Source organism: Saccostrea echinata, unplaced genomic scaffold (genome assembly GCF_033153115.1).
Source record: "Saccostrea echinata isolate AGI-Se365-2 ecotype Australia unplaced genomic scaffold, CSIRO_AGI_Sech_v1 ptg000028l, whole genome shotgun sequence".
Lineage (NCBI taxonomy): Eukaryota > Metazoa > Mollusca > Bivalvia > Ostreida > Ostreidae > Saccostrea > Saccostrea echinata.
The window spans coordinates 9005323-9149501 of record NW_026889777.1 but is presented as its reverse complement, the minus strand read 5'-3'; the positions used below and the strand labels follow the sequence as shown (position 1 = coordinate 9149501).

Sequence of the window (144179 nt, the reverse complement as noted above, 5' to 3'; positions counted from 1 at the left end):
TTTGGCACATAGCATCTATATGTGAAGGGGAGTAAAAATTGTGAAATTCATGACCCCTACCCCCCTGGGGCCTGAGGGGTGGGGCTAAAACCATCAGAATTAATGCAATCTTTAAAAATCTTCTTCTTTACTCCTGGGCATCAAGCAGGCAAACTGTTGGCATGAATGTAATAAGCATTGAGCCCTCTACCTAAATTGTGAAATTTATGGCCCCAGGGTCAGGGGTTCTGGTGCTAGGGTGGGGCTCTGTTGAATATGTAGTGAAAAGCATTATTCTTAAAAAATCTTCTCCTCTGCTCTTCGGTATTTAGGAAACAAACAATATGCATAGTTATGATGAGGAAAGGTGTCTCTTCTAAAATTGTGAATTTCATGGCCCCTGGGTCAGGGGTTCTGGTGTTAGGGCAGGTATCTAATGATTATATAGTGAAAATGCATTAATTATTCAAAAATCTTCTCCTCTGCTCCTGGGTACTAAGCCGATGAACTAACTACATAGTTATGATGAGAAAGAGTGCCTCTTCCAAAATTGTGAATTTCGTGGCCCAAGGGTCAGGGGTTCTGGTGTTAGGGTGGGGCTCTGTTGAATATATAGTGATAATGCATTATTTCTTTAAAAAGCTTCTTCTGTGCTCTTGGATATTATGAAAACAAAATAAAATACATAGTTATGATGATGAAAGGTGCCTCTTCCAAAATTGTGAATTTCATGGCCCCAGGGTCAGGGGTTCTGGTGTTAGGGCAGCGTTCTGTTGAATATACATGTATAGTGAAAATGCATTATTTCTTTTAAAAATCTTCTCTGATCCAGGGCAAACAAACTGAAGGCATAGTTATGATGAATCAGGGTGCCTATTCCTATGTTGTGAATTTCATGGCCCCCTGGTCAGGGGTTCTGGTTTTAGGGCGGGGCTCTAATGATTACATAGTAAAAATGCAATAATTCTTTTACAATCTTCTCCTTTTCTCCTGGGTAATAAGCTGATGAACTAAGAGTATAGTTATGATATGTAAGGGTGCCTGTTCCAATATTGTGAAATTCATGGCCCCTAGGTCAGGGGTTCTGGGGTTAGGGTGGGGCTCTGTTGAATATATAGTGATAATGCATTATTTCTTTAAAAATCTTTTTCTTTGATCCTGGGTATTTAACAAACAAACTGATGCATAGTTATGATGAGTAAAGGTGCCTCTTCCAAAATTATGAATTTCATGGCCCCTGGGTCAGGGGTTCTGGTGTTAGGGTGGGGCTCTAATGATTACATAGTAAAAATGCAATAATTCTTTGAAAATCTTCTTCTTTTCTCCTGGGTATTAAGCTGATGAACTAAGAGTATTGTTATGATATGTAAGGATGCCTCTTCCAAAATTGTGAATTTTATGGCCCCTGCATCATGGTTCTGGTGTTAGGGCAGGGCTCTAATGATTACATAGTGAAAATGCATTAATTCATTGATAATCCTCTGCTCTCTTCCTGGGTATTAAGTAAGCTTACTCAATGTAAAATTATGATGAGCAAGTGTGCCTCTTTCGAAATTGTGAATTTCATGGCCTTTGGTTTAAAACATGAATCTATTGTGGCGAAGTTGTTGCATGATACTCAGGTGACCTATAAGGCCCTTGGGCCTCTTGTTTCAAACGTAGATCAAACGTCAAGATTATGAGGTCAATAATGGTGGTACTCAAAGAAAGTCTTGTTACAAGGAATACACATTTGATGTAGAAAAGTCCTAGCACACACCATTCAAGTTTCAAATGTAGGTCAGACTCAAAGGTCGAAGTTGAAAGGTCAAACTTGTTGATACCCCAAAAAAGGTCTGCATAAATACAACGACTGCCTATCCTACAAAAAAAAAATATCTACCTTGGGACCAGAATGGTCCCAGTTACTCCATTGCTTCGGTGGTAAGCAAATTTGTTACAGGTTGTAAATATGTATCTTCTTTACTCCTGAACTTCTACGTTGCAAGCTGCGTGTATAGGATAATGGTTATAGAGTCCTAACAAAGGCGTAATTTGTTATCACTTCAGCCCAGGGTTCCAGTTCCACGTGGGAGCAAAGTTATCATAGATTTAGAAACTAATGATACTCAGATGACCACCAAGGCCAATGGGCAGCTTGTTATTTTGTAAAGAAATTTCATCACAGCAATTTTCTGATAGGATTTTTCTTCCCAACTGGTTAATTTTCTTGACATTTATTCATAAAATATGAATTAAAATAAAAATTGTTTGTTGAGGAGCTCCATTTTGGTTTTCATATCAGACAACTCACATCAAAACTAACAGAAACAAGTTAGAAATAATACATGTACTTATGTTGTAAATTCGCGCGTTACTCAATTTGTCTGCACAGATCGTTGCAGTGATGTGACTACATCTTTCAAAAAATAATAATTCAATGCTTAAGTATTGCGAAATATATTGTTACATTTTCAACAAAAATTTAAATGATATTTTTTTTAATTATATTTATTTCCTTCTAAATGTAAAATGTACATAACTTTGATAAATAACTAATAAAAGATATCGCAAACCTTTCTGACTTTTCTTTATATTTTATGATAGAATTCCTCAGTCCAAGCATTTTGCTACGAAATAATGAGCTCATTTTCGTAGGTTAAAAAAATATTCGCGTTATAATGCGAAACTTTCGCGTTATAACCCAATTTTCGCAACGTAAAACTTTCGCGTTTTAAAATAACGCGAAATTATATATAGTTATGTTACTCAGGAAGCTGTGATCTTGACTGACAGATAAGAAACATGAACGCAGACGGGGACTTCTATGAATTTATAAATGACATTTCTTCAGAAGATGTGAAAGAATAACTGGATGGATTAGTGTTGAGAAATCTGCATTTAATCTCGAAACCTTACTAATTTATAAAATGAATATTTCTTTAAAGATTTTCTTGTTTTTCACTTGTTAAATCCAGGAAATTCTTTTTTTTTTCCAGGAAGATCTCCACTCGTCACTTTCTTTCTCAGGGCTGTTTTTTATCATTTAAGTCCATTACAACCCTAGTAAAGAAATCCATCATTTTAATTAATTTAGACTATAAATTTTACAGTGTAGAAGTCTGGCTTAAAGTCATATATGGCGTATTTTTGATAAGTTCAGATAACCAAAATTTAAAACATCTTTCTATTTGATTTATTACTTTATATGAAATTAGTACGTCTGTAAATTACACAATCAACTGCGTTTGAAAGATATCAAAAAATCAAAACAATAACCGATTTATTTACCGACTCCACATTTAAATAAAAGACACATTTAAAGTCAATTTAATTATAGAAACGTGAGGTTATTCGAGTTCAAAATCGGTGAAAAACATTATATATCATGTATATCTACATTCAGTCTCGTATTATCATTTTTAGATCAGATACGCCAGATATAGCTTTAAAAGTGAGGGAACAATGTATCATTTCATGAGCTTAACGTGCCACATGATGCTTTTTAAAGAATAATCATAATACTGTTAATCACAAATTTATCGGGGAGAAGGGGTCTACTTTTCTTGATTTTCCTTCATAATTTATATATATTAGGGGTTATTAAAAAGTTCATGAACTAGCGCTATAAATTAAACTGCTTAAGGCATACAGCAAAGAGTTTGTACACACATAATTATATAAATATCTTTGAATAATTCGTAAGTAATGAAATGACCACATGGTGCAACCTTAAAATACGATGTTGTATTTCTTCGGTGAGTCTATCTGAGACAAATCAAACTAGAAATATGTCCATAGGACATGAATGCCCTGCCGATTGTATATTAGTAATGCAACATGAAAATTTGCATTAGTGTATGAAGTTTGATGAGAATATCTTGAATAGTTTCTTTAAAATTAAAATTGAAATCCAAAAAAAAAAAAAAAAAAAAAAAAAAAATGGATATAGATGATAAATTCTCATTATGTATAAGTCTATAAGCTTACATAAAAATATCTTAAATGGTGTCTTTAAAACTAAGCAAATTGCAAATTAAAGAAAAGTAAAGTCAAGGTCACAGGAAAGTGCAAGGTCAAAAGTTTTTCATATAGTTGAGTAGCTCTTAATAACACGTATCAGCATATTAAGTTTGATAAAATTATCTTGAATGGTATTTAAAACTGAGCTGGACACTGAATTAAGGAAAGTGAGGTCAAGGTCAAAGGAAAAGTAAAAAAAATGTTGACGCAGTTGAAAAACTTACTTCAGTGTGTATCATGAAGTTTGATAAAAATATCTTGAGTACTTTCTTTAAAACTGAGCTGGGGTGAGTTAACCATGCTTCGGACACATACCTTTCTTCGGACAACTTTAAGCTATAAACTTTCATTGAACTTGAGTCTCCCCGTGATTTTACTTGTTTTTGTCTTAAAGGTGAAGAATGATGTTGATTTTTATTTTCTTTTCTTTATTTTCTTTTTGTGATAAAAATACCACAAGACTGGCCTTGAAATATATATTCTACATCATCACAGGGGAGTAACCAGAATTTTACGATTTTGCAATTTTTAGAGTTGTCGTTCTTTTAAATAGATTTTAACGGAACGAGTCGGACCTAGAAAAATTTGTCAATGATTGATAATTTTAAAGAAATTTTTCAAAAACTTTACTTCGATGTTTGCATAATATTTTTTAGAGTTGTTTTTACTACATGTAATATGTTTATTTCACCGTTCATCGGACACAAATTAACCATGCATCGGACACTTTCCGATGCATGGGTAAAACCCAAATGACAGCTTTTTTTTTTTTTTTTTTTTTTTTTTTTTAACAGAAATAGAAAATAAAAACTAAATTTTCAGTGAAAATACAAGTTATCGATAAATGACGACTAGAAGTGGACTCAATTTATTTCTTTAAATTAGATGATGATAACCCACGAGACAAAGGCGCGAGTTGCCATATTACTAGCATTATAAAACCTTTCTACTATAATATTTTCAAATTTGTGGATCGAAATATCATTCAAATTTACCTAGAAGGTTAATTTAAAAAAGAAAGATAAAAATGTTTCGATATCACTAATTTTAAAGCACCGAGATCAAGGTATGATATTTTTCTGGTTTAAATATCGTATGTTCGATGCATGGTGAATATTGTAAATAGCACACGATTGTGGAAAAAAAAATATTTTAACCACATACTACATGCTAAGTTCCATTTGATAATATTCAGTCGGTAGCGATATCGCTAGAACATTTTGAAGTGCGAGGGTGTGGAAAAATCTATCTATACTTATAAATTAATACATTTTGCAAATAAACTCCGAAACGGATGCACCAGAGTTTTTACCTACTCCTGTAAGAATACACTAGATACAATATGATGTCCGTAAACTATATTTAGATTTAACTCGCATTGTAAGTATCGTACATTAAATTAAAAGTCTACTTTTATTTTCTATAAACAGCCCTGAAATAGCAAAAACGTGAGTAAGGTGGCGTTTCCGGTTGGCGGATCTAAGTTTCTGGCAATTTTCAATGAAACTGACAACAAGCAATCGTTTATTTATTTCATAAAACGTCATCACTAAATTATTCAATCAAAACTTGATTTAAATGACATAAAAGAAATAAGTTGTGATAACCGATTAAAAAGGGAAATGTGCAAATTATTTTTGTCATTCACCGATCTTAATATTGACGGAAGCTTCTAGAACATCATATAGCACCGAGCCCGATGTTAAAAAGAAAAACGAGATCGACGATTATAGCTGGAGGAACATAAAAAAAGCTTATGCGTGAATGGTCATTGAAATAATGGTAAATCATTGATAACACTATAAGTTGTGAATATATTTATATATCGAAAGACTATTACATACATGTAGTAGGTTTTCCTAATAAATTTATCGGTAAAATGTGTAACATATTCCTCACTGAGAGCATCGTGGCAACGAACCCGAAGTACAATTTCTACTTCGTAATAAAATTGCTTACATGAAAAGAGAAAATTAATGTATAAAATATTGCTCAAATACAATTAAAGCTGTAAAATTTTGTGCTTTAATCAATGCATTTCAGTTTTTTTTTCCTTCTGAATACAGTCTTTTGTATCAAATACTCGGCCTATTCATAGGGCGTTAAAAGCTAATTTTTACACAGGTACTTGCGTCTTGGTTTGTAAATATATATGTACCTTATTGACATGTAAAAAAGGTAAAGTACATTTTTACGTATCAATAAGGTACATACATATTTATAAACCAAGACCCAAGTACCTGTGAATTTTTACCCCCTCCCCCCCCCCCCCCCCCAAAAAAAAAAAAAAACACCAATCAATTTATCAGTAAAATATGCATATTCGCTGCTTTTATCCTTGACGGAAATAAAATAAGAGCATCTGAAGTACAATATCCTTAACAGTATAACAGGTTTCACAATAAACATCAATTAATGAAATTGTTATCTTTTTCAAGTTTTTACAAAAGGGGGGGTGGGGGGGGGGGTGGAGACGCACATATGGGATTTTGAACAAAGTATTTCTTCCTGCTATAAGCCTGTAGGCTGTTAGTAGAAACTACAATATATTTTCTGTCGGTAGTGGTATAAATTCAATTACCCGCGCTTGCGCGGGATTTCATCTAGTATTTTTTTAACCTAGCTACGAAAATGCTCTAAATGGGCTTTCGTATTTTGCCAGTATATCGGTTTTACATAGAAGATATTCAATGTTTCGTAGATGAATATGGAAATTATTTCACGAGTGGGACAGGATTTTTTGATATTTTCACGAGTGCGAAGCACAAGTGAAAATTTCCAAAAATCCTGTCTTACGAGTGAAATAAATTCCATATTCATCTTCAAAACATTGAATTTTCAGTGTATTACATTTTCTTAGATTTTCCCCATTGCCTTTGTCTTTTTGTAACGCAGTGTCATAGGCTGTGACGTCATAGTTGAGCGGTTGAGACGTCATAGCTAAGCGATTGCGAAATATTGAAAAGCGTTGTAAACATGGATTTTTAACGACATATTTTGAAACAACTTTTGGCAGCAAAACTGTCAGTCTCTGTCAGGATGGCTCATTAATTCTATCTTATAACAGGCCAGGGATTTAAAAAAAAACCACTCTTCGTGAGGGGAAGGAAAATCGTAAGTTTTGTCGCACTTCTGCACTTCTTCATACTGTGAGAATACCATTTTGATACAATTTCACACCGTGTAAGAATATCACTTTTATTCAGTAAATAAATTACAGTATTTCACTGTTGAAAATGTAATTTAAAAAAACATATTACATTTACGATATTTTTTGTCAAAATACCGCAATATACCGGAATATCGGTATTATTGCCCAGCCCTTATATATATATATATATATATATATATATATATATATATATATATATATATATATAATATCAAGGTAAGGCAATGAAATACAAAATCGGCTATTTTTGGTCCCAAATTTACTGATCAATGTGTTTTCAAACTTTATTCGAGGTCTTACGTGATGTAAAGATTCCTTCAAAGAATTATGCAGTTCATTTCCACGATAAAAAAAATCCATTTCTCCATGCATGTAAACACGAGAGGAAAAAACTCATATCGATGACTTATTTAGGTTTTGTACATTCAAGGAAATTAAGATCCACATACGTATCCTATTAATATCGATATCAAAGATCAGGAACTTTTCGTGTTCTAACGCCAATCTAATCTGATTTAAAATCAGGTAAGAATTCTTTGTCTTGACAAAAAATGGGAATATTTTGTTGCATTTAGCCTGACTAGCTAAGGAACGTAAGATACTAATAGTTTACTGGAGTTGAGTATAGACAGCAGTTAGTGATTTGAGTGTTTTTTGGGGGGTTGGGGCACAACCAAACATATTTAGTTTAGGAGGTGGCACCACTATCAAACAAATATTCCTCGACAAGCAAAAAAGATCATCAGACGTTATTCTTGAGGGGGCACAGGAATTAAGTACTGTAGCGTTGTTCTCTATATTATGCTATACATCGACAAAATTATTGAGGAGGGAGCACGTCCCACCTTGTGCTGGAAGCTGATTGCATGGAAAATTGTAAGGAGAGAGAGAGAGAGGGAAAGAGAGAGAGAGAGATATTCTAAAAATAGAGGATGAATATCGATTCTATTTCTTGAGTCAGCTAGCTGTTATTCTTACTTTTGCATTGTATAATTATGTTTAGTTTTTTAATACCAAGCATGTCACCAGCTGCAGATCTCTCACTAATCAAGTTTTTTTGTTAGATATTAAAAAAGTCTTATTTTTCAGACCATTGAAATACAGATCTACAAACAGATGATACAAACAAACTTTTATCAAAAAATTTGAAAATAACAACTTGAGTCCTGTTTATATAAGTAAACGGAACAAGTTAAACTGGACACTTTTTAATTTTTCATATAAATGGAATTTGAAGTGACAAAAATTAGTATAGATTAATAAGGATGATTGTAGAAAGGTAGAATTTTGAACATCATAGAAGGTTTGCAATTTCTTAATATTTTAGAAATTTATTATTTGCATCATTTACAACAAAACTAGACACAAAAATATACACCAATCCAGGCATCCATTTTTTCGTTTGTATTATTTGTCCTTAAAAAGTAAGACAAATTTCCATGTTTTCCTTATTAGAGCCATTGCACTTTAAATGGATGGTTTTAATATTTATTCGAAAAATATAATTTTTAATCATCAGAATAATTAAATTTTGTAATTTATGAACATTCTTAATTATTTGCTTAATATAAGAATAAGAATTTCTTATTCTTATATTAAGCAAAGAATTTTGTTGTTCTATCAAAAGCTACAGTTAATTATTTTATCCTATGGACAAAAGCTACTCTTCAATATCATTGCAAAACTCTTTTACCAAATAAACTTCAACAAATAGGTGTTCAATTGACTCAATGTCAGTCCTACAAAAACTGCAAGCCGGGGAATCTTTAATCTGACGTTTAAAAAGATATGAATATGTTGGCACTATTCTATGCAAAATTTGAAATTCTATAACCAATAACGTTTTGATTCTTGTGTGACTTTAAATGGGAGTTAAAAATTTTAACTACATTCAGATGATTCAGTCAAAGTGAATAGATATCCATTTTCATTCCATTTTAAAATTGAAGTACTTGTTCTTTCTTTCTTTTAATATACATCACGGAAGGTCATGTGTTCGATTGATTGAATGTTGTTTTACGTCCAGTTAGAGAATTTTCACTCATGTAGAGACGTCACCATATACCGGTGAAGGGCTTCACATTGAGACCTTTACTCGGCACTCAGGGCCATTGAGCAGTGAGGGTTCTTCATCGTGCCAACGCCTACCGTGACATGAGGTGGGATTTAGTGCTAAGGAGGAGTAAATATCCGCTGTCGACACGTCACACCTGCCAGCGTTAAATGAGCTGAATTAACCAAAAAATTTCTAAAACGAGGCAAGCTATTAAAACAAGTTGATGAAACAAGGAAATCAACAGTCTCATTTGAAGTCATCATTTTGCAAGTTGTATGGTCGTTGCAATGACCTTGTCAGCAAATAAAACCTATCATTAATTAGCCATAGACTTGACTCTCATTTCAGAAACATAAACAGGGTTTATGAAAGGGAGGTATATAGGGAAAACACACGATTTATCTATGATCTTATGTCTTATACTGAAGTTAATAATATATCTGGAATATAATATGTATAAGTACTTATAGACTTTGGAAAAGCCTTTGATTCCATTTCCTGGTCTTTTATTTACAAGGTTTTACACTTTTTTTGGATTTGGTAAAAATATAATTACACGGATAAAATTTTAAAAACAAACTTTAAAGCTTCTGTGCTTTAAAGCGGTTTTCTTTTTGAGCAATTTCTTGTCCAGCGTGGATGTCGTCAGGAAGACCCTGTTCTTCCGTACATTTTTCTTCTCTGTGCAGAAATTTCCGCTATTCTTATTAAACAAAACCATGATATAAAAGGTATTGTGGTAAATGATAAGGAACACAAATTATCTAAGATTGCTGATGATACTTCTCTTGCCCTTGATGGTTCTGCAGGTTCCTTGTATGCTGCTCTTGATACATTAGAATTATATGCAAAATTTTTAGGTTTGAAAATAAATAGTACAAAAATTAAAATCATCTGCATAGGCTCCAAAAAATTCTCTGCCGAAGCCACCATTCAAGATGGAAGCTTAACTGGGAGGCAACAACTTTCTCCTTGTTACGGGTAACAGTAGCAAAAACTTGAATTCTACCAAAATTAAATCATCTATTTATTTCATTACTAAATCCTAGTGGGGAAACCTTAGCTACTTTAACACAACCGTTGTTCACAGCTTCGTATGGGGGTCAAAATGTGGTAAGATTAAATGCGTAGTTGTTACTCAACACCAGATACTGGGGAGGGGGGGGGGGGCTTAATATGGTAAATCTCAAAAAATTTATATCATCTCTAAAATGTTCATGGATGAGTATTTTTGAAGTATTATATGGGCAAAATGTGGTGGATAAGTTATTATTATGGGTGATGATTTTGTGTTAAAAAGTTGAAATGTACAGAAAACAAATTTTGGAAATATGTTTTTAAAAGAGTCTTGGTTATTTGTTATCACTGATTGTTTTGACAAGTCAAATCTTACATATTCTGAAGTTTTATCAGCCCCAGTGTGGTTCAACTCTTGTATATAAGTAAATAAATACACTGTATAGGGTTTTTTTAAAATAAAGAATGGAACAAAAAGGTGTGAAAATTATTGTTGATTTTTCAGACGTCAGTGGATCAATTTTGTCAAGAGAAAGTTTTATGGAAAAATACAAAATCCATTATGTTTGTTTTATGCAATATAACAGTATTGTTAGTGCTATTTCGAAGTTTTTGAAAGAGACGAAATTCTCCAGGGAAAATTTTTATAAAGCTACAGCGTCCTTTTTTTCACCATTATTATATAAAACATTGATATTGACTGATAAATGTACAAAGCATATTTATAAAAGTATTAACGCATAAAATGTAAAGCCTACTGCTTTTCAAAATGGAATTCAGAAATGATTTCGAGGGGCTTTCAAGAAATGGAATTTGAAGATACGAGGGGTGATCAAAAAGTTCGCGAACTAATTGAATAACTTCCTTAAAAGAAATGAAATGAGGTTTTAATGTTTATTATTTTTTAAAGTGGTCCTCTCCGATTTTAATGCACATCTGCCATTGTTCTGCCCATGCGCGAATCACGTGATCAAGACGGTCACGTGACATGCCCCGTAGCGGTCTGTTCACAGAAGCTAAAAATTTTTCCGAGACTTATATTTCTTACCATGTAAGTTATTTTTTATAACAGGAACAGTCCATCTGTCAGAAATTGTCAAATCTCGGCAATAGGATGGGTGAATAAGGAAATCTCTTCCCAGAATTAGCATGGTGACCATCACAACCCGAGTCCTCCGTCTTGGGAGCGTCGTTTATCCAGTGTGGATAAAGTATGGCGCCTTCTCTTTATCATATCTCATATGTTTAAAGTCTAAAGTAAACGATGTTTTAGGTATTTAATAATCATATTATTGTTAAGATATTCAACTATTTTTCTTATCGTAACTTGGCGATGTTTCATAACAAATTGCTCAACTCCGGACACATCTTTTCCCCGGCTTGCTTTCGCTGGGCAACAGAACAAAAATCATTTTTAACCATCTCCCTGCCTTCACTTAAATAATCAATCTAATTATTGATTGGACTTCTGGTAAGTCTATTGTCTTCATAAACCTTGTACAAATTATCATATTCTGCTGCAAAGGAATTTCCAAGATATAACGTTAAACTTTACAGCCCTTCGTTTCTCGAGTACGACTGAGTCAACCATTTTTTGTCACAAGTCACCTATATATTGAGTCATTTTCACTTTGTGACGTCACAAACACGGAGCAAAACATTATTTAACATCTGTTATTTATAGAACATTTGTATGACTTTATGTGTGCCAAATTTCATTCTGATCTGAATTGTTGTTTTGTAAATATTGAGATAATTCGCGAACTTTTTGATCACCCCTCGTATTTTTAAACTGTGCTTTAAGGTATCTTCAAACTCTGCTGTCCAATGGATACAGTTTAGAATTTTACACAGAATATTAACTGAAAATCACTATCTTAAAAAAATTAAATAAAAGAAAATAATATTTGTACTTTCTGTAGCAATGAATGCGAAACCATTCTGCATCTATTTTTTATGTGTAAAGATGTATTACATATATGGAATGACCTTAGTCTATATATATATATTTATAATTACTGTATACATCAAAACGTGTAGGTTTTAATGTTCAAAATGTAATTTTTGGAGAGTTGCCTCTTTCAAATTCAAACTATGCTATTAATTTTATAATTTCATATGCGAAACAGTATACTTTTCATTGTTTAAAAAATGTTAAAATGCCAAATTTAAATGGACTGGTACCCTTTTTAAAAGTGTACTATAATGTGGGAAAATACATATCTGTTAAAAATTCAACTGCTGATAAATTTGAGTCTGTATGGACACAATGGAAACTTATCTTGGAAACTTAATTGCTAAGAAAAAAGATGAATATTAAGAAACAAAGGCTGCATACAATTTGTTTTTCTATACATAGCTTGTAAAATTGGCTAAAATATTAAATATTGTTTATGTAAGCATGAGTGAAGAGTTGAGGTGGGTGTGTGTGGTTAAAATGTTCTGTGCAATTTATTTATATATGTATTAATTTTATTAAGTACACAGAAATAAAGCATTTAAAAAAACCTATCATTAAGTCAAATGGTGACTGACGTCTTTCATACTAATTGTTAGCCCATCATTTACACACTGAATTGTCTACGTATTTTCCGTTTTTCCTGATCATGACAAGGAGCACACGGCGTGTGTGACGGGTCGGCAGGGGATGCTCACTCCTCCATGGCACCTGTTCCCACCTCTGATGTTTTTGAGGGTCCCTGTTTGCTCTGCTCCCAATTTGAATTGTCTAAATGGACTTTGAGCTTGAATTCTGTTCGCTTTCTCCATATTCCATGTTCAAACTTATTTTATTGAAATATTCCTTACTCTTGATCGATCATCCATATGACTTCGAGAATTCGATATGTAATGGATACTAAGTAGTTATTGTGAAATTCATGTTACATATAGGTCCAATGATCCAGCTCTAAGTATATATTAGTTGGTCATAGCTGGAGAAAATCGCGATACTCAGATGATTTTTACTGTGTTGCCAAGGCCCATGGGGGGCATTCAGTTGGTCTTTTCAAAAGTTAGTTTTTCATTCAATTCCTCTGCATCAATTTTCATATCATACTTAAGCTTCTTCATAACAGCTAAAGTTTAAAAATAAATAAAACAATAAAAATTCTACACTTTTTAATAGCTTAGTATACAAGTACAATTTTTATTCCTAAAAATGAATGACATTGTTTATCAAATCTCATTTCCTATCAAATTTCCTCATACAACAATGTTAATTGACATAGGATTACTTTGAGAAAAAAATCTTGAACACAGAATGACACATTTTATTTGGTGATTCAAGAAAAAAAATATGCTAGGAATTCTAGGGACACAAATTCTAAATTTCAAAACGTGGGAGTTGGACATCACAATCTTAGACAATAAACAGCTAATTTCAAACATTTCCTAGATACCCTGAACATACATGTAAGGTAAAAGTTAGAAATTTCAATAAATCGATAGAAAATAATAGTTTTGGCCCTTTTCCTCCTATCAATCTTAAATAGCAGATATTGATTCAAAAACATCGATACCATAATATCCAAAAATTACGTAATTTTTACCCCCATTCGTATCCGATTTTTGCTAATTTGTATTTTTTTTAAATGTATGAAAATATAGGAAACATTACATTATTTTTATATATCTTTCGAATTTAATAAAGGAATGAATTTAATAGCTCTCTATAATCTTGGTTAATACAGTTTACTTAAAGTGGCTTATAAAAAGCGTAAACTGTTCCATCCCAGGTTATAAAAATTAACATAGGCAGGTATTAAATTATATTTTTTATTTATTTTCTTACAAAATGTGTAAAAAAGGAAACAATATCCCTTTTTAATTGACTTCATATTGTACAAAGTATAATTGCAAAGTCAAGAAGATTGATACATTTCTGACATCGTTGATAGCCTATACCATATAAACTATTTTGTTAGCCAACCAATTGAAGCGTTACATTTAGAATTCAAGATCTATTGGGAAATAGATCGATATTGATTGAAACAGATATAAAGGATATTCAATGTTTTGTAGAGGAATATGGAATTTATTTGCAAAGCACGAGTGAAAATATAAAAAAAATCCTGTCTCACGAGTGAAATAAATTCCATATTCCTCTACAAAACATTGAATTTTCTGTTAATGACATTTTCTTTGTTTTTCCTTTGCCTCTGTCGTTTTGTAACACAGTGTCAAAGGCTGTGGCGTCATAGTTAAGCGGTTGAAAGATTGAAAAAAGTTGTACACAGATTTTTAGCAACATATTTGGAGAAACTTTGTTAGTTTTAGTCTCTGTCAGGATGGTTCATTTACTCTTTCTATCTTATAACAGGCCAGGTATTTTTTTAAAAAGCACTCTTCGTGAAGGGAAGGAAAATCGACTGTTTTGCCACACATCTGATATTCTCTCAATCTGTGAGAATACCATTTTGATATACTTTCACACTGTGTCAGAATATCACTTTTATTCAATAAATAAATTACAGTATTTCACTGTTGAAAATGTAATGAGAATGTATGAAATATATGGAGATAACAAACAGTATTCAAGCTCAAAAGTCCATTATACATTATACATTATGCATTACTTAATTTAATTTATTGTAAATTTATATAAAAAAAATCGAGAAATTTAATGAAAAAGTATTGGATGACGTGCAAAATATTCTTTTGATTTTTTTTTTAGACATAATCACAGGTAAAAGCAGATATAATATTTCTAACCAAATAGCAGATTTATCAAATAAATGTAGATCTGAGGAATAGCAATGGTAAAACACAACAATATTAATTAAGCTTAGTCTTAGATTTTCCAATTAATGGGTAATATTAAGATTTCTACAGAAATATAGCACTTCATTTCTACGACAAGAAATCCATTTATGTCTAATAATTCCTTTGTGCACTTAATATTGTGAAAAGATCACGTCGCTAACTGATTTGTGATCTAATAATGCACTTGGGCATTGAAGCAGAATAGAAGTGTGTCGATCTAAGGAAAATATAAATTAATGAGCGCATTAATTAAAACCGGTTTGTACCTAAAAGTTATCCAGACAATACCGAAACCTCATCCTCACTCTGAAAATCTGATAAAACTGGATAGATTTTTGTCTGTTATTAAATATTGGATTATCAAGTTGGTTGTTTATTTGATAAGCTAAAACTTCAGTAAAAAGGAATTTAGGAAAATATTTAACGTGGTAAGCACGCGTATAAAGATCATTTTTGGAGATTTAGAACTCATTCATTGTGTCTGTTTGGCTCCTGACTGGGACTGAAAGCCATGTGTCCGATCCCTTCACAAATTCCATCAGTTTGTCAAAAGCAACATTTTGAGATGCATGATAGTGGATAGCCCCTGTCACTTATGTTAAATGTAAGTAAATTTCCGTTTAGTTTCCTTGTTTCCTTGGTTATTGATTTATTTTTTTAAAAATTTATATACTAATTAAAAATCGTATAAATAAAACGGAGGGTAAATAGATCAAAACACGGACCTCTGAAAGCATCAGAGGTGGGACTAAGTGCTTAGGATGAGTAAGCATCCCCTGTCGACTGTTATATCCACAGTGAGTCTTCTGTTGTGATTAGAAAACGAATAATCAGTAGTTAAATTAAGCATAGAAACTGTCCTTACATCTGATATGAAATGTGTCAGTCAAAATATGATCAAGGAATAGGTTGTGTTTGTTTGCAAACAAGCTCATGATATGACCATAGGATTTGCGAAATGTTAACTTTAAGGAGGTTGGATCCTGTCATCAAAAGTAATGAGAATTTTTTATCAAGTATATTTTTAGAATTTATACACATAGCTTTATTAAAAAGCAAAACAAAAAATGGGGGTCAATGCGCTTCTTTTGGCGCTACAGAGCATTTAGTTTGACCTTTTTGCACTGAAAATACATCTTGCACATAATCAATTTTTAAGTTTTTCCTTCAATATTTTTTGTTCAAATAAATTATGGGAACAAAAACAGTCTTATTTTATCTTAAATAGACACATTAAAATTTGTGACAACGAAGAAATTTTCAAATTACTCCGCATGTTCAATTATTTGACCTTTTTGCACTCAAACATTTTCATTTTTCTGGCATTAAAAATTTAACAAGCAAAAAAATCATTTGAAAGTAATGACATTTTACTGAATTTAAGAAGATTGGTAAAGAGTATTGTATATATTCAGAAAAGAAAATTAAAAGTGGGGGTCTGTGATGTTAATTTTTAGATATTACTAAAATAGTGCTAATTTTAAGCTTAAATTAGGGCTATTTTTTTCTTCATTTTCACAATTTATTTGGTATATTTATCAAACATGATGATAGAATTCATGACAGTTTATTTAATAGATAATTTAGGACCAGTATAAAACAGTCCACTGCAAAAAAATAACTATGTGTGCAGACTGCATGTAAAAATAGGAATCCAAACTTAACATACTTTAGACACTTCGAAAGAGAAAAAATGATCATTTTCTTCTAAAAAACCTTCCGCCACAAAATATATTTCCTCACTTAATGCTTTTGGTATGGAATTCAATCATGGAAATTTAACTGAATATAGTTAAATTGGCATTGTAGAATCCAAATTTATTGTAAGAGTTAAAACATTATGGAGAATTTTTGAAATATAGGTTAAGATAAAAATCTGCTCAAAAGCTCAGGAGCGAACCTCGTTAAACGAGAAAGCTTTGTAACATCAAATTATTTGTCATTATCCTTCCTTGTTTTAAAACAAAATTGAAGTTCTATTTTTAGACAAAAGTTGACCACTATTGTCCAATAATAGAGATACTCAGTGTAATAGAAAATCAATTCATGAAAATGAGAGATGTTTGTTTTTGTTATATTTCAGGAGAGCCGAAATTTACTAATTGTTGAGCCTATCATTGACTTCTGATCATTTTGGGCCTGATGGTAAAGATGATACATTTAAATAATGATACAATAAATGGAGAATTATGGAACTGGACGAACGAATCTACTGTGATTATTCTGAGAGTGTATTTCACGAACAAAATTGCGATGGCTGTTGGGATCCCTGTATTCGTGGAAAATATTCTAGCTGTAATTGTCTTACTGAGATGTCGAAACATGATAGTACAGATCCGAACTCTCCTCTTAAATCTCTCCATTGCAGACTGCATGACAGGGTTGGTGCTAACTGTTCCAGATTACGCGTACGAGTTGGTTTTTCATTGCAGGATAAAGAAATATTTGGCAGCTACTATTGTGTTTGGTACCTTCTTCATCATCTCACTCCTGAACTTAGACAGATGTCTCGCTCTGTTTTTCGGAATAAGATATTACATGAAAGTAACGGCTTTCAGAGTTAGGTTGTCTTGTGTGTCCGCGTGGTTTCTAGCAGTTGTGAATTCCTACTTAATGTACTTTGACCCGTCAGAGCCAACAGGTATATACTGTTCAATGATGTTTTCATCACCTCATAATTTTGGCACTGCCATCTCCAGGGCATCGATAATGATATTTGCTTTCATTAACATAGCATTCCTAGGATTTATGTTGTACATGTTACCTAAGCAAGCTACTAGCAGAGTTCTGTCTAAAATGGCATTAATTACTGGATTTGCATTGGTTTGTTACACCCCGGCCTTATTACTTCACGCTTTTTTCCCCATGGAAGACAATTATTATCGTAGACTCATTGCTTACACAGGAGTTCTATTGTTTTCTAACAGTATATTTAATCCTATCCTGTATGTATGGAGATTTAAGGAAGCTCGTCACTATGTCACCAGAATTTTCTGTTTTTGGAACAAGAAGTATCTAGAAAAGTGTGATAAGGATTGGAAATTCCAAACTGCAACGTTTGATATTTGTTGTTCCAATTCTGTTCAGTTTGATCGGAGTGCATAGTAAAACAAGATTTTTGTAAAATTTCAAATGGCTCTCTTTGAGTGAAGTGATTTTTAAAAATGAATTTATTTTATTGATTTTGATAGAGACATCAGTACACAGCAAAATGTGCCACATACGTATCATGTACGTTAAACGTATGTGGTACGTATGTGACTTCACGTACGTATCACATGAAAAAAGCACCACGTATATTAAACGTATGTTTTCACACGTATGAATATCATGCGTGACACGTACGTTAAACATACGTATTGACTACCATACGTTACACACATGTTGGACACGTACATTATTCATATGGTTCACATATGAATAACGTATGTGTGCAACGTGTGTGTAACGCATGTTTTGAGAAACATACATTTAACGCGTTTGTTAAATGAACTGCTCATATGATAAATGTATAAGTACCATACATTGAACATTTTTTTTCACATACTGTAAACAAAGGTGAAACAAAAGTGATTCAATTCATGCATTTGACATTATTAATTTTCTTCAAAGGCTTATTTTCTTTTCGTCTGTTGAATGATCCACATTTTGAAGGTACATATCTGGATATCCTTCACCTCAAATTTCCTGATCCTTATTGCTCTTTAGGCATTCACAACAAAAGACATATTCAAATTTAAAATGTCAGACATGCAAGTGGACGTAAGGTAAACAATGTGAAAAAAATTGGAACATTAAAGACGCAAAACACGTACAACAAGTCAACAACAGGTACAGCACAATCTCTTGATTTAGCTATATAGCTGGAAATAGCTATATAGCTTTATTAAGCTATTCAAAATAGCTTGATAAAGCTACTTATATGCAGTTTTTCAGAAAAATGTTTTTTGTAAGAAATAGACAAAAAGTCGAAAGTACTTGACTATTCTTATATGTACTATGGGCTATCAAAACAACAACCAAAATCAAAGAAAGTTTTAACATTGCAGCATTTGAATACTTTTAAGCAAAATATGTATTTCCATTGTTTGAGTAACTGTACACTACCTTGTGTGCATTGAGGCATGAATAAGTATGATTGCTTCTCATTGTAGTGAATTATTACCAATCTATTATCTTGTTGACCATAATTGGCCTTCTTTATAATTTCATTGCAGAAGTAACTGTATCAATTGCTTTATATATCCCCAAATCTTTAGAACCTTGAGTACAAAGTCTCTTAAGGAGACGCAATTTGATGAGTAATTTTTACATGCATTATTTTCAGAAGAGTTCAAGGTTGAATATTATCACTGCACCAAGGTGCGACTTTTTGTGCATGCTGAGAAAATAACACATTTAAGAAAAAAGTGTGATAAAATAGCTAAATCAAGCTATTCTGAATAGCTTAATAAAGCTATATAGCTAAATCAAGCTATATAGCTAAATCAAGAGATTGTGCCGGACCTGAACAACGCACACCCCTGTGATTGGGTTTTAATCATAGATCATGATATGATATTTTTTTTTTGAAAAAAAGTTAAATATTTAAAATATATTACAGTAGAATGATTAAAATCCATGCAACTTATGATCAAGGGGCCCGTTTTAAGAGGGATTTTATACTTAGACCATTACATGTACAGGTTATTGATTGTTAAACATTATCTTGATTAGTTCTCCAAATTTACTTTGAACTATTAAGTAAAAAAAAAAGTATGTAAAAGTACCATTAATATAGAAAATATACAGCCTTCTCAAACACAGCTAGCTTTTCACACACATGTAAAACACTTTTTATTAACGTACATGTAGCTGATAATACTCATACTTGTCATTAACATACATGTAATGTGTGGTTTATAATACATGTAAACCATGCATATATTAACGTATGTGTAACGTGTGGTTGATAATAAATGTAAACCATGTGTGTGAAATATGTGTAATGTATGGTTTATAATACACATGTAAACCATGCGTTTATTAACGTATATGTAACGTATGGTTGACAATACATATGTAAACCACACGTTCATTAACGTACGTGTAACGTGCGGTTGACAATACACATGTAAACCATGCGTTTATAAACGTACGTGTAACGTGTGGTAGCACATACCATATGTTACACGTATGTGAAACGTACGTAACACATACGTGTATTCCAACCGCACGTTTCACGTACGTTATATGAAACGTACGTTGTCACACGCATGTTATCCATACGTTGTACCACGTACGTGTAACGTGCGGTTGGACTACACATATGTGTTACATATGTTTAACATACGTGTAACATATGGTATGTGCTACCATACGTTACACGTACGTGGCACAATTAGCTGTGTAGCTTTACAACGATATTTCTTTTATACAAAGAAAGGTCAAAGACCATGCGAGGGGAACCATAGATATTAGTGGCGTGTCATCTATATTTAGATATTGGACCATTTTAAACAGATTACTAGTATGTATAACACATCCTAATCATTTGTTTTTAGATTCCTTGGTGTCTTTTAGTTCGCGTTCAAAGGTAATATATCGATTCAAATTCAACGATATATCTCAATGTTGAATTGAAGTTCACATTAAGATTCTTCTATTAATGTAGAAGTATTTGAATAAATTCAGCATTATAAGTAAACAAAAACAGTTCTGCTTACACTTATAATGAAACATAATTAGTACCAATGGATTTTCCAAAAGATTGTTGCAAAACCTGGTCTCTAAAGTCTACGTAGATATTGTCGATAAGAAACTCAAACATCTTTTTTTTTAAATATGAACTTCAGAGTACCTGTGTGTAGAATCAAAATGGTTTTTAACAAAGTAAGTCTGCAGATGACATTGAAAAGGTAGGAAATTTTATGAGGTCCATTCTTAAGTTTAAAAAAAAAACCCAGTTATTTTTTTATATGAAAAAGCCTGGTCTTTAGATCATCGCTGGAAATTGTTACAGTTGGATTAAGTGTTGAAAAGGCGTTCATTTTATGATATTGATTTTGGTATAACTTTATGATTTCATATTATCTAAAAATTCTTAAAAGTTTTAAGCATACACTTTTGATTAACATCACTTCTCCCTTATGTATTCATTGTGCTCCTGATGTTTTTCCTTTACTGCTGATAATATTTTCACGAGGAGTGTAAAAACAAGAGACTTGATAGACCATTTGAACCCGCTAATTATCTTTGTTTGTAAGGAATGTTATGAAGTAATATTCAAAATATTTAAAACTGACGTATTATTGAAGTATCTCTTCCTTAGAAAGGGGATTATGAGTATAAGTCGGAGTACCACTTGTAGAATTAATTAAATTCAACGTCATCTAAAATGCAATTGAAATACTGAGCCTTACAAACAAAGACTTTGTTGTTACAGCTTTGTCAGTTGGGACAAGTATAAATTGATCGAATAATCTATATAATTCTCTAGTCACTTCTGAAGTACTGAATACAGAAGGATAGATGGTTTTTATATTGCCCATCAATCGTTTTACACGAAATTTTAACATCCACCGTATATTTTCTATCCATTCTTTTTCTATTTGACCCATCGTTTAGCCTAATATTCGACAGAATTCTAACATTAATTTTATAAAATTCTGTTGCAAATGGAAAGATTGGGTTCCCTTAATATTGTTTTTGTAAGACCAATGTCCATGACTATGCTTACGTCTATGTTATTGTTTAAAAGTCCCATTGCATTCATTACACTGTTTAATAAAAAGAATCCCCATACTATTGACATTATCATTGCAAAAGATACTTCAGGGCTAAAAAAGAGATCTTTTGTTTGCATAAATATTAAAATAATTTGTTATCAATTAGATAAACAAGTTTAAATTAAATTTTCAAAAAATGAAATTCATAAACATGTCCGTAAGAACATATACGTGTACACCAACCACATGGGCGATTCAATTTATAGACTTCAAGCATAAATAAAGGATTTTTTTCAATAAACATATTAGTGTTAGAGCATTGATTGTAAAAAAAGTTGCCATATTTAATCATGTTTCCTCCTTCTTATAGGTACATCTTTTGTGATTCCAGGGTCCATGTATTTCGCACTATTCAAAATTCGCATTGTTTTCAGTTTACCTTTACTCATCTTTACCTTTTTTCATTAATATAAGATGTTGTTAATGATAAATGAAATATATGGAGATAACGAACAGTATTCAAGCTCGAAAGTCCATGAAACATTATAAAATTTGAGCATAGCAAACACGGACCTCTCAAATATCGGATGTGGGATCAGGAGCCATGGAGGAGTGAGCATCCCCGGTCACACCCGCCGTGTGCTCCTTGTCTTGATCGGAAAATAACGGAAAAATCCGTTGTCAATTCAGTGTGTAAATAATGGCCTTACAATTACTATGAAAAACGTCAGTCAGGATTTGACTCAATGAAAAATTCTATTTGCTGACAAGGTCATTGTATCGACCATAAAATAATGCGCAAATGCCATCCATGTTTTAAATGCAAGTACTAATAAAGAAATCTGTAATATGAGTATCACATATTGCAGATCTTTTTTTTTTTTTTATAACCAATTCAATATTAAAGCTTCTATCGTGTCTTATACTGATATATATATGTCACAGTTGATATTTAATTAAATATTTTGTTAATAAATTATATTTGATTAGCGCGCATTGCTAATCAAACATAGCGCCGTCTGTGTGAATGAGTGCCATGTGTGAATGTTTTGTTTTGTCACGTGATATTTCTATTTTTAGTTTACAAACTGACCAGGTATACGAATACGACCAGTGGACCAATGACAGACCACTATTTGATAATTAATATGCATGTATACTAACTTCGTGCACTACATAAGCGCTTATCCCGCCAAATCAAATAACTATTAGATTTCTACCTTTACGGTGTAAGAGGTCCAAACCTTCATGTTACTTTTGAAGTCATCGACTTTCACGATGCCTTGATAATTATGTTTCATATTTTATAATACTGGATACCTGGTAAGATTTATTTCTAATGATGTAAATACTTATTGAACCAATTTCGATAATACGTAATTTATCTTTATTGGCAGCGACGTGAATTTTCATGTTGTGTAATTTGTAACTTTGTTTAATGTGTTGTATTTGTCTATTGTTAATGTGTGTGTGTTGTGAGTGTGTTTTCTATGTTTTCTAGGTTTCATTTCTTTGTTATCCTCATTAAAACTTTATAAATCCGAATCCAGCGTTATATTCTTTAACGATGACCCTGTGACATATACTGATAAAGCATATACGAGGAGATAGGATAGGCAATATAAAAGCTAAAGATTCGATTTGCGCCATATAATACATCATTAGAATGTTCCAAGAAAGCATATTCGCCGACAAGAGCATTGAAGATATATAATATAGAAATAAGTAGGGTCAACTCATGTATGGATCTGAAATAAAATCAAATCCATGGATATCAAAGAAACGGGAATCATTATGTCTTTACAAGGTCGCACATGTTGAATGCAAAACATTATTGAAAAGTATTGTTTATTTGTTTTAAGAATAGTTTAACACATCATCGTAAAACACTTAAAACCTGAAAGATTGTCCATTAATGGTTATTCCAAAGATTCATATTTTTACAAAGACTTCAGTCTGACCTCTGGATGACTTTGTTTCTAATGCAAATGTCAGCTGACAAGATTCACGGGTTGAAACTGCACCTTTCAGTCAACTAATTGGTCACTGAAAGGTCTGGAAAGATAGCCGACTGGCAGAGACGTGAAATAACAGCAAGACTGAAATAAATATAAGGATTAATTGTTAAATATGTTTATCAATTTAAGATGTGAATGTATTGGGTTATTGTTAGGTAAATGTATGTTTCCCTATATGTTATACAAAAACTGTTAATATATGACATGTTTGATTAGATCAAAGTACCAAAGATTCCAATAAAGTATATCAGCTTTTATTTACAAATCCACAGACTATTTCTGTGTATAACATTCTCGCCTACATTCTAATATTATGTACAGGAAACAGGACAACTCGCCCCCAAGACAAGTCGCCCCTAACACTATTAAAGACGGCTCGACCCCAATTTAGGACAACTCGCCTCCATTATTTTTTCTTGTGAATTGCAAGGGAAAAAATTACTGTTATTCAATTATGTATATTTTATATGCAAATTTAAATTATAATCAATATTAACGATTGTAATAGCTAGGTTATTTATTTTTTTTTTATGCATTTACATCATATTTTTGTATAAAAACACAATGTATGCATAAAAAATTTATCATAATATCCATGCTTTTTAAAATTTTATTCTTATGAAATAGAGTGAATAAATGCATTTTGATTTATCATTTTTTAAATTTATCAACCACTATTGAAATAATTATTCAGCAGTGTTAGTTATTTCAATAGTGGTTGCAGCAGTGCTTATACTTATTATGATAGTTTCATAATTATAAAGGAGATCAAAGTTCAAATTTAAGGTCACAGGGTCATAAAAACTGGTATTTTACAAATAAGAATCAAATCTGCCAAGAAATACATATGCAGAATATTAACTCATTACCTACCACAGTTCAAATAATATAGCTATCCAAAATTCAAAAGATATAAATGAGTCCGTCGTCGGAGAGGTCAGTAATTAGCGCCCTGTGTCAATGATTACAACTCCTTAATAGTAAAATAATGATACTAGGCATGTACTCCAAATAGGAGGGCGACCCTCCCTAGAATTACTCATTTTCGCTTTCCGAGTAAACGCAATGGAAAAGCTTTTTCAACCGTTCTATTCTACAATAAAGTTTCAGTAATATCCGTCAAAAATGCACACAAACAGTTATCTGTATGCGTAAAGAGCACCCAGAATATCGTGAATCAATATACCATTCTCATAGAGGACCAACCAACAAAACAAATTTATAAAAACATTCATATTTTATAGGAAAACGTAAAGGTAAAACATGCAAAACATTGCTGTGATTTTGTTAGATACATAAAACCCCAAGTTAATTATTTCCTAGCTAAAAAAACCCTTTACATTCCTTACTTTCTAAAAAGTACCACTCAAAATATTGTTGTGATATTTTTTATGCATAAAGCCCAAATTAATTATTGCCCAAGTTAATTAGGAACCCTTTACATTCTTTACTTTATGAAAATACATCTTTAGCTCTGTTTAAAATTAACTGATCAATATGTTTTCAAACAATATTTGAGTTTCTGCATCTTGCGTGATATAAAGATATTGCATTTCATTTCTACGACAAGAACAAACATTTATATCTGATGAATATTCTGTATGAAATATATGGAGGTAACGAACAGTATTCAAGCTCAAAGGTCCATTAAACAATACAAAGTTTGGAGCAGAGCAAACACGGACCTCTCAAATATCAGATGTGGGATCAGGAGCCATGGAGGAGTGAGCATCCCCTGCCGACCAGTCACACCCGCCGTGTACTCCTTGTCATGATTGGGAAATAACCGGAAAATCCGTCGACAGTTTAGTGTGTAAATAATGACCTAACAGTTAGTATGAAAAATGTCTTTCAGCATTTGACTTAATGATAAATTGTAATTTATCATACGAACAGTATTCAAGCTCAAAAGTCCATTAAACAATACAAATTTTAGAGCAGAGCAAACACGGACCTCTCAAATATCAGATGTGGGATAAGGAGCCACAATTTAGTGTGTTAATAATGGCCTAACAATTAGTATGAAAAACGTCAGTGAGCATTTGGCTTAATGATAAATTGTATTTGCTGACAAGGTCATTGTATCGACTATAGAACTTACGAAATGATGACTTTAAATGAGACTGCTGATATTCTTGTTTCATCAACTTGTTTGTCAATAAATTACGTCGTTTTAGAAATTGTTCATACGTAGAGCATGTTCTTGCGTATCGAATCAACTGAGAGATATAATCCCCTAATGCAGGTGAAGAAGGTATATTGCTGCATAATTAAGAGAGGTTGACGATTGAAAAGTTAAAGCCATCACGTTTATCATATAGTTTGGTTGTTAGATTACCATTAACGTCTTTTTCTAGTAAAATATCCAAATATGAAATAGATGTGTCAGACTCTGTGGTATCTTTTATTTCAAGCTCACCGGGATATATCGTGTCGACATAAGAATGGAAATAACCATTGTTAATTGACAATACGACGTCGATATATCTAAATGTCGAATCTAAATGTACGCTGTAAACACAGAGAGAAAAGAAAAACAAACTAGTGTCGTTGACTGATTTAGGATTGAACGTGCCGGTATAATTCAAAGCAGAGAGGACGTGTCATCATTCTAGGAAAATAAAGTTAATGAACAAATCCTATTGGCAACCATACGTTCTTTAAAGTCATCCAGAAAATACCGGAACCTATTAATGTTTTCATGCTGAAACTATTTGCCATAGATAATGCTGTTTAGAAATGCATGTAAAATCGACCAATGTCCATGAGTTGGTTGTTTCCCTTTCTTCTGCAATTAATTAAGTTTATTATATAGTGTATATATGTATAAAAATACTTATTGTTCGACATGTAGGAAGATAAAGATTCCCTAATGGAAAAACTTTAACCTACCGCAACTTGTTAAAAAAGTAGTAAACGATATAAAGATATAATGAATTTTGCAATTATACTGTAATTCTTATTATATTGATGATATGATAGTTTACCTTTTGGTAGTTAGCCATAATGCTAAGAGGGATGTTATTAATTAAGTTTTTACAGAACTTTTTTTTATACATTGAGCACAATTTTTGCCGGAGTGCTTACCACTCTTTGCGCTTTTTTTGCTGGTGTGTTTTGCGCAAGACCTTGACCTTATTCTTCGATCAAAGGTTTTGTTTGGGTTTATATTGATTGTTTCTTGCCCACCGGAGTGTACAAACTATACTCTGTTTAAAATAAAGGCAAGGTGCGTAAAATACTAAAAAGGCACACATGGTACTGACATATTTCAGTATCTGCTTCTGAGCACAAAAGATTTGTTAAACACAATGCAGTTTCTATATATCTACATGCGACTGGAAAAATATTCCGATTGAAACTAAATTTTAAACATTTTAGAAGAATAAAAACTACCCTCGGTCAAAACATGCAAACAACTGAAAAAAAAAAAAAAAAAAAAGAAGGTAGAATGCACTCCAGCCGGAATGGTAGTCGATTTCAAAAATATTCCTTGAAAACTTAATGTATAGCTTTAAACTTAGTATTAACGAGGTTGGATCCTGATATTTAAAGTCTTAAACTTTTTTTTTCAAGTATATTTTTAGTTTCTACACACATAGCTTAATTAAAAATCAGAACAAAAAATGGGGGTCAATATGCTTCTTTTGGCGCTACAGTACATTTAATATGACCTTTTTGCACTGAAATTTGTGTCTTAATCAAAAATCATATCTTCGACGTTTACCCTCCAATGTTTTTATCCAAATAAATCATGGGACAAAATAAACTATTAGTCTATTCAAAAGAGACACATTAAAATTGTGACTAAGAAAAAGTTTCAAATTGCTTTGCATAATCAATTATTTGACCTTTGTGCACTCACAAAATGTGATTTTTCTAGCATTAAAAATTTACCAAGCAAGAAAAATATTTTAAAGTCTTAAACTTTTGCTGAATTTAAGCAGATTGATCAACGTTATCTTATATATTCAGAAAAGAAAAACAAAAGTGGGGGTCTATGATGTAAATTTTTAGATATTACTAAAAAAGTGTTAATTTTATGCTAAAATTGGCTCAATTTTTTCCTGGACTTTCAGAATATATTTACTATATTTGTCACAATACAATAAAAGAATTCATAAGAAATAATTTAATAGATAATTCAGAACCAGCATAAAACATTTCACTGCAAAAACAGCTCTGTGTGCAACCAGCATGGAAAAATAGGAATCTAAACTTAACAGTACTGTATATATTTCAAAAGGGAAAAATTGATCATTTTCTTCTTAAAAACCTTCCGCCACAAAATATAGTTCCTGGTTTAATCCTATTTGAATGGAATTTAATCGCGATTTTTTCATTGGATATAATTTAATTTGCATTGCAGAATCCAGATTTAATGTTAGAACTTAAAAATGATGCAGACTTTTAGAAATAAAGGTCCAGACCAAAATCTGCTCAAAAGCTCAGGATCGAACCTCCTTAAGGCTGCTATGGGTGCAAAAGGGACGACCAACTAAAATTTATCATGACTTTTGTTTGCGTCTTTGTTATGGAACAGTACATGACAAAGTTAAAAGCATGTTAGGTTAAAGAACATTTGAAATGTATGGGCCTCCACTAATTTGTGAATTTTGTGTCCCTGGAGCTCAGATTTAAGAGTTGGGCTACATTGATCATAAAAGTATATCTTGTATGAGAAAAGTATGGAAAAACAAAAAGCTCCCATGCAATTTCACCCAATGTTTCCAAAAATGTGGTTATTCTTTAATCATGTAAGGACAGTAATATACATGTATTTTATTTACAAATGCAGCATCGCATCAAGACATAGAAAAAAGGTATTCATACTGCTCATTTCTATATCCGCCATTGCAGCTATAATGGCGACAGTTTCCATACATTTGAGCTGTATAGGTCTTCACTAATTCGTGAAATTTGTGTCCCTCAAGCTCAGATCTAAGAGTTAGGCTACATTGATCATATAAGTATATCTAGAAAACAAGCTTAATAAATATGAAATGTAAATTCTTTCCACGTTACATGAATCACGTGATCTAATTCAAAGTAATGCTGAAACGGTCATAATCAGATAAATTCCTGAGACTCAGATAATTGCAAATGCCCACGTACATCTTGTATTAATAAGTTTTGTAGTTTTTAATTAAAATCTCTCTATACTACAATTTTAATTTAATTACTAAGCATTTTCAAATCAGCTCTACACGATTTTGTTTGGGCGTTTTTAAATATGGTAAACAAAACTATTTTAATTACAATTCCTGCAAGCTTTGACCCAAAATTCTAATTAAGGGATAATATAAGGATTTCTTCAAAGAAAATAATTCATTAATGACTGAGGAATATTCTCCAAGTGCGCCGTAAACAGAGGGAGAAACTCTCACTTCACCGACTGGTTTAGGAGTTAATTATTTGTTTGGGCTTTGAAGCAGAATAGACATGTGTCGATGTAAGAAAAATAAATTAATGACTCATCCCATACCAGTTCATTCTTTAAAGTTATCCAGAAAAGACCTGAACCCATTTATGTCCCTCCTCTGGAAATCCTAAGATCTGATTTATAGATCAGGTAAGATTGTTTTCTTTTGATGTACATTGTATTACTACAGGTCATCAATTATGCAAATTCTATGGCAGATACAAGGACATTGTAAGCAAATACAATCTATCTTTATGTTAAATGTTGATTGATTTTATCGTACAATTAACCATTATTTTCACTCTTAACTGTCTACGGTTTATTCCATTTATTCTATCATTACAAGGAGCACAAGGCTTGTGTGACCGGTTGACAGGGGATGGGGATACTTGATCCTACCTATGACGTTTAAAGAGGTCTGTGTTTGCGCTGCTCCAAGTTTGTATTGTTCTAATAGACTTCTGAGCGTGAGTACGATTAATTTTTGTTATATTTTATCGGTTTTATAAACAATATAAAATTTTTACATATTTTGAATATTTTTGAATATAATTTTAAATACATGTAATATAAATGTAATCGGGAATGAAATTTTTCAAGCAAACAGCCTCGCATAATTACGAGAAAAAAGTTTTCGCGCAATAAAAAGTTATTTCTTACATTCTATTGATTTTGAGACATTATTTGGAGTACGTAGATATAGGTTTATTTCATTGGAAAGTGATTCTTATCCTGTCTAGTTACTCTTATTTTATTTGCACCATCCGCCATCTTTCATATTTTGCATACTATTTTCCAAATATTAAGTAATTAAGGTAAATATTAACATCTGGTACAATATTTGAACATATCTAACTACGTCAAGGGGGAAAATATTACACAAGAAGACTCAAATGACGTACACAACATTGGACAAAGTAATAATAATGTATTCCATGCACGAAGCGCCGTGGAACAAAATGTCATGCCACCGACGATGCAAAATTTTCGATGGTTTTAATTTCAAGCCCAGGAGAGCTATAAACGACGATTTAGGGAATGTTTCATTGTAGAAGTAATAAAACACAGGCGAAGTAAAATATTATAAATGAATTATTTACATAAATTACTGTATTCTGAAAACTATGAAAAACTGCATCTATTTTACATTTTCTTTATTTCCTTAAGTATTAATACAACTAAAATTGTGCCAAATTCCGAAAGAAATTTTTCATTGCTCAGCTAAATTTATGTTCCAAACTATTTTTTGTGATATTTTTGTCTTTGTATTTAATGTGAGTCATTTTGTATCTATTAACTGTCTTTTTTATGTTACGAAATTTTTTGTTACTTGACAGATGTCAATCAATTTACAGTGTACTATTCAAACACCACGTGTAAAACTGAGATTCTTATTTACCGAAGTTTTCCCTTTAGCAAAAAGTAGTTTCTCACGTGTTAATCGACTTTTTTACGTAAATTTGACTTAGTGATTGATTTTGCCTGATCACATTTGATGCCATGAGATGCATCCAGCAAATGTAACATTTGCACACCCATGACGCAACTCACTACTTTGTTTACCATGGACTGACAGCTTCATGTAAATTTATCATATGTAAGTACTAAGAATTTTTCTTTTAATGAATTTACTTCGAGATGCAAACATTTGTACAGTTTCCTAGTGAATAAGTGTATGTTTTCTCTTTGTGCGCAAGCATTTTATTTGCCTCCAAGACAGAAATACACCCTTTTCCTTTAGAGAAAAGCTTTGGTGTTTTGAATAAGTCATACAAAAATAGTTTGCTAATAATAAAAATTCTTCCTATCAAATTTCATAAGATTAAAAATGAATTAACGATTTGGAGTATTTTTTAAAGGAAAGTGAAAGGTCAAGGTCAAGTTGACTGTAACTCTATTTCATAAATTGTTATGATAGGCATTGCATGCTAGTATGCTAAATGTATCAGATTTACGTCTCACTGTTTAAAGAATACAAAATGAAATAGAGATCAAAAGTCAAGTTCAAGGTCACAGGGTCAGTATACGTAAGACTGGTATTTGCAAATTAAAAGCTATTCTGAGAAGCAATACATAAGCATAATCTTGAGCCAATGCCCACCATAGTTCAAAAGATATAAAAAAATCCGTCGGATGGGTTGTTAAACGATGCCATGTGTCAAGGATTACAACTCATTTTGCAAGCAAAATAACTAAAATACTTTCAAATCAGAGGGACCTTTCTATTCACCAGTGTAATAGTATAACAATAACACAAGGCATGTAACCCCATATTGGCTATTAGAAATCCCCCCTTTTTCAGTTTTTTTTAAATTTAGATTTTTCTAATTTCTAACGTTTCGGCATGAGCATCACTAGGAGACAAAATTTGTCGAAATGCGCATCTGGTGCATCATAATTGGTACCATATAAGATTTACATTATGACCCCTGGTAGAGGCTTCTGCTAGTAGATTGTTATTCCCTGAAGGTTTTAAAAGCCCAGTGGTTAACTGCTTCGGTACTAGCTTGAAAATACGGATATATATTTAATTACTGTGATAAAATTTAGAAATTTATTTCTAAATTAAGCACCGCTCACGGTAGCTCAGTCGGTAGAGAGCTCGCTTCGTGATCGGGAGGTCGTGAGTTCGAATCTCGCTCGCGACTGACCTAAGTCTATGAAAAATGGGTAGCAACTGTTCCTTCGCCATGCGCTGGGCACTTTGAAGTGAAAGGTGCGGGTCCTTCGGATGAGACCTTAAAAACCGAGGCCCCGTGTCACGGCAGGCGTTGGCACGATAAAGATCCCTCACTGCTCAATGGCCCTGAGTGCCGAGTAAAGGTCAAAATTTGAACACTTCACCGGTATATGGTGACGTCTCTATATGAGTGAAAATTTCTCGAATGAGACGTAAAACAACATACAATCAATCAATTAATCAATCTAAATTAAGGATTATCTCCCTAGTGCATGCACATACCTCTGATCCTTCGACGTATATGACTCTAGTCTTTGTCCCCCCCCCCCCCCTCTTTTTCAGCTCTTCAAAGTTTTTTTTTTATCGGTATTTAAATATTTTGGATTTCCAACGTTTCGGCATGAGCATCACTAAAGAGGCAAAATTTGTTGAAATGCACACCTGGTGCATGAAAATTGGTACCGTATACGACTTACATTGTAGTACGACCCTCCGAGAAAACGAAATGAAAAAGTATTTACGACCATTCACTTTTATGATGATGCATCTATAATATCGTCTATATGGCACGCATGCAGGTATCTGCATGCATAAAGATCGTCAGAAAATTGCTCATCGGCTGAAAAATCATTCCCGCTGGTCATCAAGGGTTATAACCATTACTTGAACGTCAGTACGACCTTATGTTCTTTTAATATTTCTATTTCTTGCAATGCTCAGGTAGTTCAGTTAGATACCTGTAACTGTGCAATGAGTTAAGAAATCTGTCCAGTAAAAAATGGACAGTATTAAAAACTTTTTGGATGGCTACAGGGTTTCCCATAGAATATCACAGTGGAGTTTGTCTCTGAACTTACCAATATATGACATCATGATGGAAGCGAAATGACGTCTAGTCACTGCAACGTTGAGTTGTCATGAAGGGGAGAGTGCCATAAAATTTACACCTATTTCAAGCTGCACATAAAATGTAAGAATGCCTTTGCAAAATCGATATACCTTATATGTAGTCTTTAATATGACGTTGCTGTTTTATGTTCGAATATTTTAAAAATACTTTGTTTCATTACCCTTGATGAAAATTTAGCGTGTTCAATCAAACCTTTGGAAATGTACCATGTCTGTATCATGGCCATGATTGGAGGTAGAATTTCTTGGATGTGTATAAAAAAACATTGGCAGTATTTTGACTAATCGAAAAACTTTTGTAAGTTTAAAGTATATTGGTCTATTCTGATGACATTCACGGATGTTAAAATATCTATACGATCACTTTGGATATATTAAATAAAACTGACAAAATCTAGTTATTGGCTAACAAAAGTACTGTTAGAGTACCTTGAGTTCGAAAAAAAATAAAAACGAATGGTAAAAAAAAAAATGAAATTAATTTTTTTTTGATATTCATGAAATCATAAATTTTAAATGATAAATATCAAATAGAAAAGGGCTTTTAATAAACTTAAATTTAATCAAATCACATTTAAGGAATGAAAATAACATTTTATGTTGTTGGGGAGTACCTTATCAGTGAACTTAGACAATTAAGGATCAATTTCAAAACATACAGATTTCATACAAATAAAAGGTAAAGTAATTCTAAACATCTCTTGTTAAGTATTTGTGTAATTAAAGTTAGCAGAAAAATTGGTTTTTAAATCAACAGTCCAAACAAGACATAATGTGGTTTCTGAGGAGACATTAAATGACTCAGATAATGACAAACTATCGTGTATTACAACATTTATATCATGAAAAATGTCGGATCAGAAGGATAAGAAAATATTGATACACACACAAAGATTATCCAGACGGATTATATACATGTAAAGGTGTTTTTGTGGGAGTTTATGTATCGTAAATTGTGTAACGTTAAGGAAGAATTTCTATTTGATATGATCTACTACTCATCGGAAAAGGTAGACATGAATCCGATGTTTGAACAAAAGCTATCTACAGGCTGGAACGGCAATAAAGACGGTGCTTCACTCTTTGGAGGATTGAAGGTTACATTACTGGTTATGAAGTTTTATTACAGGAGAAAACAATTGTGAAGATTTATTTTGATCTGATGATTTTGGTCTGCAAGCAAATGTTTTTGAAAATAAATCATTTTTTAAGATAAAATACTGGATTATACTGGTATATATCTAATTGATTTTTGCAAGAATAATTAAATCATATTGTCAATGACCTGCAGACATGAATAAACTTTAGGATGAATGAACTTTTGATAATAGCTCAGTAACTGTGCTGCTAACGAGAATTCACCGTTACGTAGCGTATTCAAAGTTATTCTATAATACACGAAAGTCTTAATGTGTCAACATATTTCGCCTTTTATTTGTATTTAACACAAGTAGAGAATCATTGAAGCGTCAATTATGGGTAGCTGAAAAAGATAAAGACCGTTGTAAACTATTTAGAGAATACCGTGGTCTTGTAACTTTCAAAAATATTGTTTTATTGAATACACATGTATGCAAATGTATATACAACTCATTGCTACATTTTTCGTGTTTCTGTATTAAAAAATTGTTGTGTATACATTAAAATCATGGTTAATTATCTGTTCATATAAAAATATGCATTTTATTTATCTGCAACTTACATAGACTATGAACAAAATCTAAATTAAAACAGTTAAAATTCAATTTCATTGTTAAATCAATGCAGTATAGGGGAATGATATTCTATTTTTTCTTCTTAGAGAGGCACATGCTTTATGGTTAATACCAAAGTTTTACAGATTGAATTTAAGATTGAACCAATCTGTGAGATTTTTAGCCATAGGCAAATTTCTGCAGGGGATGCTTACTCCTCCTATAGACACATGATCCCACCTCTTTGATTTCCAGGGGTCCGGGCTTTTCTGCACTGTATTTTGTATTGTTTGTGGGTTTTATTGAGATCGATCAGTGTTCGTTATCTTTTCCTTCTCATTTTATTTACACTTCAAGCCCTATTTTATTCAGTGCCAGTCATATTAACTTTAATTGAGGTGGGGAGGGGGTTATGCTGTTATACAAGGCATATTTTAGGAAATTCTTTTTATAAGAAATGCAGGAACAGTGGAGCGACACTAAATCATTTTCATATCTCCGCATTTCCATGTTGTTTGCATTCAAGGGTCTGATAAACCAAATCTTGATAATTTGACTAAACATTGCCATTAATTTAAGTTTGATAACTCAACTGTAGAATTAGGTTTTAAAATTTTCTAATTTAATCAGTTTTAGAAAATTAAAAAAAAAGTGTTGTTAAAGGACAAATCATCTGTGAATTTAACAATTAAAAAAGAAACACAGTTCATAAATTCAGACTTATAGAGATCAGCAGCACTGTTAAGGTATACAATTACAAAAATCATCTAAATGTTGACTTGCACAAAATCATGTTCTAAATTTAAGTTTTGGAAAGCTTTTTTTCCAAAGAAAAAAAGGAAGAATCTCTTCTCGGGAACAGCAGTGTCATAATTAGCAATAGTAAGGTGCAAGCATTCTCAGGTGGTGATATCGATAATTCAAGTTTCTTTAAATCATAGCATTTTGTGGTAGGGTGTGGCAACAATAGGCGATCAAAGTATTACATAGGTATATGTCTATTTTGTTTTGTAATATTCTTCTCAAGAACAGCAGGGCAAAGTTTATTGATATTTATATGCAAGCAATTCCAGGTTTCAGATTCAAGTTTGTTTAAATCATGGCCCCAGGAAGTAGGAAGGGGCCACAACTGGTCACAGTTGAATATAAATCGATCACAGTAGCCTAGTGGTAGGACATTTGCTTCATGATCGGGAGGCCCGATAAACAGTACAAAAGAATGAATTTTTAGAAAGTCAATGCCAAGTTCTTTTGTAAGTGAATATTTCATAATTGACACAAGCATTTTCAAATATAGAAAGCAAAACAAAAATGTAATCTTATTACCAGAAGTTTTATACATCATCCAGGTTTCAGATTTACAATAAACGCTACACTAATGAAAGTAATGATACAATCATGAAACACAGAGTCAGATTAATATAATCAACACAACTGTTGCAGTTTTTAAAGTCCTGTGACTTTGACACATTATCAGCTTCGTAGATTTAAATTCAGTTTAAGGTATAACAAATAGCTAATTCTAAAAATCATTGTTATGGACCTTATACCATAGTTCAAAAGGAACAGGGAGCAAATTAACCTGACACCATTAGTAAAAGTAATTAAACATTGGAACTTGATGATTAAACCTGTATTTCTAAATGAGAAGGTGATGATGATAATCCTACAAAATCTAAACAGTCTGTATCTGTTGATACATGTATTTTAAACCTCGAATATATCACACCGCCAAAACACTAAAATATTGTCAAGTGATTTGAGGTACGTGGCTGATGAGAGTCATTTTCTTTCAAAAGAAAAACACAATAAGCTGATATTAAGTAAATTTTACCAAAGAATATTTATATGAGGGAAAAGTCCTTATTATAAAGATGGACGTTCTTCACTTCACATTTGAAATCAAGGGGTGGTTGTCCTCCAACATACGAAACACTGACAGCTGAATTCTTCAATACATCTATGTTTGAAATTCCAGTACTTTAACAAAAGGTTTATGCATATCTTCCCAGGCACAAAGCAATGACCATCTCTTTTGCACTGCCATTTGTGGTTTATGCTTCTACAAAAGTAAAATCAAGGGTCTGAGAGGCACATAGCATTGTATATATTTACAAATATTAAATAAATATTAAATATTTGATTGAGTTTGATTTTCTCAATTTCCAGGATTTTTGGAATTCCCTCTTGCTTAGAAATTTAAGAAATGTTTCTTCTTTCCATGCTTTACTCACATTTAAAAACTATACAAAATACAATTATTTAGCTCTGAAATTAAATTCTAAATTTCTCAGCCAGTCTGGACAAAACTTGTCAACATTTAATGGTAGGTATTTTTTAACAAAGCCTCTTTTTTCAAGTAAGCATTTTGCATAGACAAATATTAATTAATTTACTTTAAAATGTATGCAAAGTTTCTAATCATTTTAAATCATTTGTTATCAGTAGATTATGTATGCATAAAATAACCGTTTTACCAAAATGAACCAAACACTTTACATTTGTTACTAATTCTAAGAGAAAATTGAGTTATTTCCTTTTTAAATATGACACTAACACTTGATACTGTGGTATGGAGCATGTTGCAGAGCCTCTTCGTATGTTAGTAATAAGATTAATTAATGTAATTATGTTGCTATTAAGAAAATAAATATTAAATAAAATGTTTCTTTTTCAGTATATACTTTGTTGTCTTAAATTAAATTTTCAAACAATGTTCTCCAAAGTAACATAACAGATGATAACATAAAACTGCAAGTATCTTTTTTATGAGATTTACATTAATGATTTTTTTATGTTTGAGAATCTTATGTCTTGTGATTAATGTACATGTGTATATACAGCAGATCGAATCGTTTCAAAATTAATTGATCAATGATATAGATTCAAAGAGTGCGCAAGTTTCAGTTGTACAATATGTTTCTTTAATGACGTACAAAACGGATTGGAATATTCCTATGGCTAATTAAAAAGAGCTGACTTTGTTCTGTGCAATTTTTATCAGCTACAATGACAATGATGGAGATAAGTTTCGCCTATTTTACCAGGTCAACCCAAGCCTTAATACATGTAGTAAGAGTCGTGCTCTTTAAATAAACAAATAGCTTTTTGAATTAATAGACTTTGTATCGTCTTGAAGAGAAATTTTTGTACAAAACCGAGTCATTAGAGTGAGGAGAAGATGGCGCTATTATTAACATGCAACACGTATACTCGATCAGTATGACTACCGATAAACTCACAGACTTAGCTTAACTATCTATCAGAATTACATATACCTATGCATAAATGTAATTACCTTGATGTGTCTCCTTTATCTCTCCAAGTATGCTTCAATTCAAGTCTTTTTCTTTTGAAGTAACAAGGTCGATTTTTCGTGCCAATGTGCATTCATTGTTGCGTACAAAGAAAACAGTATGGTGCGTAGGAAGATGAAAAGAATAGTTCAGTCTATTTGCAGATTTTAATCTCAAACCTTTTCTTCGGCATTTTTAAGTGATTCATTTAATAAATCAGTTTGGGAAAAAAATGGAAAAAATTGACTCCACACATATGCATATACAGGAATATGAGAAGAGACGAAATACACCTTTGTTTCTTCAGCGGTTCAAAGTGCACCATATTTTTTTGTCGGACCACACAATAAAGAAATTTGATAAAAATGATATCATGTATACCTAATATTAATTTGCTTTTTGAAAAGAAACGGTAAAATGTGTAGAAAAAATATGTTCGTTTTCATTTATGTTGAATTTTTCAAACTCATAGATAAATTATTGTACAAGGAACTATATAAATGAGCTGTGTTCTTTGGTTGAAATGCAGGAAAATTGAGTAACGTAAGAACTTAACTGGTTGATGTTCAATCAACTCGTAAAAATGGTTAGTGACTGTTCCTTCGCCAAACGCCCGACAATAGAAGCGAAAGTCACGGGTCTTTTAGAAAAAATCTTAAAAACCGGAGTCCTGTGTTACAGTTTGCGTTGGAACGACAAAGAACCCTCACTGCTCAATGGCCCTGAATGCAGAGTACAAATCTAAATTTGAAGCCCTTTACCGGCATATGGTGAGGTCTCTGAGTGAAAAATTCTCGAATGGGATGTTAAACGACAATCAATTTATCAATCAATCATTGGAATATAAAGATAAAAATCTTAGAGGATAATTATTTACATGGGATAAAGGGAACTCATTTTAATAATTGTTAAGAATTGCAGGGCCACAGTAAGTGAAATTCATATGCAAACACTCTTGATGTTCCTGAATTTAATTTTTTTCTCAAATTATCATTAGGTTAGGCATACTAGGAACCAAACATCATCTAAAAAAGATGCACAAGAAAGAAAATCCCTCGATTTACAATTTTATCTACATGAAAGCTCGTGTTCGGGTAGTACTCGGGAAGTTACAGCCACGATTAGACCTTGGGCGGGGTACTTAAATTCCATTGATACAATAGCCAGTCCAGGGCGAGAGGGAGAGTCTTGGTTATGCAGCTACAACAGCACATGTGAGAAAGAGTAAGATACGGCAGCCCTGACGGACACCTTGGGACCAGTAATTAAAAGTTATATATGTGTTCAAATGGATATCGGAGAAAGAATTAAACGTTTTGAAAATAATTATATTGAATAAAGCCAAAGATAATCCAAACAGCATTGTGAAAGTTTGGAAAACAGTGAATTATATTTATATTCAATTTCATTTGTAAAAATGCGTGAGAGGAAATTCTACAGAAAAAATTCTGAAAACGTTAAGCAGAGGTGCTGTGATCAGTTAACCACACTTTCTAGGACACTTCCCAGGACGGTCTGAAGATAGACATTTCATTTCTATTTGTTTTTGTTGTAAAAAATTATTTTTGTTTTGTTTATTAAATTTTGTTAAAATTTCGTTTTTGTTGTTTCCTTGATGTATTCGGGTTCTAAAGGTGTATAACTCACATCTTAACACAGACCAAAGTAACTAAGATGAGCCTAGTGGCTTATGGACCGCTTGTGTATGACTATATATTATAGTACATTCCCGACTCCACAAAGACAATAGTACTCTTTGCATTTCCCTTGTCTATTTTGAAAAAAAAGATGGATAAAGTATTTTCCCTTGCGAAAAGGCGATATAATGAGGCATCTTCATGTTAACATACCATTCCTGTACACGAAACAAGAGGGAATAATTCAGTACACTTTCTCAATAAAATCTAAATAATGGCACAGATACAATAAACAAAAGTAAAGTATTGAAGTATTGGTTTATGAAATACATATTGTATATGCAGACATTATTCTGTTTGATTTTTACATATATTTTTCACTATAAAAATGATAGTTGAAGTTTTCATGGAGGTTTATACTCATACAATATAAAATATGAAATTGATTTTGGTATTTTGAAAAAAAAGTTTTTATGCGAGGTCATAGTGAAAATTCCCCGTATAAAGCATTTTGGTTAGTGTGTAAGAGAAATTACAAATATAGAAACAATGGTGAGTGGGATTTTCCATGCTTAAGAGAAGTTTTAACTCCAATCTCCTTTATTGCATTTATAAAATTCATGGTTTGCTCATTATTTTGTCACTTAACGTTATCTTAATTCGACTTGAGGTTAACGTTCAGTTGAAAAAATTGAAAGCGAAGGTTATCTCCACCAATATGTTTTACATTTTGAAGTAAAAATAATTTGATTGAATTAATCCTCTATCTGTTAAAGACACAAATAGTGTATAAGGTAATGTAAACGCTTTTATTTTAGCAGTGATCATATTTTAGCGCCTTGGTGTTGCTGCTTGTCTGCCACTTTAAGTGCACTCGAATATATAATCAAAGTAATGAATATAGAAGCTTGGCTCTAAAATGCGCTAATTATTGTTTACGCTTATCAGCTAGAGAAGACAATTGCGTTAAATTTTGTGTGTGCTTATTTATGTAAGTATAAAGTATGATCTTTCACATGACGTCATGACAGATTATGCAGCCATATTGTCTATAAAGTGGCCCCGGTTCAATTTTGGTTTACATACTACAGCCGAGGTAAGATGAGGTACGATTCGGCCGAGGTATGCCGAGTGGCCCGAAGGGCTTCTCAGTAGAAACCAAGTTCATTTCCCAGTGAACTATTTAACATTGTTGTTTATTACTTATATTTACATTTGAGACGAATATTCGAAAAGAAATAATACACTAACGGCCCGTCGTATCACTATGTTGTGACATGCAGTGATCTAGAACTGGAAATTATTTGGCCATGAAAGTTTGCCTAGCTCCAAAATTTAAATGTTTAGATTGATGTTTTTCGATCAAGTTCTGGAAATCTCTGTCCATAATGATATCTAGAACAATGATCGACATTGAAAATAATCTTTATGTCTTCTAATGCTAGGCAAGCTCACCGCAGCTAGTTTTTGCTAAATTTGTATAAATCAAATAAAACACTTTCATAGAGATGAATTATGTCATTTATTAGTCCCCTACCGGTGAAACCGGAGGGGACTATAGGTTTCCTCTGAGTCTGTCCGTCCGTCTAGTTGTCTGTCTAGCTCTCCGTCTGTCCATGGCCATAAAAAGTGCACCCATGTTTCGTCATCCATCACGCAAAGAGGGTGTTGCAGAAACTCGTGATTATTCCCTAAATCGAGAAGGACATTTAAATACCCACGACGCATGAAGAGTTATCTCTAAATATAGATAATGCTACGTAGATGACTTTATTTATACGACGGGTATGTCCAGCTTGTTATAACAAAACATTTCACATTTTACGTTTCTTTCATGCATAGTTTTTTCCTTACATGGACTGGCGACCTGTAAGTAAACTTTTTTCACATCTATGGTCACTGTCGCCATATTACACGAGAAAAGTTAGAACAATAAAAAGCACAATTAAAGTCAAGTGCACCTCGCACATCATTTTGAAAGATACAACAGCGTGCGTTAATATTTTTCAATAATTAAATAAATAATTCCATAGAATATAAATAAATAATCGGAAAGCAGCGTCATGTAAAAAATTCGCAAATGGTTAGGTTACACGTATAGAAAAACATGCCAATGCAAAAAAGCAACAGAAAGTCAAAGAAAGAGAGAGAAGGGATTTAATTGTCTTCGCAAAATATGCAGTAAAATCACAGGAAGTGAAATATATAACATAGTATACTCATATATAGTGTATATAATCAAAATATCTTCCTCTTAAGAACAACAGGACAACAAATGACCATTTTAGAATAAATGTATCTAATGTAACTATAATTAAGCAATTGTTCCTAATATGGTTGGAGAAGATAAGCGATTAAACCAGATATGTTTTTTTTTTAGAAATACATAAACTTGTGTCAAAATAACAAGGTTACAATTTACAAACTTGGCAACGATCATCAATATATACTATAGACAAAATTATTGAAATTATGGAATGAGTTACTTATTCAGGAAGAGACTTTTGCAAAAATTGTTGACCGTGGGTTTCTTGTGTGTGTGTGTTTTTAAATTTAATAATCTGTCAAAGAACATGTGTGAACAGCTACCATCATAATTGGAATATATAACTTACACGCGCTTTCTTTCACATCTTTTTTGCTTTAACCAGATAAGGGTTTCGAGGCCCGAATTTTAAAAAGTTATTATTTCATTTTATACAAACTTTTCAAACGACGAATTAAAGACCAAGCTTTTTGACATCATAGACTATTGCTCCTTCAATAAAAATGAAAAGCGGAAATTTTATTATCTGTGATTGATAAACTTACTTTTTTTAAAGATCATTTTGATTCCACATATAAATACTCTGAAGTGTATATTAGAAAGATGCTTGAGTTCCTCGTGGACAATAATTAGCTAGTCTTTGGATATCAATCTGATATTAAGACGTCCAAACATATAACACACTGTGTGACTGTGTATAGTTTTACTGTTAATCATTGGGTTTATTTAAACAACAAGAGAAGTTTGAATTTAGTGTGAACATTGTGTAATATTTTAAAGTTGACAGGTTCTAATTCTGAGTTATTTTCAATATTCTGCTTGCTTGAATATATAATTATTCGTTTATCAGATTTAATTATCTGTAGATTAAATATAGAGAGTTCTTAAATGCATACCGAAAAGTCACCAGATGAAATAGATGTTTCGCATAATGTTTGTGGAGCAGATATGATCTAAATTTAAAAATGTCTCCTTTGTAAAAGTTTTTGCATTTATAACATTATTTTGTAGACGTGAATTGTTTTTCATTTAATTTGTAAAAGATTTTGATTTTTCAGCTCACCTGAAAGATAAACTTAGAACATAATTTCAGACAAATTAGAAAAAAATTGCTTAAAAGCATTGCTAGTTGAAGATGATTAAAGTTTGTTAAAATAAAGGTTCATGCTCTTTTCAGAGTGCACAGTGGTCTGTACATAATTAAACCACAGAATCAAGAAGAAACCTTCTCAAAAATAACTTCGCTAAAAAAAAAAAAAAAACTACCTATACACCATTTAAATTTGTGTTCAAATCATTGCAAGAAGAGATAAGATGGGGCCACAATTATAGGTGATCAAAGTCCAAATAAGGAATCTATATGAAAATGATCTTCAATGTAAGTCAAAGGAAAATAAAACGTCCCAATGTTGTGAGATTAGATTTTGTTTAAATCCTGATCCCCTGATTGAATCACAGTGAAATGGTTCTATACAATTAAATTAAAGAATTTACTTAATTCTCAGCAGGGCCACAGTATGCTCCCAAGGATAATAGTGTGGTAAAATAGGATGGACTCTTTCAAAAGGGGGTACATTGTAAAAAAAGATTGTAAATATCTTAAGATCGAGAATTGCTGGGCCACAGATAGTCAGTTTAAAATGCAAACATGCAAGACATATTGAATCAAATATGGCTCTCAAGGCTAGGTCTGAGGATAAATACATTTTAAATCAAATTGTACATATATCTAAAAATACAGAGATTTTTGAATCAAATGGCTAATGTATGCACGAGTCTGAATATACAGTAAATAAAAGATGTTGAAACTATGGACTATTGACCGACGGCTATACTAATGCTTTCTATACCTATATGTTTTCTCCAGGAAGACAAAGCTGAATCATGTCTTACCAGTGACCCTACTGTTATTTTTAGTTTTAGATTTAAGAACATTTTTAAAGACATACATGGAACAGAAACAATGATGTTTGAAACACCACTCAAATTCCATTCAAAATTATATAACCTTTTCTTCATTAACCATCTTTTTGCTAAGCTCATATAGAGTATATTTTTCAAGAAACTGTTAGGCAATATAGATTCATATTTTTCACCTTTTATCCTAGGAACAAGGGTTTTTTTAATATGAAAAAAGAATACATAGCCCCCGATGAAAGAGAGTTAACTACGGAAATATATAAAACAGTTTTCAAAAAACCTAGCAGATATTTTACGGAACTTGTACATTAGGTTGACAATATTTTCGAATTTCTACTTCTTTGTCAGATATCAGGACACTTCAAACAAACTAAGCGTGAAATTTTAGTATTTTAAATGGTTTCAAATTAAATACGTATAGCAGACTCTTATCATCTTCTGATCGATGTATATATGCAGCTATAGGTCTCACAGAGTGACAAACTAAAATAAGGTAAGGTACCATACTTTTAGAATTAGGGCTTAAATTTATAAGATGTATTTGATTCACGATCTTTTTTTTTATTCTAAAAGCGAAGGATTCATAAACGTTGTCATGCTTCCCAAGGCCTCAAAATGTGTCATACAAAGATAGGAGAGTGAGTCAGACTGAATAGTTTAGAAACTATTAGTCTAAGAAAGTTTTGAAATATATTGTCAGTTGATGCATATATTTTGGGATGTGTCAACCGAAAAGAACATCAAAACAATCAAAATTGCAGTTATGACCCTCGAAAGACATATAATTGGGAGTACCACTAAGTTGATCATGTATCAGACCCTGTCTTCGATGCTGATGTTGTATATCTTACGAATATTCATAGTAAAAATTTCTTCAACAAGCATATTATCCATCTAAAGAAACATCAGAAAGGAATTAAACGGAATCAGTCGTTACATCGGTGTGTTTTGAAACAACTTTTACATTGAACAGCCATTAATTGTCATTTTTTTTAAAATTATGTTTTATTTTGAAAATGTTTCCTCGTATACAAACATTATATATACTTGCTTACCCTGGAATAACTTAATCTGAAGAAATATAAAATTAGGCCATTTACTTGCAAATCTACTTGATTAAAAATAATTTTCTGAAACTTTTGAATAGAATTTTTTAAAACCTAGAACGTTTTATGTGCCAGTCAATTTACATGTTTATAAAGTATTTTATTTTTACTTCCAAATTCTCAACATCAACACCTGTTTCTTTCTCTATTAAAAAACTGTTTCAGGCTAAGGAAATTTGTTTTTCTGATTAAACACATGCACACAAGGTCGTTCTTTTCTGAATTAAAGAAATGAATAAGTGAGGTTTACAAATAATGATTAATATAAGGTATATTGTGTCAATGCATATATCTTGCTTTTTTATTAATTGGTTTTCATTACATCACGAGGAAATACTATGTAGAAGATATCACTGGAAATAAATTACTTCTTTTTCACTTTTTGTTTCATTTCTAATAAATATGACATTTCAGTACACTTTTAAACATAAATATTTCAGATCAAGAAAAAGATTAAGTAGAAAATAAAAAAAATCAAGCATAAAAATATTCATTAAAATCAATCTATACAGCAAGAAATCACACCATGAAATCAGATAATAATTAAGTATTCAAATAATGAATAAGTATAAACCCCGTGTCATTTCACTCTACTACTTCATGTCAGGATGACATAACCCTCTGCATTACTCGTGTGTTTTGCTGTCTCAGCTGTTTTGCAGAACGTGAGTGTTAATGTTTCAACCTCTTGTCATATCTATTATATTGAAATATTCTGCTTCTAATTATATCCCGTTTCTGTAAAATTAAGTAGGGTAGGCTCTTTCGCCGAAGCTTTTTTGTTGATGTTCATTATAATCTTGTGTAGTAAAGAACAATTATAAAGTGCACTGGCTATAACATGTCGTGTGTACTAAGTATGTATGAGACAAAAAAGTTTTAGCCTTCTCTGTATAATAGGTATAGCCTTTATGTGCTCTGGTTCATTGATAGAAACGCCTATACCTAACCTTCACTCGCTTGAGTTCTCGGATAGTAAAGGTATTTTCTATAAATTGGTAAATGGTAAGAATGGGTGCAGAGATCCTTTCATTTATTAAAAACTACGTAATTATTCCATCCTCACAAAAAAAAAAAAAAAAAAAAAAAAAAAAAAAAAAAAAAAAAAAAAAAAACTACTCGAAAGAATACTGTGTGAGTAAATGGCGGGAACTGGCCGCACCCTCAACAATTTCCAAAGGCGTACCCAATTATTTCACAGATCCCCCTATCATCGTATCACACATTTTTCCGAAGGTACTTGATTTCTTGACCTTCTTGTATCCCATATGCATGTGATATCAAAATTTGGCAGGAGAAATGACCCATAGTATGGCCTTGACACATCTGATTCGTGACTTGAATTTTACAATTTAAGAAATTTTATTTTGTTAATTATCATATTGCATGAAGTGAAATATGGGGATAACAAACAGTATTCTAGCTCAAAGTCCATTTAGACAATACAAATCGGGAGCAGAGCAAACACGGACCTCTCAAAAACATCAGACGTGGGATCAGGTGCCATGGAGGAGTGATCATCCCCTGCCGACCGGTCACACCCTCCGTGTGCTCCTTGTCATGATCGGGAAAAACGGAAAAATCCGTGAAGTCTGTCTAATAGATGTTTCAAGTACACGTTCGTCATTTACAGGAAGCTGATACATGATCATCGCATTTTATAAAAACCATGAATAAAAAAAAAATAAAAAAATTAATGTAAATTAAAATCCTTTCCTAAATCCATTAATGTTTGATTCAGTATATTCACACGATTTAATATCAAAATGGATGGGGTTATTGTTAGAAAGTTTGAAAAAAAATCTTTCTTATTCAACAACTTTCGGAATTTATAACTTAAATCAGTTTATCAGTTTATCTGTTTGATGTTCCCATTTGATGACTAGTACTGTTAATCTTGAAAATCTTATGATCTTTTTAGCTCACCTGAGCAGATGGCTCAAGTGAGTTTTTCTAATCAAAAGGGCGTCCGACGTCCATCTGTTGTCTGTCGTCTGTAAACGTTTTCACATTTGCGACCTCTTCTCAAGAACCAGTGGGCAAATTTCAACTAAACTTGCCACATAGCATCCTCAGTGAAGGAAATTTAGTTTGTTCAAATGAAAGGCGTGGCCCTCTTTCAAGGGGAGATAATTAGGAGTTAGTGAAAATTTAAAAATTAAATGGAATCTATATATAAATTCAAATGTTGTTAAAAGAAGCTGTTAGAAGTTGATGTCGTCACCAAGTATTAATAATCATAAAAGAAAATACACTGTTTTCAAATTTTATTCCACTAAAACTTACCGGTAAATTCAAGCAAATTTAGTTCAAGGACAAAGCAAAATAAACGCTACGTACTTTAACAGTATAATTTTCATACATAAACATACAAAATATATTGGAGTAGATGCCAATAAAAAAAATTACATCACAAAGGAATTAATGGAGATACGTTAAATACGCAGCTATGTTTAGGCTGTCTGAAGCATTAAATTGCATTCAGAACATACGTATTACATTTCCAGCTCGCTTTTGCATGATTTCAGTATGTAGGCTTTGAATGTAAATACAGACAATTTGCACAAAGGGATGTCTCAACTATATTTTGGCACATTTGTTGCGATATCACATGACCTGGTTGATCATGTGATGGTCATTTATATTTTTATCAAGTGCTGCAAACAGAGCAAGTGCTTAACATATATCTATTTAAATTTTGTTGCATAAGAAAAATTTTGTATCCTTGTGTACCTGAAAAGTGCTTAGGAGAAGCCAGAGATTTCATGGGAATCTCAGCTTACTTACACATTTGAAGATATTTTCCACTTTTCATCGTAATTTATATCAAAGCGAAGCGATTACACTTCCATCCCAAGCAAGATTCATTTATAGAACATTCTCCTCTCATGGATTTTTCACAAAATATTTAACTTTAACCATAATTAATCACTTGCCCCAGCCTGTTATATACACACATATAAATTCTATCTCTAACCACTGTCCTGTAAACCTTAACCTACCTGGGTACGACAATTAAAAATTCTTACAGTAATAACCTCAATGACACAACTACTGGGTTAATTTACACTGTTGATATGACAACATGCAGAGTCCTGTTCACAGACGAGACATCATAATAAAGGTAAATGATAATAATGACAAGACGTCAATAGCCATTTAATTTCCGAAAGTCTCATTGACCATGTCCAGTTGGGTACATACCTCTAATTATTTTTAGAATCGGTAGGAGAAGAAAGTAGTGCAAAAAAATTACAAGTTCCTTAATTTGTAGACCTGAATAAAAAAAAAACTGTGATAAGGTATTAAATTGAGCCTCAAACTTGTTGATAAGGAGTATGTTCCCTTGCAAAAAAGCTTGTCAGATGTAATTTATCAAGAAGATCAGCAGAATTATTTTATGTATTATAACACCAGTGAGAAGTCTTGAAATCCCCTACTTTCACTTTCATTTTCAGAGGTTAACGCAGACAGACGCATTTTGCCGGAAAACGAATCTGATATGCCACCTCGAGATTTTAACCAAGGAAAGACAACTTGATGTGCTTTGATTTGAGGGGTCACTCAATGCTGAACGTTAACATTGCCGCCTATGGGAAAACAATTAGTGGGCTGTACCCAGTTTGGTTACGTCGTCGTCAGCGATGAATTGGGCCCAGGCGTCCACTATGTGCTGAACAGTTGGTTGACCCTTGGTGGCCTTGAACAGCTGGTAAGCGTTGGCCACTTGTGCCAAATTCTCTTGACCAAAAACTTTTAATCCGAAGACGAACTCCTGTTCTTGGATTGGTCTGTCATTATTGTCTGAAACGAAAGCAGCGATATCGCCAAAACATCTCTCCATTTCTTGTCGGAATGCTGCCTTGTCTTTCTGGAAAGATTCTCCTAAGCCAGCTTGGAATTCCTCAAGAGACAATGTTACACCAGGGCCTTTGCGAAAGATGTAAGTGTTCCAACATTTTGTGTTGTTTAAAGTGTTTTCGTTAGCATTATCGCCGATTAACATTTTCTTTATTTCTTCAAACTTTTTCGCAGAAATCTGCATGTCTTCTATCGTGAGCTTATTATCCTTGTCAGCATCTAAGGACTTGAACCATACCGCCCATTTTGATTTTAGATAGTCCATTTCTTCTATAATATATAAAATATAGATAATTATACCGGGTTTCTAAGAATTATATACACTACCATTTTAATGCGTGAAGGATTATTAATCTTTTTAGCTGTTCAATGATACTGTAAAGTCATTTTCATGTTCATTAAAAATGTACTACCTTAAAAGATTCAATTATGATTGAGGGAAAAACAAAGAAAAATGAACATTCCGTAGATTTCATGCTTGCTGAAAATCCTCAACAACAAACTCTCATAGAGATTGTATTATGTTATAAAACAATGAGACAGAAAATATGCTTAAATTCGTGGCATACATGTATTTATGCTCAGAAAATAAGAGGAATTGCAGTTTTGTCTTATACCACCGCTTATATAACAATAAAATGCAAAATTGAAAACAAATTGATAAATTGTAGAAATATGTATTCTTAAAGTAATATGGTTGTTTACTTTGCAGTTATTACGGTAACTAGTATACTTGGCATATATATGTACATATATTATCTTTTTGTTTTAGACAATGTTATTGTAAATTTAGAAATCGTTAAAATCTTAGGACTTATCAGGATATGGGAGAGTTTAGTGACCCTGACATCTCTATAATGATAACTATAAAACTGTCCTCATGGGACAAAGACCCCCATAGGGCACCTAAAGAAAGGAATTCGTTAACCACATCTTAATAACAACTCTGCAATGTCTTTTTTAAAAAAACCTAGATTGGAAATTCTTTAACCGAGTTTCTTACTCAAAATTAACTGGTCTCAGGTTGTAACACCTCTGGTCGTGAGCCACCTTCGTGTGAGTATGAAAGTTTTACCTTCCACATCCTAGCAATAAAAAAAATCCTGGACCAAAGAACATTTGACTTCTGTGCTAAGCAATCTTGATCTTTTCAAAATTACCATGGCTTCAAATCACACCAGACCTCTTGATCACAAATAAGCTTTGTTCGAAGTATGAGGAATGTAAATATATAAAAAATCATGCTCAGAATGCAAATTTGAGAGCAGAAGAAACAGCCCCCCCCCCCTGAATATATCAGAGGTGGGATCAGTTACAATGGAGGTGTAAGCATCTCCTGTTGGCCGTTTATACCTGCCATGATTCCCTTGTCATGATTAGGTACACGGAGTAATCCGTATATAGACAACTCTGTATGAGAATAATGACTTAACAATTATTATTATTGTATTAAAATCGTCAATCAACATTCGATTTAGAGATGGATGGTACTTGAAAACTAGAGTGTTCCAAGGAACGCATGAGTCGCCTGCTTCGTAGCTTCATTAAAGATGCAAATAAATCTAAGAGTGGTCAGCTTTTAATTTACTATAAGCATGATTTTGCGAAATGTTGATTTTTAATTAAAAAATTTTTTTTATATCCACAGAAAAGAATATCAGCCTTAAATTAGTTGTGTTTAGAATCAGAATGATTTTTATCAAAGCGAGTCTGTAGATGACCAATCATGAAATACATGTATGAAAATTTGCGAATTTCATTAAAAACAGTTGTTAATGATCTCAAAAAGCAAGTTCTTTGATTTATCGTATTTAATGGTCGTATAAAGTGTTGAATAATATCTTTTTTGGTCCTATTAATTTTAGAAGAAAAGTGTAATTTCAAATTTTCGTAACTTAATGTTCGTTGGAGTTTTTTTTTCATTATACAGTATCCACACTTGATTAACACCAATCCTCGAATATGTATGTTTATAAATTGCATAAAACATTTTACTACTTATTGTAAAACAATTTATTTTTCCTAGTAAATATAAAAGTGTTCCAAAATAAAATTTGGATGCTGTACTAAAGATAATCGCAGATAGTTTTTTTTTTTTTTTTACAGAAAAGCTGTAGATATAATGAATTGTCAAAATATATGTGATACATTGTAATTGATAGGTTATATACTTCTAGTTCTCTTCCGATTCAGAGGAAATGTTAAACATTCGAACTAATTACTGATCGTTTTGTATTATCTTTGATAGAACAATTGTTTCTCTTGCTGACCTCCCCTTTCCTTCCCCTTCCCCCAACACAACTATACATGTGTATTTGATATTTGTAGATATGATATATAAGGGGTCATTTGAATTGTATACTTGTGTCTAAAGATGAAATTTACTATGTATACGTGAGGAAGTTTTCACAAGCAAAAATCCTCAAATGTGTGGTGGCATAGTACTGCTGAAGTATCTCCTTCACTTCTGATCATATTTTCGTGAGGAGTAAAGAAATAGATTTGGTAGAGCATTTATTTTAAAAGATTTGAATTCCCAAGACCTTCTGACACTTTTAAACCCTGTAACCCTGACCTTGTCTATAATACCTTTGTTCATTGTGATGACATATCCTATGATCACAATCAACCCTTTGTCTAGTATTATCTTCTAAATTCATTCAAATACAAAATTATGGTATGGACAAGAATTTTTTTAATCAAATCCAGTGAACCTGATTTTGACCAATTCATCAGGACACAGCTAAGCTTATTCCACTGCTTCAGGTTAGAAACAAACTTTGTGCCTACTAAAGCCTTCAAATTATTCGATTCAAAATAATAGCCATAGCAAGAATTTTACTCTTTTGAAATATGTGCCCTTAACCTTGTATAAATGAACCTGGGTATAAGGTTAAGAAAATACACTCGAGTCATCTGCAGGAAATCTTTGACTCAAGTAAACACGCTTCTACGGTTTTCTTCGTTTCAATGTCAGGTTAAACAGTTATTACTTTTAAACACTGTGATCGTGTTCTCAATAGTATTGTATATTACAGTCACCCTTATTAATACAGCTTAGTGAAAAAAAATGTGGTAAAAGATGGAAAACAAAAAACTCAGTATAAGTGTGAAATATTGCAATTTATTCGATCAATATTAATATAATTGATATTTCAACAGAGGTGTTATTTTTACTGTGCAAATCACAAGCGTTATTTTCATCGTAAAAATAATAAATTCTATGCAAAACTCTCCTTCGATCTTTCACTAATAGTGTGAAAGAAAATACGCCGTATTAGATAACAAGAGTGAAAAAAAAACGTATCATGAGATTGATTAAAACTGAAGTTTCTCCAAATTGTTTAAATACATGTTTACAATTTTCAGTCTCATAATCGCCTAGTAACAATAGCCATGAAGTCTCAAAACTATTCAGCTCTGATGTCACAGCATTGTAATACGAAAAAGAACTGCTAATGACCAAAGATTAACTCCATATCCAGCTAAATATATAATTCCTCTATGAAATAAGATATCCGAGCATCTTGCTTATCTTACCGACAATCAGCTTTAATTTATTGCTCTCATTCACAAACCACAATCACCACTGTCGGCTAATATAATACATAAAATTGCAGAAACAAGGAGGACTTTTAAATAAGACTTTTGTTAAACGTGTTGGAGTCAAAAGTTTTTTTTTCCAGTCAGATAAAACACAGTGCTTTCTGAAACTAATCTATGTAGTGACAAAATAATATATATTTCAATGCTGACTTCTTTTTGTAAAATCAAATGTTACATGAAAATTTATAAATATCAAATATTATTCTGGAATATTGTTTATTAAAGTTCATATATCATAATTATTTGATAATGTTATTTTCGTTTTTGATTGATTGATTGTATGTTTTTAAACGTCCCATTCGAGACTTTTTCACTCATATAGAGACGTCACCAAATACCGGTGAAGGGCTTCAAGTTTTGACCTTTACTCGGCACTCAGGGCCATTGAGCAGTGAGGGATCTTTATCGTGCCAACGCCTGCCGTGACACGGGGCTTCGGTTTTTAAGGTCTTATCCGAAGGAACCGCAACTTTCACTTCAAAGTGCCGAGTGCATGGCGAATGAACAGTTGCTACCCATTTTTTATCGATATAGGTCAGTCGCGGCCGAGATTCGAACTCACGACCTCCCGATCACGGAGCAAACACCCTACCTTTTCGGTATTGAAATCACCCTGGTGCATTGTTGCACGTAGAGGTAAGTTTATTTGCAGTTATTTAACAACGATACCATTGATGGTACCACTTTTTAAACCATACATATATATTCTGTGATACATGCAGTGAATAGAATATTTCTCCAACTACATTGTTAATTAATTAATCATAACCAATTGACGATCACGCAGTAACAGGCATTTTATAAAAAATCATATAAAATTAAAACTGATTACCTCTTACTGAACTTCAAACAGGTATACCGTGGTTTCTGTAAAATATAAAAGGTGAAGACAACGAATAGTGATCAATCTCATAAATCCAGTAAAACAAAGACCACATCAAATTATTTACATGTACTATAAAATGTACTATACCAAGTACAAGTTGTTACGCCCATATCACGAACTGAGACCTTGGGCTGATCTTATAAACACCTGTGGTTCAACATGTGACTTATATATGTAAATTGATGATGTTGTTGGTACCTTCGTCATAGGGTGTGACTGTTTCATAACGCTTTCATAACGACGAACGATAGTCATAGTGAAATAATGATAGTCATGTGACCGTTATTGTAGCATCTATTTTGAAAGCTGTCAGTTTGATCAGTCTTAAAATGATGAAGTCACTTGACTGTGACCTCACGAGGACTAAGGAGGGATTTGGCACGATTTGACACTGATAGGGGGTGGCGGTGTAGTAATACCCATATCTCTACATACTAAACAAGACTCTCCTTCACCTCAGAAACATCGCCCGCTTGGCGCAGTGGTTTGAGTGTTTGCTCTAGAGTTGCGGAGGAAGGCGATGATCCGTATGTCGCAGGTTCAAATCTCTCTGCGGGACTTGGAGGCCGGTCCTTCGGATGAGACCGTATAAACCGAGGTCCCGTGTCGCAGTAGGTGGTGGCACGGAAGAGATCCCTCACTCCTCAAAGGCCATAAGTGTCGAGTAGAGGTCTAAATTTGCAGGCCTTCACCTGCAAGTGGTGGCTTCTCAATATGAGTGAAAAATTCTCAAAAGGACGTTAAACAACAAACAAAACACTTCAAAAAAAAAAAAAAAAAAAAAAAAAAAAAAAAAAAAATCAAAAACAAAACAAGAACAAAAAGAAAACAACAACAACAAACAAATTTAAAAAAAAGACAAAGATTGCTAAATATGCAAAACTTAAAAAGTTGTCAATTGATCCTGCATGATTTGATTTGAACATATTTTATCATGTATTGAAACATAAATGGATTGGGCAGTAGGCATAGCCTATGTAAGCCCCCTCCACATGATGATACGAAACAGACTTTGATCAATTTACAAAAGCCTGGTGTAGCAAATTTACCTGATGAAACAATATCAATATTAGTTTCTGAGGTAGCAGATTTTTTTTTAAGTTTCTGATTTCAGATGTACTACAACACGCAACGGAAAACTTCACACTGGCGATATCGTTTTCTCTCTAGTAAAAGTTATTGATTTACCATGTAGGTAAGAAGACGCCAGTCTTTGTTCTGTGTTTATAAGTGAATATTGCAACAGTAGTTGAGCTAGGTCATCATCACATCCACACCAAATTTTACTCTCCCTTTGAAAGTTTTAAATGGTCTATTTGAAAAGGCCAGGAGAAGCCCATATTTAGATTCTTCGACACCAGAATACAGGTTTGGATCTGTGATTATGGATATTGACAATAACAGGCTTTTTAAACCATTTTACGGAAGAGAATACTGCTCAAGTAACTCTTCTGTTCCTTAAACTTAAATTTGCCAACAAATGAATCATTAAAAGGTTCATTCTTGTATTCCACCATATTTCAAATTGAAATTCACACCTTGTAAATTTTTTTTACAAATATTATTCGACAATTGCTTTCCAAATTTTTACAAAAAAACCCTCTACATTGCCTAGTTATCGAACATCTTAAACATAATCGTCCTACAAAATAATTTTTATCGGCTAACTATCATTATATAAGTCATAGTCTGACTCAAGCCCGGGCAATATGAAAATCATCTATCTTTCTGTCTTCAATAATTCAGAAGTGTAAAAAGAATTAGATAGATTACACCATCAGTATGTACTGGTCCCAATTGACAAAGCATGTAACAACATTGTCTTTGTTTGTAAGGCCCAATATTATATTATTTTAGAGAGACTTGGTTTACTTCTGCAAGAGGTAATCCAACTTATGTTTATAGTTCATTTCGTAAGGAGAAAATTCTTCAAATCATGTGTCAGTTTTAAATATTTTTAATATTCCCAACAATCAAATTTCAATTTGAATTACCATAGCTATATTGGATTTGCAAACTACATAAAAATCCTTACGAACAAAGATACACAGTGGGTTCTAGTTAAAGTTCTGCCAAGACTCTTACTTTACTCCTCACCAAAATATTAACAGCAGTGAAGGAGAAACTTCAGGAGTACTGTGCAACAACATATTCGAGAAGTGATGTTATTCAGATTTGGATACTTAAAAACTCAAAGGAACTTCTACAAAATTTGAATGACAAAATTTATCTAAAATCAATAGCAAAAAAAACATACGACTTTTCAACACATTTTTCATGCTTCTTGTTAGGCCATTACTCACACACTGAATTGTCTACGGATTTTTCTTTTTTTTTCCCGATCGTGACAAGGAACACACAGCAGGTGTGACCCGGCAGTGGATGCTTACTCCTCCATGGCACTGATGTTTTTGGAAATCCGTGTTTGCTCTGCTCCCGATTTGTATTGTTTAAATGGACTTTGAGCTTAAATACTGTTCGTTATCTCCATATTTCATTTATAAATGAAATAAAATAAATAAATAAAATAAATAAATAATAAAATAATAAATTAAAGTCCAGACTTTTTGACATGATAGACAACTGCTTTTTAAATAAAAATGGAACTCGTAAATTGACATACCTTGTCATTGGTCTGCAAAATTATTTTTTAAAAAGACATTCTGATTCAACACACAAGTACTCCGAAGTTGATGTTAAAAGCGAAATTCCGAAAAGAAGAAAAATAAATATAAATGAAAATGCTTTCCACAAAAATTAAAAATTTATTAACATAAGCATAAGTTAACAATAATCCCCGATTAAAAGCTGGAGTTTGATAAACCCATGCAGGCTGCCATTTTAACGTTCTTCACTGTCTGGAGTTAAATATGATGTCGCTTATCATCGATTTTTTATCTCAACATCCCCCTCAGTTCCAAATATTTGCTACATCAGCAAACCCCCTTTTAATTTTTTTTTATCAGCGTTGACCTTTTTCACAAATTCGAATCAGTTTATGTTGCTTTGAACGTGTGTAGTAAATTGAAGTAGTGTGTTTTGTCAAGCCTTAATACGATGTTATGATTTGCAATATATCTAGCTGTTGCCATTTTATAAAACATATAAATGAATATGTCTGTATGGAGCAAGTTTAATAAAGCGGTTTGTTAACGTCACAGAAATGCTATCATGGCAACCTCCATGCACACGCAGTAGATATAAACACTGGTCAGAATAATGGCCCCAATTTTACGGCCTTAGATGACTGAGTTAGATGATTATCTTATTTATTTATTTCACAAAAACTATGCTACATTGTATACCCGACTTTTCCCTTTCAAAAGATGCTTGAATTTCTGATTTACAATATCTATGTAGTTTTTGGAGATAAGGCCTTCCAACAATCTGTTGGAATTTACATGGACACTAAATGAGCCATGTTATTAGCAGACCTGTTTTTTATTCATATGAAGCAGAACGTATTAAAAACTTCTACATGAAAAGAAGAAGTCTCTTGCCTTCAGTCCGACATTTAGATATATCGACAATGTTTGATCAATTATCAATATTCGTTTTCATTCCTACGTTGATTCGATATATCCCTTTGCACTCGAAATAAAAGAAACCACAGGGACTGACACATCTGTTTCCTATTTAGATACTTTACTAAAGAAAAACATCAATGGCAAAAGTAATGGCTAACTAATAACTAAAATTTATGATAAACGTGATGACCTCACTTTTCTATAATCAATTTCCCTTATTTATGTTGCAATATACCATTATCACCTGCATATGGAGTTTATTTCTCTCAGTTGATTCGATACGCAGGAGCATGTTCTACCACGAGCAATTTCTAAAACGAGGCAAATTATTGGCAAATAAGTTTGATGATACAAGGATATCAACAGTCTCGTTAAAGTCAACATTTCGCAATTTCTATGGTGTTGTTTACAAATACAAGCACTTTTAATATCAACTTCAGAATATTTATGTGTAGAATCAGATTGATTTTTTCTTCATCTTCTAAAGTAATTTACCTGTGTAGTCTTTTCAAGTTAATCCCAAAATTCCTCCAAACTTCGAATATGGTCAAGTCCTCATAATGTCTATTCAACCCTCGTCGACCCACTGTCAAGTAGACATTCCATCTTAATCAGCTGCAAGTTCCTCAAGAATGATGAAAACAGAGATTCTTACAAACTTTACCTATAATAACTTTACCATTACCATAAAAAAAATTAACATGCTTTCAGTATTAAGGTCAGACGACACGTTCCTCGATAATATATAATTTTTCCCAAGAATTTGTCATTAAAGTATTACTATCTAAAGAAGTTTCCTCTCCAAAAATTGAGGTACCTTACCAGGCATTTGGACAAGATACCAGAGGGTGATATTTCTTATATAATCCTTCTGGTAATCTTTTGAATTGCCATTGTAACAATTTTTGGTGTACTTATTTTTTAAAACATATTCAAAACAATTTAGAAATCACAAGAGAATGACAATTATGAATAAAATTTGATATAATACCAAGGTATAGAAAACATGTATTTCAGGAACGTGTCGTCTGACCTTAATTTGAATTTCCCGACGAGGGCAACACACACAGAACGGAGGAAAATTCTTTTCGATTTAAAAAAAAAGTATTATCTTAAAAATCTTTAAAACACAACGAGAAGTGTTTGTATTAAGAACAATGTTTATTACTTGTACAAAAAGCCCTCTTATCTTCTCGAAATAAAAAAAACCCCCAAAAAATATGAAATATGAGGAAATATTTTTTGTTCTGCTTTTCTCTGTTTGTGTTCACGTTTCGTCATTATCTATGGCGGACGGTTTATGTGATAGCTAATATCTGTTTTCTCTCTCTCTCTATATATATATGTAACTTCTATGTTATATGTATATTCGAATAACAGGTTTAAAAAACTTCGCAGGGAAAGGAAGTGTTGCTACATATGTGATCAAATCTTTTGGGAATGCCTGCAGCCTTCACAGGATTTGATCACGTGACTACATTTTGACGTCCAGAAAAATGCCGGCTCCCTTATTAGTCAGAAATACATCTTGGGGACCAAAATTTAACTCCCAAAAATCTGACTTAAATGCAAGTATATCGTACCCTTGATATATGAAATGACTCATAGGTAACAGTTTTCAATTTAAGTGGAAATTTAATATCTTAATTGAAGACCTAACAATATGATCAGCTATACATCACCATTCTCATATGTTTGAATATCTTCTAATGTGTTCGATGACCTTTAATCACTAAATAGTTTGACCTTGGTCGCTATAATAACATAACACAAAACCTGTCCTATGAACTCTGTAATGATATAACACATCAAGGGGCCTTTGGTTTCCTTACAGAGGCTGATTTCCGGTTTAGGCGCCATGTAGCCTCCGTATTGATATACTACTTTAGGTGACCTCTGGTCTCCTTACAGAGGAGGACTTTTCGTTTAGGTGAAAAGTATTGATATACGACATTAGGTGACCTTTGGTCTCCATGAAGCAGAGCTCTGGTCTCCGTAGTGATAAAAAAGTTATGTGGTCTACATAATGACAACATTTAAGATGACATTTGCTCTTTGTACTGATGTTGATTACTTTTCTCTGAATGACATAACACAATAGATGACCACTGGTCCCCGTACTATTATACCAAATTAAGTGACTTCTGGTCTCCATATTAATAAAACACATTAATTAAGTGAAATTTAGTATTCGTAATATGACCTTTTGATCTACATATTGACATGACACATTAAGTACCTATCACTTTAATACTGATATAAACGTCAGGACGAAGTGATTATTTCAAGAATACGTATAGGTCATTCTAAAATAACACATGCATACTTATTAAATCGAGAACTTCAGCCAGAATGTATATCCTGTGACTGTCCGCTTACTATAAATCATATTCTTTTAGAATGTTCTGATTTTTCGCCTATTCGAAGTAGACTTTTCAATAATGTACGAACGATGCGTGAACTGTTTACAAATGTTAATGTTAATACAATTTTAGATTATTTACATGAAACTGATTTTTACAGTAAAATCTAAAGGTACACAATGTAATTATTTTTTGATAAACATAGAGAGAGTTTTATTTTAAACTTTTAAAATATTTTTAAATTTTTAAGTCCGTCGGATGGGACGTTAAATGGTGCCCCGTGTCAAGGATTGCAACCCCCTTGGCACGCAAAAGATCGTTTTTCTGGTTTTCGGAAAAGAGTAGGCTCACTGGGGGCCGCCAGAGAAACCAAAAATCTTTCAAAACCGATCATACAGAGTTAATTTTCCGCCGAAATATGGCTGAAATATTGCCGACTCGGCGTTAAACCCTAATCAATCAATCAATACTGATATAAATCATTAATTGACATATTATTATCGTAATTATATGTGGACTACATGATGATACAGTACTTAAACTGACTTAAGGTGACTTTTTGATCCCTGTATTGATTGCAAGATTGTTTTACTCATGTGAGACGTCACCGAGTGTCAATGAAGAACTTCAATGTAACTTAATGTGTTGCACTAATATGAGAACCAGACTACCTAATTAACGTTTTGTGTCGATATATGTCGGATCTACTAAATAGACATGTTCAATAACATTCCGTAAGGTTGCGTCTGCCATGTTGGTGTCACAATAACCAACTCTCCCTTCTCTTTCTGAACTTTTGCTATGCATCTCTGTATCAGATAAAATGATTGAAATGCATAATTTTTCATGACTTCCGAGTTTGCCAGGCATGCATCTGTTCCCAAAGCAAATGGGTCGGGTTTCCAGCTCATGTATTTCTCCATCTGTGTAGTCAGTCTGTCTGGAAACAAATCCATTTCTAGGGAACCCTATTGTAAATTTATTTGTGTAAATATCTTGGAGTTCAGTCTCCAACTGTTTGTACTTATGGATGACACATTCCTGCTTTCCCAATCTGCTGTCTGATTGAGAATTTCAAGAACTGCTGTTAGAGTTATATTCTTTTCTAGACAATATTTCCACAAATTTTCTGCTATGCTTGTTTAAATGAGCAATTTTGTGCCCCCCCCCCCACATCTTGTTCCCGTAAGTTACTGCAGATACATTGTCCATCCTCAGATGAATGTGTACATTTTCTTTGCTCTTTCTCATTGATCTTACAGCAATGTGTGCAGTTTTCAGTTCTTAAGCAGTTATGTGGCTCCATGGACCCCCATTTTTTCTTGTGAAAATGAGCAATTGAACCCCCATCCCATTGTGGATGCATATGTATCTATCACTAGATCAGGTTCTCGGGTTTTTATTTGTTTCCCATTCCAAACCTCTAACTGTTGGATCCACCAAGAAATTTCTGCTTTGCATTCTTGAGATAGTGTGATTTTGTTCTTGTAACTATTTTCTTTGACAAGACATTTTGTATTGTACATTTGTAATTTCCTGACATAAAGTGAAACTGAAATTAATGCCTCCACTGTTGCATTAAATGATCCAACTAAACTTGCCAATTCTTGGATTGTAATGTGGTCGGTTTATATTGTAATATAGTGTAAAACAAAATTAAAATGTTTCTAAAATATATGCATACTGTGAAAAAGACCCCCCTCCAAAAAAAAGAATACTTACGTACTTATAAATAAATAGAATCTGAAAATAAAAGTACCAGTAACAATAAGTTGTAAGCATTTAAATCCAATTAAAGAAAGTTTACAAAAGGTTAATTATACAGTGTTCATTAATGGACAGAGGAAATTCTGGTAAGTCAGACAATTCTGTGGGAAAATAATGGCCTAACAATTACAATGAAAACCATCAGTCAGCATTTGACTTAATGATAGATTGTACTTGCTGCGCAGCACAGTTAAGGCTGCAGTAAGGAGGCGGGACCTAATTTATACGGGAAATGACATCACACAAAATATGTTCTTCAAATTACCACAAAATGAAACGATTTGCTAATTTAAACTGATGAATAGCTTTAAACTACATCAACACTAACTAGTGCATGCATTATTGTCGTTGGTTAAATCCCACACAGCAATATATAAACAATTCACTGATCGCAATGCACATGTCAATGTGACGTCATATGTCTGCGATGTCTGTTTTATGATTTTATTCATACACTTCCCGTACATTCCCTAGACAAGCGATACTGTCGTATATTTGCATGCAGATTCATTGACGGGTAATAGAAGGGTCGTAATAAATCGATATATTGCAAAGGCATACCCTCAATGAATTATGACAAGCTTTAACACTTAAACTCAAGAAGTATGAAGATATTTGAAGATATTTGATTGATTGATTGTATATTGTTTTACGTCCCATTCGAGAATTTTTCACTCATATAGAGACGTCACCATATACCGGTGAAGGGCTTCAAATTTAGACCTTTACTCGGCACTCAGGGCCATTGAGCAGTGAGGGATCTTTATCGTGCCAACGCCTGCCGTGACACTGGGCCTCGGTTTTTAAGGTCTCATCCGAAAGACCCGCAACTTTCACTTCAAAGTGCTGAGCGCATGGCGAAGGAACAGTTGCTACCTATTTTTATCGACTTAGGTCTGTCGCGGCCGATTTCGAACTCACGACCTCCCGATCACAGAGCGAGCGCTCTACCGACTGAGCTACCGTGAACGGTTGAAGATATTTGAAAAGAGCTGCGAACCTGCTGAAATCTTGCAAATGAATTAATTATATCTATATTTAATGTACTTGACCAGCAAAATAGTCAACATACGGTCTAACAAATGTAATTTTAGCAATTAGATAGTAGAATCTATATAGGTTTGCAGAATTTTTCACAAACTACAAAGAGTGTTGAAAATAATTATATGTTAAACTTAGATTTTTAACTTGGTTAAGCCCTTGCAATATTAGAATTTATGATGACCTCAATACTTCAGGTATATTTGCTAAAATCACCTGACTTCCACATCACGCGACAAGTCTAAATAAGAAATCTAATCGTCCTCAACACGAAGTTTTCAACCACATTGCATTTGTCCGATAATAGTACAGTCCGAAAAAGAAACGCCCATCCTTGTAAAGAATGTATTTTCTATCTAAAAATTCGCCGATATTTTCATTTGGCACCTTAACTATACTGCGTGACAAGGTCACTGTATTGACCATAGAACTTACGAAATAATGACTTTAAACGAGACTGCTGATATTCTTGTTTCAACAACTTGTTGGTCAATGACTTATTACCTCATTTTTAAAAATTGTTCATACGTAGAGCATGCTCGTGCATATCGAATCAACTGAGAGATATAAACCCCATATGAAGGTGATGAGGGTATATTGCTGCATAAGTAAGGGAAGTTGACGATTGAAAAGTTAAAGTCATCACGTTTATCATAAAGCTTGGCTGTTACATTACCATTATCGTCTTTTTCTAGTAAAATATACAAATATAAAACAGGTGTGTCAGACTCTGTGGTATCTTTTATTTCAAGCTCACTGGAATATTTCGTGTCGACATATGAATGGAAATAACTCAATTATATATCAATAATTTGATATTTTAAAATGTCTGATTTTATTAATAGCATTTTGTTGATGGACAGCCATGATTTGAAAAAGTCTCTATAATTCAGCAACACCATGCAGCGCAAAGACCTCCTACCAAAAGAGGGTCAAGTTCTTAGTGAAAGATGCATCTAAGCAGAAAAGTTTGATGGACACATGACTGTTATATAGGTTTTAGTACATGAACATTTAATCAAGTGTATAGCATTTTATGGTAAATACTGTAATACTGACTTCAAGATTTATCATTCTGAAACAAACCATAAATGTCTTTTTCACATTTTTGAAGGATTTCATTTAATTAAATATTTATGTGTCTTTGAATTCAATTCAAAGAAATCAGCACAATAAAACTTCAGGGAGGTGATATGCATCTGCAGATCACATTTATCCACAAATCGACATATTTTAGCTACAGGTGCAAGTTCTCAAGCACCAGAAAACTGATTCAGAAATTTATGGAAAACAACAACCCACCTATTCCTGGTAATTATCTTATGTTTAAATGAGCATCAGTATTCTGCTAATGAAATTTATGCACCAAATGCAGTTCCCAATATTTTTGAAGACGATGTAAAGAAAACTTTGCTAAACTTAAATCAGTTTTATTGAGTACATATGTTAAGTGTACACCAAAGTTATGTTTTACTGACTACAGACGTTAATGAACATGTATGATAAACGAGATGACTTCAGCATTTCCATCGCCAACTTTAATTATGAAGTAATATTCCATATTTTCCTGTATATGGTGTTTATATTTTCCAACTTATTGATACACAAGAGCATGCTCTGAATACAGTTTATTTTTTAACCGAGACAGGCTACTGACAAATACGCTAATGTTATAGGGATTTCAATTGTTCTTTCGAAAATGCTATGATCTTATGATGACTTTGTTTGCAAATACGACCTATCATTCTGTCGAATGTTGACTGACAAGTTTTATACCATTTGTTAAGCCATTGTTTTTATACTTAATTTGAATACAGATTATTTCGTCTACCTGATTAATACATAGAACTCGCGGCGGGTATGACTGGTTGACAGGAGATGCTTACTCCTACTAGGAACCTGATCCCACCTCTGGATTTTCCAAGGGTACGTGATTTATGCCCTGTTCACAAATTTGTATTGTTTATAGATTTTTGAGCTCGATCACTTTTCGTTATCTCAACCTTTTTCTTTTTAACTTCATTACCAGATACATTTAAACCTAAATACACGTATATGTAGTATTAAATGTAACAGAGATAAGCTTTTGACAAATCTTTCTGTTTTACTGAACCATAATAACATTATAAAAAGGAGAAATTTATTCAGGAGATACATTGTTTACATTTCTTGGCTAGACTCTTTTGACAATAAATCAGTATCATGGATTACTATGACATTTGTGCATTACATGTATAATTGGCTTAAAATGTTGGACACGACATCTATAGTAGACATGTTTTTCTTGATAAAAGTATGTAGCGAAGTACCAAAATGGAGTTCCTGTCGAAAAAAGCTTCCATGCACTTGGTTCCACGGAGAGTATTCATGTGTCAGGGTTTGATTGCTTTCAAGATGAAATCTGAAAGGTAGGACCTTTGGAAATTCATTTATTTATGTCCACGGTTTTCTGATGCTTCGGGGTTTCTGTATTTGCTAAAATAAATGTTGCCATCCTGAAATTATGGGAAGAAAGATTGGAACTGAATATTTGACTCATGTAATATTAAAGTAATATAATTTTATTTTAAAAATTTACTGCTGTTTTTTCTCTCTTTTATAAAATATAAAATGAAAAATTTTACAGGTTGTAATCCCCTTGGTGAGAGTATTGCATCAATGAAGAGAGAGAGAGACAGATAAAGCTAAATCCAAATTAATTTGGAGTTCCAACAGTTTGATTAAGTGTTCAGGATATTTTAACTGTCAAAGGCACAAGAAAATTCTAAAGACCGGTTTATTGTCCTGTAAGCGTTCTGGTACCAACACATGACAAGTCAAGTTAAAGGTGCTAAATTATTCTTAACAAAAGATCAATCCGACAAATCCTTAAACTTACTTCTTATCTGCAAGACCATGGATAGTAGAAACCGTGAATATAGCCAAACATCTGGAATATACATATGGAACATGCTCTTGTTGATACAGAGATATAGAGAGCAGTTTAAAATACTGTCAGGGAAACTGTCGTTTTTTTAGTATTTGAAGATCAGTTTTGGTTCACTTCCTACATTTATATTGATCAATTGTCATGACGTATTCAATTCGAGGACAACCTCTCGAAGGCAAATTTATGATAGGTAGTGGCAGCTAGGTACATGTAAGATGTATTTATTTTCAAGCAAAATTGAAATTGTTAATAATTTAGAACGTATTAGCCTCAATAAAATATCAATAAACAGATCATAACGCTTGGTAGGGTCATTGGAATGATGAGATATTGAACACTTACAGGACAGACGTTAATTTAAATACCGATACTGAAAATTCTTATTAATTTGAGTTATTCATTGAAATAATTAATATTAATCGATGTGAGATGTTTAGCATAATAAAAAAGTTATTAAATCGTGCATTTGTACTGTTAACTCATGCCAATATTCACTAATATAAGTTCAATAACCCTATAATACTAAGATAACTCAAATCACACAATTATGATATGTAAATATTAATAGTTCCCGTATATAATGAATATGAAAATCATCGAGTTTGTATGGAGTATTTATAAAAATTGAGGTATCTACCTAAACGATGACAAACTGTTTGACAAAAACCACCCTTAACCAGAAAAACAACAGTTAAAGAAATCAATTTGTGTTTGATTGCACTTCATTACATTTAGATAATTTTGGTTAAAGGTGGTCTTCATATTGAAAATGATGAAAATATATATTCAATTTTCCTTCTCATATTATTTTAACTAAAGATTTAGCAATCTGTCTTAAATTTATCCTATCAGCATCAATGATCTCTTGGAGCAGTGGTATGTTTGCTGGAATGTAAATGTGGTGATTCCGAGTTCGAGCCCAACATTTTCCATTTGTGCTTTTTAAATTTATTTTTCTTTTTGTATCTTTTCTATGTTTTCTTTATTATGATTTATAATAAACATAATTTCAAAAAGTTATAATATACACGTGAAAACTTTTAAAGTATATTGGGAAAAACAGTTCTACACTATTTCATTAAACTTTGCACATTCATAGCTATTTCTTTTTATTTTTACTGATTTTCTAAGCCTTTTGTTTCGAAATTAGAGTAATGAACACGTGAAATGAGTGTTATATAACTGCACCTATGAAAATATGACATTCGTCCACAAATGATATTGCATAGGTTGATCTTGAATTGAAAAGACATATCTATAAATAGAAAGGAGATTTCCGTTTGAATTCTTGAGTCGGTCTTGTCCTCGGCCATATGGCTCCTTTTTTCCTAACAACAACAAAAAAATAATAGCTAGGAATGACTTTATACATACCCAGCTTTGCAGATGGAATGGGCATCATCTAATTTTTTTTATCAGGCATCTGTCAAGTTCAAGTCATGCTGACTTTCGCTGACTTCGGAAAAAATTATTTGTTACTGCGTTCTGTTAACCCATTGTAGAATAATAATACAAGGTATCTTACTCCAAAGAACATGGAGTACCCACCTCCCCAGACATTGCAGTCATTTACGTTTTTAGAGAAAATGATGTGGGAAATTGGTTTTTACCATTCATATTTACGATATTTATCTTCAACATCATGCATTGCATGCTGCTTTTATTGTGTTTTATCTGCGTAAAAACCTTCAATCTTTGCTCATTGACTAGAAAACTAGCTTCAAACCACAAAGTGCTATGAAAATCAGTGGGCTTAAAAATTCAATCTCAATGTTTGAATATTGCAATTCATGAATATTTTGAATGTTTTTACTTTTCATTTTCCAAAAATAATCTACGATTTTTACCCGATGTAATTTTAGAAACAGGCTCATAGCCAATCAAAATCCAAAGACATATTCTGTCAGATTAGTACATAGCAGTTTGTGGTGTGAAACGAATTTTTCAGTCATCAAACAATGTTTGGACGCTGTTTTACAGAGATAAAACAAATAAGGACAAGCCTGTCATATATGGTTGTGTAGAATATTTGTCGTAGGAGAGAATGTTAGTCAACAGTTTCCACTGCTTTTTCTCTGCAAGTGTAAATGACTGCAACTCTGGGGAGGAGGGGTATACTCCTTGTAATTAAGAGTTTGGTACCTTGTGTTTTTATCATTATACAGTGGGGTAAACATTGTTTACAGAAACAAGTGCCTGTGTTTCAGAAGAATGGTTTTATTTTGATGATCTTCAGTTCCATGTGCATACACATTGACAACATTAAAATAAACGTCTTTCATAGAGGTAACGGTCTTATTTTCTGGCATTTGAACATCGTGTTTCATTAATAAAACATAAAATTCGTCTAGAATATCCTTTAACAACTTAAAAAGGAGCAATGTTGTTTACTTCGAATGTCAGGCGTTTCACTTCTTACTTATCGTTCGGTGGGCGCGGGGCTGAAGGGAGTATCAGCGATTCGCTTATTATTCGTAACGCTTATTTTGGGCCCCTCTGGATTGGATTTTTGGGGGTACCTATGCTACTTGGACGTCAGTAAAATGTAAGAAAAATAACAGCAGAGAAAACAACTCTATTAACATTTAGTAGATGTCAAAATGAACAAATATTTTTAAAATGAAAGTATTGTAGATTTTTTTAAGAATAACACGTATATAAGCTTACTTAAAAATTTAAAATTCCCTTACTATTTTGATATAATTTAAGGTAACATTTCTAAATATATATATGTACTGAAACACAATGAAAAAGAATCGAGAAATTGTTTTATCCAATAAGCAGTCTGGTAAAGTTTGCAGTCAAAGCAAATAAAATTTGAGACTACTAACATTTAATGCACTAGCTTTTTGAATCAAGTTTGAATCAAAGATAAGATGAAATAGTTTTTAAAAAAATTCTACATGATTAAAATCACAATTTTCCACAAATCTTTTTGTTTGTAATATAATCGATGTATATACAAGTCTCAGCTGGTTCACAAGCAATGCATCTCCTTGGTCAAGTGCGAGGGACGAGTTGTAAACGCAAAGCTCAGGGATCAAGGTGAATTAAAATGCGTGCAGTTATAATGGCTGTGAATTATTCTATATTGTTTCTTTCTTATCGTTTTTTTCAATATTAAACGAAGAAACTCTATCTATATCTCTCTAGAAGGTTTCTTTTTTATAAATCTAAAAAAAAAAAAAAAGAAATAAATAAATAAATAAAATAAAAAAGAAATGAACGACCTCAAAAGTTCTAAAGGAAGCAATGAGCATTTTAAAAATTTCATCCTTAAGAACTGCAGCATGTAATCAGATACATTATTTAGAGCGAATTCATTTCAGATTTATCGTATAAAGACATATCCTTTACTTCATGAATGAAAACACGTGAACAGGTCTTTAACTTTTTTCTCTCATATAAAGCAATAACTGAGCAATAACAATTTCATGTGAACAAAAGATCGCTAAGAACATTTTTCGAGCGAAAGGTATATCAAATTCTTTACCGTTTGGGGGTTATGATATGAAAACTTTCAGAGACCCTAAATCCCTAACTTTAAAGGACAGTCCCTTTTTATTGGTGGTATATGAAAGCTCTTGATAGTTTGCATAACTTTTATTCAACATGTTATAACAAAATATCTTAAGTAAAGAAGATACGAAGACTAATATATCAAAATTTTCACTCTTCTTAGCGTCCTAATTCTTGACCCCTGCCTAAATCTAATTTGGTAAGCTGTATTCAACAAAACACATGTGCACAACCACAATGCTTCTATTTTACAAATTCATTGATTTTACTGCTCCAGCAATTACACTTTCGGTCCATTTTTCTGGAGAAAAGTCCCAAAAAATTCAATCAAAGGAGATTAACTCGTAAACGGAAAGAAATGTCTTAAATGTATTACAAGAATTTGTTTTCTCTATGTTTTATGAAGTCTGTGTAGTGTAAAATCATTTCTTGGGGTCACATTTTCTTGATTTAAGAAAAAAAAATGGTTTGCAGGGACTTGATTTAGAGGATGTAGAAGTGGTTATTTATTTTAAATATTACATTTCGTCGAGGACATGAATTTGCGGATCTCTTCATACCACGAAAACAACGAAAAATTAACTATTACGAAAGTTTATAATTTCATAGTAATCTTTGAATTTAAGTAACATCCGTTTAGAAATAAGCAAGCTTAAAATCATCAATGTTAGCATCATGGTAAAGAAGAAGATTTTATTGATTTATTGTTTGTTGTTTAACGTCCCTCTCGAGAATTTTTCACTCATATCGAGACGCCATCAAGAAGAAAAAAAAAAGAATGATAAGATGGATCAGTATGTATAACACTCAGATTAAAACAAGTTTCAACAAACATAGTAAGTTCGGATCAGACAGATTTTATATCTGGGAGATATATTGGCGAGTACTTACGTATTGTATATGATTTGATGTACCAGAATAACATGATTTTCCTGGAAATTTAGTCATGTTAGATTTTGAAAAAGCCTTTGATTCTGTATCATGGACTCTTATTCAGGAAACATTAGATTTTTTTTTTTAATTTTAGACCATGTTTTTGTTACTGGATAAAAATCTTTCAAAATAATATCAATTCATGTGTGTCTCAGGCAGGAATTTTTTTCCAACTTTTATCCAACTTATTTTTAGTTAGGGCGGGGCTGTTGACAAGGTGACCCGATTTCTCCATATATATTTCTCTTATGTGCTGAATACTGTGTATTACTATTAGAAATAATGAGAATATCAAAGATTTAAAATAATAAATGACACAGAGTACTTAATGTCACAAATGCAGATGACACAACGATAATCCTTGATGGTTCTGAAAACCTTTAAAGGCTACAATGCTAGAATCAGAAGAATTTTATAAAATGTCAGGTCTCAAAATCAATCAATCGAAGACCCAAAATGTTTGGATTGGAAGTAAGAAATATTCTGTTGGTATACTCTGTCCTGTATTGAAATTTCAATGGACAGCAAACGTCAAACTTTTAGGAATTTATTATGATGTTGATTTAGTAAAGATCACTATGAACTATGACCAAAAAATTGGTTAAAATACGTAATTAGAAAGCTAGTAATTGAGCGATGAAAAAAAGAAAACTGCTTTTGAAAGAATTACATTGATAAAATTACTACTTATATCACAGCTTTTATTACTTTAACAAACCCACAGCTATCTTCTAATTTGGTATTTGCGACCGTTAATGCTGAATATTTTGCTTATGTCTATTAAGCATTACATGAACAGAGTTCATTGTCAAAATCTTAGTCTCTCTATCCATGGTTTTCTAAATGACTTCAAAATTCTTTATAAGTCATTGAAATACAAAGCTAAACAATGCAATAAAATAAATGAGGTTGACACCTTCTGGAAAAAAATGGTCCTCTTTTCTTCACATTCAACATAAATGAACCCTGTTTATAATCAGCTATGCTTCCTCCTCTTTTTTCTGTCTCCAACCATTCTTTCTTTTTTTCACTCACCCACTCTCTTTCTCTCATAAAAATGAATACTACATTGACAACATCATGTTCATTTTATTTGCATATGTTTGTATCATTACATTGTGTATTTCAAATAAGAAGTTTTAAAAAATATTCTATATTAGTGCAATTACAATAAAACCTTATATACTGCTAGAAAGGTCTCGTTAAGATCTATTTGACAGTTTATTTTTTTTTTTTTTGAAATCGGTTAAGAAATAAAAAAAGTTCTGAATTATAAAAAAAAACTTAAGGAGGGAGAAATATCTGCGTCGGTTGAACAAGGATGGCTGTAACTAAGCAAGGTAAATTTTACCTTACTTGATCTCACCTCTGATGTTCCATGTTTGCTCTGCTCCAAATTTGTATTGTTTTAATGAACTTTTGAGCTTGATTACTATTCGTTATCTTCATTTTTCTTTCAATGTTCTAGAAAAAGACTTTAACATGCCTGTCAAAAATAGATAAACCTTAAATCAAATTTTTACATTTCAATAATTTTAAGTCGTTTGATATTGTCAAAAAGACATGTACATTTACGAAATATTATATTTTAATCCTGAAATTGTAAACATCTATCTTCCGCAGTTATAACATTTAGGAATTGTTATAATTTAATCCTGAAATTGCAAACCTTTATCTTCAGCAGCTTCGAAGGAGATCTGCCAACTAATTTTAAAATTATTTTTTTAAATTTCACTATATTTTGAAATCAAACGTGATTGATTTAAAAAAATTAAAAATAGAAAGATAAATTGACGTTATACTTTGCCTGAAAATTGAGCTATTGATGAAAATTCTTGAAAACGTGTTAGAAAAAAAATAATAAAAAAGAAACCGTAGAATAATTGAAGGCTTTTCCCCTGAAGAGGGAGGGCCTAGGCCATCATTAAAAATATCTTTGTTTCCCCTAACCCGACCCAAAAATCTCAAGTTGGGTAGGTAGGTAGGCAAATAATTTTTTTTTTGACAGCAGCTTTGAAAATACACTCTTAAAATGATATGGAATAATGCCTTTATAAATAAGTTAAGGACAAAAGAAAGCGATTTGTAAACAGCTAGAATACCATACAACCCATGAATACCCATGAATAAAAAGCCTGAAGAAAGGACGTTTGAATTCTATTCATTAGGATGAATTATGCAGACTTATTTACAACTCTTATGGTCCCATACATGTAGTAAACATAGGAATATTGATGAACTGTTTATAAGATCAAAACTCAAATTAAATAAAATGCAGTAAAATTGATTGTTTTGTTCACAAGATGGGTCCCTTGTCTGCTCATGAGGGGTATCATGAGGAGGGCCTACGGCCTAAGGATGCTCTCTACGTACTTAATTTTAAGACAGGTTGGTAAATACAACCGAAACATGCTTAATGGGTCATTGTTTATCTTATTTTATTAACAAAGTGTTTCAAGAGTGTAGGATTCTTATATGCTAAAGGCATAAGGTTGTCTTTCTTTTAAAACATGAACTAACCCTCCGTGACCGAGACATGTTGTGGGTGCCAGTTTGTTTCCAACAAACGCTTGAAAATCACAGAACAAATTCAGTCGTTCTGATAAAAAAGGATTTTGATGAAATTCTATTTTATAAAAGTTGATAAACATAAAAAAATATTGGAATAATCTTACGAAAAAAACTTTCCAGTCGGCGCGTTTTAACTGGGTCGGTCGCGTTAGGGGAAACAAAGGTATTTTTTATTTCGGCCCTATCTTTCTTTTGTAATTATAAGAAAAAGAAACCTTACAATAATAGATTTCGCTGAAGACATAAGACCATGATAACAGGGTGATTTGCTGAAGAGCCTTGTAATCTTAACCGACACAACCATTAAAAGAGCTTCTCTTGCAACAGAAGACCTGAACAAAATGAACTTACTAATTTAACCCTTGAAAAATAATGTCTGATGGCCATTTGCTTGCTTGTCAAGGATTATTTGTTAGACCCCTTCCAATAAAATTGCTTCCTATAGGCCTGCTTGTTGTTTTAAAATATATAGTAAAGAGTCACTTAAATTAGCATATTCTTTCATATATTAGTACTATTTGCTAAATTTACGAATTTACGAATTTTATGACACAATAGAAAATAATTAGACTTAATTGACCATGGAACATAACACAAGGTAAAAAGGAACAAGCAACATACACTATGCACAAAATCTGGATTTAGACCCTTAATGAAAAACAAATTCGGAAAGGAGAACATTTTGTAGAATGACGACTATCTCTTCACTTTCAAAGAAGAATATTTCTTCTCATTTGACTTTTATCAAACACGAGACGAACCTTAATATGAAATTCAAGAAAAATTAATACAATACATACATGCATAAGATACGTGAAAAAAAAATACAGGCAAATAATATTTACAGATTATTTTTTTTTAATGCGAACACCATGATTCATTAATTTTAGAAATAGTTCTCTTAGTGTCTTGTCTCCTTATATCATGTTACAGAACTTTCTACAAAGTCCTTTAAATTTTGCATGGTATTTATAATGTACATATGACAATGATTATTATCATAAATCCAGTAAAAAATCCAATCATGAACAGGGCAAAAACACGGACCCCTGGAAGCACCAGAGGTTAGATCAGGTTCCTAGGAGGAGTAAGCACCACCTTACGACCAGTCACTAATCAGATGGTTCACGGTGGATGTGGGCGGTCGAGGGGGTGATCACTTCCCTTAAGCACCTGATCCCACCTCTGGTGTTTCCAGAGGTCCGTGGTTTTGCCCTTTTCACTTTTCGTATCGTTTACAGGATTTTTGACATTGACCAGAAGTCATCTTTATCCCTTTTCACTTATATCAATTTGGCATGTGGAAATCTCAAATTACTCTGTTTGAAGCATACATCAATTAACTTTCAGAAAGTAGTTCTCTGATTGTCTTAAAGTTTTACATAAAATGTACTAGTAATCTGTTCGATAAAAAAGATTAATTTTGAAGTTATTACTCCTGTATGTTTTAGGTTTTCCACCTAACAAGTCACATATGAATTATACAATTTCATACATATATATAAGTATACATAATTCTTTGCTACCAAATAAAAAAGTAAATTATGTAATTTTGCAAATTAAATCGTTTTAAAATTAATAAATAATAAAATCAATCAGTTCTATTATTGAAAATCTTTTGAGGAGACTCAAACATATGATCTCATCACCTTCTCCATGAAAGTAATTGGCTGTGGGGTAAAGACCTCATCATCTGCTTGAGAGTGATCGGCTGTGGGATAAAGATCACCCCTTCTCCTTGAATGTGATCGGCTGTGGGATAAAGATCTCATCTTCATCTGCTTCAGAGTGATCGGCTGTGGGAGAAAGATCTCATCACCTTCTCCTTGAAAGTGATCGGTTGTGGGATAAAGATCACATCACCTTCTCCTTGAAAGTGATCAGCTGTGGGATAAAGATCTCATCACATTCTCCTTGAGAGAGATTGGCTGTGGGATAAAGACCTAATAACCTTCTCCTTGAAAGTGACTGACTCCGATACTAAGACCTTACCCCCACCCCACCCCAAACCCCCACCCCAACATACATACACACAGATATAGTAGTGACTTGCAGCTTGCAAGATTGACAGAACATATGAAGATAGACAGACATCAAGACACAAAAGTTCGATTTGTTTATACTTATGACATCTCTGATAGACTGTCACAGCGTGGGCTTTCAGTATCTCTTCTCCACACTGTTGAGAAAGAAAAAAAAGATATTACCCTTAATGCTTGATAAGTTGTAAAATTTAAAGTTTTAAAATTTTATTATTGAATAATTATGTACTAGTATAGGGTACGATAGCTATTTGGCTAAAACTTTAAAAGGAAAATTGAAAAAAGGTTTCATAGCGCGAAAAACGATAGTATGCCTTTCAGAAGACGTGATTATTATTCTTTTCAAAAAGCATTATTTCCACTTTTCAAAAATGTGTACGGCGACATATTATAGCTTGGAACATCTTTTTTCTCGACATATAGCTGCGAATTGTAAACTATCATAATAAGCAATAAGCCATCTCCCTATTTGTTTGATTCATGTCCAACGGATCCATCATGTAGGTACCCAGGGTGAGTCTAATGAATATAAGTTGGTTATGTGTTGAAAATACATCTATAAAAATCTTTGTCTTTCCTCATGATTATCTAGTTGGTAAACTGTATGGATGATTTGAATTGATGTCTAAAAATCTTACAAAATTATGAAATGCATGTCGCCGAGGTACATACAATGGGTTGACTCATGGGTACATACCCTGGGTTGGGGCTATGTTGGTCACAGATTGAAAATTCATATTCCTCTTACAAAATAAGTTAAACATGGACATTTCGAAAGCAAATTGAATGGTGTTAATAAACTATGAGTCCTTCACCTTATGGTCCGTGCTATATTACGTGTTCTAAAAGTCATTATCGCTTTCCATTGTTTCATTTTACCCGGGCTTTGCTAAATGCAAATTCCTGGCTATAGACACGCCAATTGCCTTCTTACTATAAATAGCACAACAAAAAAATAAACAAAAAAGCTAAACATCGCCAAGACAGAAGCTTTCGATGCACAAAATAGTCAAAGTAGGAGATGATACGTTAAGAAATTATTTTATCAACTTAAAATCTATAGAAATAATAGATGATAATTTTGTTTGAGAATAAAATTAGAGGAGAAATTAGATGATAACTTATTTGTATACAACACCTTACGCATATAACGCTACTGAATTTGTATGTATTTGTAGGATTGTGAGGGAATTACTTTCCAAAGCTCAGTTCTTTTGGCAGATGGCTATTTTGAAGAAAGATAATAAAGGAAAGGAAAGATTAAAGAAAAAAAAGACTAATTAATAAGTATAACATTTATTTCCCTTTTTTCCCTTTATTTTGTAAATGATTAAAAGAAATTTTATTTGGTTTGAACAATGTGTTAAGAGAAATTATGGCATCAATCAGACTTCTCAAGGTTCATTGTCTTATATAAATTGGTTTTATCTTTGAATGAACTTGATATCATGTTCCGTCGATGCTGTGTGAGTGGGCTTGTTAAGCGTATGTGTACAAGGTGTTATTTACGAATAAGTTATCATCTTATTCCTCTTCTAATTTTATTCTCAAACAAAACTATCAATTAGTATGCTGTTTTTCAAATTGAAGAGTATGATTTTAAAATTATTTCTTGACATGGAAACTATACCATATGATTAAATTGTCTTCGTGTTGAACATTTTATACAAGAAAAGAGAAAATGAATTTACTTATTTTTCACCATTACATCATGTATTTAGAGCAATCTTGAAGATTGATTGACTTGGGATTGAACGTTTAATTAGAGAGGCCAGGGTGTTTATTTTTCTTAGAGTTGATTGGAAATTTGATATTTTCATACTTTAGAATTATGATGAAACTAAATATGAATCATTTTAACCTTCTCAAGATTTCTTACATTGGGGATAATTCCGAAAGTTTACAATTGCTTAAGGAAAGTGAGTTGAAATTTAAATGAAAATTTAAAGATAAATGTTAGAAATACTATAGTAAATGGATAAATCTCAAAGTAATGTACGTTGCTACTTTTGGATAATTAATTTCAAACAAAGAAAATCAATATGGTATTTAAAATCTTGTGTAAAGGTAATTTATAAAATCGAGAAATATGTTTTCTTTGATAAAAGGAGTGTAAAGACTGTGATTTCATTTGCTTGATTTTTTTTGCTAAAAACTTTATTACTTAATTAAATTAGATGCTTATGACGCTAAAGAAGATTTATATATGCAGCATATAGAAATATAAGAAGAGAAACTAAATGCTGGTGTGTATACTTATTTATACCCAATCAAATTAGCAGAGAAATGTTGTACGAAGAAAATGTTCATTTCTTAAAAAATAAATATGAAGATAACGAACAGTATTCATTCTCGAAAGTCGAATGAAACGATACAATTTTGGAGCGAAGCAAATACGGACCTCAAAATTTAGAGGTGGGACCAGGTGCCATGGAGGAGTGAGCATCCCCTGTCGACCGGTCATACTCGCCGTGTGCTCCTTGTCATGAACGGGAAAAAACCGGAAAAATCCTTAGACAGTTCGGTGTATAAATAATGGCCTAACAAATTAGTATGAATAACGTCAGTCAGCATTTGACTCACTCAGCTATGTTAAGGAAGGAAATGGAAAATGCGATCTTGGTACATTCTTAATAGGTATTATTTTTAAGAATCTTTGTAACAAAGTAACTGTAAACATTTAGGAAAGGCAATATAGATATCCATAATGGATAGGTTTGTGGCTTACTCAGTACCAGCTACATCGCATGTATCAGCTGTGTGTCACGTGACTGATATGAAAATAGAATTGTTCAGCCGAATGTAGAAAATGAGGCTAGTGCAAGGGCATACGCATCTTTTTGGAGAAAAAATTGATACATATTAAAAAAGATTTACATCGGCTTCCCGAAAAGTGCTGGGAGCTACTTTGAGTTGTTTCGGAAAGACTCGTAATTATGCCAAAAATATGTATAATAGCTTAAAATTTCCACTTCGCTTAAATTCTGTCATGAATAAAAATAATGTTATGCCGACTAGAATCAGCTCCCAGCACTTTTCAAAATATACATAATATAAGCAATTGATATTCCATATTTCAGCTCAAACAGTCTAGTCTATGCCCTTGCACTTTTGAGATTAATCAGGCATACACGTATCGTGTTAGCGATATTCTTTACATTCTCTGTCTATGTGCAGCTCCATAGCACCTACATAAATTAATACTCTACATTATTGTTTTAAATAAATTATTTCCTTTTAATTTTATTAATTAGATTTAAACATTGGCGAATGTTTTATATTTATTCAAGCATTTTTGTAATTATTAAACCAATGGATCCACTCCTCTGGATCACTTGTACTGCGTCAAGTCAAGGCTAGTGACGTCATATATGACACAAGATTTGCTTCTAATAACTCGGCAGTATTGCTATCAGATGTTGTGATTTTATAAATAATTGATAAGATAAATGAATGCAAGTTGTTACTTACGCATCAGTATGTGGTTAAATAGATTTTTGTCGCTTGTTAAATTTTTAAAGACGTCACAATAAAACTTCTCATACGGTGCATTACTAATGTGAACTCATGCCTTCCTTAACGTAGCTGAGCAATGATAGATTTTATATGCTGACAAGGTCGTTGTATCGACAGTAAAACTTGCGAAAAGATGGCTACAATGAAACTGTTGATATCTTTGTTTCATCGACTTGATTGTCAATAGCTTGCCTCCTTTTAGAAATTGTTCATACGTAGAGCATGCTCTCGCGTATCGAATCAACTGAGAGATATAAACCATATATGCAGTTGATAAAGGTATATTGCTACATAAGTAAGGGAAGTTGATGATTGAAAAGTTGAAGACATTACGTTTATCATAAAGCTTTGTTGTTAGGTTACCATTAACGTCTTTTCCTAGTAAAATATCTAAATATGAAACAGATGTGTCAGAATCTATGGTATCTTTAATTTCAAGCTCACTGGGATATATCGAGTCGACATATGAATGAAAGTAACTATTGTTAATTGATAATACGTCGTCGATATATCGAAATGTCGAGTTGAAGGCCACAGCAAGTGTTTTCTTCTTCTCATGTAGAAGTTTTTGAATAAATTCTGCCTCATATGAATACAAAAAAGGTCTGCTAAAAAGGGGGCGCAATTGGTACCCATGGGGATTCCAACAGATTGTTGGAAGACCTGATCTCCAAAAACTACATAGATATTGTCCATCAGAAACTCAAGCATCTTTTAATTATCAACTTCAGAGTACTTTTGTGTACAATCAGAGTTCTTTTGTAACAAAATAATTTTGTAAATGACCAATGAAAAAGTAAGTAAATTTTTATGAGTTCCATTTTTTTTTAAAAAAGCAGCTGTCTATGAAGTCAAAAAGCCTGGATTTCAATTTATCGTCGGGAATGGTCGTATAATGTGTTGAAAAGTAGTACGTTTTGATGCTACTAATTTTAGTAAAATTTTGTGATTTCAAATTTTCCAAAAGTTCTTTGGGGTTTTTAGATATCCACATCTGATTTACACCACATCTCGAATATACTGTTGTACAGTACTCCTGAAGTTTCTCCTTCATTACCGTAAATATTTTAGTGAGGAGACAGAAAGAGGCTTGGTAGAACATTTACTGGAACCCGCTATGTATCTTTGTCTGTAAGGATTTTTATGAAGTTTAGGAATACAGTAAAGGTATGGTAATTCAAATCCATTTTGATTGTTGGGAATATTAAAAATATCTAAAACGGACATATGATTTTGAAAAATCTCCTCCTTAGAAAGGGAGGTATGGGTGTAAGTTGGATTTCCACCCGTAAAATCAAATCCTAGTTGCTTTAAAATACAATTCAAATAATGAGCCTTACAAACACATACTATGTTGTTACCAGCTTTGTCAGCTGGGACCAGTACATACTGATCGTGTAGTCTATCTAATTCCTTTTTCACTTCTGAATTATTAAAGACAGAATGATAAATAGTTTCCATACAGCCTCTCAATCGCTTAATACGAGATTTCAACATCCATCTGATGCTCTTAATCCATTCTGACAAAGTGTCAAGGTCTTCTTTTCGTGGTTGGCCCATCGCCTGGCGTAATCTTCCACAGAGTTTATAATATTTATAAAATTACGACGCAAGTTGAAAGAACGGGGTTCCCTAAATTTTTGGCCCTTTCAAAATAAGGGATTTACGGTCCTCATTATAAACTATGTTTACATCACCAGTAATGACGTGCCCAGCAGGACTATAGTTGTAGGGTGAAGAAGAACATGAACACGTAGGAGGATTATGTATCAGATGTTCGATATCTAGGCCTTGCAGAGATTTTTTTGTAATTAAAAAGTTTTGAAAGCAATAGTCGATGTATATTTATAAGAAATACAAGGTGTGAACTTCAACTTGAAATATGGTGGAATACAAGACTGGACCCTTTTTTGATTTTGAATATTACTGATATTAACTGCGTCGATTCCTTTGTTTGCAAATTGAAGTTTAAGGAACAAACGGGTTTTTTGAACAATATTATCTTCCGTAAAACGTGGCCGTTTAGAAAGCCTATGATTTGCAATATACAAAAATATACTTAATTACAGATCCAAGCCTGTATTCTGGTGTCGAAGAATCCAAATATGGACTTTTCTTGACTTTTTCAAATAAACCATATAGAACTTTCAAAGGGACAGAATTTCAGATCAATTTTACAAACGGTCGATACATGAGGTATGTTTTGTAAAAGAAATTTGTTCGAAACTTCTATATTTTATTTTTAAGGATTTATATGTTCTCCAAGAATGCTTAATAGGAATTCGTGCATTCCAGTGACGGTATTTATGTACGTCATTCTTTGATGATATTTACTGCCTATTAAATTTGATTCATTTACTGCTCATGTGCCTTAAATGAATTTAAAGATGTCATTACAGTTGACTTGATCACTGATTTAAACTTATACATCTTATATCAAATACGTGAAGGATATATACTTTTCAATTCTATTACTGAAGACTAACAATTTAAATAATTAAGGAATAAGGTGTTATATTTAAATATCTATTCGTTTTTAAATTAATTCTGTTTGTAACAGGTCATTTGATTGACAATTTAGTTTATAGCGTAAAATCTGTGTTGATCTACGTCAATACGTATCAATTCGCTTGATGTTAAACTAAAATTTAGTACAACTTGGTCATTTTTGAACTGATGTTGTTAGGTCTTTCCACCTTTCTGTGGAAAGACCTCTTGAAATGCTTCTGTTTATTATTATTAGGTCTTTCCACCTTTCTGTGGAAAGACCTATTGATATTCTTCTGTTTATTATTATTATTATTATTATTATTATTATTATTATTTTTCCACCCCCTGATGTGATTCTATGTTTCAAGATATATCGAAAAGATTTATAGTCTATAAGAATGTACTCTTTAAAAGATTTTTATAGTTGACCCTGCGTGTATGAACTTTGACCCCTTCAGGAGTTACAACCCCTTTGGCAATAAAACCTTGTTATCGCTACTCCTTCGAAACCATAAGCCGTAGAGGTACGAAACCTTCACCAATGTCTTCAACTAATTGAGGGGACTCTTCAATCTTTTCATTGCGAAAGTATTCGTGCACCCCTTTTATGAGTTATTGCCCCTGAAAGTTTTTGATGTTTATGAATAATTAAAAATTTTCAAAACGATAAGCCGTAGAGACATGGGACCAACTGCATAAGATTCATTGACCCTTGACCTTAAAATATATGCAAAGGTCAAAGGTCAAGGTCATTCAAAATATGAGAAATTAAGCTCTTTTTATATCTCTTTTGTCTTTCAACATATACTTAATATCTTTGCATCATTAATATGTCCTCTTAAAACTATTTCAAATATTTCATACTTGTCCCCTAAGATTTACCCCTTCAAAAGTTATTGCCCCTTTTACTGAAAACCTTGTTATCGCTACTCCTCCGAAACCGTAAACCATAGAGGCACAAAACCTTCACTAATGTCTTCAGGGTCTTTAGACACAACTTCAATCTATTCAGTGCGAAAGTATCCAATGACCCCTTATATGAGTTATCGCCCTTTAATGTCTTTGCGCTTACTATTAAACCTTATAACTTTAAAACTAAAAGTCGTAGAAGCATGGGGTTAATTGCAATGTGACCCTTGACCTTTGACCTTGAATATTTGTTCAAGGTCAAAGGTCAAGGTCATTTCAAAATTTTTAAAATTTTCATTTTTTCCATCTCTCAAGCCATTTCTGGTTTCTTTTGTAAAAAATTAAACAGTAGAGAGTTAAATGTGAAGAATATATGAAATTTAAAGAAGGTGGAAAGACCTCTAATTGTTCGAGAACAATTAGTCTACTAGTTATTATTATTATTTTTCCGCTACGGCCTTTTGAACCGAAAGACTTATTGAAAAACTTTATAGTTCTTGATGCTGGACATCAAAAGTTATTTCGAAAAATTACCCAACGACTATGACCTATGACCCCTTTCAGAGTTCTTGCCCCTGGTACAAAAAACCTTGTTATCGCTACTCCTTCGAAACTGTAATCTGTAGAGGTATGAAACCTTCACCAATGTCTTCAACTAATTGAGGGGACTCTTCAATCTTTTCATTGCGAAAGTATTCGTCGACCCCTTTTATGAGTTATTGCCCTTGAAAGTTTATGATGTTTACAAATAATTAAAAATTTTCAAAACCATAAGTCGTAGAGACATGGGACTAACTGCATAAGATTCATTGACCTTTGACCTTAAAATATATGCAAAGGTCAAAGGTCAAGGTCATTCAAAATATGAGAAATTAAGCTCTTTTTATATCTCTTTTGTCTTCTAACATATACTAATTATCTTTGCATCATTATTATGTCCTCTTAAAACTATTTCAAATATTTCATACTTGTCCCCTAAAATTTACCCCTTTAAAAGTTATTGCCCCTTTTACTGAAAACCTTGTTATCGCTACTCCTCTGAAACCGTAAATCGCAGAGGCACAAAACCTTCACTAATGTCTTAAGGGTCTTTAGACACAACTTCAATCTATTCAGTGCGAAAGTATCCGATGACCCCTTATATGAGTTATCGCCCTTTAACGTCTTTGTGCTTACTAGTAAACCTTATAACTTCAAAACTAAAAGTCTTAGAAGCATGGGGCTAATTTCAATGTGACCCTTGACCTTTAATATTTGTTCAAGGTCAAAGGTCAAGGTCATTTCAAAATTTTTAAAATTTTCATTTTTTCTACCTTTCAAGCCATTTATGGATTCTTTTTGTATAAAAATTAACTTTAGAGAGTAAAGAATGAAAAATATATGAAATCTAAAGAAGGTGGAAAGACCTCTAATTGTTCGAGAACAATTAGTCTACTAGTTTTAATTCTTTTTACTTAATAAAAGAAAATTAAATTATAAGGAATCACTGCTTCGCGGGTTATAAAGTGTAAACTGCCCCATCCTAAGTTAGACAGTGTTTTACAAGGGTAGCTATTACCTTCATTCTTTCAATAAATACGGGTTGGTCGCGTGATCAAATCTCATGAAACCCGAAGCACTATTTGGTAGGCTTGATCACGTACATTTATATCATTTTCCCCCGATAGAAGTTTTCAACTGATACTTTATTTCTCAAAATTAAATTTGTGACTGTTTTACAACAAATACTCATTTATTACTATTTATAACCATTGAACGTATCTTCCACTCATGATGTCGATGTGAAATTATGTCGGCCGTTTATGACTTAACAATGACTTTGTCGTCATCTGACGGAACAATATCTATACATATAACATTTACAAATGTGGATATATATCTTACGATTGGTTTTATCTAAAACTTCATATCACCAACTAGTCTTATATATCCATCCGTTCTTGTCAATGATTAGACCATGATGAGGACAACAGGACATTTCATAGTTAAACAAAAGGGAAATCAAAATTGCTTATCTATTTTCTTTGACTTTCAACAACACCTACATCTATTTACTGTCTTTACGTACTCTCTATTCTGGCATTGTATTCCTTCCATCTCTCCTCCTGCTTTCCACGTTCACGGTCATTCACTGTGCACAATACTTCCTTTTCTTTTTCAGTTTGTGTTGCTGTGAAGAAGAATTGCCTTTAATTACATTTTCCACAATAGAAAACTGTAATTTATCTTTTGAATAACAATCGGTATTACTATAGCTGTCATTTTCACACCGTGAAAATTGTCAAAGAGACGTAAAAAGGAATGTACAAAATAATTCCGATCTTTAATTAAACTACATGCTCTACCCTAATCACTCGATCGAATATGTTTGCTGAAGCAAGGCGGTTTGTTTACATTCTGCATAGCAACAGACAAGGGATATTACTGCTCATACGTGGTCTAGTGATCCTGGGGACCGGCATACTAGAAACTTCCCCCTTTTCTAAATCGTTTTACTATATTCATTTTTTTAGGTAAAAGTTAATTCACACTGTTATATTTTTCATATGAAATGTTAATAGTTCAAAGATATTTCGATGATGTTAAATTTATTACAACTTATTAATAAGAACAAAAGTAGAATTGTACAACATTCAGTTATATGGAGATTTATCTCAGACATATGTGTTTACATAATATTAACACAGCAAAAGAAATATCGTGATCCCATTCCCAATTTATTGTGCTTATCCTGATGGGAGGTGCGTATTGATCTGAATACCCTAAGAATCGTACAACGGAAGATCCTATTATTCTTTTGTTTCTTTTTCACCTTTCTTCTTATTTTTTCCTTTAAAAATTTTGTGCAGGCGATTTTTCGGAGATGGTTGAATCGATTGACTTTAAAATTTTTAAGGATGATATATCTTCATCCATACGTTGTACCTTTTTCTTTATTCTTGGAATTTCACTTCCGATCAAAACATTTTGTCCGATATAGATCTCAATAACGGCTTAAGCTAGAGAATTGACATTTTCAGGAATGATAGAAGATATTTGCCGTACTGTAAATGTGTCTTCAAATTTTCTGAAAATACCTAATATGGAAGCTCGTCAGGAGTCAAAATTTTTGACTTGATTGAATTTTGGAGATATTTCTTATCTCATCTCTTTTAGTATCTAGAAAAAGGAGTTCGCCCTTTAAATTAGGGGTTCAAAGGGGGCTAAAGTCTGAAACCTTTAGCTCCTTAACAAAAAATATTTTCTGAACAGTTGTTCAATAAAAAGTGTTCAAAATCATAAGATTTCTTTTGATATCTAGGAAAAGGGGCTAACGCCTCACATTAAGGGCCAGAGTGGCCAAAATACTTTAACGAGCAATACTTTGTTATACATTACTGAAGCTAAAATGCTCATCTTAACGATGTACATCTAAATATGGTAATATATTGATCACATGTTACGCAATTAATGGTCTTCTGGTGCCAGAATGCTCAATATTTGACTTTATATATCATGATTTTTGAAATAATTTGAAAGGCAATGTTGATTAGGAACAAAAGCTGTTCAGAAAACTGTTCTAGAAAACATCAGAATGAAATCAAGGCTACATATTCTATATATTAATTATTAACGAATATCTCAGACAAAATCATATCTCATCTTTTAAAAAAAATCAGGCAAATGACCATTTCGTTGCTTACAACGAGATCTGATCTAGTTATGGTTATTATTATACAATATTTATAAAGCGCCTTATTTGTTTAGTAAGAAAAACTCAAAATCGCTATTAAAAAGTGAAATACGCAAACCATATATCAAAATATAAATAGGAATATTATTACACATGTAGAAGTAAAAATAATATTGAATAGCTTTCAGGCTAAAATATTTATAGGGTGATTAATTAAAGGTGAGGTAGACCTTTTTTTTTTTTTTTACAGATGTTAATGATCTAGGGTTACAGTTTACGTGCGGTCGTGTTTTCTGCTAGTCCCTACACACAAGAAGCGATTAAATACACGGTAAATACTCTAGTATTTGAACTTTACAGGTGTTGGAATTAATTTGTAATGACGATTTTAAGATCGAACGTTTTGAAAATAAAATAATTTCTTTTCTTTAAATTGCAGCGCAAGAATTACGATAACTTGTGTCTCAATGAGTTAATCATTTTCATATAAAAAAAAATAAAAAGATTTTGCCACGAAAAAAATAATTCATCATTATCAGAGAATGCATGCAATCAGGCGGTCAAGTATGCGTTTATTTTTAATAATAATTATTTTTAACCAAATTGAATCCCTGTGTACTGCAGTGGATCGTCTAACTACACAATGATCATCATCTCACACCATAGGATAGCTGAACATTGTCCAAAACTTCTTATAAAGTTTTGCCTATTTGATTTTTTTTCGGGATGGATCATAAGTATTCTTTCATGCTGTTTGATTTGCAAAAATTTCGACATTCCTTCAATAACTGGTCCAGGTGAAGCCAACACCAACCAGTAATATGTCGTTTAAGCAGATATATCTGCTATAATTTGTCTTCCGATAGGTTTACCGTTACTTTTGGTCATGAAGATAAACGACGCTGATAAATATATAAGGCATAATTTTGCTATGTTTATAATTAATTTTTGATTTTTAATATAGTTAGATATCCAGTTGAGGGTCGGCACCAGTTTAGCAACAAATAGATGACCTCATCCTCTGAAAATATTCCTACTTTCACATATAGTTTAAATGTGGGACTTTGGCTACCAGAGAGTGCATTTGACACCAGAATAAGAAGAAAAAATATGGTAAGATCCACAAATAGACGCATAACAGCCAAATTTTGATCAAAAAGCCTTATTGGGCGTTTTGTTCAGGTGAATGAGTGATAAAAGCTTTCTCCTTTCCCAAAGGCCATGTTTCAACAAAATTGATTTTATACTGCATGGAGATGATTGTATTTAATGAGCAATCATTGTCCTGTTCTTGAGAAATAAGATTCTATTTATGACTAATATATAAACCTTGATCCAGTAATGGGATCAAGACCCCAGGAAGGTGGGTCGGGGTCACAATTTAAATCAAAACGAATCCTCAATTTATGGAGATGCTCACATGTCAAGTTGACTGAATGCAGATCTGCTGTACACACACACACACACACACACACACACACACACACACACACCCTCACACACACACACACATATATATATATATTCCCTCAATAAACATATAACTTCATTTTACAAATAAAGTGTAATCGTATGGAGATTGGATGCTTTAGCTTCCGGAGAGACCTCTAGAAGAATAGTAACCTGACCAAAGTATGTATCAGTACATGTACACTCTGAATCAATCAACACAGATACACACAATGATGAAGACTATTGTTTTGTATGATATGACTTGAGCACATTTCTTCAACAAAAGGAAGAGATAGACGTAAATAAAAATTATCAATGAACAACACAGGATATCATTTTCTCAAGTTTAAGAGAATAACGAAAAATAAGGGTATATCTATAAATAAGTCTTTACCTGGATCACACAAACCTCTGGGGAAATGTCCAGAAATGTGGTAGAAACAGGGTCTAATCCTCTCAGTGTGTCTCTCTGGATTGGAATCTTAAACAAAAGTCTAATATTCAAAAAATGAATTTTGCATAACAATTTACCCAACTCTTATGCTTTTCATTTATATATTGAATAATTTATAATGAATAACTTTTCCTTTCAATATATTGATTGTTACTTAGAAAGGATTTTTTATCTCACATGTTCGTGTATTATTTAAATCTGAAAAAGAAATATTGGGTTTGATTTCAATAATCAGTTTCTGTAGCAAAACATGTCTATCAAATCCGATTTGATGAATCTATAGCTCTGTTTACATGCAAGTAAGTAGAAGAGAAAGTCCATGTCTGCCATTGTAACATCCGTTTGCATTTTCTTATCATTTGCAGCACTGTTTTCAGAGTCAGAAACATGATCTGTAATAAAATATAATCTAATATGATAAAATCTCGAATTTATCAAAATAGTAATATGAATGGAGTCTTGTCATTTGTTTGAATTACTAATCTATTGAATGACAGTAAGTTAGTATATTTGTTAAAACAGTAGGCTTATTAATGATTTGTTTTCTTTGTGACTCACTTGATTTACGACTGTCTTTATTGGTGGATAAATCCAGTGGAGATCTATTAAGATTAAAAGTCAAACATCATCATAAAACAACAACACAGGAAAGGGAAATAACTTCTTATTCTCGGTGTGTCTTGGCATTTTGCATGAAGTCAACGATTAAGCTGCCTTATGTACTAGGAAATCATCATTAATGTATCTTTTTACATTTTTGCTATCCTTAAAAGAGATTTCGTGGTTCTCTCTATTGTTATTGATAAAAGGTCCTTCATTGTATTGGTAGATTTGGTAGACACATTTTCAACACTTAGTATTAATATTTTCAACACTTCACACATCCATTTCCCACTATAAATTAAAGACCAGACTTTTTGACATCATAGACAACTCCATCTTTGACAATGGGAGGTTATCAACGAAATTAGTTTGATTGTTCATTGGGATATATGTAATACATAAATAAATATGAAAATTTACAGTTCCAGCTAAATTTTGTAATATTTGATATTTTACAGTTCTTCATTGTGTTTAACAAATATTGATATTTCGGCATTTTAAATTTATTTGAAAGCTTAATATTACACTAGGAAGATGTCATTATATGTAATGCACGGGTTTTAGATTTCCTGTGATAATCAGATGACCCCTTTTAAAATACTTTTCTCATCTTTTGTCATGCGTCATTCGTAATTTGTTTCAAAACATTTCAGCTTCTCCTAGGCACCTGACACTACTTCTTGTATTTCTTTTTTGCTGAGTTGGCCATACATTGTTGAAATGCATAAATTTTCAAAATACGAGAACCTACTGTGTAAAAGCTGGTTCCTCCTTTCTGATGTGATTATTCACTGAACCTTTCCGGCAATCCTCACGTGTCTTCATTCTTAATTCTTTAGAATCAATTTGTTCAAGGGCTTGTTTTGTTAGTCTAAAATTTAAATTCATTTTATTCTGAACAAACCTAACCTAATATTGTTCTCTGATGCCTATTTTTCATTAATATTTGTACATTTATAAAGAGTTTTAATAATAATAATATCGATATTTGAAAATTTTTTCAGATTAGAATTTCTTTCTTCATTCAAATGATATTTTTGCAATAAATAAGGTACCTTTTCACCGGAAAACGAAATCCTTTTGAATACGGATTGCTGTTAATCTTCAACACAGTCACGTCTTTGTTGTTGTAAGCAGTAACTGCTATAAAAGTTGTGGCCTGAATAGGAAATTCAACAACGGAGAGCCCATCATCTTTTTCACGTTTTACCAAGGAAATGCGAACCAAGTATTTTTGAAATGTATGAAGCGTAAACTGAAATAAGAATATGATGGTATCGTCAGTGTCTTGAAACATGCATGGAAAATGTCATCCTGTGCAAGTAAACAATATTCATGTAAATTGTCTGTTATATGCTGATGATATTGTAATCTTTTCTGAAAGCAAAAGTGGTTTACAAGCCGGCCTTGATATTCTCATTAACTATTGTTCAAATTGGAAACTGCAAGTCAATGTAGATAAATCTAAAGTTATGATATTTAACTCGAATGGCAAACCTCAAGGGAATGAATGTAGTTTTAATGGTAATACAATACAAATTGTACCAAAATACTGCTATTTAGGTATTATGATGAGATGTAATAGGAGGTTTAATTTAGCAACATCTGTGCTTATTGAAAAAGCTAGAAAAGCATGTTTTAAATGAAAAGAACCATTGTTTTTGATAACCCATGTAAGCTTTTAGAAAAACTTTTTGATGCAATTGTACTTCCAGTTCTTCTTTATTGTAGTGAAATATGGGGAGTGGATCTCTCATTCAAAGATATCTAAAATATAGAAAAATTTCACTTAAAATTTATTAAAAATATCCTTGGAGTGCACTGCAAAACATCCAATGCTGGTTGCATTGTCTAGCAGAACTTAAGAGACAACTACTTTGTTCTAAAATTTCATTCTCGAGTATTTAATATTGATCACTTGAAAACTTCTGATTCTTTGGCTTTTAAACTTGACCAATCCACAGGTAACTGCAATTCTTGGACGAAGAAATTATTTTCTACTCTAGATAATCTGGGATTTTCAAACATTACAAAATATAAAGGTTTCATTCAAAACCTTTTACCCAACATAAAACAAAGAATCATTGACCAGTGCACTCAAGAGCAAACATCAAAAATCTTTGGTTCAGAAAAAATTGAATTCTATAAAAAATTATACACAAGAAAAAGTTCATATGTTGATTTACTCAGAAAAAGATCTGAGAGATCCTCTCTTAGTAGAATTAGATTAAGTGCACATAAACTTGCAATAGAAAGTGGTAGATATATTTCCACATCAAGAAAGGAAAGATGTTGTAATGCTTGTAATACTGGTGTGATTGAGGATGAAATTCATTTTCTTTTTCACTATAAATCTTATTCAAAGCTAAGAAACACATACCTTAGAAATATGTATAATATAACAAAGAAAAATATTAATCTGGACAATGAAAGAGACATGTTACAATTATATGTAAACAGTGATATACATAAAATCTTAAAAGTTAATGTGAAATTTATTATAGACTGTTTTGAACACAGAATTCAATTACTTAATACTACATAAATTTTGTAAACATTATCTAATGATGTTCAATGGGCCTTTGCCAATTATTGTATTTGTGTTTGTGCCAATAAATATTTGTATTTGTATAATCAATATAAGTGTACACTTGAAAAATCTGCTATTGCACCATCACAGAAATATAATTTTTAACTTTTCAAAAGTTATTCAAGACGAATCCGATATATAAAATATGTAACTATGATTAAATGTAAGATGTTTGAATGCCCGTACTGGTATATAAATAAATGATAACCGAAGCCTAACTATTTAATAGAAATGGTGCTCAAAAGTTTGAAAGGGACACCTTTCTATTCTTTGAAAATGTATTCTTTATGTTTGCTTTCATTAAAATCAGAAAAAAACATGACCGGTTATGCAAAAAATAAGATAAATCAGAAGTTGTTGCTTTTATTGGTTGAAAAGTTCTGTAACTAGATTTTGGAATGCAAAAATGTCTTCTGTGGGTAAACACGAAATTTAATAGATACCAAACGATTATTGCTAGATTGTGCTATAAAATATGGCAGTGTGGAAGTGTGATGGAACGGGTGCCAAAGCACTGATTGATCTGTAGGCGACATGTCAGTGAAATTTTCCTTGATATCATTTAAGATCTAGAGACAGGGTTGCCATTGCTGTTGCAGCCTCTCTGACCAATATCGGTTAATATGTTGACTTCAAACGAGAATGATGTATATATATATAAACGGCTGTTGTTAAACGGCTTGGATTCTAATATCAGATTTACAATGGAAAGCAGTGATACCAAATTACCTTTTCTTGACGTCCTAGTCATCAAAGAAGATACAAAACTTTCTACGGATATCTATTACAAATCAACTGACACCCACCAGTACCTACATTTTGCTTCCTGTCACCCTCACCATACAAAAACAGCAATCCCTTACAATCTTGCTAGACGTTTATGTGCTATCGTTAGCGATGATAACACTAGAGATATCCGACTAAAAGAGCTCAAGTCGTACCTTATAAAACAGGGATATCCTGAAACCCTCATAGATAACGGTACATTGAAAGCCAAAGGATATACACGATCTGAATTACTGTCTACAAAGAGCAAGGAAAATAAAACGGAAATTATTCCATTTGTGCATACTCACAACCCACGGAATCATAACTTGACCTCTATAATTCACCAACTGAACAACATTCTTAAAGATGATCTATCAACAAAACGAATATATAAAGATGTAAAATTTATCAACAGCAGACGACAACCTAGGAATCTTAGAAGAATCCTGTGTTCTTCCCATTTTAAAAATACCTGCGCAGTCGCCAAGTGTGAGGACGCAAGTTGCGGGACATGCCAACATATCATAGAAGGATCAACTTATAACTTTAAGGAAGACAATTTACAGTCAACGCAAATATGCCTTGTGACACTAAAAATGTAATATATGTAATTACATGTCTTGGATGCCACCAGTATTACATCGGGGAAACAAGCAACCCGCTCCGCGCCCGTGTGCGTGTCCACAGACAACATATTAACTCACCGGAATATCGACAAATCCCTCTAAGTGAGCATTTGGATCGCTGTGGAAATAAACAGTTTACTATATTTCCTTTTTACAAACTTTCAAATGAAAGTGACATTCAGAGACGCGAAAAAGAAAAACATTTTATACATGTTTTCAAACCTAAACTTAACAATTTATCGTAATCGTAATCACAATTGTACATATTGTTTTCATTCTACAAATTTCCCGCATTGTTTAACTATGACGTCACTATAGAATTTGTGTTCCGCTTATTATGACGTTATGTTGCTATGTTACCTATTGTAAAGCTTCTGAAGATTGAAAATGAAAGCGCTAAAGCTTTACTAAACGTTTTCGTGTTTCATTTATATATATATATATATATATATATATATATATATATATATATATATATATATATATATATATATATATATATATATATATATATATATATATATATCCAAAAATGAAAAGAAATATCACAGTGTCCGGTAATTAATATGAAAATAAAAAATAACAAAGCAACAATGTTAGTAAAACTTAAGCGCTTTCATTAATTCTTCAGACGTTTTACATTCCAAAACAATTCAAACATGTGACGTAATCGCATGTGAGTTAAGGCTAGGTATAGGCGTTTCTATGCAAATGAGCCAATTAAAACGCATAAGTGGTATATTAATTATTCAGAGAGAGTTTTGATTTATTTTCTTATGCATACTTACTACCTATGATATGTTATAGCCAGTACACATTATGACGTCATATTATGACGTCACTGATCTCACTTACCGGAGGTAGTAAAACACATCAACAAAACAGCTTCGGCGCAAGGGATTACCCTATTTATTTTTACATAAAAATTGTATAATGCTAAGAAGAATATTCTATTGATTAATAAAACTGCCGCACAAATCCTAGGCATTTTCTCATTTGATCGGAATTTGAGGAAACTTATACCGGACTGTACGTTTTTACCTTTATTCAACTTAAAACTTTACAAATAAAAATTATACGACTGAGCTGTAGATATTTGTGCAGTAATACCAGCACTCCTTGGAAAGTTTTGCTTCTAAATATACCTTGTTTCAGTAAAATGAAATAGAGCATGCCCTTGCACCGAAGCATTTTTGTTCATGTCCATTATAATCTTGTGTAGTAAAGAACAATGACGTCATAATATGACGTCATAATCTGTACTGGCTATCTCATGTCATGGGTACCGAGTATGCATTATACAACAAGTTTTAACTTTCTTTGTATAATAGAAATAGTCCTTAGACATTTTAATTAGTTTATTTGCATAGAAATGCCTATACCTAGCCTTAACTCACCTGCGATAACGCTTCCTGATGATAACGTCAACAACATACAATCCAAAGAACATGAATATAACCCCTACAGTGCGTCACCTCAACAACATTCTACAGACGGATGAGAAAATGTCCAAAGAACTGGAAAAATATAAATTCATAAACAGTAAAAGACAACCTAAAAACCTCTGAAGAATATTGTGTAAATCTGCTTTTCACCGTCAGAATCTATATATGGTCAATAAATGCTCTGATTCACGTTGTGGAACCTGCCAGTATATTAAAGAGGGAAGTACTTTTACACTCGGAAATAAAGAATTTACTATCAATGCAGATATGACCTGTGCATCTAAAAACGTTATTTGTATAACATGCACTGGATGTGGACAATTATACATAAGAGAATCGGGGACCACACTACGCACTCGTATACGCATACATAGACAGCATATCAACCATCCCGAATACAGAAAAATAAAACTCAGTGAACATCTTGCTGTTTGTGGACAGGGACAATTCTCAGTTTATCCCTTTTATAAACTCAAAACAGAAAATCTTTTAGATCTTTAAAAACAGAAATCACAAATCTTTTAAAACAGAAAATCTTTTAGAAAGACGGGAAAAAGAAAAACATTTCATCAAGATTTTTAAACCGTCCTTAAATAGTTTAATATAGACTGTTTCATGATTTTATTATTTATTACGCTATTAATGAACTATGTAACTTTACTTAGACTCTATAATTGTTTCCTCTATAAGCATTGTGACGTCATTGCATTGTTGTTGATGTTATCATCAGGTAGCGTTATTACGTCACATGTTTGAATTGTTTTGGTGGTAAAACGTCTGAAGAAGTAATGAAAGCGCTTACGCTTTACTAACATTGTTGCCTTGTTATTTTTAATTTTCATATATATTTTCATATATATATATATATATATATATATATATATATATATATATATATATATATATATATATATATATATATATATATATATATATATATATATATATATATATATCGTGAGACAGGATTTTTTGATATTTTCACTCGTGCTTCGCACTCGTGTAAATATAAAAAAATCCTGTCCCACTCGTAAAATATATTCCATATTCATCTACAAAACATTGAATTTTTTGTTTATTACATTTTCTTTGATTTTCCCTTTGCTTTTAGTTTCAAAGGCTTGACGTCATAATTGAGCGGTTGAGACGTCATAGCTAAGCAGTTGTGTGATTGAAAACATTACATAGCATGGGTTTTAGCAACATATTTGGGAAAAAATTTGCAGTTTTAGCTCAATCAAGATGCTTAGTTACTATCTTTATCTATGAGGCCAGAAATTATTTTTTACTTACTTAGATATCCTTTCACATTGTGAGAGAATATCATTTTGGTATCCTTTCACACTGTGAGAGAATATCACTTTTATTCAATAAATAAATCACAGTATTTCACTGTTGAAAATGTAATATATATATATATATATATATATATATATATATATATATATATATATATATATATATATATATATATATATATATATATATATATATATATATATATATATATATATATATCACCTATCAAGTTTCCTCAGTTAAATGTATCATCCAACTCTGCAGGGATCAACGTTTGAAGGAAAAGCTTGTGGTGTGAATTATGATAATTTGCTTTAAATGACTAAATAATTAAAATTCTTAAATTCTTAAATGTTGTTTCTCCAGGTGTTAATTTTTGTCTTCAAAATGCTACAATAAAGTTCATGTCTTTACATTCCTACATGTAGATAAAACACAACAGACAAAAAGCTTAATAATTTTAATTCATTTTAATCCCAGTACTTTTCTAAGCCTATTGAAAGTAAAATCATCTAGCAAATTAAAGGTATCTGGACGTCTTTGAGGAGTATAGATTGTGCAGAGAAAAAAAATGTAAAGAACAATGTGAGGTGTGACATCGAAGGCTGAGAAATGGTGAGTTTATACAAAAGTTTTTTATTTCAGTTATTGTGTATTTCTTTGTTTATTGCGTGTCGTCTAACAATCATTTCAAATACTTTGATTGTTTAAATATATGGTAGGAACTGCATCAGAATATAATTCTTAGCACTATACTTAAGATTGGGGAAATAGTTCATTTACTCATTTATTGGCTTATTTCAAGTAATAGAGTGCCCTTCTGTCAATCATACAATCAATATTGTAGTAATCTTAGTCTCCGAAAGTTAGCTGGTGTCTTGTTTTTTGTTAATCAGAGATCCCTAGTTTTTCTCATAGTAGAACAGTGTTTTTTCAACAAGCCAATTTTTTTAAGTTGTCACTACGGTAAATAAGATTCCTACACCATAATCATTTATTTTAATTTTGAATTATTTCTTTTTCAACGTTAAGATGAAACATGTTTATGTAAGCATTATTTCTAAATCATCCATCATTAATATATTAGGAGATATTAATATCCATGAATTTTCTCAAGATAAAATATATTTGAAATTCAAAGTACCAAAGTAAAGTCTAAAAGTATAATAGTAATTCAACGTAATTGATCACATTCCAGGGTTGTCCCAAAATTACGTAGACAAACGTAGTTTTGTAGAAATCCGGTGTCATAATTAATGAAACTTTGTAAATAGATCAACAACAATACTAAGAAATTTAAGGACAAACGCGGAGTAATTACACAGATTAACCAAATTGAATAAAATATTTCAATCTGCATTGTCGGGTTTAAGATGGCGGCGCAGTTCCCAAAAATTGCAATAAAAAATCGATATATTATATTTAAAATCCTACGAAAAAGTAGTTACTACTCAGTATTTTGGAAATCGAAATAAAAATTTTTTAATGATATATTGTTATCTACCTTTCCTCATATTTTCGTGTATATGCTTTGATGAATATGAATTTTATAACGTTTTATATCCACAGCTTTGAAATCTGACTTTTTGAAAAATGGCGGCTGCGTTAACACAGGCAGCGCACTAGTCTGTGATCAAGTGTTCTGATCTTGAATTTAATCCTACAGGAACGCATAAGTCATAGATATTTGGTACACATTGCAATGTTTTCTTGTCCTTGGTATATGAAAATGACTCAAACGATTTTTCTTAGTATATGAAGAAGGGAAACTAAAAACAAGAGACCGGCCAAAGAATCGGACAAGAGTGACACCATGTAACTCCATTAGAGAAGACAGACGAAAAACCCGTAGAAACATAGGTTTCTCAAATTATTATTATTATTTGATACATGTACATATACATACTTTGTTAATATATTTTAATGTTAAATCATATCATAATGATGAAGATATTTCACATTCATATCTATAACATTTATGATGAATTAAAGAAATTGATCCTTGTAATTAGTGTATTTTCCCCAAAAATGTAAACTGGTAACGTTTTTCTTTTTTGACGTCGGAGATTGCTCCGGGTATTAGGGAACGATAGCACTACTGTTTTTAAGTGATCATATTAAAACTTCGTAATTTATCAACCAACAACAAACTTTATCCACTCAGAAAATTTCAAAAAGATACATAAATTTCTGTTAAAGATATGAGCTCAGTCTATGGAAATTTGGGACAATCCTCGTAGTTTATCTTGTACATATAAGTCCCAGTTTTATAGGCAAAAGCTATGCTCTATTCACCATTTTCTGTCGAAACTATTTAGAAACAATTCCTGGCTTCAAATACTTTAAAAGTTTTGTAGTTTTGGAGATTTCTGTTGATGTAAATTTGTTAGATTCTAACTAATTAAAACAGAGAAAAACCTGTAAGAGATAGATTTTAGATGTGACATCAAAATGTCACGGTACATATTTATCAATCTTATATGTTTAGACCTTCCCCCTCCCAACCCTTCCCTGATAAACTTAATTTGGCCGTGTTATCTAGGTCTATTTAACAAATTCATCTCTCTTGCCAGGGCTGTTAAATGTATGCCCTATGAAAATATGTAGCACAAAACTGATGGGGGAAAATATGAAAATCAATAATCTTAATAAACATTCCACTATTCACTGGCCTTATTACAAAAATATAAAAATTCATAATCTTAGTAAACATTCCCCTCTACACTGGGCTAAGTGTTGAATCATTTTAATTCGAGTTCGACATTCCTGGGCAACCAAAATTTGCATGGATCGTCGGGAAGTAATTTCGTGGGGAGACTAGTATATACAGAACATTCAATAAACCGATACGCTGAAAAAGATTGTTCGTGGGAGTGTAAATTCATGGGTAAGGTTCACCAACGAAATCCACGAATATTGGTCCCCCAAGAACGATGATGATTCCAGTTTTTTAAAAAAAATTACTTCTTTCATTCAACAAGTTCGCATAGATAAATTTTATGATCTTGCCAAAAATATACATTGTATTAAGATACAACTAATTTTCTTCCAAGTTGGGATTTCTTCAAATTTTTGTAAAGTTTAGTATGTCAATAGTAGTTTCTGTGAAGTTTTCATATCTACATGTATACATATTATATGTATCAAATTTGATCAAAGGAAGGGTTATAGTATCTGTGAGATACAAATGTAAATAATGGTGAAAAACATAATATATTTCGAGTAAATGAGGATGATAATCTATGTAAAAGCAGCATATAATTTGCTTTAGTGGCATATATTTAAAATTATTTGTCAGGGACGGTCTTTTTATTGTTATTTCAGTGTAGAAACCTATCGCGAGGCACTCTTCAGATGTTTACTATGCACATATTCAGAGTTTTACCGTAAGTAATTTTAACGGCCATTTTAGGCAACTGTAATTAAAATACTGCACACCCAGAACAAAGTTAAATTTAGATTGGTGAAGGATATGTCCAAATATTTACATTTCCAAATATTTTTCCTTAAGATTCTTTGCAAGTTAGAAAAAGTTCATGTTCTCATGAACTGCCGTGGGATGAGTAAAAAAATTGTGATGCAATTGAAGTTAAAAAATAGTGCAAACTTTTTTTTTCTCAAAAATGGTCGTTGAATGACAAAAATACGTGAGAAGTCATCAGAAAAATAATGTAAATATGAATTTAATTTAATTTTTAAGAATTCATGAGGTACATGAACTACAACGCGCTTCACAAAATATGCAGGTGTGAAGCGTCGTAGTTCATGTCCTCATGAATTTTCAAAAATTAAATTCATCTCCTAAATAAGGAAAGAAATACGAGGGCGTTCAATAAATAGTGTCATCAATCAGATTCCATGAAACCCAGGGTGCAATTACTCTTCGGATTTTTATACGCATGATTTAGTTCATAGTCTATTAATGGCCGTTTTCCTGATCTCGTTTCATCATCGAATACTCCTCTGAAAAGCTGACGTTCAACTCTAATTTGATACACTGCATGAAAAATTACTGGTAAGTTATTTTCCAATAAGCTGAAATTAGAGGCTTCATCAAAGACAGTGTCAGACTAGATAAAAACTCAAAAGACGTTTTCAAAGAATTGTGTGATGTGTATGGTAAGAAGTGTATGCCATTAAGACTTGTTTACAGGTGTGTGAGCGAATTAAAAAAAGGCCAAACAGACCTGAAGGATAAGCAACGTCCTGAATTTGCCTCATACGGCTTCTAGTTATGCAATACTTCCAAAAACAAAAACCAAACAAACGAACAAAAAACCCCCATATAATAATTAATGATGGTCGACTGACTATTTAAAAGACAGCAAATTTGGTAGGTGTTTCATTATGAAGAATTTTTACAATTTTAAACAAACACCTTGGCGTCCGACAGGTTAGTGCACGAAAAACGCAAACGATTGGGTGTTGAATTGTCTAAGAAATACTTCAAATCTAAAAAAAAATGCAATGCACGACGTTTGCCGGAAATAAATACAGTTGATGAAACATGGATACATTATTTTGAACCATAAAGATGTGGTTGGCTAAAAAGGCAAAACGTCCTGTTATCACAAAAAGATATAAAAGTACTAGAAAAGTATTACACACAATTTTCTTTAACAATAAAGGTCTTGTAGCTCAGGTTGCTATTCAAACAAGAGGCCCAAGGGCCTTAATGGTGACCTGAGTACAATACAACAATTTAGAGGATCCACAGACTGATAAATGAAGCTTTGTTGCCCAAAAGCAAGAAAAATAGTATGATTTGCATCAACAAAATAATTGTTTAAGTATCTCTCTGTCCCCCATATATCACTATTACCAAACTATTAACAAACTGTCTATTTTTTAACCCCATATTATTACTTCTCGCATTGGCCTCTCTTTGCCTTTGAACTGTTGAAGAACAATTAAAGAAGATGTTATTTATCTATAATTATTTCCAAGTCGACCTGATCATTGAAACTATGGAAGTACTTTTTGTATTACACAATAAATATTCTTGCATAATTCTCTTATTCTATTAAGCATTCAAATACATTATTTACAGTGATTTATTATCAAAGGTGAATGGCAAAGGGGAAAAACTTTGCTCAGCAGAATATAAGTTAATAGAGCACTGGCCAGGACCAGGACACTTGATTAAATGGTCCAGATGTTCAAAATTCTGGTAAAAAATACCCTTGCATATTAACACTTGTCTCTGTTTGCCTTGAATATGCCAAAAAGCATAGAAAATTTTCAAAGAAATGCATTTTCACTATAGTATTAAATAAATAAAGCCCCATCCTTACACCAGAACATCTGACCCATTGGCCATAAGCTCACAATTCTGGAATAAGCACCCTTGCTCATCATAACTATACACTTCCTTCTTTACTTTATAAAGAGTAGTAGAAAAAAATATTTTGAAAGAAATTATGCATTTTCACTATATAATCAATAGAAACCCCCCCCCCCCCTTCACCAGAACCCCTGACCCTGGGGCCTTGAATGTCACACATTTGGAAGAGGCATTCTTCCTTATCATAACCATGCACTTTCTTTGTTTGAAAAATACCCAGGAGCCGAGAAGAAAATTTTGAAAGAATTTTTACATTTTTCCCTATATAATCATTACCCCACCCTAACACCAGAACCCCTGACCCTGGGGCCATGAAATTCACAATTTTGGAAGAGGCAACCATGTTCGTCATAACTATGCACTAAGTTAGTTTATTTAAAACCCAAGAGCAGAGAAGAAGATTTTCAAAGAATTTATGCAATTTTACTATATAATCAATAGAGCCACGCCCTAACACCTGAACCCTTTACCCAAGGGCCATGAAATTCATAATTTCTGAAAAGGCAGCCATGTTCACCATAACTATGTTCTTAAATAGTTTATTTAATACCCAGGAGCAGAGAAGATTTTCAATGAATTAATGTATTTTCACTATATAATCAATAGAGCCCCGCCCTAACACCAGAACCCCTGACCATGGGGCCATGAAATTCACAATTCTGGAAGAGACACTCTTGCTCATCATAACTATGTACTTACTTAGTTTATTTAATACCCAGGAGGAGAGAAGAAGATTTTCAAAGATTTAATGCATTTTCACTATATAATCAATAGAGACCCGCCCTAACACCAGAACCCCTGACCCTGGGGCCATGAAATTCACAATTTTGGAAGAGGCACTCTTGCTCATCATAACTATGTACTTACATAGTTTATTTAATACCCAGGAGGAGAGAAGAAGATTTTCGAAGAATTAATGCATTTTCACTATATAATCAATAGAGCCCCACCCTAGCACCAGAACCCCTGACCCTAAGGCCATGAATTTCACAATTTTGGTAGAGGGTTCAATGCTTATTACAATTATGCTAACAGTTTGACTGCTTGATGTCCAGGAGAAAAGAAGAAGTTTTTTAAAAATTGCATTAATTTTGGTGGTTTTAGCTCCACCCCCAGGCCCCAGGGGGGCAGGGACCATGAAATTCACAATTTTTGTTTCCCTTCACCCATAGATGCTATATGCCAAACTTGGTTGAAATTGGTTGAGCGGTTTCAGAGAAGATGCTCAAAATGTTAACACATGACGGACGGCGCACGACGACGGACGAAAACAGATAGCAATAGGTCACCTGAGTGACTCAGGTGACCTAAAAAGGCGATCAATCACTGGACACGTATATAAAAACTAAGTGCTGAAGGAAGTTAAGAAACACTTCGAAAAGAAGAAACCAAAGTGTGGACTTTAAAAATGGCGCTCGGTCAGGTAGGACGTGTCGTCTAGCCAGCTGTGGTCAGAAACATGCCGGACTCTTAAATTATATTGATTTACACCGTTTTTGAAGGAGGAAATGTGAAGATACCCTTCTCTGTGGTTGTATATATGTGCATTACAGTTTATACAATTAAAAACTGAGGAGTATTTATTAGTGTACGAGTATTAAATCCGCGCTCGTGTCTGTGTAGAAACTCGTGGTAGACAGCATTGTGAAAACTGTGCACGTTTCAAAAATGTCGACTCCTAGTGCTTCCACTCGATGGAAAAAAGGTGAGAAAGGTGAAAAATCAACAACTGAAACTCAAGAAGACAGCAGTATGGCAGATGTAAGTAGACAGCTTACTCAAATTTCAAAAGACTTAATGGAATTGAAAACTGAAATAAAGAAAACTGTAAAGGGTGACAAGTTGGAGTCTATTGTCACTACAATTGTAAAAAAAAACTAATAGAACAAAACGATAAGGAAAGAGATGCTTTTGTTAAAGCTGAAGTTGAAAAACAGTGTCAAGAAATAAAAAATGAGTTCAAAGAAAAACTGGACAAAGTATCTGTCGATATCGAAAAAATAGAATCGAAAGCAGCAATCCTCACCGAGAGATAAGCGGATAGTAACAAAGAAATAAGAGAATTAAAGTAGAGGATAAAGGAAAACGAAAAAAATCGCGGGGGAAGCCTTCAAATTAAGCAACAGAAACGGACAGTACTTTAGAAAATATAATTCTAAGATTATAGGAGTGAAATGAACAAAGAAAACACTCAAAATGTGGTAATAGATTTTATTCAGAAGAACGCAGGTGTTCAACTTGAAGAACGTGAAATAGTAGCGGCGCATCGCATTCCCGGAGAAATGAGGAAAACAGGGCCTATTATTGTGAAGGTGATCAACTCTAATGCCAAGGCAAAGGTCATGAGAAAGCGGTCCGATATCAAGCAGATGGGAAACGGTATTAAATTGGTGGATGACGTAACAAAGGCCAACGCGGAACTTATCAATAATCTTCTTGAACGAGAAAACATTGAATCAACCTGGTACTTTAACGGCTCCATATATGCAAAAATCCATGGAAGTGAAAACAGAGTTAAATTCGATGTAACAGATGATCTGGACGAAAAAGTCTACAAAATTAGTACGTGAATACTTTCCGGAATAAAACGTTCCGCCATCGATTAGTTCCTTATTAGACATCACACCAAAGACTTCCGGTTTGAGTCTGTCGTTATGATCCACAGCTGACTTTCAGTGCCAACTTAAAGTCTATTTGTAGATTTTATTTCTGTTTTTGTTTTTTTTTTCTTGTTTTTTTTTCTTTTGATTTTTCTTGTCTTTTTTCCCTTGTCTTATGTTTTTCAGTGAGATTTTTGGTATGAAAGGTCAATATGAATGTGGTTTACTTAGCTGTATTCTTACAAAGCTATGGGTACGATAAAAATAGCAACAGTTAATTGTCAAGGGCTAAATACAACATCGAAAAGAAAAGATGTATTGAATTTTTATAAAACAAAAAATTACTCTATCGTTTGTTTACACGATACCCATTTTACAACCGATTTAGAACGTTTTGTAGAGGCTCAATGGGGTTATAAATGTGTTCTTAATTCATATTTGTCGAATTCAAAATCGAGGGGTTGCCATTCTTTTCAATAATATTTTTGAGTTGAAGCTACACAGGGAGAAAAAAGATGATGAAGGCAATATTTTAGCATTGGACATAAGTGTTGATGAAAATAGAATCACTTTTATTAATATTTATGGACCAAATGATGAGAGTCCCAAATTTTATGAAAAACTTAAGGAATTTTTTTTTAGAATTTGATAATGATTTTTATATCCTGTGTGGAGACGTCAACCTGGCATTGAATCCCAACATAGACACATTTAATTATGCTAATGTTAATAACCCTAAAGCCAGAGATAAACTTATCGAAATAATGAATGATTTGAATTTAGTTGACTATTATAGAATACTTAACCCAGATATAAAAATATAAACATGGAGAAGAAGAAATCCAGTTAATCAGGGCCGTCTTGACTACATTCTTATATCAGAAAACCTATCTAATATTGTTGAAAATTTGATATAAAACATGGGTACAGATCTGATCATTCTTCAGTTATAATTGAGTTAAAGTTTAATTCATTTGAAAGAGGCCGTGGTTTTTGGAAATTTAATAATAATCTATTACATGATAAAGAGTATATTGAAAAGGTTAAACAAAAATACAATTAATCAAAAATCAATATTCTCAAGACCTAAATGGAGTGGAGTCGGAGGCTTTAATTGGTGACTCTGTATTTTTGATATATTATTAATGGAAATCAGGGGGTAAACAATATCATATTCAACTTTTTAAAAAAAGAGAAAAAGATAAACTTGAAAAATCTTTAATGAGAGAAATAGATAATTTGGAAAACAAAACTACAAATCTCAATCCCTCTATACTGGAAGAAAAACAATCTGCGCTTGAAAAATTAAGAAAAGAAAAACTTAAAGGCAATATGATCAGATCTAGGGCAAAGTGGGTGGATGAAGGGGAAAAGCCAACAGAATATTTTTGTCACCTTGAGTCGCGAAATTTTTTAAACAAAACAATATAAAGGTAGAAAAGCTAGACAAGGGCACTATATATAAACAATTCGATATTCTGAATGAAGTCAAATATCATTATGAAACTTTATACAAAAAAGAAGACTCATAACTGCTAGACATAGATCTTTCTAGTATCATTCAATACCCTGCTGTTCCAAAGGTATACATACAAACAGCTTGAATTCTTGATATAGAGGAAGAGGAGGTTCTACTTGTACTAAAAACATGAAAAATAATAAATCACATGGAAGTGATGGATTCACTTCTGAATTCTTTAAGTTTTTTCTGGAATGATCTTAAATTGTTTATTATGAAAGCAATAAATCAAATATTTTTACAGTTTCCAATATCCCAGAGACTTGGTATAACATCCTGTTTGCCAAAAGGAGACAAGCCAAGACATCTATTACAAAACTGGCGACCATTAACTCTTTTGAATGTATTCTACAAGATAATATCTGGCTGTATTAGCCATAGAATTAAATCTACACTTGACTCTCTCATTTCAGAAACACAAACAGGGTTTATGAAAGAGAGGTATATTGGGGAAAACATTCGATTTATCTATGATCTTATGTCTTATACTGAAGTTAATAATATACCTGGATTATTAGTACTAATTGACTTTGAAAAAGCCTTTGATTCCATTTCCTGGTCTTTTGTTTACAAGGTTTTACACTTTTTTGGATTTGGTAAAAATATAATTACATGGATAAAAATCTTAAATACAAATTTTAAAGCTTCTATACATCAAAGCGGTTTTCTTTCTGAGCAATTTCTTGTCAAGCGTAAATGTCGTCAGGGAAACCCTGTTTCTCAGTACATTTTTCTTCTCTGTGCAGAAATTCTCGCTATTCTTATTAAACAAAACCACGATATAAAAGGTATTGTGGTAAATGATAAGGAAGACAAATTATCTCAATTTGCTGATGATACTTCTCTGGCCCTTGATGGCTCTGCAGGTTCCTTGTATGCTGCTCTTGATACATTAGAATTATATGCAAAATTTTCAGGTTTGAAAATAAATACTAGTAGTACAAAAACTAAAATCATCTAGATAGGCTCCAAAAAATTCTCTGCTGAAGTCTTCCACCATTCCAGATGGAAGCTAGATTGGGGGGGGGGGGGCAGCAACTTTCTCTTTGTTAGGAATAAATTTTTCTGTTGACCTTGAAAAAATCGTTGATTTAAATTTTAAATTGAAATTGCCAAAAATCACTTCAATGATTCAGCAGTGGAATCGACGTATTTTAACTCCCATTGGTCGGGTAACAGTAGCAAAAACTTTAATTGTACCAAAATTAAACCATTTATTTATTTCATTACCAAATCCTAGTGAGGAAACCTTAGCTTCTTTAACAAAACAGTTGTTCAGATTCGTATGGGGGTCAAATGTGATAAGATTAAACGAGAAGTTGTTACTCAACACCAGACACTGAGGGGTCTTAATATGGTAAATCTTCAGAATTTCATACTTTCTCTAAAATGTTCATGGATTCAAATGGTTACTAAAGGAAGCCACTCAAGGTTGAGCATTTTTGAAGTAGTATATGGACAAAATGTGGCACATAAGTTATTGAATATGGGTGATGATTATGAATTAAAAATGTTGAAATGTACAAAAAAAACAACTTTTGGAAAGATGTTTTAAAGTCTTGGTTATTTGTAATAAATGATTGTTTTGATAAGGCTAATCTTACACACTCTGAAGTTTTATCAGCCCCAATGTGGTTCAACTCTTGTATCAAAGTAAACAAAAATAGTGGTTTTTATAAAGAGTGGTACAAAAAAGGTGTGAAAATTATTGATGATTTTTTAGACGTCAATGGACCAATTTTGTCAAGAGAAAGTTTTATGGAAAAATACAAAATCCATTATGTTTGTTTTATGCAATATAACAGTATTGTTAGTGCTATTTCGAAGTTTTTGAAAGAGACGAAATTCTCCAGGGAAAATTTTTATGAAGTTACAGCCCCCTTATTTACCATTGTTATATAAAAAATTGATATTGACTGATAAATGTACAAAACATATTTTAAAAATTCAACTGCTGATAAATTTGAGTCGGTTTGGAAACAATGGAAACTTATGTTGGAAACTTAAATGCGAAGAAAAAAGATGAATATTTAGAGACAAAGGTTGCATACAATTTGTTTTTTTTTTTACATAGCTTGTAAATATGGCTAAAATATTAGATATTGTTTATGTAAGTATGAGTGAAGAGTGGAAGTGTGTGTGTGTGTTAAAAATTTCTGTGCAATTTTTTTTATAGTGTATTAACTGTATCAAGTACACAGAAATAGAGTATTAAAAAAAAGGAACCAAAGTGTGGACTCTGCAACATTCAACGTCTTCATACAAACGCCCTAGTACATAAATTCACAAAGATCATGGAAAAAAGGTTCATGTTTTACCCCCCCCCCTCCCTATTCACCAGATTTGTCTCATTGTGACTTTTGTCTTTTCCCCAAATTAAAAATACCCACTTGTCAGGAAGAAGATATGGCCCAATAATGCTTTGGGTTCTGCCATATATCAGTACATGAATGCAATACCCCAAAACATTATATGAATGCATTAAAAACATAGATAAAACGATTGAAATTATGTGTGTCTGTCAGAGGAGTGTATTTTGAAGGGAATCATTAAAAACAAAAATATTTATGTGGTAATTCTCGTGGTAGTTAGGATATTATATTCATGAAGAAACAACAGAAATCCAGTGGTTGAAGGTGCTATGCCACACCAAACTTTTAAGTAATGGATGTTCAACGTATCTCTTTTAACATGAAATATGTGGAGATAACGAACAGTATTCAGTCTCAAAAGTCCATTAAACATTACAAAATAGGAGCAGAGCAAACACGGACCTCTAAGACATCAGAGCTGGGATCAGGTTCCATGGAGGAGTGAGCATCCCCTGCCAACCGGTCACACCCGCCAAGTGCCCCTTGCCACGATCGAGAAATAACGGAAAAATCCGTCGACAATTCAGTGTGTAAATAATGGATTAACAATTACATATTGTATGAAAAAGTCAGTCAGCATTTCATTAATTGATGGATTGTATTTGCAGACAAGGTCATTGTATCGACCATAGAACTTATGAAATGATGACTTGAAACAAGACGGCTGATATTCTTGTTTCATCAACTTGTTTGTCAATAAGTTACCTCGTTTTAGAAATTGTTCAGACGTAGAGCATGCTCTGGCCTATCGAATCAACTGATGAGAGATATAAACCGCGTATGCAGGTGATAAGGGTATATTGCTGCATAAGTAAAGGAAGTTGACGATTGAAAAGTTAAAGTTATCACGTTCATCATAAAGCTTTGTTGTTGAATTACCATTAACGTCTTTTTCTAATAAAAAAAGTCGAGTTGAAAGCCACAGCAAGTGTTTTCTTCCTTTCACGTAAAAGATTTTGAACAAGTTCTGTTTCATATGAATACAAAAATAGGTCTGCTTATAACGGGGCGCAATTGGTACCGATGGGAATTCCAAAAGATAGTTGGAAGACCTGGTCTCCAAAAACCACACAGATATTGTCAATCAGAAACTCGAGCATCTTTTTAATGTCAACTTCAGAGTACTTATGTTTACAATGAGATTGTTTTTTAACAAAGTAATTTTGCAGTTGACCAATGACAAGGTAAGTAAATTTACGAATTCCATTTTTTTTGAAAAAGCAGCTGTCAACGATGTCAGAAAGTCTGGGCTTTAATTTATCGTGGGGAATAGTTGTATATAAAGTTGAAAAGTCGTAAGCTTTTATGTTGTTGATTTTTGTAAAATTTTGTGATTGAAATGTTCCGAAAGTTCCTTGGAATTTTTTAGTCACTTAGTCACGATTGTAATAAATTGATCTAGTGCAAGGGCATATACTCAATGGATCACAGTTAAGCTTTTACAAATAAACTCTAGAAGTATTAAGGTATCTGAAAAGTACTGCAATCCTGGTGAAATCTTGAAAATAAATTAGTTACATCTACATTTATAATGCCGTTGACATTGAAATGCAGCGTGCGGTCAAACAAATATGATTTTAACCATGAAATAGCAGAATCTGTGTAGAATCGCAGCACTTTTCAGAAACTACAATGCGTGTTGAAAATATTTATAAACTAAACTTAGAATTTTAACTTCGTTATGCCCTTGCACTAGTGAAATTTATAGGTGACCTCAATACTGTAAGTATATGTGCTAAAATCATGTGACTGCGGAGTCTCGTGTCAAGTCTAAATATAAAATCTAATCGTCCTCGATATGTACTTATTACAGCAAATTACAAAATACCGGTAAAGTTTTCAATAGCTTGTTGGATAGCTCAATAGGTATACAATTTGGTCTTACAAGTATCACATTAGGTTTGAATCTATGTCATGAAGTTACTCAGGTGTATTATCAACTTACGACTAAGTCTTAAATTTTTAACATGATAGTTCTTAACTCTCATTACTGAATAATTTTGCGAGATTTTGCTTTTATAAAATTACTTACCTAATTTTTTTTTTTACATTTAAAGTATGAAATAACAATTTATACAATGTAAAGATTAAAATAAATTGCAAAAGCGCTTAGTTTTAGCCATAAGTTCTTATGTAAAACAAGCCCTTAATTCAAATTTCAGATTTTCAGAGAGTTACAGAATATAGAAGTATGCTGGATGTAGAGATGTTGATCATAAATTAATTCAGTACAAGTTATATTTGTTATTTATATCATTATTAAATTATTCAATATATTATTATATTTATGTGTTTATTTTAATTCCATAGGATGAGAGAAAAATGAAGCGGAAAGCGTACTTCCTTACTTGTTAAACAATACCTTTTGCAAGGAAGGAAAGGGGGGGGTTGTCATTCATTAATGCTGCAAATCAACTGAAATTTGCAATTAAAGAAAATAAATGCATTAATTTACAGTAGAACACATTGACACATACATGTGGATTCATACAACATTGAAATCAACTCACATTTACCTGTAAAATCTAATGATACACCTGAGTGATTTTGTGACCTAGATTCAAACCTAGTGTGATACTTATTAGACCACACTGTATACCCTATTGAGCTATCTAGCAAGCTATTGAAAACTTTACTGGTATTTTGTAATTCGCTGTAACTATAATTACATTCGTCCGATATAAATAAAGTACTAAAAAAAAATCGCCATTCTGATTAATAATATATTCTAAATCACAAAAACTGCCGAGATTTCCATTGCACACCTTCAATGTACTGTGTAGCAGAGCGTGTCCATTTTAATTGTAGTCTATGATTATGGGTTGATTGATTGTATGTTGTTTTACGTCCCATTCGAGAATTTTTCACTCATATAGAGATATCACCATATACCGGTGAAGGGCTTCAAATTTTGACCTTTACTCGGCACTTAGGGCCATTGAGCACTGAGGGATCTTTATCGTCCCAACACGTGCCGTGACTCTGGTCCTCGATTTTTAAGGTTTCATCCGAAGAACCCTTAACTTTCACTTCAAAGTGCCGAGCGCATGGCAAAGGAACAGTTCCTACCCATTTTTTATCGACTTAGGTGAGTCGCGGCCGAGATTCGAACTCACGACCTCCCGATCACGAAGCGAGCGCTCTACCGACTGAGCTACCGTGAACGGTCGCTATGATTATAGAAGGAAAGATAACTAGTATAGACCCCGTCACCTTTTCAAACTAGAGCCATTATTCGAATTACCCCCACCCCTTTGTGATTTCAACGATTATTTAGTCGCTATTCATACTATAATTTGATTAACATTATTAAATAAATATATATCATTAAATAAAATATATGAACAAAGTTCTGTAATGTTCACTTTGTGAATAACGTAGGTTTATACGTGTTATAAGACGACAAATCAAACTGTATTGTGTATCGTCTTCGCCGCGTCCCTCTTGCTATGTCGCTGTTAATAGGTTTATTCACCGTGTTTTCATATTTTGCGGATTTTCTCTTGCTAACAATTCAAACTTATAAGGTTGGACATCCAACCTCATATCGACAAAAGCAGAGATTCGGCAGTTTGGTCGTCCATAACGCAGACGCAACCATAGCTAGTTTGTATCGCGTATATTTTAGTAAGATTAACGGGAACAGCTGATCATCTATTGTCGCATTGGACGTCACACGGTCACGTGATCGCTATCTAATCTAACTTGGATTTTTACTTCAGGGCTTTTTATTTGACTCAATAAATGTATATTTATGGCGGTATTTCAAAAATAAAAACACAGAATTTATAAACTATGATCATGAGGACCGAAATACGCTTTTAATTCCAAGTAATTGAGAAACATCCAACAAGATCTTTAATATAGTTATAAATGACGACCTTAAAGCAATCATTTTAAAGATCCTTAATACAGAAAGCCTAAATCTTTCAATTAGCAGCAGAACTTAATTTCTTTTCTGTTGAAGATTATGTCAGACGTTGAGTGAAAATGCAGGAGACCTGAACACCTTGTCAGAATGGATTAAGTGTTTTAGAAATATATTAAAGAATCGTGTTATTTAAAAAGCAATATGCGAAACATCTACAAGGGGTGATCAAAAAGTTAGCGAACTAATTGAATTACTTCCTTTAAAGAAATAAAATAAGGTTTTAGTGTTCATTATTTTGTTTAAAGTAGTCCTGTCCGATTTTAATGCACATCTGTCATTGTTCTGCCCATGCGCGAATCACGTGATCCAGGCAGTCGCGTGACATGCTTCGTGGCGGTCTGTTCACAGAAGCTAAGAGATTTTTATGAGTCTAATATTTCTTACCATGCAAGTAATTTTTCATAACAAGAACAGACCATGTCAGAAATGGCCAAATATCGGCAATAGGATGGGTGGATAAGGATATCCCTTTCCAGAATGAGCATGGTGACCATCACAACCCGCGTCCTCTGTCTTGGGAGCGTCGTTTATCTAATGTGGAAAAAGTATGGGCGCCTTCTTTTTTCATATCTCATATGTTTAAAGTCTAAAGTAAACGATATTTTAGGGATTTAATACTTATATTATTGCTCAGATATTCAACTATTTTTTTTACTGTAACTTGGTGATCTTTCAAAACAAATACATTAACTAAGCTTGCTTTCGCTGGGCAACAGAACAAACATAATTTTTAACCATCTCCCTGCCTTCACTAAAACATTCAATCCAATTAATGATTGAACATCTGGTAAGTCTTTTGTCTTCATTTTGTCTTCATAAACCTTGTACAAATTATTATATTCTATTGCGAAGGAATTTCCGAGATATACGTTAAACTTTACAGCCGTTCGTTGCTCGAGTACGACTGAGTCAACCATTTTTTTTGTCACAAGTGACCTATATACTGACGTCATTTTCACATTGTGACGTCACAAACACGGAGTTAAACATTATTTAACATCTGCTATTTATAGAACATGTGTTTGACCTTATGTGTGCCAAATGTCATTCTGATCTGAATTGTGTTTTTTTTTAACTGAATTTAACTGAATTTTAGAAGTTGGTTTTAGTTCTACATCTGGAAATCCTATTTATACTCACAGTTCATTTGTAAGGATGAAATTCTTGAAAATCGTATTCCAGTCTTTAATACTTTTAACATTCCAGTCAACGAAGGTGAGTTCGATCTACCCTACCTATACTGGATTCCTAAACTTTATAAAAATCCTTACAAACTAAGATACATTGCCGGGTCCAGCAAATGATCTACCAAGCACCTATCTTTACTCCTCACAAAAATATTAACTACTGTAAAGGAGAAACTTCAGACATACTGTGCTACAGCATATTCTAGAAGTGGTATAATTCAGATGTTGATTTTTAAAAATCAAAGGAACGTTTAGAAAATTTAAAATCATAATTTTTTCAAAAATCAGTATCATCAAAACGTATGACTGTTACACATTTTATACCACCATTCCTCATGATAAATTAAAAACTAGACTTTTTGCTATCATTGAAACTGCATCTTCTAAAAAAATGGAACTTGGAAATTTTGGAATCTTCTGATTGGTCATCAACAAAATTATTTTGTATAAATCATACTGATTATACACATAAGTACTCTGAAGTTGATATTAAAAGGATGCTGGAGTTTCTCATTGACAACATCTACATGTATGTATGGAATTGTGATGGGCATTAATTTTGCTCCTCTATTAGCCGACCTATTTTTATATTCCTATGAAGCAGAATTTATTCAAAAACTTCAACATGAGAAGGAAAAAAAAAAACACTTGCTGTGGCCTTCAACTCGACATACAGCTATATCGACGAAGTTTTATCAATTAACAATAGTTACTTCCATTCATATGTCGACTCGATATATTCCAGTGAACTCGAAATAAAAGAACACCACAGAGTCTGCCACATCTGCTTCATATTTCTTTGTTTTACTGACTATATACCAAAAGGGCTAACTAATAGTTAAACTGTATGACAAACGAGATGATCAGCTTTTCCATCGTCAACATTCTTATTTATGTAGTAATATTTCGTTATCACCTGCATATGGTGTTTATATCTACCAACTTATTCGATACTCAAGAACATGCTCTGAATACGATCGATTTTTAAACCGAGGTAGGCTACTGACAGATAAATTGATGTTACAGGGATGTCAACAACCTCGTTTAAAGTCAACATTTCGTAAATTCTATGGTAGTAATAATGAACTTGTTAGCAAATATAACCTATCATTGGATCGTCTTTTGGCTGACTTGTTTCATTCGAATTGTTAGGCCTTTGTTTTTATACTGAATTAGACTACGGAATGTTCCGTCTACCTGTTCAATACATAGGGTTCCAGGCGGGTGTGGGCGGTCGATAGAGGATGCTAACTCCTCCTACGCACCTGATCCCACCTCTAGAATTTCCAGGGGTCTTACTATCTATTTATAGTTTTGTATTGTTTGTTAGGTATTTTTTAGATTGATCACTGTTTCGTTGTCTCCACCTTTTCCATTATCACAAATTTACCGATACTCCCATTACGCACCTTAACTGCACTGCGTTTGATATGAGATGAATTCTTCAGAGAAACAGAACCTGTGGATTACTGCCTTCGGTGCAGGTTAGCATGAATATAGGAGCGCAAGTTTCCCATATACGTGCAAAACTAGCTAAGATAAATGTCTCCTTCTACATTAATGTAATTATTCTTGCTGGAGGGAATGATGTCGGAAACAACCCTGATATGGAGGCTATTGAAAATGATCTTGTGGAAATTATCACTGATATGAAGTCTCATAATTCTAGTCTCCAAGTGTTTATTTGTACATTATTGGCAATAAAAAGATATCAATGTGTGCTAAATTAATGATATGATTTGTTATGTTTTTGAGGAATATGGAGCTACAGTGATTCTTTCTACACACGTATTTTAAAAAGGAAAACAAACCAACTGTCCCGCCAATCCCTGTAAATTCGATTCATCATCAAAAACAATGTTTTCGATAGTTGTAAAAAAATTACATGTATGCATATGAAAAAATCAATGCTCCTTACAAAAGTATACAAATAATTTTCTTGGGTGTCCTCAAAACAATCGTTTTAGTTTTACAGATATATCGAACAAACTTATCTCGGATATCGCTGAGAAGGAAAGATTTTGATTATGAGAAATTATCGCAGTTTACACTAAACCAAACTTGAACATGATGAGAAATTTTGTAGTCCCTTTACCCATGAGAACGAAGTGTTATTATTATTGAACAAACTTTATGTAAATAAGTCGATTGGTATTGATACATGTACTATTGGTCCATGTCTTCTAAAACACGCTGCCCCAGTCAAATACAAATAAATCACTCATTTAATAAATATCAATTTCTCTACGGGGATATTTCCAATGAACTAAAACTTGCAAAACTAACACCTAAATAAAAGAGGAGACAGTCTGGACCCTGATAATTATAGGCCAATATCCATCCTCCCCACTTTGTCAAAAATCATTGTAAAACATGTCGCAAATATATTCGTAACTTTGTGTCAGATTTTGATCTCTTATGCCAAACTGGTCTTACTAAACTTACTGATGAATGGTAACAAGCAATGGATAATGGTAAACTTGTTGGCATAATCTTTCTTGATTCTAGTATGGCCTTTGATCTAGTTAATCATGATATTCGGATCAAAAAATTACATTACTACAATTTTGACCCCAAAATAGTGCAATGGTTTAACTCATATTTTAACAGTAGATTTCAGAGTGTCTACCTTGGTAACATAAAATCTGAAAAAAAAAAGTTAGTCACAGCGGGAGTACTCATAGGGATGAATTTTAAGTCCACTTCTCTTTTAATTTATATTAATGATTTCCCATTATTTGTCGATACTTGACTTTTGCCGATGAGGCTACCTTACACATTTCAGACAGTAATGTTTCTTCAAGGGAATGTATGATATCCTCTGACGTAAATAATATAGAAACATGGTACTCCCAGAATCAGCTGATTTTGAACACTAGTAAAACTAAGTGTGTGGTTTTAGGTTTTTAGGCATACATCAACTACGGTCAAAGCTGATCAGCCAAAATCTCTATTTACAAGTTTCAGATCATTGTCTGGAGAGTGTCACACATGTAAAAATCTTTGGAATCCATATTTATAATTCTCTCAATTTCAATACACATATCGATGCCATTTGTAAATTATTTTCTGAAATATATCTGTAGTACGTAGAATTAAGAAATATATACCATTAAATACGATAAAATTTATTTTACAATCAATCAAGAGATCAAAAATGTTGTTTCACAAAGAAAGGTCTTATCACAAGGAATACAGCTGTGAAATATGAAAGCCCTTGCAGCAACTATTCAGGAATTATGGTCAAGGTCTTGTCACAAGGAATACACAGATGAAATATGAAAGCCCTGGCACCAACCGGTCAAAAGTAATGACCAAGGTTAAAGTTTGGTAAAATATTGCAAGAGTGGGTCTAACTTCAAGGTCAATAGATCAAATATGTTGGTACCCAAACACATGTCTTGTCAAAGGAATGCACAAGTGAAATATGAAAGCCCTAGCTCCTACCAATCAAAAGTTATGCTTAAGGTTAAATTCTGTGTGGACAAAAAGGCAGACGGAAGGACAGAGCATATGCTATATGCCCCCGAATTTTCGATTACGGGAACATAAAAATATTAACGAAGTATGATTTTCATATTCATAAACAAAGTGAAGTAAAATAAGATATAGATTTAAAGTTATACATGTAATTAAACACACTACATGTAAATATCACTGTTTCGTTTGTTCTTTAAATTTATATCAATTCAAGAGTTGTTGCTTTACATGTATAGGCAATGACCATTGTTGATGGTGAATAAATGGTCTGTTCAAAAGTTATTAAGCATGATTGATTTTGGGTATAATAAAACAATTGTTGTATGGGACTTCAAGCAATGGTCATTTTGACAGTCCTCGGTACGAAGACGACAGTTCTAACCTTGGAGCTGACAAATTGCTTTTGCCATCGTACCCTTCTAATAAATTAATACTATATAATATTCCATTCTTAATTTTTCCACAAGTTCTATTAAGATTTAAAACGTTTTGTCTGTTCTTAGTTCGATTAATCATTACTATGCCAACTTAGCCTTTTTACTTGTTAGATTATTTTACAAAGTAGAAAAATCACTTACCATCCCAGGCTTTGTGCTTGGTTTGTTTGACAATTTCATTTTTTCAAAGGAAATCTTTCGAGTCATCCACTCCGATCCAATCCGAGGAGAGTCCGGATGTTTGAAGGAATGATTCTTATACTCTTCTTCCTTTCTCGCAATCGGAACCCATTTGTTGTTGAGAAACTTAAAGCTTTTGTTGCTGGCGGGTATGATGTCAAAAATGACGTCATATAATCCAAAAGGATCTAGGCCTCTTAAGTAAAATTCGACGTATGGAAACATTCTCCTGAAAATTCATAAGCATTTGGAAATGTATAACAAGGTAACAAACTTATATTCTTTTATCAAGAAAATCTCTTATTAAACAATATTGTTTCAATATTATACAATTATGGAAATTTGCGGTGTTGAATATGGTTTGCAATTCACCAGAAAAATAACAATATTGACCTAGACGAAGGTCAATATTGATATTTTTCTGGTGAAGAACAAACCATATTCACCACCGAAAGAGTCCACAATTATTTTATTATATAGAATGAATAAGACATTGCAGGCTTCATGACGACACGATTTTCATGAACGAACTTCTACGATTACGTTATAACTTCCGTGTTTTCCTTTCGTTGTGTATAAGACATGGAAATGTTTGGAAAAAAATCCGGCGATAGGCTTGTAAAACATTTTTCCTGCTCAGATACACAGTTCGCTCCAACCGTTGCAACCAATGTTTACATCGTTGTTTGAGTTGTCTTTTGTGACGTCACAATCGCCGCTGCACGCCCACTGACCCTCCGGTGAAAACGGCTTCCAATGAATATACAAGGAATAACTGTCTAGTGTTTTTTTTTGTTTAATGACGTGATCAATCAGTTTGCTCGAGTGATAATGCTAGCAAACTGATTGCCCATCATCATGAACAAGAATCCCAGACAGTTTTTTTCTTATATCTACATTTTTACCTGATACATGATTCAATAAAAAGTATTTTTATTAAATAATAATTTAATTCTGATTGTAACGCGCCATTTGATTGGATAATAAATTTAATTTATATCGTATAAATTGGATTGCCTACGTCACAATGACTTGCGTCAAAAACGTATCGATCCGCCTGACCTTACATTTAAATTTTGTACAATTTGAAGTCATTTTTAAGGGCAATCATCTTATTTCTTACACTAAACGAATGAAAATTAAATTATGAGGAATGAAATTAATAATTACCCAATTTATACGGTATAAAGTGGGTTGGAACAGTTTACACTTTTTATAAACCGCTTCGCGGTTTATAAAGCATATACTGCTCCAACTCACTTTATACCGTATAAATTGGGTAGCAATTAATTTCATTCCTTAAATAAGAAAACTTAGCAAGCCCCGTCCAGCGTATAACTAAGTAACACATAGAGAAAGCATGCAGTTCTGTGCTGAACAAATCGCTTTATGCGGTTATAAAGCTATTATATTATTTGTAGTTTTATCTCGGTGAAAGGCATTTGGAAATGTAAATATGTAGTGTTATGAACCATTTGCTTTTGTATAGATTATATAGGGACTACAAATAGACTATATGATAATTGTTTTAATTGCTTTAATACACTGATGTTATCAGTGGTCGGCGTTTGTCCTGTATCTGGTGTCCTATTGTTTATAGATTTTTTGAGATTGATCACACTTCGCAATCGTCGCCTTTTTCATCTTCTTATTATTTCATACAGTGGGAAAAAATGAAATACAAGAAAATCTTGTACCAAGGGGAACTAGGTTTTATGGGTACGAGATGAAATTATGGTGTTTTACTCCAGTCATTAGACATTATTCATTGGGAAAAAATACAGCAACTTATCACACCAATATAGTACAAACCAATACATGATCATTTTGCATCTTACTATACGAGGGCTGTTCGGAAATTTTTGAGGCATTCTGTTTATTCTCTTACATAATGAAAGTCTTTTGACGAAAAATTGCATTTACTTTTAATCAACAAACACTAATAATAAATAAATTTGTTTTTTTTTCTTTTCTATGGTATATTAATGAGTCAATGGTAGGGTTACCCGGCGCAGCCACGAAATCAGACCATGAAAATCAGTAACTACTACATGTACGTACTAAGTTCTGATGGACCCGTAGTAAGTGGAAATATTATTTAAATTATGTATGCAATTTTTAAATTTTATTTTGACTTTATTTATGCAAGATAGAATTTAGAAAAGAAATACGAAGATCATAAATAATTTTCATGATGGTATAGAAATGTTATAACGACGGCAAAATGAATTTTGACGTCAAGGCGGAGCAGCAAGCATACATAAATATTTTTTTGTAGCGCTGAGGAGAACTCCTGTCCAGACTGAACGACCCTCGAAAACAATAACAATGCGAAGAAACATGTCTAGGAATTTGTTTTTTCATTGGTATTTTTCCCTCAAAAATTATTCGACCAGAGTAGAACAACCATCAAATATTACGAACTAAATAACGTTGACCTGAGGTGCAAACTTCGGTTCTGCATGATGCTAGTCAAACTGTATCTGACACTTTAATTTATGTAATTTTATATTGGGGTACCACACATTTCATTTTTTAAAGAATCGCTTAAGAAAAGAGAGAACTTGATTTCTAGAATGTTGTATAAGTGATGACAGAAAAGAAGAGTGAACGCTGTCCGATCGTTTCAACATGAGAGAAAAATCTACGGCTGACCTTACGTTAAAATGACATAGCTGTGCTACTGCAGGCCAAGGGGCCTATGCAAGTTTATAATATCATCGGAACTTATCTAATGATCCTATTAACTAGAAATTTTGCATATTTGTTTTATTTTTTCTTGATGATGTGTTGACGAATTTTCATAAATTTATCTCTTTTCTTTATGGAGTAAATGTCTCAATAATTTCCTAACAGCCCTCGTACATGTAATTAAGTATTGAAAAATACATACACTTTAGAAGATGACTTTTTTATTATCGGCTGCTATGAGGCGAGCATGTTATTGTTTTAGAAAGAAAATGTGAAAAACAGCGAGCGCTCTTTCTTTAATAGATAAACAAACACATAAACTCATGATTTTTATATGATTGTTTTATAAGAATTAAATAACGGTAGAATTAAAAAAAAAAGAAGACCAATGTGAGAATTGTGTAGCCGGGATCGGTATACAGAAGTCGTTAAATTGTACTTTCTTTTTGTCCTCCGCTTTCACGGGAAGTGGAGGATACTAATTTCGGTCTGTCTGTCCGTCAGTCTCTCAGTCCGTCTGTTTTTCTGTCTGTCTGCGACACTTTCGTTTCCGAGCGATATCTCGAGAAGCCTTTGAGCTTTCGCAATGAAATTTTACATAACAACTCCGTATGGCATAATGATTTTGAAGTCAAAAGATCAGAGGTCAAGGTCATAAATTCATAAATTCTGTCTGTTTTAACACTTTGGTTTCCGCTCGATATTATGAGAAGCCTTTGAGATTTTGCAATGAAATTTTACATAGCAACTCCCTGTGGCCTAGTGAAGACGTCCCCTATTGACTTTGAGGTCAACAGATTAAATATCAAGGTCGTAAATTCATACATTCTGTATGTGTGTAACACTTTCGTTTCCGAGCGATATGTCAAGAAGCTTTTGAGCTTTTGCAATAAATTAACTCACTGTGGCCTCTCTCATCCCTCTCAAAGTGTCCCGCCCCGTTTTGTTAATTGCATTGAAAGTCGCATGACACTATTTTTAGCACAGGAGCATGTGGAGAGTTATTACATATAATACAGGTTGTAGGCGGACTTTATATTCTAATTACATCTATTAGAACTGTTTTGTAAAGGCTAAATTAGACATCATATGCATGTGTTGTGTAAAATTTTGACAATATCGAACGTGAATATAAACATGTATATGTGACCTAATGTTTGTATTTAATTTGCAGAGAGACCAAAAACAGCTCATCCTTGAGTAAGGTTTTCTTATCCGTCTTTCTGTCACTTTGTAAATAATTGCGCTGAACGCGCATACCCTTCCACAATTTTGCCTGGTTTGAATCAAAATTAACAAATGTGTTAACTAGCTTTTGAAATATACTGTGTGTCGGATTTTGATTTTAGAGAAACGATGTTGCCATAGTTATAAATTAAAAAGAAAATATGTGAAATTCTTTCAAAAGGTTACATGTATAAAGTCGGCCGACAACCTGTATTATACGTAATAACTCTCCACATGCCCCTGTGATAAAAATAGTGCCAAGCGACTTTTAGATATACAATAAATAAAGAAAAAACGGGGCGGGACACTTTGAAAGGGGCGAGAGATGCCATAGGGAGTTATGGTATGAAATTCTTTCAAAAGGTTATTTTTCCGTAAGATTTGGACCAATTTTGATAAATTAGACTCATTCTTCTAGAACTCATTCTACTGGACCACTTAAATAGGAAACATTAATCCGAATTTCGGTTTTTGATTTCTACACAAGTTAACCCCACGGTTACTGCAAATAGAAAAAAAAATTCATTTGATTTCAAAATAAGTTTCTGTATTTCAATTTTCGACGAACGGTGTTATTCAAAATAAAAAATTCCAAGAATTTCTTTCAAAACGCTATTCCTCGGGCAGATTTGGTCCGATCTTAATGAAACTTTATACACAACTAGGATATATCATTATGTGTACGGATTATGTTATTATGGTTTTCAAAAAAAAAAAAATTCTATGAATTTTATTCGAAGCTATATACTACCTACAGCAGTGGCGGATTTAAGGAGTGGGGGGGGGGGGGGGGGGGGGGCATCCGGCGCGCGCCTATGGTTGGCCGTTCTACTCACAGTTACTTATTTTTACTGCACTAAAATTATTTTTACTGCAGTAAAAATAAAACACCATTGCTACTCACAAAAAATTTTACTCCAGTAAAATTATTTCCACTCCAATAAAAATAAAATACTCCTTTATTTGAGTCAAAATACAATGTGGCCATTAACCCAATTTATTAATCTTATTACTGAAGTAAAAATATAACACTGACAATTTCTACCCGCAATTAATAATTTTCACTGAAGAGAAAATTAAACAATCACAGACAATGTTAGAAGACCACTGGTCAACGGGGAAATTTCCCCACGCCCCAATGCATTACTTGCTTGCACATGGCATTTAGAAGTAGAAAGAGGTAAAGCGCCTGATGTAATATACGACAGGGCCTAAAATACATGTGTATAACGCATTTACAAACATCCACTATATTTCAATATTTTTCGATATTTAGTTAATCTAGCTATAAACAAATAAAAATTTTAACAGCATATGACAAAAATTTCCATCCTAGTAACTAGAAACCTGTTGTCATGGCACCCAAAAGGTCTACCGTCCCTTCACCGTCATCAGAGAAGATGGTCATAAACAACGTGTATAACGTTGTGCATTCTCTTTAACTCCTTCATACTTGAAAAATATCGCGTAATTCGAACGAAAAAAAATACAAGTCATTATTCTTAAGATAAAATCTTATATTTAAGGTTGGTGATGTGTTAGCCATGCCTTCAATTCCCTTGATTAAAGCTTCATATGCAACATACTTTGTTATTGGTCGATTTTCACTTTAGTAAAAATATTTAATTGTGGGTAGAAATGACCAGTGTTATATTTCTACTGCAGTAAAATTAATTAATTGTGAATCAGGTGGCCAAAAAAATATTATTACTTCAGTAAAAAGCAAATGATTTTTACTGGAGTAAAAATATTTAATTGTGAGTAGCAATGACCAATGTTTTATATTTACTGTAATAAAAATAATTTTAGTGGAGTAAAAATAATTATACCATCGTCTTCAACTTCCCTCCATATAATTTATTTTCTCAATCCGAGTCTACTCTGCTCTGTTTTTTTTTTGCATATATAACAGCAAATTATTTGTCGTAAATGGACATTTATTAGAATGCCAAACAATGTACAAAAATTACACATGCCCATATTTGAATATATCCCTTATAAGGATACCAATACACATAACGAAAAAAATACAAATATGACTAAAAGAATTGGCAGAAAAGATGGGAGAACAAACACGAGTAAAAATAAATAACTGTGAATAGAACGGCCAACCATACGCCTCCCTTCCCCTAAAAGTGTCAAAGCTTGCGTAAATCATAGTTTCGTTGAGAAAATAAAAAAAAATGTCTACTTGGTAGACCTTATTTTTACCCTACAAAATATCTTGAATCCAGAACCCCCTGCCTACTTTTTGCCCCATAACTTTAATTCCTGGATCCGCGACTGTACATGATTTGATCTGATTTTTATGGACGTGTAGACATACACTACGACGCATAATCCATATTTGGATTTTTTTTTATATCTATGAAATCAAGATGCTAACAAGGTTACTAAAATTGTAAATTCATTCAAAATGCGACTTCTTTACAGAATTTGTTCGAATAAAAAATGGTACACGAGTAAACTACACCAACTATATCAGATTTTGATTCTACAAAAGATGTTAACAAGCATGATATCAACAATTTAATATCTTGATGAAATGAAATTCTTTCAAAATGCTTCTCCTAGGAACAGTTTTAGTCGAGTTTTAATAAAATTTGCTACAACTGAAAATAACACCAACATGAAGATACTTCCTTGTATTTAATTTGGTCTCGAGCAATGTGTTGCCAAGGCTAATAAGAACAGAGATTCGAAATTGAAATTTGAAATTCATTCAAAACTTTACTCCTCGTACAGATTTAAATTTAAACTGGTAAATTTAAACAAATTGCCAACACATAGATGCACAATTCTAGATTTATGTAGGCTATTTATAAAATACGTAGAGTTTTGTTATAATTTTTTTTTTTGGTTCAACGTAATATCAAAAACCAGGTTTTGTGGACACATATTAACATTTAATTCAAATAATTTGAATAAAAGAGTTCAAATTTATCATCTAAGATGACATTTTTCAAAACTATATGTCCGTTTTAAATATTTTTAATATTCCCAACAACCATCTTATCAAAAATCGGATGGAAGACCCACAAACAAATTATCCTTTCAAACAAAGATACATAGCGGGTTCTAGTAAATTTCTACCGAGCCTCTTTCTTTACTCCTCATCAAAATATTAAAAGCAGTGAAGGAGAAACTTCGGGAGTACTGCACAACAGTATATTCCAGAAGTGGTATGAATTAAATGTGGATACTTAAAACGCCAAGGAAGTTTCACAAAATTTGAAATCACAAAATTTTACAAAAATCAAAAGCATCAAATAGTACTACTTTTCAGCATCTTATACGACCATAACTCACGACAAATTAAAGACAAGGCTTTTTGACATCATAGGCAACTGCTTCTTCAATAAAACCTGAACACGCAGATTTGCGTACCCTGTTATTGATCATCTGCTTATTCTACACACAAGTTTTTGTAAGTTTATAAGTTACAAAGATGCTTGAGATTCTCATTGACAATATCTATGTAATCTTTGGAGACCACGTCTTCCAAAAATCTCTTGGAATTCCCATGGGTAATTATATTGTCCCGTTATTAGCAGATCTGTCTTTGTATTCTTATGAATCAGAATTAATCAAAAAAATTCTTCATGAAAAAAGTCTCTTGCTGTGGCTTTCAATTTGACATTTAGATATATCGACGACGTCATATATATTAACAATATTCATTTTCCTTCCTACATCTTTATTCGATATATCCCATTGAACTCGAAATAAAACGCCCTACAGAGTTCGACGCATCTGTTTCATATTTGAGTGTTTTGCTTGAAAAATACATCGATGGCAAACTAACAATTATGATATACGTGATGCCTTCAACTTTTTCATCGGCAGCTTCTCTTAATTATGTAGCGATTTACCATTATCACCTATATAGGATGTTTATGTTTCCCAGTTGATTTGATATGCAAGAGCATGATCAGTGTACGAACAATTATTAAAACAAGACAGGTTACTGACAGATAAGATGATGATACAAGAGTATTGACGATCTTGCTTAAAGTCAACATTTTGCAAATCACATGGTAGATACAATGACCTTGTTTGCAAACACAATCTGTCTTTATATCGACCGAGGTGTTGAAAGACCTCTTTCATACAAATTGTTAGTCCATGTTTTAACACTGAATAGTCTTCGGATTTTCCCGCCCGCCCAGTCATGACAAAGAGCACACGGCGGGTGTGACCGGTCGGTAGGGATGACTCATTGCTCCATGGCACCTGATCCTAATTCCGTTTTCAGGGGTCGGTGTTTGCTTTGCTTATAATTTGTATTGTTTAATTGCATTTTTGAACATGATGCACATCTAGAAGTAATTGTCTATCATTTTTATTCTGTTCCAGTTCATATCTTTAGCCGTTCTGGATGATTTGTGCAGACAAATTTTCATTTAAAAAGAAAATTGTCCATAACTTGGAACCGGAATTGAATCTCTCCCTAAACTTCTTTCAAATGAAACAACTTCATTTTATAGCGCATTATCCTTGAAAGTTTGATCAACTTTAAATCACTGAATAGTTTTCGAGATATTGCGTGCATAAAAAAATTGTCTTAAAAAATAATACCTAGTTTCGATTTCCTTGCGAGCATCGAGTGGGTCTTTCATCCGATTTTTGATAAGATGAAATACATTGGTGATTTTTTAAAAATATTCCGAACATTTTTATTCTACATTGCTCTTTTAAATGTGTCCAGTTTTGAGACAGAAAAGATAAGCAATTTATCAACCTGGGCCTTTAAACACTTAATTATATCACATATAATCAAAATATTGGAATAAATGATTGAAAATCAAGATAATCAGTTTTGCTCCAGTAATGTATAACAAAATATTTATTGATAAAAAGTTAAAGATTGAAAACATTTGGTCCCTCTGGACCCTTTCTTCGTAACGCCAGTCCCTTTTCTTGATATCAAACAAATGTTCAACTAATTTTGAACACTTTCTGTTCCTCACGTATTCAAAAATTTATTATCTTTTCCAATATATATAGTTTAGAAATATTTAGGGGCCAGCCCTTCCAGTCATGAATGGTGTCGTTTTGCAAAATTTAAAGGTTGCATACAATTAAGAACATTGTTCTGAACATTTGTTCAATGTTGCTTATCAAAATATTTCTCATAAAACCCCCAAAAGATTTAGCATTTTTGTCCTTTATTGCGCCTAATTTTGTAACATATGATCCAAATAAAGATACGTTTTGTTTACTGAAACATTTTGCTTCAATAATGTACAGCAAAATATTGATCGTTCATAAGGGATAGATTAAAGATTTTGGTCCCTCTAGGCCCCTAATTCGCGGACACGGTGTCTTTTTCATGTTATCAAATGAAAGTTCAAATGAATTTGAATACTTTCTCTTCAACAAGTATTCAGAAATTCCTTTTCCTTTCTGATATATTTAGAAAAGAAATGTTAGAGCCAGCCCTCTAAGTCCTTAATGGGGCTGCTCATTGTCTCCTTATTGAGAAAATGGAAAGGTTGCATATGACAAAAAAAATTATTCTGAATATCTTTTGTTTCATATAACTTATCAAAATAGATATAAAGCTACGATTTGTCATTCTTGAAATAATATTAAAAAAAAAGCTCAATTGACTTCAGTTAATAATAATTTATTGCGCCCCGTTATTAGCAGACCTATTTTTGTATTCATATGAAGCAGAATTTGTTCAAAATCTTATACGTGAAAAGAAGAAAACACTTGTTGTGGCCTTCAACTCGACATTAAGATATATCGACGATGTATTGTCAATTAACAATGGTTATTTCCATTCTCATGTCGATACGATATATCCCGATGAGCTTGAAATAAAAGATTCCACAGAGTCTGACACATCTGTTTCACATTTGCATATTTCACTTGAAAAAGGCATTAATGGTAATCTAACAACCAAGCTTTATGATAATCGTGATGACTTTAACTTTTCAATCATCAACTTCCCGTAATAAGGCAGCAATATACCTTCATCACCTGCATACGTAGTTTATATCTCTCAGTTGATTCGATACGCAAGAACATGCTCTACATATGAATGATTTCTAAAATGAGGTAAGATATTGACAAACAAGTTGATGAAACAAGAATATCAGCAGTCTCGTTTAAAGTCGTCATTTCGTAACTTCTATGGTCGATACAATGACCTTGTCAGCAAACACAATTTATCATTAAGTCAAATGCTGACTAACGTTTTTCATACTTATTGTTAGGTCATTATTTCCACGCTGAATTTTATCCGTTATTTCCTCATGATTATGACAAGGAGCACACGGCGGGTGTGACCGGTTGGCAGGGGATGCTCATTCCTCTATGGCACCTGATCCCATCTTTGATGTTTTAGAGGTCCGTATTTGCTCTGCTCCAAAATTTGTATTGTTTAATCGACATTTGAGTTTGAATACTGTTTGTTATCTCCATATATTTCATTCTGATAAGAAAATTTTCTGTTATGAAAGACTGAAAGTTACTCAACGTTATTTTATCACAAAATTGCTGTAAACAACACATGCTCCGAAAATCACACAACTCGTGCACTTGCCATTCGACAAAAGTCAAGGAATGTCTACGTTTGTTGTCTGTGGTACAGTACCAACCAGACCCAACCTGACACTCAAGCAGTCCTTGGGAATGCTTTCTCAAAATGTGGGAGTGCTGTGGGACTGCTTTAAGACTGGTATGGGACTGCCCTGGGACCGCTGGGGGCTGCTCTAGAAAGCAAAAATAGCAGTCCCAACAGTCTCTGGGACTGCTTTGTTCACCAATGCGTGAAAAGGCTACTGAGTGACAAAAATACCCCATCCCTGGTGTATTCCGAATTTGCAAGTTCCCTTTTTTGTTTTGTTTACTTTCAACAGAGAAGTTGTAAAAATAAAAACAACAAAAATTTCTCATAAGATTTTAATATGCACGGATAGTCATGGATTGTAACTGAAAAAAGATGGAATGTTAATGTACGTAAACCAACGATCTCGGAAGATTTAAATTTCTTTACACCATTGCAGTGTAGAATTAATCAGAAATATAAATTTAATGTTACATGTCCTAAATAAGGAAGCAATCATGTCATCAAAATGAAATATTCAAAGCGATTTAAAAAAAAAAGCTGCTATCACGCAAAGGGGAAGACATTCATTGCCGTTTTTTTACCGCTTCAAAATAAAACCTTATAATTAATTCAATGTCCATAATTCAACGTCGTTGATTTTTTCGTGGATTAATTTTTAAGGTAGGTCGCAGGTTTGCTTTTGTCATCAATTTCGGTACACAATTTCGACAATTCGAGCGGTTGTTTTGTGCACATTTGATTTTGACGTCAGTTATGTCACAAAGGCGACGTTGCATTGCTTCCCGTTTAATTATCTGAAAATTACTTCAAAAAGCAATTAATAGTCCGTACGTAATTCGTATATTAATACACAGTGCAAGTTATTGTGCGTACATGTAAACCTCGTAAACGTAAGAACCAAGATTATTATGCAGGGATTATGTGTAATGTTTTAAAACAAACTAATAAAACATAATAAAATACGATGCCTGATGCAAGGAATATTTATATCTTAAGTGATACTAACTGTTAAAGTTAAATCAAAATGAGTCAGTGTTAAAGTTATGGTATGCAAAAAGAAAGTTATTGTATATTGCGTAGCCGAAAACTTGAAGGGTAGTAGTGCCCGCACGTAAATTGCAGTAGAAAGAGAATGTACATATTAAACCATGTTTGTCAATCAAAACCGAGCGAAAATATTTGTATATTTTCAGGATGGAATTAATCCTTAACACTAGAAACCGGTGAAATTTAATTCCATGTATTTTCCTGTTATTTATAATTAATTTTTGGGGTTTATTTTGTATTTGAATTTCGCGAAGTCGCTAGTATGTATATGCAGGCTAGCAAATTGTGAAATGCATTAAAATAAATTCATACAAACACTATCGGACCTATATGACAGATAATAATATACAAGTATCAAGTATATTTTTTTTCTATATAACAAAAGTTATCAGTGTACAAACTAAATGCAAGTATTTTACATTATGCGTATGAAAATTTGATAAAGAAATATTAACAAATGTTTGAGAGTTAGGGTGATATACTGGCTTGCGACTAATATAAAAAGAAAATTGCCGGTACCCCCTCCCTTTTCCTCAGTAATAGGGTGTTTTTTCTTCACCCTTTCGAATGAAGTGAAATTGATGTGTTATGCCTGAAATCTTAATGAACATGAACATCCGAAACATTCATGTATGAACATTCATACATGAATTAATATATTAACACTGTCGCTGCATATATTAATTCTAATACACAAAGAATGGTTTGTATCAATATACCATTCATTCTGACTTCGTGGACAGTTTGTGAATTTCACAGTAGTAGTGTAGATGTATAAGATTCTGGCCTTCCTAACATATTTCTGCATTTTGTGAAATTATGAACAAAATTACAGTGTACATCTATGTCACCTTCAAGATCTTGCATATTCCAAATATAAAGATATCTATATCAACGCGATTACGTTCAACATATGACGTTGTAGTCATCAATAACACCATAAACAACATATGACGTTGTAGTCATCAATAACACCATAAACGCAACATTTTGGCAATATAAAAGCAAACTTTTAGCACAAAAAATAGCGAGAAGACATATTGATTTCTTTTTATCTCAATGGTGTTAACTTTACCTCATCTTGACATTTTGAAATTCCTGACATTCGTCTACGTATTTAAAAGTTATCCAACCTTTTTTTAAAGAAACTCTTTCCGTAAAACTGCCATAAAACATTATTTTCCTATATATTTCAACACTAAATCGTAGAAATTGTTCTAAAAACAATACCGCGTTTACAGTAATATAACATTAAAACTAAGTAGGCAAATTTGATAAAAAAAAGAAAAAAAAAGAAAAAAAAAAAGAAAAAAAAAACACTATAGATAATATTCTACAAATTCTAAGGAACATTATATCAAATTTACAGGATATGTTTTCTCGAAAGAATTTTTATGTAGAAGACCCGCGACCTACCTTAACTAATAAATAAGTTATTTAAAAATACATTTAGTTTAAAATTAAATTGGTTGAAAATATCAAAAATTGAGTTTTATTTCTTGTTTTTGGGTTGTTTTTGAGGAAAAGCAAGATACACATAGGAACTACAATGCATGGCCGATTAAAATCCAAAAACATTTATAGATAGCGCCTTGATAAAAAAAATCTTGAAAATAAAATTTGTTTAAAAAAATAATAAAAAGAAACAGTAGAATAATACAAGAGGATGGAAGACCCTATTAAGAAACAGAGTAAAGACAATATGCTCCCAAACCTCGTTTGGGGAAACATAATTATACAGACTAAGGGGCTCATATCACACTGACCTAAAAGGCCTGAAAAAATTTTCTTTTCAAAAGTAAAAAGAAAATCCTTCTTTTAAGATAATGCAATACGTGACGACGCCCATCTCTTCATCTGATCAATGGTAATAATAATGCCTGTTTTATTTTCAGTGGCAAATTAAAGATGGAGTGGGATGGCGGAAAACCCGACGCCTCCTTATTTTTTCTATTCAAGCTAAAAATATTAAGTCAACTTTAAATGCTTAAGTTTTATCCTATAAAATTTCAAGGATCCAGGTGAATGCCCCTGCCCCCTGCCTAATCAGCTGGTACCCTGTAGCTTTGATTCTGGCAAATAGAGGAGCACAATTAGTGCCATCAAATAATATTCCAAAATATTGTTGGAAGACCTGGTAAAAAGATGTTGTCAATGAGAAACTCCAGGATCCTTTCAATGTCAACTTCAGAATAATTGTGTATAGAATGAGAGTGATTTTTAACAAAGTAATTCTGTTGTTGACCAATCACAATTTATAAAATTTTCACGTTTTCCTGTTGACATATAAGTTGATGAAAGAAGATATCAACAGTTCCATCTAAACTCATTTCGCAAATTCTACGGTCGATACAATGACCTTGTTAGCAAATACAATCCATCGTTAAGTTGAATATTCATACGAATTATTAGGCCATTATTTTCACCCTGAATTATCTATGGATTTTTCCGTGTGCCCAATCAAGATAGGGAGCACAGGGTGGGTGTGACCTGTCGAAGTAGATGCTTACTCCTCCATGGCACCTTACCCCACCTCTGATGTTTTTAGAGGTTCGTGTTTATTCTGCTACCAATCTGTATTGTTATACCTTTAAAAAATTGTTCCTATATAAATCTTACTAAAAAAAGTCTAACATTTCCAATGTTTTACTGAGCTGTCCTAAAAAAAAATCGGTGTTTGTCCGCGGAGGGAGAGATTGGACCTGTCGACGCAGCTAGGTTAAGGACTCCCATATTTATGTCAGCCTATGCAGAAGTTCGGGAAAGTTATTATGACGTCACATTAAAATAATACAAATGAATCTCAATGAAAAGATACTATACGTTCTTTTTAAAACACACTCAAATACTTTCGTTTCCCAAAAATATTATAAAGATAAATGGATGTGCAACTTGCCAAAATAGCACTTAGCGTATGTTAAACATGTTGAATGTAGGCCAGATTGATCTCGCTGCACTTACTGAAATGACGTCATTTCTTAGTTTGACACGCAGTTTCTCTGTACTTTAGGCGTGGTTCAAACTATTGTCGTAGTTTGTAAAAATAAAAATAAATGCAAAACAAGCTTAATTGGACCAAAATAAAGACATATTCTAAAATATATTTATACACATTTTATTGTAAAACTAAATTGATAATGTTTAGACTTTATATATAGCCGTAGGGAGCACATTTGTACAGTAACGTGCTAGAATATAGGGTACAGCCCCCCAAAAATATCAAAAGTTCAACGATATCCGCTTCACTATAAATTCTGAATTTTTTATTATTCCTACTATTCTGAAATGTGTTGGAAGCTGGTTATGCATTTTTATTTATTCCGTTATGTAACATTATTCTAGTGAGTATTACATCTATATCTGGAGTTTACAGAAAGACGGCTAAATTTTACAAAATTCCCGAGCAGGAGGAAGTTGCTCCCAGCACTTTTCATTATAAAGAATTCGTCTCAAACAAAACAGAATAAATTTTATAGCGGAAAGAGACTAGCATATCGTTGAACTTTTACGATCTTTGTAGTAATACATATATGTTCTAATTTAAACCTGTCACCTGACAAATAGCTGATGTAAGCGATGTCGCTTTGGCCAAACTCAGCAGAAACCCAATATATACAAGAACCAACACCATAATTCACTTTCATCAAAACTAATGATTTTTTAAAAAAATATTAAAATTGTATTCATTTTTTCAGAATATATTAAGGCGTATTTTTCATTGGCGTCCTTAACCTAGCTGCGGATGAGATATTGGCCCGCTTACTTCACACAATGGGCGGGATCAGCATTTGTATTCGTTGGTGTTCGGAATTGACCGAGTTTAACCTGAATACTGGTAAAGGAAATTTATATCAAAGAAGCCAGCATAAGATACACGTATGTCAAAAAAAAAAAAAAAATAAAAAAAAAATAAAATAAAATAAAATAAAAGTTATAACAAGACATTTATTGACTGTGCTCTCGGGTAAAATGCGTACCCTCGTACCAAACGCTTTGCCTGAGGCCTATTCAGGCAAACAGTTTGGTTCTTGGTTCCGACAAATCGCATGTTACCTTCGAACCCAGTCAATAAATGTATAATGTTCCAATGGACATCTGAGCTTGATTACTCTTCCTTCTCTTCATATTTTAATTTTTGTCACCAACTTTAGACACATTTTGTGATTTTGAATTTTCTTAAAGCAAAGGATGAAATAAAAATATTCAATCAATGGAATGGTAACTGAATGCTCACTGAAAGGTCACTGAAAAGTGACTGAAAGGAGCCTGTAAGTGACTTTTCTGTGATCTTTCAGTTACCATTCAGTTGACTGAATGACAGTGGCCTTTCCGTTGTCTCTTCATTACATCTTTTTATTGAATAATCTACTTATTTTTTGACTTAACAATTTTATTTTACTTTTTCCTATTATAATGGCAACAAATTTATCTATTTTCGAATAAAAAATGTGAATAAAAGTGAATATATATATATATATATATATATATATATATAAAGAAATTCGTGACAAATCCTGGGATTGATCTCAGTTCTTAAGGCTTGATAGGCTGATTTTTTATCTTTTATTTGATAGACCGTTACCTTCTCCATTACACCACGGCGACTAATCAATATTATACCCATTAATATCAATAAATGTCTAGAAATCGAATCGTGAAACAGTCACCTGATGCTTAGCAATATGTATAAATCTTGTTTACACCTTTTATATTCTATGTTAATTGCGCAGATTTTGGGGGGCAGACTAATTATTCCACGTTTCTTTTCGGGATAATGACAATTATCGGCAACGGACACCTGCTTTTTTAAAAAAAATTCTACTTCTAGAAAATTACATTGAATACTTTTAAATTGATTTTTTTTTTATCTAAAACATCATTTGATTTCAACGATTCAAAATAACTTCCACAAGAAGAATAGTTAATTAATTCTGTCTTTGCTTTCACTCAGAGAAATTCCATAAAATCAAACCACATTAGATGGACAAAAGAAAAAATGCAAAAACTTAAATTAGAGCTGATTTTTTTAAAAAATAGATTTTTCTTGTTTAAAAGCAATATCACCGACATCCTCGATTTCTATTTTCATGTTTGACTAATTGTTTATTCATTTTACACTTAGATTGAATAAGCTTGTGAAAATATTTATCGCAGATATATAGCGATTTTACAGAAAGAAAAAGAGCAAGATCTTTGAAAATTCATTGAATTCAGATATTAATATTGGATTATTTTTGTATAATCGTTTTCATATTCTTTTCCTAAATCTATTTTTGTGTAATGAATTAGAAATTCTAAACTAATCTTATTTTGTATGAGTCCATAGTTGAACTGTAATATTCAACATATCTATTACTGTATTTGACATATATTTAATCGTCTTTAATCGCAGTTCAAAATTTTAGGAAACAATTCAAATAAAATTGAATATATAAATAATTTCATAAAGTTGTAAAAAAATAGATACTTATATACCAATAAAAGGCCAGGAAAAGTTTAAGAATGACGACTGGACGACTGAAAAATAATTGAAAGGTCAGTGATAGGTCACTGAAAGAGGAAAGTAACTGAAAGATAACTGAAATGTGTCTCCTGAACGATGACTCAGAGATGTGCCTGGATTGAAGCTGAAAGGTTACTGAAAGGTCACTGATATATATATATATATATATATATATATATATATATATATATATATGCCATTCAATGACTGAATGACCAGTGAAAAGTCACTGAAAGCTGTTTTTCAATTTTAAGGTCTTATTTCTTCCCGTAAAGTTCTATAGAATTTTTGAGAGTCAACATTTGATTTACACCACTTCTAGAATATGCTGTAGCACAGTACGTTTGAAGTTTCTCCTTTTCAGCAGTTAATATTTTTGTGAAGAATAAAGATAGGGGCTTAGTAGAGCAATTCAATTGCTGAACCCAGCAATGTATCTTTGTATGGATTTTTATGAAATTTAGGAATCCAGTATAGGTAGGGTAGGTCGAACTCACTTTCGTTGGCTGGAATATGAAAAGTATTTAAGGCTGAAATGTGATTTTGAAGAATTCCTTCCTTTAAAAGTGAATTATGAGTATAGTAGAAAATCCAGATGTAGAATTAATACCAAGTTCATCTAAAACACAATGATGAGCCTTACCAACAAAACCGATATTGTTACAAGCCTTATCTGCTGGAAGCATAACATATTGTTCATGTAGTCTTTCTAATTCTTTCATCACTTTCAATTTAGTGAAAACGGCAGGATAGACGGTTTGCATATGAGTTTTAACTTTTTAACAGGATTCCTTAATAAGTATATGTTTTAAATATTTAATCCATTCTGACAATGTGTTCACGTCTTCCTCTTCATATTTCGCCTAATGTCTGGCAAAATCTTTAACAGAATTCATAATAGAAATGAAGTTGTCCAATTGAAAGTTCGGGGCTTCCTTTATTTAGTATCTTTTTAAATGATTGCTTTTAGTTCGCCATTTTCAACTAACGGAAAAAATAGCACATCACCAGTATTAACATCACCAGTAATGACATGTTCAGCGGATCTATGGTTGAAAGAAGACAAAAAGAAAGAACACTTAAGAGAATTTTGAAACTTGCTTTGTTGTAGACAATCGATCAACAGTCAAACGTGATCATGGAGTGGAGTACCACGGAAAATAAGAAACGGATTTTAAATCACTGAAGGTGGGAGTGGGACTGTTGCATGTGCAAGATTTTCATTTTTTTTAAAATTTCATTTAGGGATATAAGGAATAAAGAAAAGTGACTTGTTACCTACGTTTTAGTAAAGAATACTCAACGAAATTTGTATGATATGCGTATGTTTTTGATTCTGATACATATTTATTTATTTATTATGTTTTGAAGTATCATACATGTATATTTATTGTTATTTGTTCAGTGTGTATCTTAGGAAACTATTTACTTTATGTATTTATGTGTAATTTTCAAGTATAAAAATTACGACCTTTACAATTATAATTACAATTTACAATTATAAATGTACATTTCTACTAGATATCAGAAAATACTTTACCCCTTTCCCCCTTCTTAACATGGTTCAAATGTTGGACCTGGGGTCAGAACAGAGTAGTGCCACATTCGGGTGGGTTGAAGAGCTTTAGTATAATCTCTAGCAATTAAATTTTAAAAATCTCGTCCCTAATGAATGACAATAAGGATATTATCGTGAGTTTTATATGGAAGCTACTTCATATAGTGCAGTCCAATATTGTGGCTCATGTGGTCACTTCAAGACCATAACCCAGAATTGAGGTTTTAGATATAGGGACACATAGGAGAGTACCATGAACACCATGGAATTTTTATCTGTCAAATGAACGTAAAAGTAGACTAATATTTTGTTAATTTACAATTTGAATCGATGTTCTTGACATGGTTCAAATGTTGGACCTGGGGTCAGAACAGAGTAGTGCCACATTCGGGTGGGTTGAAGAGCTTTAGTATAATCTCTAGCAATTAAATTTTAAAAATCTCGTCCCTAATGAATGACAATAAGGATATTATCGTGAGTTTTATATGGAAGCTACTTCATATAGTGCAGTCCAATATTGTGGCTCATGTGGTCACTTCAAGACCATAACCCAGAATTGAGGTTTTAGATATAGGGACACATAGGAGAGTACCATGAACACCATGGAATTTTTATTTGTCAAATGAACGTAAAAGTAGACTAATATTTTGTTAATTTACAATTTGAATTGATGTTCTTGACATAACAGTTAAGCCCAAATAGGGGTCAAAATTAAAAAGAGATAGTAATTAATAAGGAAATATCTTTTGAAATCTTTTAATAGTAAAATACGGGTGTATCTGGGTTCCAGTTTAACATATGTAAAGAGGGAAAAACTCAATACTGTACCTGTATAAACTTCTTAACAACAAGGATAAATTTTCTCAAATCATAATATAGCGTAGATTGAACTTTTCAATTTATCATGAAAGTATGGAATCCAGATAGTGCCACATACTTCACTATAGAACCACAGTACCATCAGGGTTTAGATCTTAACGTGATGACAAAATAGTGCGATGACACGACTCGATGGTGCAAAACCACGATGAGGATGATGCAATAGGGCGACTATGCGATGATACGATGGAGCGATAGTGTGACGACGAGATGGTACGATATAGATAACGCGATAGATGATAGAGTGCTATCATCGCATTTTCGAATCATTACATCGTCGCCATCACTCTTAGCAGCATGGCGACACCATTATAGCAATATAGCGTCATTACTATCGCACAGTAGCCTCGTCGACTCTATAGGTGATGCGCAAACGTACAATAGTGAGGAAGGTTGTCCTATCTTGAGTCCGTATGAAAGGTAGATTCAATTCACTCAACCACCAGGGTTGATACGAATATCTCATAACGCATTCAATTCAACTTGGTCTAACTAGCACAAGTGTGCATATTTACCCACATGCTTTTTAATTTATTAATATACAGTTATGGAATGGGTATGAGGGAAATAGCAAATTTATGGTTCCCCAAGGGAGGAAACTATTTCCCGAGGCGGCGAAGCCGCCGAGGGAAATAGTTTCCTGCCGAGGGGAACCATAAATTTGATATTTCCCGAGTATCTATTCCATAACTGTTTTATTATACCGAAACAATCATAGGAGATTTATTAAACTAGAGACTCAGACATTTTTTTAAAAACAATATAGAGGCATTTAAAATAATCACAAATGCATGTGATTAAAAATATTGCAAGATAACTAATGCATCAATACCGAGGAAAATAAAATTATTAAAAAATATAAAATAATTTCACTGACACTTCGAAGGATTATCGTTGTCTTCATTTTGCAAGAATTCCAGTATGATTTTGACATTGCATGTCGAAATGTTTTGACGTCATAGTTACATTGCTAATAACATTACGTCACAGACTCGAGATTCCTTGAACTCTCCGCCCATTGTTCATTTTAATTGGTTAAAATCATTAATAAATATTCATGAGGGAGTAGTCCCAGGGAGTAGCTCCGATTTTCAGGGAGTAGTCCTCCGATGAGGGAAAAAGTATCTTCTCAGGGAAATAGACAGTTTTATGGTATTAATTTTATATAGAGTAATAACAGTAGAGGTATAATAATAGAGGATATTCAATGTTTTGTAGATGAATATGGAATTTATTTTATGAGTGGGACAGGATTTTTTGATTTTTTCACGAGTGCGAAGCATGATAATAAATTAATAAATTATAAAATAAATATTTGTATTTATATAATAAATAATAAAATACATTCCATATTCATTTACAAAACATTGCATTTTCTGTTTATTATATTTCTTGCTTTTCCCGTTGCCTCAGTCTTTTGTAACACAGTGTCATAGGTTGTGAGGTCATAGTTAAGCGGTTGAGACGTCATAGCTTTAGCGATTGAGAGATTGAAAAACGTTGCAAACATAGATTTCTAACAACATATTTGGAGAAACTTTAGCTGTTTTATTCTCTGTCAAGATGGTTCATTTATTCTCTCTCTATCTTATGACAGGCAAGGGAGTTTTTTTTTTAAAAACATTCGTCGTGAATGGAAGGAAAATCGAGAGTTTTGCCGCACTTCTGATATTCTCTCACACTGTGAGAATACCATTTTGATACCCTTTCACACTGTGTCCGAATATCACTTTTATTAAAAAATAAATTACAGTATTTCACTGTTGAAAATGTAATAAATTTATATGTATATTTTTTTAATTTTTCAAGTGATGATGAGCCTTTGATAAAGAGAAAGCATCAGAAGAAAATAATCCAAACATATTTGAAAGTTCATTTTTCAGGTGTTGCTTATTTAGACCTTTACATAATCAATTACTTTATACATGTAATCATATGTATTTGTCAACTTCCAGTGATGCAAACATTGACTTCTTTTTTTTCCTTTGGCCAACATTATTGAGGTTCATCATAGTATTTAACCTAAAAATTTGATCCAGTTTTTTACCTGTTAAAAATTTGATTATTTCTATCTTTGTCTAAAAAATAAAATATTAACGTAATTTATCCTGCACCATTTATATTATTATCATTATTGGTACACGTATATTTTTTCATAAAACATTTTAAAGAAAGATAAGTTTTGATGATGGATGCATTTCTTTACTAGCATAGATAACAAAGTGATATTCTGCTTCAAAAAAAAAACAAAACAAAAAAAAAAAAAAAAAAAAAAAAACAACAACACCGCTTCATTATGTTCTCGAATATGAATTTATCATATAAGATACTTGATATTATTTCCATATATGCCTAATAATTTAAATTAGACATAAGATATTTATCTGAACAGGTAAGCACCACTTCCTACCTCAAACTCTTTTCTATTTGAATCTTAAGCTGTCATTGTTATCATTGATGAAAATCAATGATGGGAATTTTCAATTTTTGGGATAAAATCTAGAAAGAGAGTCATTATTCCTTAAATTTTACTTAAAGTTTACTACCTTTACAACACACTTTACTTGACCAAATACATTAGAACATTAAGAATTATCTCCAATTAGAAAAAAATCCTTTATATAATCTAACAGGGTGTCGTAAACTGATCCCCGAGCATTATTCGACGAAGGTCATTATTCATCTTAACACCGGCTGACCCACCGTTGTAAAGTTGTGGAACACTGTGGACAATACCTGCCAACTCAGTTGAATAACTAAATTCAATGAGTTATTTGTATTGATTATTCAATGCAGGTCTACGTATATGGATGGGAGCTTTATTCAGTTAGTAAATCGTTGTGAATACCGCTTTCAAGGTCGTAAAATCAAGAAATCAGCATTCTTTATCAAGAAAAATATAACTTGCTTAAAAATGGCTAAATTTTAGTATAACTTACGAGTTATTTTGTATAGTGCTTTACATTGCATTCTTTAAAACTTCTTGGTAAACCTTAAAAATGGTTGAAAGCTAATTCAGTGTCTTTTATACATACGTTGTTAATTCAAAACCTTAAGCAATGGTAACCAAAAAACATAGAGTTTACTTAAAAGATTTCATGGGTTGTTTTATATTTGGTGTTTTTTTTTTTTTGGGGGGGGGGGGTGTTATTTAATCTTGCAAAATTTAAAATGGCACCACCGATTTGATGACATTTACCATGCAATGTTTAGATTGTTATCATTATAAATAATCCAGTTAAACAAATTCCCGTCATTGATTATGGTTCAAAATGCACAAACTTTGGGAAATTAAGTCAACCTTTAACATTCATCAATTGACTTTGCAATCATTACATTACATTTATGCATACAAGATTGGAATGTCGTATACATGTATTAAATTATGACTTTGATACTTCGATTAAAACACAGAATAAAAAAGAAAAATTATATTGACCTTCCATTTCTATTGATAATCATTTCTGTTCCCACTTTCAAAAACTTGTACCATAGTTTTGCATCTGCCATTGACATCGTGACGAGTCCATTGATAAGTTGAATACAGTTGCCATTTTTATCAGCAATTTCATCCCTGGAAATTCCAGCGTCCGTCGATGAACTCTGCACATCTGAATAGCCTGACGAGCCACTGGACATTGAATACAGTTGGCTAGTATTCATATCAGACGACTGTATCTCCATTTCTGATGATGGTGACTCGGACGATGATGCTAAGGATGAAGATATGTTTGATGAAACTCTTTTATTTGAGTTTTTCTTTCCTTCATTTTGCAAAATTTGCTGTTCTTCATTTGCTTCTCCAGAGTCTTGTTGAGTACTATTAGGACAATCCATACCTAGACATGGTGAAAGGAATTCTTAGATTTAGTGATATTACAAAATTATCTTAAAAGAACACTAATTACAGGGTTAAAAGTTATATCTGAAAGCAGAACTTTTTTTTTCTCTCTATAAACATATACATGTAATGATAATTGTAACTGAAACTTTTCTCTTCTTTATAGATAAAAAAAAAGTAAGCATAAATTTATATTTCCGTAAACATCACCTGCGTTAGATAGTACAAGGAATACCATTTCATGATAAATAATTATAACAATGATTTATATAATAATAATAATATTATATAATATATTATATTATATAATAAAATTTTTTTTACAACTATCATTATTTAGACAATGCAACAAAATTGAATATTTATTTAAGGTAAATATATATTATTATAACAGTATTTTTCGCGTCTCGTTTGATCTGATGATCCGCGCCTGTCAACTTGACGTGATACGACTCTTCGGATCAAGTTACTGTTATAATGATAAATTTATTATATACCCCTTTCCAACTAGCAAAATATAATAAAAGGAAGCTTTTTGGATCAATTACATAACTTTTATCCATTAAACAGTCCATTTTGTAAAGGAACTTTTTGATACGCGAGAATAGAAACGTCATTTATCTGTGTACTACGTCATCAGTTTCAGAGAGGGGTGATATGGATTCAGAAAACCACAGTGTGGTGATCCGGAACGTCGGATCACACCGTCACATGATTGCATAAATTCAACAGTAAAACTGAGTGACAAACAGTTGGGTATATAATAATGGAGGTTATTCTTTTCCGTCCTAAGAACCTTATAACATGCAGAACTTTGTCCTTATTCTTCCTCATCTTCTTATTTATTTGCATTTCTTTTGATTTTTTATATTCAAATATACTTTTGGTTTTTTTTTTATATAAATACGGTAAGCTCTTGATAGTTTTAGATCAGACTTCCATCTTTCTCTCAATTTCGAGAAAGAAGGGGTAAAATATTTAGAATTCTGATCCTGATTTCGGAGCCTTTTTTCGAGCCTTATCAAGCCCCATCGTCTATTGCATACTAGATTAATGGCGATATCTAATGACACATCTAAAACACTTCTGTAATCGCTGAAAGTTTTAACTTGGTATCTTGACTGATTTCTAGCACACTCATGGACAAACCGAACCTCCAAAAAAATCAAAAGAAATCTCAGGATCGGAAATGACGCAATTGACCCCCCCCCAAAAAAAAAAACCTCGGAGAAGTCGATTATATATCAGGTCTAAAAGTTTCATGCAAATCCGTCGATCCGTTTTAAGAAATAGCAGTAATATAATCGGTTAGAAAAAAAAATAACTACATGAGATCTCGATGTGAGCAGTGGATGAGTTTCCGTCCAATTTTTGATAAAATGTTATGATTTTGACTACGCTATTTGGTTATAAACAATTATACAAAGAATTTCTTATTGTTGATTTCAGTCAGTTGTTTTAAGAACATTATTCTGATCTTTTGTTCAATATTACTTTTCAAGAATTTCAAGACACAAAAATTTCAAGTTTAACCCAGACACCCCTTTATGAGGTAACGTATGTTGATAACTTTTCGTAGCAGATTTCAAGATGAGCAGTGTTGCTTCAGTAATGTATATAAGAAAATACTGATCACTAAAGAGCTATAGAATAAAGACTTTCGGTCCTGTTTCGTCCCAAAAATGAAGGACCAGTACTTTTTTTCAACTCTTTTTAAATGTCCTGCAAAAACCCTAACACTGGAAAATTGAATCGCAAATCTTCTAATGTTGTCTACAGAAAAGAATCTATCTTTTATGAGCTTATTTATGTTGGTGAAACCTAGGGTTCACTTAATAAAAGATCATCGGGGCATAAGATTAAAATTAACAATTAACGGGGGCAGCTGCTTCTCTACAAACATTTTTATTTACCTGATCAGTCAGTTTTGTCAATGAAATTAAGAAATCTAAAAAAGATTTACTATCATACTAATAGCCCAACACTGAGTACACCTGTTCGCATACAACGAGTAAAATACTGAATTAGGGACAACATGATTGCAATGACAATGTCGATAGCGTTAGGAATTTTTCAAGTCCACAGTTTAGCAATGAGAATATGATGGGACTTTCTAGCAATACACAGAGACGTAAGCGTAGTCATGGACATTCGTCTAACAATAAACATATTATGCACAATGTCTCTTTTGATTCACTTCTATTTCATGTAAGTTAACAGTCAGGACTTTATCATATCCGCACCAACCTTTACTCTGTCCCTTTAAAAATTTTATATTGTCTATTTCAAAAGGCCAAGAAGAGTCTTCGACACCAAAATATAGGCTGGGATATGTGATTATAGTTATTACTTATCACTGGTATTTTAAACCACCAAGTTTTGCGGAAGAGAATACTGATTAAGTCACCCATCTATTCCTCAAAGTTAAATTTTCCAACAAAAGAGCTAAAAATATTATTAACATTCTTAATCACAAAGAGTACAGTCTTGTAAACCACTATCTTTCAAATAAATATTGAAGTTCAAATTTTATGCAAAAATTTATCGATGATTGCATTTAACCTTTTCATTATTACTTGCATCCAATTTGTATATGAATTAGATGGTTTTATTGAAGACGGTGCAATACTCAGTTATCCCCCTTTGTCCAATGACTAGTGCATCAACCTTCATATCAGTTACCCCCTCCCCCCCATGCTGCATACGTGTGAGGGGACGCTGAAAACTCTACAGGGCATTGAACACGGACCCCTGGAAATTCCAGGGTTGGGATCAGGTGCCTAGGAGGAGTACGCATCCCCTGTTGACCATAATCCTCCTATATGCCAAACATAAAAAAGAAAACTTTGAAACTTTTCAAATATAAATAGCATCGAATGGATGTTGAAATCTTGATTAAACGGTTGAGGAACAATATACAAATTATATATCCTTCTGTCTTCAATAATTCAGAAGTGAAAAAAAAGAATAACATAGATTACATGATCAATATATACTGATCCCACCTTGCAAAGCAGGTAACGACATTGTCTTTGCTTGTAAGGCCCATTATTATAATAGTATTTTAGAGGAACTTGGTAAACTTCTGGAAGAGGTAATCCAACTTATATTCATAGTCCCTTTTGAATGGGAAAATATTTCAAAATCACATTTGATTTTCAAAAAAAAAAAAAAAAAAAAAAAAAAAAAAAAAAATTCTGATATTCCTACCAATCAAATTTGAATTTGAATTACCATAGCTATGTTGGGTAAGGTTAAAATATGTATTTTTTTTTCAAATCAATAAAATTGATTAAACATCAGGCATAAATACCTATTATCGTTCTCTCTGTACCTATATTGGATTTGTAAACTACATAGAAATCCTTACCAAAAAAAAGAAGATACATAGCGGGTTCAAGTTAACGTTCTCCCAAGCCTCTTACTTTACTCCTCATCAATATATTATCTATATCGTTTTTGTAGATCGTCTTTCAAAATATGTTGGAATTCTCATGGGTACTTATTGCGCCCCGTTATTAGTAGACCTATTTTTGTAATTATATGAAACAAAATTCATTCAGAAAACTTCTACTTGAAAAATGTTTCCAGCTGTGGCCTTCAATTCGACATTTAAATCAATAGATCGTTTTATTAATCAATAATATTCATTTTCATTCCTACGCTTTAGGTGCTGGCACGAAAAAGATTCCTCACTACTCAATGGCCCTGAGTGCCGAGTATAGGTCAAAACTTGTTGCTCTTCACCGGCAAGTTATGGCGTCTCCATATAAGTGAACAATTCTCGAGAGGGACGTTAAACAATAACTAAACAAACAAACATTCCTACGTTGCTTTGATATATCTCCTTGATCTCAAAATAAAATGAAACACCACAGATACAGAGACAACTGTTTCATTTTTAAATATTTTACTAGAGAAAGACATTAATTGCAAACTTACAACAAAACTTTATGAAAAACTTCCCTATCGTCAACTTTCCTTATTATTACCTGCGTATGGAGTTTATGTCCCCCATTTGATTCGATACATAAGAGAATGTTCTACGTACGAACAATTTCTAAAAAAACAAGACAAGCTATTGACAAATAAATTTATCATACAAGGATATCAATAGTCCTGTTAAAAGTCAACATTTTGCAAACTCTATGGTTAATTCAATGATTTTGTTTATACAATCTATCGTTAAATCAAATCTTGACTGACATTTTTCATACTAATTTTTAGGACATTATTTTCACATTAAATTGTCTACGGATTCCGTTTGCCCAATCAAGAGCACATGGTGAATATGACCGGTCGACAGAAAATGCTTACTCCTCCATTGTCCCCGTTCCCATCTTTTATGTTTTTAGAGGTTCGTGTTTGCTCTTCTCCCAATCTATATAGTTCCAATGCACTCGACCTTGAAAATTGTTCGTTATCTTCATTTTTCATCAAAAGAAAGCTCTCATGACACTTGTTCAACAACTGTTAAGAAATTCGATTCCTTTTTAGTTTCCATTGATGTATATGTATAAATGAAAGATTTCTCTCGGTTTTTTCTTATACATGTATTCTGATATGCAATTCAAATTACCTTTTTGTCTCTATGAGATATTATATAAATATTGTATGTTAGTGAGGGTAATGCTGAAAATTTTCACCGTAAGAAAACCATAGCCAACCGAGGCATTGCAGAATAATAATAATATTTATTATATTAAACTGACTATTGTACTGTAAAATATATAACAATGAACCATTTGCGCACAAATTCTGCGCGGACAACATTTTTGTTGAAATATCACGCGTAGTCAAGCAATTTTGACCGTTGCTATGTTCTATCACCATGGTGTGCGTGCTTTCAAAATTCAGAGAGTAATAGTGTTTTTTTTTTCTTTTTACACGTGTTTCTCGACAAATCAGTTTACATGAAAGTATAATATTTGTATATTTCTCATTTTCTACTGATATGTAAAGAGCGAGAGGAGTTGCATTTCCTTTCCCATCATCTGCCTTGATTGATTATGTAATAAAATAGATGTAAATGACGAAAGGTGATCGATGTCAAAAAATCTACCAGCAATACCTATCTGTGAAAAGCGCATGGAATCACTTGCTTAACAGAAAGCATCCCCTATCGACCGGTCACAATAAGTCCACAGTGTACTAAGTTACATATAAAATGCTATTTGACAACCTTAATTTTTTGTTACACTACTGTTGTTCAATATTACATTCTATTTGCCATATCGATATATGGATTTTGTATTTAAGAGTAAATCAATTTAGTTAAAATAATTCATTGCAAAGAAAAAAAGAAAAAAAAAGAAAAAAAAAACCCCAAACAAACAAACAAACAAAACTCTCCTAGACCAAATATATTTTCTTCCTATTTATGTCAAGATACATGAAGTGTTTGGTTGGATAAGTGCCCCTAGGGACATCCCAATCCCTCATTATATATTTTGTCAAAACATTTTGAGATACTCATCCTTAAACCATACATATACCTGCCACCTATATCGAAATGCATTGAACACTGGTCATCCCAACCTCTTCTCATTTCGTAATTGTTTATATATATATAAATGTCAGCTGTCTCGTTTAAAGTCATCATTTCGTAAGTTCTATGGTCGATACAATGACCTTGTCAGCGAATACAATTTATCATTGAGTCAAATGCTGGCTGACGTTTTTCATACTAATTGTTAGGCCATTATTTACACACTGAATTGTCGACGGATTTTCCCCTTATTTCCCGATCATGACAAGGAGCACACGGCGGGTGTGACCGGTCGGCAGGGGATGCTCACTCCTCCATGGCACCTGATCCCACCTCTGATGTTTAGAGGTCCATGTTTGCTCTATTCCTATTTTGTATTGTTTAATGGACTTTTGAGATTGAATACTGTTCGTTATCTCGATATATTTCATATAAAACGGTTGATCCCACCTCTTTACCATATTTATACCTGCTGCTTGGGTCATGATGCATTACACAATTTGTTTAACAGATGTCCCTGGTCATCCACATTCCTCATTAAATAATTGTTCAAATATATTTTACAGGGTTGAGACCCCATCTCTTAACATTTTATATTCTTATTGCACCTCTCAAGATGTACGGAGAATTATGTTTGGCAAGTGCCGATGGGATAATCCCAACCCCAAATTGGCCCTAAGGATGAAAATAATAACTTTGAAACATTATTGCACATCTACAGGACACATATTCTTAAGGTTTGATCTCAGTGTAAACTTCATATAAAAATGAAAATCCTCAAAATGATAAACATTGAATCA

At 32.5% G+C, this 144179-nt stretch overlaps 3 protein-coding genes and 1 pseudogene across 3 annotated transcripts; 2 read left to right on the top strand and 2 right to left on the bottom strand.

Moving 5' to 3' along the window:
• The first annotated feature begins 17243 nt into the window (after positions 1 to 17243).
• LOC133193983 (C-C chemokine receptor type 5-like) lies at positions 17244 to 18095 on the top strand. The gene has a single exon (XM_061329895.1). The coding sequence runs from the start codon at positions 17244 to 17246 to the stop codon at positions 18093 to 18095; it is 852 nt and encodes a 283-aa protein (XP_061185879.1).
• Positions 18096 to 48249: 30154 nt separating this feature from the next.
• LOC133193982 (sarcoplasmic calcium-binding protein-like) lies at positions 48250 to 48771 on the bottom strand. Its single transcript, XM_061329894.1, has one exon. It carries the CDS (start codon positions 48769 to 48771, stop codon positions 48250 to 48252), a length of 522 nt encoding a protein of 173 aa, XP_061185878.1.
• A 24505-nt stretch (positions 48772 to 73276) lies between these two features.
• LOC133193981 (T-box protein VegT-like) lies at positions 73277 to 137887 on the bottom strand. Its single transcript, XM_061329893.1, has 9 exons — positions 137490 to 137887; positions 114527 to 114794; positions 87843 to 88042; positions 87539 to 87658; positions 86743 to 86786; positions 86478 to 86576; positions 86125 to 86211; positions 82674 to 82775; positions 73277 to 73473 (listed from the first exon to the last, which is right to left on the bottom strand). Exons 1-9 carry the CDS (start codon positions 137885 to 137887, stop codon positions 73277 to 73279), a joined length of 1515 nt encoding a protein of 504 aa, XP_061185877.1.
• Positions 88093 to 89332, top strand: LOC133193860 (uncharacterized; annotated as a pseudogene).
• Positions 137888 to 144179: the final 6292 nt, after the last annotated feature.

Bases quoted from the DNA above. Each gene is read 5' to 3' on its own strand.
- LOC133193983 (XM_061329895.1), top strand. From the start codon at position 17,244: ATGGCTGTTGGGATCCCTGTATTCGTGGAAAATATTCTAGCTGTAATT.
- LOC133193982 (XM_061329894.1), bottom strand. From the start codon at position 48,771: ATGGACTATCTAAAATCAAAATGGGCGGTATGGTTCAAGTCCTTAGAT.
- LOC133193981 (XM_061329893.1), bottom strand. From the start codon at position 137,887: ATGGATTGTCCTAATAGTACTCAACAAGACTCTGGAGAAGCAAATGAA. The intron at 88,043-114,526 runs GTAAGTGATTTT...TTCTTATTTCAG, and splicing joins CAAGCACAAAGCCTGGGATG to TTTACGCTTCATACATTTCA. The intron at 82,776-86,124 runs GTAAAGACTTAT...TCTTCTTCACAG, and splicing joins CAGAGGTTTGTGTGATCCAG to CAACACAAACTGAAAAAGAA.